This window comes from Trifolium pratense, linkage group LG2 (assembly GCF_020283565.1).
Source record: "Trifolium pratense cultivar HEN17-A07 linkage group LG2, ARS_RC_1.1, whole genome shotgun sequence".
Taxonomy (NCBI): Eukaryota; Viridiplantae; Streptophyta; class Magnoliopsida; order Fabales; family Fabaceae; genus Trifolium; species Trifolium pratense.
Window position 1 is genome coordinate 23,891,703 of NC_060060.1, and position 144,179 is coordinate 24,035,881.

General features: G+C 33.4%; 10 protein-coding genes, 1 long non-coding RNA gene and 1 other non-coding gene across 15 annotated transcripts; 5 read left to right on the top strand and 7 right to left on the bottom strand.

Annotated features, from left to right (window-relative positions):
• Window positions 1-3,855: 3,855 nt before the first annotated feature.
• LOC123905047 lies at window positions 3,856-11,524 on the bottom strand. 2 transcript variants are annotated; one of them, XM_045954664.1, is made up of 5 exons: window positions 11,153-11,503; window positions 9,961-10,595; window positions 5,111-5,157; window positions 4,944-4,998; window positions 3,856-4,841 (listed from the first exon to the last, which is right to left on the bottom strand). In XM_045954664.1, the coding sequence occupies exons 2-5, from the start codon at window positions 10,016-10,018 to the stop codon at window positions 4,168-4,170; spliced, it is 834 nt and encodes a 277-aa protein (XP_045810620.1). In that variant the 5' UTR covers window positions 10,019-10,595; window positions 11,153-11,503; the 3' UTR covers window positions 3,856-4,167. The 2 variants fall into 2 exon arrangements, with proteins under 2 accessions (XP_045810620.1, XP_045810619.1); XM_045954663.1 differs by having other exon boundaries at window positions 3,856-4,998; window positions 11,153-11,524.
• A 1,141-nt stretch (window positions 11,525-12,665) lies between these two features.
• On the bottom strand, window positions 12,666-17,037 carry LOC123905048. The gene is made up of 3 exons (XR_006808306.1): window positions 16,628-17,037; window positions 16,001-16,223; window positions 12,666-13,227 (listed from the first exon to the last, which is right to left on the bottom strand). It is a non-coding gene; the product is annotated as an uncharacterized LOC123905048 (long non-coding RNA).
• Window positions 17,038-18,569: 1,532 nt separating this feature from the next.
• Window positions 18,570-22,022, bottom strand: LOC123905049 (methyltransferase-like protein 7A). The gene is made up of 6 exons (XM_045954665.1): window positions 21,469-22,022; window positions 20,791-20,886; window positions 20,208-20,429; window positions 19,677-19,773; window positions 19,296-19,358; window positions 18,570-19,197 (listed from the first exon to the last, which is right to left on the bottom strand). Exons 1-6 carry the CDS (start codon window positions 21,790-21,792, stop codon window positions 19,004-19,006), a joined length of 996 nt encoding a protein of 331 aa, XP_045810621.1. The 5' UTR covers window positions 21,793-22,022; the 3' UTR covers window positions 18,570-19,003.
• A 489-nt stretch (window positions 22,023-22,511) lies between these two features.
• Window positions 22,512-26,070, bottom strand: LOC123905051. Of its 2 annotated transcripts, none has more exons than XM_045954666.1 (7): window positions 25,929-26,070; window positions 25,630-25,790; window positions 24,281-24,343; window positions 24,086-24,133; window positions 23,910-23,963; window positions 22,981-23,041; window positions 22,512-22,884 (listed from the first exon to the last, which is right to left on the bottom strand). In XM_045954666.1, the coding sequence occupies exons 2-7, from the start codon at window positions 25,774-25,776 to the stop codon at window positions 22,799-22,801; spliced, it is 459 nt and encodes a 152-aa protein (XP_045810622.1). In that variant the 5' UTR covers window positions 25,777-25,790; window positions 25,929-26,070; the 3' UTR covers window positions 22,512-22,798. The 2 variants fall into 2 exon arrangements, with proteins under 2 accessions (XP_045810622.1, XP_045810623.1); XM_045954667.1 differs by having other exon boundaries at window positions 25,630-25,786; window positions 25,929-26,050.
• A 17,999-nt stretch (window positions 26,071-44,069) lies between these two features.
• On the top strand, window positions 44,070-47,378 carry LOC123904428 (receptor-like protein EIX2). The gene is made up of 2 exons (XM_045954097.1): window positions 44,070-45,631; window positions 45,704-47,378. Exons 1-2 carry the CDS (start codon window positions 44,121-44,123, stop codon window positions 47,376-47,378), a joined length of 3,186 nt encoding a protein of 1,061 aa, XP_045810053.1. The 5' UTR covers window positions 44,070-44,120.
• Window positions 47,379-49,634: 2,256 nt separating this feature from the next.
• On the top strand, window positions 49,635-51,933 carry LOC123905052 (casparian strip membrane protein 1). Its single transcript, XM_045954668.1, has 3 exons — window positions 49,635-49,898; window positions 50,182-50,305; window positions 51,559-51,933. Exons 1-3 carry the CDS (start codon window positions 49,678-49,680, stop codon window positions 51,772-51,774), a joined length of 561 nt encoding a protein of 186 aa, XP_045810624.1. The 5' UTR covers window positions 49,635-49,677; the 3' UTR covers window positions 51,775-51,933.
• A 269-nt stretch (window positions 51,934-52,202) lies between these two features.
• LOC123904429 (photosynthetic NDH subunit of lumenal location 2, chloroplastic) lies at window positions 52,203-53,972 on the bottom strand. Its single transcript, XM_045954098.1, is given in 3 exon segments — window positions 52,203-52,501; window positions 53,291-53,848; window positions 53,850-53,972. Coding segments are annotated over 3 exon segments (780 nt in total). The 3' UTR covers window positions 52,203-52,402.
• TRNAM-CAU lies at window positions 52,837-52,921 on the bottom strand. The gene is given in 2 exon segments: window positions 52,837-52,872; window positions 52,884-52,921. It is a non-coding gene; the product is annotated as a tRNA-Met (tRNA).
• Window positions 53,973-59,532: 5,560 nt separating the features above from the next.
• Window positions 59,533-67,641, top strand: LOC123905053 (2-hydroxy-palmitic acid dioxygenase mpo1-like). The gene is made up of 4 exons (XM_045954670.1): window positions 59,533-60,050; window positions 66,959-67,021; window positions 67,095-67,166; window positions 67,391-67,641. Exons 1-4 carry the CDS (start codon window positions 59,694-59,696, stop codon window positions 67,505-67,507), a joined length of 609 nt encoding a protein of 202 aa, XP_045810626.1. The 5' UTR covers window positions 59,533-59,693; the 3' UTR covers window positions 67,508-67,641.
• Window positions 67,642-69,298: 1,657 nt separating this feature from the next.
• On the bottom strand, window positions 69,299-71,256 carry LOC123905054 (NAC transcription factor 29-like). The gene is made up of 3 exons (XM_045954671.1): window positions 70,847-71,256; window positions 70,327-70,607; window positions 69,299-70,017 (listed from the first exon to the last, which is right to left on the bottom strand). The coding sequence occupies exons 1-3, from the start codon at window positions 71,010-71,012 to the stop codon at window positions 69,625-69,627; spliced, it is 840 nt and encodes a 279-aa protein (XP_045810627.1). The 5' UTR covers window positions 71,013-71,256; the 3' UTR covers window positions 69,299-69,624.
• Window positions 71,257-83,468: 12,212 nt separating this feature from the next.
• Window positions 83,469-92,539, top strand: LOC123905055 (protein SHORT ROOT IN SALT MEDIUM 1). Of its 2 annotated transcripts, XM_045954673.1 has the most exons (21): window positions 83,469-83,688; window positions 83,794-83,887; window positions 84,041-84,238; window positions 84,335-84,631; window positions 84,813-84,886; window positions 85,191-85,856; window positions 85,968-86,013; window positions 86,643-86,735; window positions 86,926-86,981; window positions 87,467-87,575; window positions 88,379-88,590; window positions 88,681-88,744; window positions 88,981-89,154; window positions 89,297-89,324; window positions 89,527-90,818; window positions 90,904-90,978; window positions 91,112-91,186; window positions 91,270-91,836; window positions 91,956-91,997; window positions 92,087-92,149; window positions 92,242-92,539. In XM_045954673.1, exons 2-21 carry the CDS (start codon window positions 83,819-83,821, stop codon window positions 92,329-92,331), a joined length of 4,290 nt encoding a protein of 1,429 aa, XP_045810629.1. In that variant the 5' UTR covers window positions 83,469-83,688; window positions 83,794-83,818; the 3' UTR covers window positions 92,332-92,539. The 2 variants fall into 2 exon arrangements, with proteins under 2 accessions (XP_045810629.1, XP_045810628.1); XM_045954672.1 differs by having other exon boundaries at window positions 83,513-83,688; window positions 88,379-88,744.
• Window positions 92,540-105,524: 12,985 nt separating this feature from the next.
• LOC123904430 (transcription factor MYB16-like) lies at window positions 105,525-121,085 on the top strand. Its single transcript, XM_045954099.1, has 3 exons — window positions 105,525-105,642; window positions 105,962-106,091; window positions 120,524-121,085. The coding sequence occupies exons 1-3, from the start codon at window positions 105,525-105,527 to the stop codon at window positions 121,083-121,085; spliced, it is 810 nt and encodes a 269-aa protein (XP_045810055.1).
• Window positions 121,086-144,179: the final 23,094 nt, after the last annotated feature.

Genomic DNA, 144,179 nt, shown 5'->3' on the forward strand with positions numbered 1-144,179 from the left:
TGAATATGAGTATGACTCCATTGAATAAGTGTATGACAAAGTTGAAAAGATGACAATGACATGTGACAATTGCATTTAATATTTGACATAAAAATTGGCTTGGTTGGCTTAGTTTCAAAAGCAACCAAATTTGTTTCCATGTAACCATGGCTTGCCAAAAAAACAACTTTTCTCTCTCACAAGTTTACAAAATGGCTTGGTTGGCTCACAATATGACTCGGTTTGTAGCTATATTAGTTTAGACGTTTAGTAACACAAATTTTGGACACCAAATACCCTTACTTTAGACACATGGTAGCATTTGAAGCAAGATTATTTGTGAGTTTTCCAGAACAATCAACTTTCTTATATAAATTAGATAATTATTATAATTCAAATTTTTAAGTAAATCACAATTACCTACAAAAAATTAGCAGCGTATGTTTGAAACTTTGTCGTAGTGCTAAAACAATGCACGATTTTACCGAAGCTATGAAAGAAAGCTTCACAAAAGAACTCCTTGGAGTGTGAGAAAGGGTTTTTACATGGATTCCCAAATATAGCATTTTATTTGAAAATTTAATATTCAATTTAAAGACCGACTAATTCGAAAGACTAAATACACTATACATTCATAAGCGGAAAGGTCAATTAAAATCAATTACACCGTACACTTCTAATTCTCAAACCTACACAACCAGGGGATTTACCTAAACATAACATTATCAATTATCAATTACGTGGGTTGCTATCATGATTAACCAAAAATTGCACATGTATGAATCATTTTCTTAGAATTGAATAGCAACAAAAGAGACACAACAATTAGAACAACAACTAAAATTCATGTCATAGTGGAGAATGTCTCTTTCTTAGAATTATCTATTTTATCACCTCTTGTGTGGTTTATATATCAAGCTAGTGACAAATTGATGAAAGATGACAATATTATATGGCTAGAGCAAACTATAGCTGGTGAGAATAGGGATTGAGAACCCTTCTCACAAAGCAGTATTAATGGTAATGTGTGGTATTGAATTGACAATACATAAACACTAGGCAATTCAAAACCCTATTCATACATCATGTTTCTGTATAGAATGTGCATTTGTCTAGAACTAAGTGGGCAAAGCACATGAAAAAGTTAGAAGAATGGTCCCTTCAAGTAATTTATGAAAGCTCCTTAAGTCTATTGATATTGAATGGCCCAATAAATTAGGCCACAAGTTATTATTGTCGTCTTAAATTATCTATCGATAAACACACACAAAACAAGTTTAGAGAAGTAAGAATTGTAAGTTTTTTTCTTTTCACCACATCAGTATTTGGTCTGCTGGATCGTCTAATAAATTAGTTCGAATATCAAGTGGTGTCAGCTCCCTCCTAATCGTAGTTGCATAAGAATTAGATTTAAACTCGAGTTTCAACATATCATGTCGTTGCAATTTCTTACCATTTAAGTATGAGTAGAATAATGTTATTAAAATATTTTTTTATTAATTATTGGAGTATAAATTGTCATCATAAATATAAAATAATCATTTTTGACAATGAAATAAACTTGTATATCATGGTTTTAGAAATGTGATTTACGAGTCGGATTCCCAAACGGCTTTGAAGCTTATTCAAGAGGGTGTGCCTTCTACTTATCCTTATGCGCCTTTGGTGGATTATATCCAATGTCTTATACATAAAGAATGGCAGCTTGTCCTTATGCGAAAGGAATGCTAGTGTTGATTGGCTTGCTAAGTTGGGAGAACCACTTGTGCAGGAACTGAAAATGTTCCCAGTTTGTCCTTCTCCTTTGTCTAATATTTGTTTAGCGAACTTTATGGGAATTCGATTTCCTAGAGCATAGTTTTATGTTTATGTTGTTCCCTTTTTCTTTTTGCTTTCCCTTTTATGAAAAACAAAAAATATGGAGTTAAGTTTGTACCAAAAAAATATGGAGGTGGAAATTAGAAGTGATGCACGCACATAGTATTATTATTTTTTTTTTACAATAGAGCTGAGGATCGAATCTAAGACTCTAACATACTATTTAAATTCCTCACCACTAGATCAAATCTAGTGACTTGATGCACATAGTATTTAAGGACAATTTTCTTTTTTCAAAATGTAAAGTAATTTTTTTTTTAACTCGACGGCTCTCAAAGGTTGGATTCTTGGCAATCAAGAATTTGGTCTGAGGTAAATGAAATCTGTTTAAAAATTATTTTTTTTCCATCAATCGAACTCGTATTTTTTTTTATGAACGATTAGTACTATGTTAAAACAATAATTTGACAATTATTTTGAATTTTATTTTAAATTATAATTTTTTTCGGGTATGAAAACTGTACTATTTTATTGCTAGGAACCTAGGGATATAGGGATGACAACGGGCGTTCATGAGTGCGAGTTTGACACTTACCAAACTCACACCCGAAATCATCACCAAAACCCAAACCCAAAGGCTGTTCGGGTGGCAAAACAACACCCACGCCCACATCCATTGGGTTCAGGTTTTTTTTCACCCAAACCCAAACACGCAGCGCATTTGAAAATAATTTACAAATTTAATAAATTAAATTTCAACGTAGACTTTGAATTAAATTACAACTAAAATTAAGGTATTTCAAGGAAATTCAAACATAGACTTTCAAGAAATTACAGACTTTCAAGAAATTAATGTACAACTTAAATTAAGGTCTTTCAAGGAAATTGAGGGAGAGTATGTGGGGTAATTAGGTAATTATAAAATATTTCGGGTGGGTGTATGGGTTTCAGGTGTGGGTTTGACCGATACCAAACCCACACCCACACCCACACCCACACCCACACCCACACCCATATTATCGGGTGTAACCCGAACCCAAACTCAAACCCAGTCAACTCGAGTTTCACCCGTTGACTTTGGTTTGGGTTCGGGTGGGTCTCTCAGGTTTGAATTTTTTTATCATCCCTATAGTGATATGAATACTAAGGTACACCAGTTAGTTGGACCATGTTGTGTACTATGGATATCAATAACAAGTTAGCAACACGTTGAGATTCATTCAATCTTGCATCAGAAGCCAAAATGTTTTTGAGACATATTGGGTCAAATTTAGTGCGGGTCAAACAAGACAGGCCTTGTTTGGATAAATAAGTCAATAAGTGTTACAACATAAACGTTTATTAGATATGTTACATCCAATAATTAGGGTCTGTTTGGTAAAAATAAGCTATAAGCTAGCTGATAGCTGATAAGCTAGCTGATAGCTGAAAAGCTAGCTTATAGCTGATAGCTGAAAAGCCAGCTTATTGAAATTAAAGTATTTGGTAAAATTAGCTTTTAAAGTGGTTATTAAATATAAAATTACATAATTGATAGTGGGTAGTTTATTTTTTAGAGTGGGTAATTATTAAATTAAAGGGTAAAAATGGAATAAAGTGTAAAAAGCTATAAGCTATAAGCTCAAATGCTACTTGAAATAGCATCTGAAAAAAAGCTATAAGCTAGTACAAAAAGCTTGTTACCAAACACCTCTAATTTTTTGAAACAAGCTTATAAACTCATATAATAAGCTATAAGCTAACTTATTTGTGTTACCAAACACACCCTTAGTCGAAATTTGCAGACAGACGATATGATTTGTAGTTACCTGAGTTTCCGTCAGGCCAATAGCATGTTATGCAAATGCAAATACAATCAAGTCAAACGTGGGCTGCCAGATACCTCCCCTTTCCCAACCACACACATAACTGGAGAATTCATGCATTATCCGCGTAAATAATCGAACAAGAAATTAAGCAAGAATTGGCAATAGCCAAAGGAATCAAGCAAGAAATTAATCTTTTTCCTCCTTTTTTTAATCTTATTTTACTAAGGAAGAAAAAGGAGAGTTGAAAGTATAGTTAAACTCTGCTATGTGCCTGTTTTATCGGTCATTAAATAAAAGTATGGTTAAACTCAATAAGAAAATGTAAAAAAAAAATAAAAACTCAAGAATAAAATGCCGTTTAAAAAAGAAAACTCAAGAAAAAAAAAAGATTAAGTTACAAGTGTGACTTCCATACACAAACAAATCGATATACAAAACCATAACTTGGTTAGGAATTAATGTCGTAAATTTTTGCTCAATTACCGTGGGATAGTCAGCTTCTGAACTTCAAGTGAAGAGTGTCCATCCATAAGTTACAACATTCCAGACATTAGTGTACTTGTCAACTTTCTATGCTTGGGCCGGCTTTTGCCTTTGAGTAAATACCAACATCTTGATCAGCTGAGCTTCCGACAAACAGCTGCGAAGAATATGTCGTGGTATTCTTCACCTTGCCTGGAAATCCCTTGCTTAAATTACCCCTCAAAGAAAGGTTTTTTCTGATGCGATTTCGATTAAGTAGGAACATAGCATTGTGTGGCGGTGCATGCGGAGCTCCTTCAACACAATTGTCTGATTTAAACTTGGGAAAACTATTTCTCAATCTTAAAACCCCCCGTTGATCTAGGGAATATTGCTCCTCTAATTTGACACAAACAGGACAAGGTGGATCAATTTTCCTCGTCTTTGGAGTTGTCTGATCCAAACATTCAGCATGAAAAACATGACAACAAGAAAGAACCCCAGCTGCCGGCAGGTCTTTACTTCTCACAATACGGCGTGAACTCCAAGGTGATCTCTGTGACAAAAATCTTTCACACAAGCCACATCTAAATCCATCTGGATGAGTATGTGGATGAGAATGTGTTTCTAAATCAAATGACTCGGTAATATCTGCCGAATCCTGACTACTGCTGGAATTACTCGAGCTCTGGCTGTCTCTGAGTGGATTAGAAGTATCAAACCTTGAATAATCTGGAACTGCAGGATCATAGGCATCCCTAGAAGTTGTTAGGTCTGGAAATGACAAAGGATGAATGGCTTTAGAGATGAAAGAACGATGATTCGAGAAATTCCTCTGAGAGGACAATCGGGAATTTGAATTAGACTCAGACTCACTGCTGTCTGATTGGGTTGAAGTAGAGCTCCCATTGATGGGATTTTTGGAAGTTCCCTGCACATATTTCATACATGTTAGCCTATTTTTCGCAAGAAACATGCATGTAAAACAATTGCTAAAAGCAAATACAAATTTCTTTTTGATAGTCCTTGACAAAAAATATTACCTCCTTAGTAGGTGTAAAAGATATCCGGCCTAAAGAAGGATGAGAATCTATCAAAAGTACAGATGAGAATAAAGCGGTTTAGTATGCAGAAGTTACAATATTGAAATAATATAATACTAAATGAAGTTGAGCACAACAGCTTTAGTGTTACTAACATCACGACTATTTAACTACAACCATCACCCAATAGCTTTCGACATACAAAGCCACACAATAACAGACAAATTAAGATTTAAAGAAACAATGATATAACAAGGAAAGGAAAATCACTGAGTTAGAAGAAATGAAGACCGAATACTGTACTATGATCCCATATTGATCGGTAAATGGGTTTCCTTTTCTTGCCATCCTACACTAATCCTGATGCATTATAGAGATACAAGTTCAGCCCTCTACCTCATTGGAGTAAGACCTATCCAAACAAAGATAAAAACCAAGATTGCAAAAACACCAGAGCCCATACTTATACATACACATAAGTAACATGATAGAAAAAACCTCTGATCAAATGATATTATAACAAGGAACAACATTAGATTAGAAGAAACCATGACCAAATACTGTAATATGATCCCATGTCAACAATTAATGGGCTTCCTTTTCTTGTGATCCTACATTAAACCTGATGCTTTAGAGAGATACAAGTTCAACCCTCTACCTCATTGGAGTAAGAAAAAACCTCTAATAACAATATCAAATTAAGTTAAATGAAAATTCATAATCATAAGTTCATATCCAAAACATAACACACAACATAATTTTATAATACAGTCCAAAAACATATGTTGATAATCAGTCTACGTCTAGAAACTACAATTCTAGATATCTTGGAAAATCATCCATTCCCCGCAGTAAACATAACCAACCGGGGTTCAGTTCTCCATTCATAAAAGAGGCATTGAGAAGTATCTGAAACATGTCTTACAACGAATAGGTCTTGGATACCCAAATATTTGGCCACCACTCTGTTTTATTGAAACAAAGTGAGATAAGGAGAAATTAGGGTTTAGTATCGATGAACTAGACCTTATAAAAAAATAAATCTGGAATCAAGCTCTGCAACAATCAATCATGTGGGTATCCAAAGAGTTTGTTTAACCAGAAAAGGCAAGGATACTAGTATCTTTAATTAATGAGTGAAAGAATCTTTAATTAATTAATTAATGATATCAAGTGAGTCCTTAATAGCCGTAAGATTAAAATAAAATCAATGGATATATATATATATATATATATATATATATGTGTGTGTGTGTGTGTGTGTGTGTGTGTGTGTGTGGAAGATAAGATAATAACACTTGAATGAAAGGCAAACAGACAACAAGCTTCGCCGCTATCCCTTTTTGGATGGCAAAACCAATCGTTTTAAAAACTAAATCTAGAGACCTACAAGACACAACATTGCTATGCATGACTCTTAGAACTCTTTTCAGAATATCCCCACTTTAAATTAGTCATCCTTTCTTCCATAATCATATAATCGTCATTCTATTCAATGGCATCTTCATCTTCCTCAGCATTAGAAACTCCCTAATCATTTGCAAGCACACCAACAATACCACTATATTCTCAAACGTGAACCAAGTGATCTCTAACTTGAGCATCCAAATCCAAATCTGGATTGTGATCATCAATCTTCATCCAAAGAAAGATCTTTGATATTATAGTCAATTGTTTTCCTAACTTATTGCTCATTTTTAATAAGCCATCACAAATACCACATCATTCATGGTCATTTGGTTTAATCGATTAATTTCTTGGTATAGATCTAAATAATTATAAAATCAATTAAATCATAATATATTAGATAATAATACAATTTGTTTCGTAGATATGGAAGCTTACCATCTCAAAAACACTACAATTGCGCACAGAGCCGAATGAACCATAATATGTTAAGCTACCTGAATAGAAATATTTCTTTAGCTGGATATCCATCGCAAAACGATTCTCAACATTGTGTTTGATTTTTGGTTTGAAGTGCACGTGTACTTATTAATCTACTAAAAATCTTCACTTTTGATGTCATCAAGTCGATCATCGATCTTATTTCATCAAGGTCTCTCACCATCCTGTCTAAACAATCATATAGTCCCAACTTAACTTCATAGTAAAATAAGTGGAAGATAATTACCACATGCTAACCCTATTGAAGACACTATGTATCTTTTCATTAGCCCAACCCATATCTTTGTAAATGAATCTCATGTTGGCCTTACATTTGAGTCCAAATGTGACAGTCTAACTAGGATACAAACAACCCTCAAGAATATTACAAAATTCTTCCAAAACCCCTTATTTATATTTCAATTTTCAACAAACACCTCGTCTTTAGACTTTGCAAACTGACTAGATTTTCATTGCTAGGATGTGAACATTCTTATTAATTCTCCTTTTTTTTTTGGATTCAAATTGGAGTATCTAGTGGTAGTGGTGGGCATTGATGGTGCACTTGCAAATAAGTTGGAAGTTCCTAATGTTGGTGGTAATGAAGATAGAGAATCCATTGACAATAATGAGGATCATATAGAGTATGCCTGTCCGGCATAGAGGGCGACCAATGCCCTAGATATCTAGAATTACAGTTTCTAGATGAATAGATCATGACCTTATGTTGTGGGATTGTATTATGAACTTACATTGAATTGTGCATTATGCTTTAACTCTTAATTTGATTACCTTATGCACAAATCTTAGGAAAACAAGAAACATTTTGTTGTTCTCTATACAAATATTTGAAAATAAGAAGGGGAAAATAAAACAAAAGGCCAGCATCTTTGCAATTAGCCTCAGTTCACTGTTTATAGTATACACTTTCTCACGTTTTAATCCTAAAGGCAAAAAATCATGTCGTTTTTAGTACTAGAAATAGAAACACAAGAAAATTTGCTTTAGGTCCTTGTTATTTTGGTTGTTTGTGCTCTTTTGTAATATTGTGTAGTTATTAGCCTCTACTGTAGGTACTAAATATGGTTCAAATATTACAAGGACCAATTCCAAGATAAACCAATACTATGGGGACTAGAATCAAAACAAGGACTAAAGGAAACTATTAGAGTCCGTTTGGTGCGCAGGATAGTGAGAGAGGATATGATAACATTATCCTATCCTGTTTAAATCCACCGTTTGGTGCACTAATAAGAAAGGATAACTTTAACCTATTTGTAATCCTATCATGTTGACCCTTTGTTATTTTTAGCCTTAATTTAGGCTGGGTTAGCAACCTGATAGGATTTGGGAAACCTTTTACGTGTTGTATTCTTTTATTCACTTGATCAACTCCTATTCTCCAACTACGTGCCTCCTGCTCCGACAAACCTCTCTCTCCCATCCCTTCCCCTTTCTTTCTTACGACCTTCTTTCTCCCACAAATCAGTTATTTGCTTTCTTGTATTGATATAATCCCTTGATTTGTTCCCAATTTCATGTATCGATATGTTCTCTTGTGTTCTCAATTCCCCCCCCTTTTTTTGTTTGATTGTTAATTCCCTACTCAAATTAGTTTGTTTGTTTAATTCCCCATTTTTTTTATCAGTTTTTCATGTATAGATTTGAATTCTCTATTCCTATTTTTCATTTTCAATTCATTCTTTTGATTTAGTTATTCTCTCTACCAACTCTAATTTGAGTAGTTGCATTTGTTTTCTAATGTTAACAGAGCCATCTCTTTGCTTGTCTGCAATTTGCGTTTTTTATCTCCATTTTGTTCCAAATATTTTCTCAATTTGTGTTTTTTTAATGGGAAATGATTAAAAAAAAAAGTTTGTTATTTAAATATAATATGTGTTGCTTAAAAAATTATATATATGTCAGAAATCGTGTACCAATTGTCTATAAAAAAAATTGTGAACCAAACACATGACAGTGTAAAAAAATGCTATCCTATTTTTTATCACGTGTGTACCAAACACTTGATATGATAAATGTAATCCTGTCATTATCCTATCCTATCACTATCCAACTTCTTATCATATCCTGTCTGTATCCTATCCAGCGCACCAAACGGGCCCTTAGTGTTTAAAGGATCAAAACCCACAAAAAAAAAGGTTAAGGACTAAAACTGGAGTAGAGGTATATTACAGGGATGAAACTAAAACTGGAGTAGGGGTGGATCACAGGGATGAAAATATGTTACTTAAGCCTTGTAAATTATGAGTGAAAAAGTACATGCAGAAAATGTTTGATCATACAAACATCAGATTCAATGTGCTTGGAGATTAACGCTTCAATACCCTACATGTAATTGCATATTACCAGATGATAAGTTTGTTTCTTAAGGCTTTGTTTCATAATTTGGAGGGGAGGAGAGGAGAGGAAAAGAGAGAGAAATCTTCTATCTTATTTGAGTATTTTTGTAGAGGATGTGGAAGAAAATGCTTATGAATAATATATTTTCAATTTTGAGACTATTATAAAAACATTACAAGGATTTAAAGAATTTGTCTAAACCCTCCAAGGTCCTCCTCCAACACATTTTTTTAGTTCCCCCATATTAGGGGATTTTGCATTATGAAGAAAAACAACCCCCCCTTCAAGTTTGGGAACTATCTTTTCCGAAACTCTCTCCTAAAAAATTAGGCTTTTCCAAAGCCTAAGTTTATTTTATTTTCAATTATATGAAGCAATCAACCCTATGATACAACTTACAAGCAACTTAATCTTTTAAAAAATTCCTTCTGCTTCCGTACAAACTTGTTAACCTACACTGTAAATCATCTACCCAGAATTTGCAAACTCGAGTGCTCTTATTTTAAAATGTAAAACATGCAAAATGTATCAAGTAAAAAGGAGAATATAGAACAAGTCATGTACTATTTTAAAAATTCATATAATATTATATGAGGATTTACCTTTCCTGGTCACAGCCTTATAATCATCAAAACTTATTTCTTGTATTGCTGGAGGCATCCACTGAGGACCATGAGAAAGGTCAGATGAACATGGACTACCAAAGAAAATCCCAGTGCCATCTGAAACAGAATAGTGAAGATCATATAGGTGGTTGCCTCTGACCCAGGTCCTACTACTCTCTTTACCATTAGATGATGTAGAAGACCCATCATAGAGTTGACTGCCATCATTCAAACCATAAGGTAGCCCTTCAGACTGGAATCTGAAATCCCACCTCGACGGAGGTGGTGAATAGCTTGTGTTAGTACGCCAGTATGGCTCATGCGGACCCAATGACCATTCCCTACTGTCTGCACTTGACCCATGTGGCCTTGAAGCCACACAACAAAGAGACCCCGTTTTAGCTATTTTTTCTGAATACCACAATAAACCCAACCCCCAAATGCTTCAAAATCAACCTACTTTAGTAACCAATTAAGTATTTACACGCACGCTCAAGTATACACTTCCATAACAAGTCACAGTTTCATTCAGAAGTCCACTGGTTTACCTAAAAAACTTGGCATTTGATGAATTCCACCTTCAACCCACAAATTCTACTGACACTAATATTAAATTCTACATGCAAAAAACCCTACAATCAAAAGAAGAGAAGTTAATGGCATTCAACATCTAATAAATTATCCGGGAAAAAATAACAACTAGTATTTAAACCACCCCAAAAGAAAAACCCAAAACAAAAGTAAAATTTTGCGAATCAGTATCTCTGCGGTTGCGCACAGAGGATACCTGGTTTATGCAAAAAAATATTTTTTTTTGTGCAAATCAGCAGTAAGATTTAAGTGGAGAGAAACATCCAATTAATACATCTAAATCATCACATAAACATCCCTAATTCAAATTCAACTAATATTTTTGCGGAAATAAAAAAAATTTAAATATGATAAGAAATGCCAAGACAGTCTAAACATTCACAAAATAAGAGCAAGAGCAACACTTATAACTGCACATAAACTCCAATTACGTATAATATAATTATTATTATTTACTAAATAAGAAAAATAAAATCAGCAAAAAACAGAATAACAACAACAACGAAAATTAAATTAATTTCATTTATTAAAAAAAAAAGAAGATATTATAGAAAAGACAAAAAAAGCATTGATGGAAAGTTTGAATTTGGCGAGTTACCGAAAAGATAGTGTTGGTCTGTATTACAATTGGAGAATGGAAGAATTGCGATGATGATTTCGTTGTTTGGTTGAGTGATTATGGTTGAGAGAAAGGAAGAAAGTGGAAATTTGAAACCCTAAGAAAGAAAGATTAACGAAATGGGAGTGAAAGTGAAAGAAAAAAAGAAGAAGGAGAAGAAAGCAAAGTGGTTGCACAGCTGGCAACCGCTATTTCAGTTGTGTTGTTTTTCATTTTTCTTTCAAAAAACTTTTTTAAGTTTAAACGCGCTCACCGCCCAATAGAAACTTGTTTTGATGAGATTTTATTTACTTTATTGTTGAACTCTGAATCATCGAAGTTCATTATCATAAAAATCAAAAATTTAATAACAAAAAATAAAAAGATAATCTTCGAACTTTTCATGTCCCAATACATCTTAATCATAACATTATCATCATTGCCAATTGGCCTAAAGTTGATGGACTTCTTTATCTGTTTTTTTTTTCCTTCTTTTTTCAATTCAATATTTCAATGCTAAAATAATTTTCTGAAAACTAAATTAGTCTTCCCAAATTAACATCAGAGAAAATCGAATCTGAAATCAAGTTAATACCATCAGAACAAGTGGGTTTCAATGCTAAAATAATTAAGTTTGGTTTGATAACTAGTGGCAATAATTTGGTTGGTCTAACAACGTCACCAATCTAATAATGCTTAATTTGAATAGTAAGTCATTAAGCCATTAGCCTTATATATGTAATAATACAATAATCATTGCTTAATTTTCTTCGAGAAATAATCATTGATTAATAATACAATTTGTCGTTCATATGCACTAATCATGGCGTAATAGTAATATTCCAATTTCCATTGCATAATACTACTATAACATGTCAATTTGTTGCATAAATATATCTCTAGTAAAAAGTTGTAGAACATTAGATACGGTGGAGAAAGAAAGTTTTTTTTTCTTAAGGCAATGGTGGAGGAGAAAATCATTATCAAGTTTCAGCTTGTATTTAGACTATCAAAATTTTCATGTATACCATCCTGACTCCATATGAATATAGAATTCATATTGTAAGCCGCATATTTGGTAAAAAAAAAAATCATCTTATTGAGTCATCCAAACGCAGCATCCTGTCACAAGAATTCTTTAAGCAACTACGCAATTTCTTAGGGCCCAAATTAACCTTCTTAGCCTTGGTTAAAAAAAAAAATTAACCTTCTTAGCCATGAAAAATTAAGATTCACTGATTTAGCACACTATAATCGAAGCATACAAAAACTACCCAAAACAACATTTGTGTCAAACAATATTTCGGAGAATTTGCGTCACTTCATGAAAGGCAAAATTGAGTCAAATCAACTAGAAGAAATTTCAAAAGATAAAGAATAAAAAAGTGAAAACAAAGATGTATATAATAAGTGATAAAAACATCACAAGATAACCAAAATCACGCCCCCATCATGCCAACTTATCATTATTAAAAAAAACATCATAAAGTCACTGTATCATAGGTCGTCTAGATATGCATATCAAGTTATGAATAAAAATTCATAATGAAATTGAATTTAGGCCAACAATTTACGGTTATCAAGGGACATATATTCAATTTTTGCATCTAAGATCACTCGGCACAAAATCATCATCCCAATTTACCATTACAAAAAGCATAGTATACTCATTACATCAAGGGTCGTCTCCACTTACATTTCAAGTTATGAATAAGCATTCACATTGAAATTGCATTCATTCAAACCTTCAATCTAGGAACATCGAGAGACATATATTCAAGTTAGGGACATCGAGGGACATATGTTCAATTTAGGAACATCGAGGGAGATGTATTCCATTTAGGGACATGGATGGACATATATACTATTTCGCATCTATAGCACCAAGTGTCATCTTCACTTACATTTGAAAGTTATGAATAAGCATTGACATTCAAGTTCCATTCAGACCATCAATTTAGGGATATTGAGTGACATATACTCCATTTCGCGTCAAAATTACCAAGTCACACAACCTTCTTCGCATCAAAGTTTCAGCTTGCATTTAGACTATCAAATATTTCATGTATACCATCCTGATTCCATATGAATATAGAATATATATTGTAAGAGCATATTTGGTAAGAAAAAATCATCTTATCGGGTCATCCAAACACAGCATCCCAAGACTTGTCTTAAGAATTCTTTAAGCAACTACGCAATTTCTTAAGGCCCAAATTAACCTTCTTAGGCATGAAAATTAAGATTCACTTATTAGCACACTCTTGGATAATCAATGCATACAAAAACTACCCAAAACAACATTTGTGTCAAACAATATTTCGGAGAATTTGTGTTACTTCACGAAAGACAAAATTGAGTCAAATAAATTAGAAAACATTCTAAAAGATAAAGGATAAAAAATTAAAAACAAAGACGTCGAAGTGATAAAAATCACAAGAAATCAAATTGATAAAAGTAACGCTACTAAATCTGAACGGATTTACAGAGAGTCATAGGAAGTCCAATCAAGAATCTTAATTTTTTTTTTCCATTCTACCTACATTAATAGCCAATAATTTAGAGGTTGTAAGACTCAAATATTGAATTTTGCATTAACAGTCATCAAGTAACATACATATACTCAATTTCACATCTAAGGTAACAAAAAGCACACTACCATCCATCATGCCAACTTACCAGTATTAAAAAAGCATCAGAGTCACAGTATCATGGGTCGTCTCGATATAAATATGAAGTTATGAATAAAAATTCAAAATGAAATTGAATTTAAGCCAACAATTTACCGTTATCAAGGGACATATATACAATTTTTGCATCTAAGATCACTTAGCACAAAATCATCATCTCAATTTACCATTAGCAAAAGCATAATATAGCATTGCATCAAGGATCATCTCCACTTACATTTCAAGTTATGACTAAGCATTCACATTGAAACTGCATTCACCTAAACCTTCAATTTAGGGACATCAAAGGATCTATATTCAATTTAGGGACATCAAGTGACATATGTACTATTTCCATCTATGGTGCCACAGGTCATCTTCACTTATACTTGAAGTTATGAATAAGCATTCACATTTAAATTCCACTAAAGCCGTCAATTTAGGGACATCGAGGGACATATATACAATTTAGAGACATCGAGGGACATTTACTCAATATAGGGATATCGGGGGACATAAACCCAATTTCACATCAAATGAATTTGAAGTGATGTTGCATTCACATTTAAATTCCAATAAGCCGTCAGTTTAGGGACATTGAGGGACATATTCTCAATTTAGGGACATCGAGGGACATTTACTATATAAAGGGACATCGAGGGACATAAACTCAATTTGACATCAAAGACATTTGAAGTTATGAATAAGCATTTACATTTAAATTCCATTAAAGCTGTCAATTTAGGGACATATTCTCAATTTAGGGACATTGATGGACATTTACTCAATATAGGGACATTGAGGAACATAAACTCAATTTCACATCAAAGGCATTTGAAGTGATGAATAAGCATTCACATTTACATTCCATTAAAACCGTCAGTGTAGGGACATTGAGGGACATATTCTCAATTTAGGGACATTGAGGGACATATTCTCAATTTAGGGACATCGAGGGACATTTACTCAATATAGGGCATCGAGGGACATTTACTCAATATATGGACATCGAGGGACATAAACCCAATTTCACATCAAAGGCACATTTGAATTGATGAATAAGCATTCACATTTAAATTCCATTAAAGCCGTCAGTTTAGGGACATATACTCAATTTAGGGACATATATACAATTTAGATATATCCAGGGACATTTACTCAATATAGGGACATAAACCCATTTTCACATCAAAGGCACATTTGAAGTGATGAATAAGCTTCACATTTATATTCCATTAAATCCGTCAGTTTAGGAACATTGAGAGACATTTTTTCAATTTAGGGACATCGAGGGACATATATACAAGACATCGAGGGACATTTACTCAATATAGAGACATCGAGGGACAGAAACTCAATTTCACATCAAAGGCACATTTGAAGCGATGAATAAGCATTCACATTTAAATTCCATTAAAGCCGTCAGTTTAGGGACATTACAGTTTAAAGACATCGAGGGACATTTACTCAATATAGAGACATCTGAGGGACATAAACCCAATTTCACATCAAAGGCACATTTGAAGTGATGAATAAGCATTCACATTTAAATTCCATTAAAGCTGTCAGTTTAGGGACATTGAGGGACATATTCTCAACTTAGGGACATTGAGGGACATTTACTCAATATAGGGACATCAAGGGACAAAAACTCAATTTCACATCATCGAAGGACATTTACTCAATATAGGGACATCGAGAGACATAAACCCATTTCACATCAAAGACACATTTGAAGTGATGAATAAGCATTCACATTTAAATTCCATTAAAGCCGTCAGTTTAGGGACATTGAGGGACATATTCTCAACTTAGGGACATCGAGGGACATATATACAATTTAGAGACAACGAGGGACATTTACTCAATATAGAGACATCTGAGGGACATAAATCCAATTTCACATCAAAGGCACATTTGAAGTGATGAATAAGCATACACATTTAAATTCCATTAAAGCCGTTAGTTTAGGGACATTGAGGGACATATTCTCAATTTAGGGACATCACAGAAAATAGTGGTTTGTTCAAATTTGCTACACACAGTGTTATAGCACTAATACTGCTATTGCGTCTATCTGACAACATTTTGTACTAAAAGTTAAAAGTTAGCGATTTGTTTAGATACCACTGCAAAATCAATGATTGATGAGAATGCATTGATGGAAAAAACTAAATACCTTGCAACCAAGAGAAGAGAACAGAACCGAAAAAAAATCAAGAAGGCTCCTTTCACAAACTTCACAAGTGTTTGTGACACCTTTTCCTGGCCTAGCTAGGTTGAGGTCTTTCATTCAAGAACACAACTCTTGCACTATTGATAATGTATGTTTAAATACCAGTTATGTCCAACACTTGAATCTCATTCACCCTAATCACATCATGGTACGAAGACCTCCTAATCTGTTCAAAATAACACACAAAACACAAACTTTAGCACACATTAAACAACATTTGTTAATGGTTAAACTAAACATTGAAAAAATATCTTAAAATCAGCATTAATTTTTTCTTTTTTACAAACATTGAAAAAAAACTTTTTTTTTTTAAAAAAAATCGTCAAAAAAAACAACTTTTTTTTAACCAAAACATTGAAAAATAACTTAAAATCAGAAAAAGGTGTGATTTTTAAGAACCCATTATGGACAAGACTTAGATCTCAGCACAGAAAACAAAGCTGAAACTTAAAACTGATATTAGTCTAAAACAAGAACAAATCTAGCCCAGGAACCAGAGTGTGTCAGATTCTGAATTTGTGAAAGCCTTTAAACAAATTAACAAAATGAAGCAATAAGAATGAATCAAACCTGAATAAAACGGCGATCTTTGTGCTAAGCAAGACAAAGAGGACCATTCAAATTGAGAGTGAAGCGAATGCACACTCCTTAGCAAGGTCGTCGTTTAATGGTTAATTATAATTCTTTTCCATTTCTACATATCTCTTTCAAATTGAATCAAGATTGTTAGGGTTCAGAAACATGAAACCCTAAAATAACATAATGAATTGTTCAAGAGAAATAAAGATTAACGAAAGAACGAATCAGTTTCGCAAACAGAGAAGAAATTGGGTCGAACGAAGATTCGCGACAACGAGACATTGAATGAATCGATGATGAATTAGAATGAGTTTGAATTCAGAGTTAGAAAGATTGAAAACGGTTACAAGGAAACCTAACAGAGAAATTGAATCATACGGTGCGTTTATTCTACGCGACTCGTATTTATATTGTCAAGTGGTAATTTATGGAGTATGTTTGTAATTTATTCTGACCGTTTAAAAAAAAAAAGTAGTAATTTTTTTTTTTTTTTTTGTAGAGAAAGTAATATACTTCTGGACCAATAGTTAATTTCTTTTTTATACTTTTACATTCATTTGTATTTTTATTATAATTTATATCAACACAAAATATTATTTAAAAGTATATGTTTTATTTTTATAAAATATAAAAATCTTAATTTTTTTCGACGAAAAAATTCTTAATTTTTATGAACTACTCCTTCCGGTCCGGAAGATTTACATATGCGGTGTGTACCTCCGCTATCCATAGTTAGTGGGTATTTTTTTCCCAAGTAGCTTAATGGTTCGAAACTCACTTTTTAAGTGAATAAATAGAAGATTTCAAATTCGAACCTCGACTCTTATTTATAAAATGCAATATTCATACCGATTAAACTATGCTTACGGGGATCTGCAAATTTTTTTTGACTAATTATATTTTTAATTAGGCCATTTAAAAAAAAACATTTAAAGACGGAACATTGAAGTTAGCGATTACTATTCTTGGAAAGTACATATATTTTATTGGGTCTTGCTAAAATGTGTCATAAGAACACATATTAAGAATCCAAAAGTAAAAATATAAACATTTTCTTAAAATTTGTGCAATTAATTTATGAAAAATTTTAAAAGTGAAGTAAATGTAAGGAGATAAAATAACTTTTTATTTTAAATATGGGCACATTAGTTTTTTCCTTTTTTATTTACTATTAAAAAAATTCCATATATTATTGTAAAGTGGTAACATGATAAATGAAACATGTGACTAGATGAAGAAGTCCACAATTAGATCAAAACAATTAGTTTCTTGCTACTCACATGTAATAAATTTTAAAATAAGATTTTTTATATTATTAGTAATAAATTTTTCAAAAGAAAATATAATCTTAATTTCGAACTTCTTGATTTTTTTGTAACAAAAAAAAAGAACTTCTTGATTTTTTTTATATTTAAGTGATTATGTTAAAAACACTCTAAAAGGTGATAAGTTGACTTGTGTTCTGTTTGAAGATTTCAAAATTTAAATTTATAACATAATTTATAAACTCAAATTGAAGGAAAAAAATTACATGTTTGATAATTTTTTTCACGAACTTATAACTTATTTTGATAAGCTAATTCAATTAGTTTATGGATTAAACATATACTATATTTTATGTCATTTCATATCGATAAACTACTTCAAATAATAGAATGCTCTTGGCTCCATAAAATTGCTTAAAGATTTTACCATCACTTGTTTACATACAATGCTCTTGGCTATAAGTTGATTATTGAATTATCATCTGTACAAATAATTTACAACTCAAATTCCATTCCTTACCTGACCTTGACCTAGTATTTTGCCCCAACTAGTTTACATGATTATGAAAATTGCAAATACTATAACTCAATAAATAACTAAAATTGAACTACCGTATTTTTGTAAGGATTAAAAATTTATTTAACTCTAATATTAATAACATTCGATAAGATGATAACGAAAAAAATTCGATAAGATCATAAGATTCACACATGAACACAACTTAAAAGCTTAAATAGGATACACCAAATCAAACTTAGCCTACAACACAACATTGAGATAAATAGAAACAAGAAGGTGTACATAACAAGATCATAAGTATAAAAAAAATGGTGTGTGTTTAATATAGTTACAATCACATCAAAGTTCAAGATGGTTCTGTTTATTTGTTTTTTATTTTCTACTATACACCTGATCATTTACAAAACATACCCCCCAACATGAAGTAACACAAACATGCCCTACGAAAGTTTTATGTCAAAATAAAGTGATGAAAGAATATACTTTAACAGTGTGAGACTGAGTCTGAGAGTGATTATTCATAATCCATTCGAAGACCGAACCGGCTTGCTAGCTAAGAGGATCAAAGACATGCTTTTGATTCTACTGGTAAGCTATTCCATATACATGAGGATTTACAAATGATGCATTTGATAAGAATGCTATGTCAAGCTCAACACTTGAAAATCCAGCTCTTGTTATGCTGTCTCCTGTATCCCTAGAAAGATGACACCCATCTGCAAGTGTCTGTTGCAGAGGATCGAGAATTCTCTGTAATAATCGGAGAAATGTTCCATCTGTATCTCCATGAAAACAAGCAAAATTAAGCTATTTAGTACTGTGATTACTTTTTCTATTCAAAATAGTGGATAAAATGGTTTTGTTGTTTACACACCTTTTGCAGCTACATGTTCCACAAACAGATATACACCACCAGGTCGGAGCACCCTTCTCACTTCTGCATACGTAGTGCAATTTAGACGATGAAATGACACAGACGGACACTACACATTGCATTGACACTGGTAATTATTTAAGAAAATAAAATAATTTAATGTAGCCATATGTGCCAGTAATCCAGTATCATGACAGTGTTGGACACCACCCACGCGGCACGCCTTCAATATGAAGTGCTCGTGCTACATAGGTTTACAATAATCTTGAATTTCAACGTGTGATGCATTATAAACAAAGGAAGCACTAACACAAGATTGTAATTGTAAACTAATATGCAAAACAATGGATTTAATAATCTTGAAGTCTAAAGTTTCATCACCTTTCAATGTCATATCAACATCTTTAACAGAACACAATACAAGTGTTCCAACAACTGCATCGACTGAATTATCGCTCAACGGTATAACCTCCCCGACCTAAACAGAACACATTTTAAAGATCAATTAACACAGGCACACATACAACTTACAAGCGCAAACAAAGAAAGCATTTTGTCATGTACCGTAAAGTATAAATCAACCTATGAAGCACGGACACTGACACGGACACCGGACACGACATGGACACTGACACGTCTACACCGATACTAATTTGAGAAAATGACATAATTCGGTGTAATTATAAGTGTCGGTGTCGTGTAGGTGTCCAACACCGGACCACACCTAATCTGAGGAGTGTCCGTGCTTCATAGAACCAACTATTATAACTACAGGTATTGATCAGAATATCGAGCAATAACCACTTAGACCATTAATTCTCTATAGCATGGTTCCTCTTTTATTTCTAAAGAAAGGGTTATAACTGAATCATATAACTTAAAAACCAGTGAGAATTTTGAAATACTACATACAGCATGTATAAACTCAAAATTTGAGAGTGGAAGTCCAGCTGATGCAGCAGAAGATCGAGCATACTTCTCCATCTCCGGATTAGGATCAATGCCAACAACCTGCACATCGGGATTGCTACCATAATAACTGAGGTTAGGACCAGTTCCAATGCCAATCTCCAAGATTTTGTTAGCTTTCTTCTCCTTTAAGTTACTAAAGATTTGAGACTTGTACCTAGCAACCTTACAAGAAAACATCGAAAAATCAACTCGATGCAATGATAAGTAAAACATAAAAATACCAAAAAAAATAAAATAAAAGAGAATAAAACATAAAGGTTGAACAATTATGTTCCTATAATTAACAAAATTTTAGGGATTAAAATGATATCTGAAATTGAATATCCTCAATCACATTAGCCCTTACAAAACAATTTTAGGGATTAAATTGATCCACCCAAAAGACTAACGTGGTTGAGATTTTTAATTTCAATTTCAGTGATCATTTTGAAATTCCATTGATTTCAAAGACCAAATTGTCCGACTCGGCGATTTCAAGATCTAGCTCAATAAAAAGTATACATGAAAAGAATACAGAATAAACCTCAGCTTCATAGGATTTAGTAAATGAACTCAGAACCCAAGCATAAAACTTTTGATACCAATCAGGTTTAGGTGGGTGAAACTTGTTAACCAAAGCCTACAAAAAAAGAAAAACATATTAAAGTTCCGTGTTATGTCAGTATCAGCAAAAACATCATTTTTAGCAACAATTTGATTAGGCTTCTAGGGTGATGAACTATTTCATATAGTCTATGGTGTAAAGATGCTTAATCAACGATAGTTCTACAAAAAAACGAGGAAACTAATATTAGTGGTTCAAAACTCGACTGATATATATTTTTTCTATGGTTTTTGTTGAATCAACACCGATAATAACATGGAAGACGTAAAATTTTCTGAACATCTACTTAAAAGTGAGGACTAGTAAATTTTTTTAAACTGGACTCCCTCCGTGACAAAATATAAACAAAATTTCACTTTTCAAGTGATGTATCGGCTAAAAAGTGAAATTTTGTCGCGGAGGGAGTATATCACATGTGAGTATGTGACACTTTCCCACTCTAGGCAAAGTGCATGTTTGGGGTCATAGTGAATTTGACAAAATCAAAGCAATACCATTATTTTGTTGAAGCTCTAAAGGGTAACTTTTACTTTTGTCATGCGTAAACCCAATCATTTTCCATTTATTTACTGCAAGTAATAGAGAAGGAATAATTACTGTGTAATCAGAATCAGAATTTGTGGCTGTGGCAGGCTGAATAGGGAACTGAGTGGTTGTGAGTGTAGCAGTTGCAGCACCTTCAATGAAGTGTCTTCTTCCACATAAGCATGGTTTGGTGATGGGTTCCAGCAAGTGCTCATCTAACTCAGTGGTGGTGCTGAGTTTGTTGGGTGCTTCTGAGTTAACTCGTTTGTGCATCATAATACAAGAATTGTGGATGTAATTGTGTTTGTGGTTGTCTTTGTTAATAGCTTTGGGTTTGAAGGAATGCAATGATACTGTTGTACCAAGAATGGGATTGGGAGAGCTAAGAAGATTCATTATGTAGGCGGTGATGATATTGAAAGTTCAATGTGTTGAAATTTTCAATGTAGTTTTTTGTTGAAATAAATAAATAATTAGATATTCAGCCAACGAATTTTGTTGAAAATAATAAGAGAATTTGACCAGAGCTATTCTTACAGGATAAATTAATAGTAGCATCTTTTTCTTAACTCTTAAGGAATGATAAATTAATAAATAAAAAGAAATATATTTGGTAGCTGAAGTTTGATTGTTTGATTTCTTACCATGATACTTAATACAAAGTTTCTACCGCAATTTAGCGACTATGAATATCCGTCGGAGAACCTGTGAGCTACACGAGGTAGATTTCTCCTATTCCAACCGAATCCCCGATCACATGTTTAAGGGGACCAAAACCCTTACTACTTTGACAAATTCATTGTTAGTAGCCAAAGTTTGATTTGATACCGATATCGGCAAGATTAATTCTAAATTTAAAATTATGTGAGAATAATTAAATATGAAAAATAACTAAATAATGGATAAATATCCAACAAATCTTTAGGATATGGAGTGTTCACCCTTAAATTTATGAAAACAATATACAGTGAATTAGAAGACTAAAAAATAAATCATATAGTGAAGTATAGATGAAGCATTTTTGTTATCTATGTGAAACAGCATGATAATTTGAAATTTTCTACTGATTTTAAAATTAAAATCTGCTAAGTTGTTACTAAAACAACATATACCAATTGATTGCAAACATATTACTGTTAAGTATCCAATCTTATTTTAGATGATTATATTTTGGGAGACATCAAATGTTACAACTGGCACAATATTTCAAGATCTCTCACTGTGCAATCCTAGCACATCATGAAATTCATGGTTACAATCGCTTTAAAAACTCCCACTTCTAGTTATTAGCATAACCAACTCTATTACGCGTCATCATTTGCTTGCAAATTCAGAGAAGAAAGCAGCACTGTGTCGAGAAATGCAGTTTATAGCTCAAATCTGTAGGCTACGGATCGCAGCTTTAGTCTTGAGCAGCATCACTTTTATCACCGGGAACACCTTCAGCAGCACTCGGATCTTCTAATGAAGGATCACTATCACCGTCAACTGTCAAGGAAGAAATATACCACAAAACAGTTGAGTTTTAAGACAGACCTGAACTTTATGGAACACAAGAAATGGACCTGTTATTTTTGCACATACCTTCAGAACCATCTGCTGGAGCATAAGATGAGCGCCTTGATCGGGTCTGCTGATGTGTTGGCTGATTACCAATGTTGGTAGGACCCCAAGACAGGGAACGAAAAACGTAAACAGCAATATCAGCAACAAAATTTCAATGATACAAATAGGAAAATGTTCATTACAAGTTATCATTTATTAGTCATGTAATGGATCAGGGAACCACATTCCCTTTTCAGATCACGTGTTTCCTTAAAATCTTATACTGTAAACATAATGAAAGGGACTCCGACAATGATTAATAACTAGTAACTTCGGTTGAAATTAATTGCATAGACTGCATAGCACATCTGTATCATTGCAGAGATGTATTCCAAACAACAAAATCCCTTCTTCATACCTGTGCTGAATTCAAGCTGGGTCTATTTGGGTGTTCAAAACTATTGCAACCACATGCAAATCAAATAGATACATGGTGTGGTAACCGCACCAATGCATAAAAGAATCAACTTAATCTATGTCAATGTTGTTAAATACATCGATAGCAGCGCTATACCACTATTTCATAGTGGAATTTGGACAAACCGCTAATACACTATTGTTCTATGATACATCATTTAGTACAAAATATATTGTCAAATAACTGCTATAGTCGCGTTATCGCAGTGTTACGTAGCGGAATTTTAACAATCCACACTATTTTCCGCTATCCACCTTTGACAACATTGATTTATGTTTGGACTAAAGTTGCTAACTTAAGTATAAACCAACTATATTTTGCAAACACCATTTGGTAAAGCAACTCTACTGTTGTTTCCATTTTGAAATGCAGAAATTGTCCATATAAAGTTTTTCTGTGCAAACATAGGTTTGGGGGTCTTTGATGGCAATCCAAACACACTAAGTATTTACATGAACACAGATGTGAAAAAGTCAACTAAGAATTTTACCTGCAACTTTGGACGGAGTGCTTCAAGTGGTCCTTTAGGCTTTTGTGCTCCTTGCTATATGAATAATCATATGGAGACAAGAGATATCAGGCATCCAAATAAAACATATTGAAGGTTATATTGAAAATTTAATAGCATAATAATGATAAACAGATGCTTCTAAGACCAGAAAATACCTTTCCCAAAGCCCAATCAGCAGAATCGAAATAAGCACGTTCATGGTCCTGCCAAAAAGCGAAATTACTCATGAACAAAAGTCAGTTTCAAAAGAACATTTCACACAAACACGCATATGGTCAAATGATAGAGGCAAACAGGCAATGGAACGTTGAAGAAGCAACAACAGATAACAGATAAGGAAAAAAAGAAACCTTGGATATGAGAGGAGGCTTCTTTGGCAATCTCCCTCCATACTTTTTCCTTACAGCATCTTCCTGCAGAAATAGATTTACAGTAAATGAAATATCACAACATAATAAGTAACATATTGTGAGATTTAATGCCGAGAATAACCATAATCTATTAAGAAGAAACCCTTTTTATTGTCTCTCCGATGCTTAAACAGTTATTTCAGTAATATCCAAGCTTGCAAAAAAATTAAAACAAGAAATATTCACCGATAAATAATAGTAATATCTTGAACTGATACAAACACTTTCTTCCAATCTAAATATTTCTTGTAGATGTAACATAAATAGGCAAAACTGTATCAGGGGTACTTTAACTTAATTCAAAGTTTCATACGACAACAACAGCGGGCCTTTATCGATTTTCCGACCAATACTGTGAACCCAGAATTCTGGGTTGATGAACAGACTCGCGCTGGAACGACAATTCCACCGCTCCTGTGTGTTTTCGCAGCGATCCTGGCCGCGCCTACTAAAAAACGTTTCTGGCTATTATCTAGTGTGGGTACCGAGAATCTGACATTGGTGTCATTTAGAAAGATAAAGAATCATTTTCATCTTTACAAATAATTAAAGAGCTTGTTTGAAACTTTAAATTCACTTAATGAACCTTGATGCCGGTTTTCCTAAATAGTAGTGGTAATTTTTGGACAAGAGTTAGAAACACTACCTTATACACATACCTTTTATATCAATGAACTTATCATAATACACAGCAGAACACATACACAACTCTAAACATTGAAGCATATAGATATTCCTCAGAATAGGTGTGTCATTGTCCGACACCAACACAACACCAACACATATGATTCCATTGAATCATGTCATTTTTTAAAATTATAATCGGTGGCAACGTGTCAGTGTCCGTGTCTGCGCTTCATAGAGTATAAAAGCATACATATTTTATTCTTCACATTATAGTTTTTAAAAATAACTTGAAAGCTCATCTTTCTTGAATCCAACATAAAAATTGACAAGACACAAAATTTAACAATCTCAAACTAAATACTACCTCCGTCCCTAATTATAAAACCTGTTTGACCACTCCAAGTACGCCAATGCACAATTTTGATCACTAATATATTTAATTGTCTATTAGTAAATATTATAAAAACTTAATATTTTGAAAATACTCATCAAAACAAATTGAACAAGATCTTATATTATATGCATAATATGCTAATATTTACATTGATATATTATTAAAAAAATACGGTTAAAACAAGGTAAATGAATACTACATTTTTGTCGAACAGAGTATAATTAGGGACATAGGTAGTATAATAACAATGATAGAGCAAAATAATCACCTCTTGTTGAGATGAGGGCATTGAAATTTCAGTATTTGTATCTTGATCAGACACTTTGGGATCATCCACTGGGTGAAGTTGATTGTTAGGAGAATCATCATGAAGTTCTTGTTTTTTCACATCCTCAACATTATTACCATCTGACATTGTTTACTGTCTTTCTACATATATATATATATACCCAAATCAATTGTAAGATTAATTTTGAATGATTGATAACATGGATCAATTAATCTAATAATATGAATATGAATTGAAACCTAATTAATTAAGGAAGAAGAAATTGTAGCGTAGCGTACCGTATTGGATTGGAAGAAATGAAATTTGAAATTGGCGATCTTGGCGAGAAGATGAAATTGCTATGTGAGAATCTCCAACTGCGTTGCGACAAAGTCCGTTATTATATATAGATGTTGTAACAAGGAACATACACTACACTCATAATAATAAGCAAATTAAATTAAATATTAAATTAATTAAAAATATTAATAAAGCTAAGTATTGGATCTTGCAACAAGTTGTAAAATAAGTCTTTCAATTGATATCACTTGATGTTAGAACTGATTCCCGAACTAAATTAAACTGGTGGTGAAAAATAAAATAAAAAAAGTCGGTCAATTGATAACATGTTTTTTTATAAAAAAAAGACATTCGGTTTTAATTCAGTCTCTTACGTTTGAAAAATTATTAGATAGTTTTTTTAGTCAAATTTCTATTTAAATTATTTATGCGACTAACTTTTTTCATATGTGGACAATTTAGGAAGATGTCATGTGATAGTTTTAGATGAAATCACTACAAGAAAATGCACAAAATTCACCACAATTGCATGCATTATTGGCGGTCAAGGACCCTCTGGAAAATACTCGCCAGTAATGTTTATTGGCGGGCCAGGACCGTCAATAACGTTACTGACGGCCTGCAGGCGCCAATAATGCACATGACATAAGCATAATTCAATGAAAAGCGACGAACTTTGTGGCGGCCTGCAACCGCCAATAATGTGCATCAAAATTAAAAAAAAAAAAATAATTTAATTATTTAAAAATCAATAAAATTTGATTGTTAAATAATTAAATTCGAGTTTTAAATATTTAATTTTTTTAAAATATACTGCATAATAAATAATTAAAAAATATTAAATATAATTTTATTTTGACAAAAAAATATTAAATTTAATTAAAAACATAATATAAATACTTAACATAAACATAATTGAACATAACAATAATATTGTCATTACAACCAAGCATAATTAAAATACCATCACAAAAAAAAACATAATTAAACATAATAAATTGTCATTAGGTTACAACTAATTAAATCAAAAGATAATTAAAATTACATCATGATTATCATCGATTCAATATCCGTCACTTGGTCGGTCAGGCTGAGTTTGTGGTTGTTTTCCCTTGCCGCTGTATGTTGGCTCGCGCGGCCTCCCTTGGCCTTGGCTTCGGCCTCTACCTCCCTCAATTATTCTTACTGGGGGGAGTGGGTTCGGTCGCACCAAAGGCGCCAAAGGTCGCGCCACAGGCCTATGAACGAGGAAGTTTCTGCCTTGATTGGGGGGTTGATTGTGCTTGATTGGGGAAGAAATTGTCTTGGGGTTGATTGAGGTAGTTGTCATGCGGGATGATGGTCTTGTTGATTTTGATATGATGATCTCTGTCGATGGTATTCGGTGAAGCCAGTTTGTTGATGCGACCGAACCAATAAATGACAACGGTCAACAACATTACTGACGGCCTGTAGCCGTCGTAATGCCTAACAACTTTTCTTGCATTACTGGCAGCCGCTAGCCGCCACTAATGTGCAATTTGACTTTTTTCGTTCTTCAAGGATGGACAAATACATTACTGACGGCTTTGAGCCTTCAATAACCTAAAAATACATTACTGGGGACTTTTAACCCTCAATAAGTTTGGTCAAGAATATCATGTTTTCTTGTAGTGAATTAACTTAAAATTTAATGAAAAGATAGATGAAATTAACTCGAAATTTAACAAAAAAAAGAAAGACTTATGTCAACATCAATAATGTAAAGCACCAACTTAAATTTTTTTAAATATAGAAGATCAAATATACCATTAAACCTACTTTTTAATCAAACTCACATTTTACTTTTTAGGCAAAAGAGCTACAATACATGCAGATCAGCAAGTAGCAAGGCAATACTACGTCAACAGCCTTAAGCGGCCTAAAGACCCATATCAATATAGCCATTTTAGCATCTTATTAATAATTACTCATTTCGAAATGAAATAGAAGTAAAAATTATATATATTTTGGTTTTTTGCCCTCTCTTTTACCAAAAAAAAAATAAATTATATATATCTTGTCCAATTTAGATAAGATACATATAACTGTGATTTTGTGAAACTATAAAATGTAATTTTTGTCGATCAAACCTCTCCTCTCATCCAAACATGCACTTAGAAAATTTATCTAATTTTCATTTTTAATTTTTCGTATTCATAGACTATAATTTATTTGCATATAATATAATGAACTTACCATCCTTAGCAACTTGGATCTTTTCTTAAAAAAATGATCCTGAAATATTCCTTACACAACTTGCATTATATGCATGTGATGTGAGTTGCTTTCTAACTGACAAGAGCTGATCTATGCCTCACCTCAATCCTTTCTCCATGAAAGTGATAAGATTTGTTTCCCTAATGAGCCTAGCTAATATGCTATATAAGAGGTGGTGAAGTGAATCATGCAAGCTTGTCATTTTCTAATTATATGAATTCATTGCTAATTTTGCTCATGCATTATGTTTTTTTGAAGAAGCTAAATTAGCCTACCCAAATTGGTACTAGAGAGAATCGAACCTCAAACTTCAAGAGGAGCATACTCTCAGGTCCCAAGTCAATACCAATGCACCAACCCAAGTGGGTTGCTCATGCATTATGTTAAGATACTCACCATAAAAATATCACCTAATTTATAAGTATAATCTTTTGGGATGGACTTTTCCTCAAAATTTATCATCCACAAATAATATCATTTCGAGATCCCGATGAATTACAATAAAAAATTGTGACAGGAACGAATAGAACCCATGCCCCTTTAGTCTCGACAACAAGAAGCAACCACTACACCAATTGGCACTTTGTGATATCAAATTTCGGTACAAATACTTAACATATCATTTGAATGATTGCCCTGATAAAATTATAATTTTTTGAGACCCTCAAAATGTTGAGGCCTGAGCCATAGCCCAGCTTGCCCGGTCTCTGGACCGGTCGTGGAGTGTAGCAACAAAGTACATTAGCTCTCAAACTATTATAATAGCATCCATGATTTAAAAGAAAATAGATACAAAACACAAACAAACATCACACGAGACATTACCGTGGAGTTTGGCCAATTGTGTTTATGCCTCTGAGTACATTTTTATTATTCAAATTTAGGGTTATAAATTACAACTTGTGTGTGTGTATATATATATATATATATATATATATATACACACACACACACAATAGTTCAGTATATAAGATTACCTTTGATCTCGAGCGATCTGTCTACTTATCACTAACTATGAATCATACCCGACACAATCAGTAATCTATATTATTGAGTCTAAGATTGAGAAGTCTCACCTAACTAGTGATATTTATAAATCAATAGACTATTCTATCTAATTGACTAATCTTTTAGAATTAATTCTCCCTTGGACTTATACTTGTAAGACATTATTTGCATATTAAAGCCTTGTGAGGAAACCCAATTTGGCTGTCATATACTACTTCTCATCCATTGACAAGTACAATACAAAGCCAGGGTATCTGAGACTTTCCTATCCTCTCTTATGTCATTCTATCTCTCTTTATATGTTACTAGTGGAACACAATAAAATACCCTCATATGTCACAAGCATGCACAACCTTCAAATGCTGCATACTAGTTATAAGGCCAATGTGTGCTTTTTCTATTCATCCTCCTACAAAACCATAAGCAAAATTAAAACTAAATCACCATAGTTTTCTAATCTCCAAGATCATGATGAAGAGTTGAAAGTTATTTATAAAGAAGTAAGTCTACTTATCAATTTTGATTCTTCTATTGGAGGGTTGAGTGTGTTCTCTACTTATGGTTGTAAACATATTGGTTAATTAGTAATATTTTGCTTACTTTTCAACTAAATTCTATTATGCCTTTAGTAAACATTTCCACATGATTGCTTCAGTAAACAAAGATCAGTTTATCTTTTGTTTATTAAAATGGCCAAAATTTCTAACAATTAAGGAGAATGCCACTTGGTCTAAATTCTTTATGATCTAGGTAAATATATTCAATTTCTAAAATATCACCTAACACCAAACATAGTATATTTTGAGAACTGTAATTGTATCACAACAAATAATTTGTTTCAATTTTCTAGCTATAGGGAATATGGATCTCTAAATTAGAGGGATTGGAGCCTTGATTATGGACCTAATCCATTAAAAGGACCATGAAGTATGTATTGTTATAGAAAACACAAGTTTACCTTATTAGCTGAATTATAATGAAAATGGATTCTCTTTGTCCCTTACACATTCCACAACTTACCATGACAAGTTTAACTTTTCATTACAGGGAAACATGATCTGGTACTGATTGTATGGATTTGTTGTGTCTTGTTCATCTGAATTCTTGCATGTGAACATGAAATACAGTGCTGCAGCCAAGGATGACTTGCCGAAAAAGCTATTTCTTTATATTTGGAGAAATGTAATTCGGCAAGTCATTTTTGGCTACATTTCTATCTCATGTTTACATGTTAGATTTAGGATGATAATGGCTTTGACGACAATGGAAGTCGATCTCTTCCTACACAGTCTATTGAGCATGTGTGAATGTGTTACGCAAATCCATTTCTCGTGCATGGATCAAGAAATGTTCAATTAAATCTGATTCTGCAATCTAAAGGTAAGTTTTTAACATCTAAACAGAATTTAATATATTGGTACAGTACCTGAGATTATTTTGTGTTTGAGTAAGCAAAAGGGAAAGGGACTCATGTTCTGCCAATTGCAAAGTCGTTATAGCAGCCATGTCAGGTTCATTGATAGAGGTCCAAATGCATGCTGGCTATGCCAAATAATTTCTGTTTCCAAGAATATAAAGGAACTAGAGTTCATTTGAAGCAAGTGCCAAGATTTCATGGAAAGCCAATGCAATTAGAGTTCTTACAGTAGTGAATTTAGCCAATGGTGAAAAGGTATTAAAACAAATCTAGCCATTCAATTTGGTTGTATCCCTTGGCTACTATCCATCATCTTTATGCTTGACATGTGAATCAGGATCAACATATATCCAAGTCTTATTATGTCTTAGTGTTCATGGCATAATTCTAGCATTGATGGTTAATTGCATCTTTGTAATCCTTGGGTCACTACTACATATTTGACTTTTAGTAACACTCACATGAAATGTTACTGATATTGGTGATTTTGTAACATTTCTAACAAAGTGTGACCCACTCTACGCTCTCTTTGTTACTAACTAGTTAGGAACCCGTGCAACGCACGGGCGAGGACGATTGTATTATTTGATTAAATACAACATTTAGACAAATGGTTGTTAACATAACACAACCATATAATATAAACATATAATAACATAATTGTTGTTATAGTTAAAACCTAAACCTACAGACAAACAATAACTTAGGGTCCGTTTGATCTGCTAAAAAATAAGGGACTGGACAGGACAACTGTAGTTGTACTGTGTTTGATTGTAAAACTGTTTCAGGAACTGGACAAACTGGGAGGCAATGGACAGGACAAAAACAGAATTTTTTGTCCCTCACTAAACCATAACACAACTTTTTGTCCGCAGTACAAGTTGTCTAAAATGCCAAAATACCATTTTATTAACAAAATATCGTATAAGACAAAAAAATGTTCAATATCCCAAAAGTTTGTTCTGTGCTGTTCTGTCATGTGTTGTGTTGTTCTGTCTTGTACTGTTCTGTCCAGTACTTACCCTTTAACAAATCAAACACACCCTTAGAGTATCATCTCGATAATAAATATAGATAGAGTTTCAACTGAAAAACATAATAAACTACAACACATCAAACATAATTACTTATATGGTTTATTTATATATAATATCAATAATATATACTATAGCCTTCCGTGTTATAAGAATTGAACAATAAAAAATGATAAAAAAATTTAAATTTTAACTATACAATAAAATGACCAAGAATAGAGAGATAAATTACTTAATTATAGGATATATTTATATATAATATCAATAGTCTATATTATAGTATGTCGTGTTATAAGAATTGAACAATAAATAGTGACAAAAATTGAACAATAGTCTATACTATAGCCTCATGTGTTATATGAATTGAACAATAAAGAGCGACAAAAATTTTAACTACTAACTATACAATAAAATGACACAGAATAGAGGAACAAATTACTTAATTAAATCATTTATTTATATATAATATCAATAGTCTAATACTATAGTCTTCCGTGTTATAAGAATTGAACAATAAATAGTTACAAAAATTGAACAATAGTTTATACTATAGGCTATAGCCTCCCGTGTTGTAAAAATTGAACAATAAAGAGTGACAAAAATTTTAACTATTAATGACATTTCCTTTTGTTTTCTTCATTTCAAATCAAGGATACTGCCTATTGCCTACTACTCTTTATTCCTTTTCAAAGTGAATGTTTACACTATACCAAAGAAATTTTTCCAGAATAGAAATATGCTAACCTTTGCATATAACTGGATATATAACTAATCAATTAATTTCAGAATAAAAAATTTAAAAATGAAGACAAAACTATGTTTCACTTACCTCATTTTCTTGGTATTTTTATGTTGGTAGACTTATAAGTTATATCTATATCCATTAAAAGATATTATACTTGTAATCCTACACTACACTACAAAAAAAGAAAAACGTCAGTACTTCTATGTCTCCCTTCCTTATTAACATGTTCTTTTGGTGAGAATGTGGTATGAAAGACATTAATTCTCAAATATTTTGTGCAGAAATTAAGCATTACTTATATAATAGAAGTGGAAATGTACTTCTTCAAATATTCTTCAATGTACTTGTTAAGAAATAGAAATACAACTAAGGTTACATAATTCACTTATCACATTGCCAAGGATAGAAAACATAATAAGAAAAAAATTTACATGATAGTTTTCGCAAAGCCCTAAAATACATAACTTTTGTCTAACTCCAAATTCAAAATTTAAGCCATGGCATAATAATCTCTTCAAATATAGAGTCAACAAATTGAATGTGTTGTTTTAAATGTATGATAGCATATATATACATTACATGATCCTCCCTATACTATGCATAAGTTTTACCATTATATTCTTTTTTCTTCTCCTTATCCCTCAAGGTTCTTATCATGTGCATCAGTATCTTTATTCTATCTTCTCAAAAAGCATACCTACTATTGGTGCACCTGTAATAAAATAAGTGTGTCAAATATATGGTATGAAAGTTGAGAAAGTAAAGTAACAAAATGCAACATGTTTCATCCAATAGTAGGTCAAATATATGGTATGAGAGTTAAGTAACAAAAGGAGCATGTTCCATACAAAATACATGCACCAGTTTTTGTGTAAAAACACCCAAACTTCAAACACAATTTTCTTAATTAATTGAAAGTCTTATATAATGACAATATAAACCATAGTTCATGTGCAGAAAATGTAACCTAATCAAAGCAAATATAGTCAAAATAAGCTTAATCCATTATTGCAAGCCTTGAACTCATTGGGTCATGCTGAAGGGCATATGCAATTATGCATGATGCATGGTTTTTAATGTAACAATCCTAGATTCAGCAAGAGTTTATCTATCAAATACTTTTTAGAAAACGATATGTGTTGTTAGATGCAGGATAGTGATGATAGTTGCAGAATAGTGAAGATGGATGCCAAGCTAGCTGCTAGCATGCATTAGAAGCACCATTGATAATTGACACCACAAAAAACCATATGATTAGAAGCACCATTGAGCTATAATCCCCTTGGTATTTCTAAGTAAAATAATTACAAAAATTTAAACCTTAGATGGACTACCAAGTCTGATTGAACACACATCACATATAAACTATTCCAACATTAACCCAAATTTGATCTGAACACTGCCAAGTTTGATTGACAAATAGAAAGTAGCTATAATTTTCATATGAGATTGACAAACAAAAGATGTGCAGAAAGTAGTTATAAGAAACAGATAGAATACGTGAAAGAGATGGCTGAATGAATGCATTCTTGCTTCTTTGTTTTTTATTTGGCGTGAAGCTTTGTTGCTTTAAGTACTGGGCTTTGTGTTTGTTCACTTGTTGGACCTGTTTTTTGGCCCAACAAGCAAGGATGTGAAAGGGGGGAAAACATATTCAAATATGTGACCAAAAGAAGTAGTTTTTGGCTTTATGTCCAACAAGGATTTGCTCTGCGCGCCTTTGAGCTTGACACCTGTCAAAAAATGACCCTACAGCTGCTTTCAATTTGTGTAGTCAAAATGCCCCACATAAGCAATTTTTAGTCAAAAAGTAAACGAGGGGCTAGCAAATGTAAAAGGGGTAAGCTTGGGAGCCAAAATCGAACAATTGAAACTTAGGGGGCCAAGATCGCACAATTGTCAAACTTAGGGGTTAAAATCGCACAATTGAAACTTGGGGGGCCAAAATCGTACAATTGTCAAACTTAGGGGGTTAAAATCGCATAATTGAAACTTGAGGGGCTAAAATCACACAATTGTGAAACTTGGGGGGTCAAAACTGCAATTAAGCCTAAAAATAAACATATTTCACCGTTCATCACCATGGCAAACATCATTGTCACGACGATTAGAGATTTATTTATACAATACACTAGTAACTAGTAATTAGTATCACAATCTGATACATAAGCATCATTACAAATACAGTAAAATAGAGAGTCCCTATAAAAATATGGAAAAGAGATGCAAATTATAATTGACTTTTTATGGTCTTTTAATAAATACTATAGTTTTAAATACAATCATAGATCAATTATCACATTGTCCACCTGGCCCATCATACAAAAAAGCACGACGATACAGATCTCCTAAATGTTCATAAAACTTCAAATCATAGCAATCTTTTTTAGCATCATTATATGATTTCATATATTCAGGTATTACATCATTTCGATCAGAATCTGAATCAATATGCTGAAGTCTTCCAAAAAGAACCGAGTATTGATATCCGTCTGTAGGCAATCGCCTACTACCCATTGGGGGACTCAACAAATTAGGTGAGGCATGAGTTTCACCGCCAAATATAACTTTAGATGCTCCGGTGCTTAAATGAGTGAATAATTCTTTTGGCCAATATCCAACTTGTATTTTTTCATTAATAATTAACCACCAATTACCCGTAGATTGCTACAAATATTTAAGCAAATAAAATATAGTCATATAAGTTACTAATAAGCGATATCAACCAAAAAAACACCTTGTAAATATTTTTAGGCTTAATTGCACATTTGATCCTACAATTTGAAGCTTTTAAAACATACGAGATTAAATGTGCAATTAAGCCATATTTTTAACTATTAGTAAATTTGTTTTAACTAATTTAATTATCAATTTTTAAATTTCTCAATAGGAGTATAAAGAATAAAAATGTAAAATGACATCAAATAAACTATTAATCGATACTTAATTTCCTGTAACACTGGGAGGAACAATTTTTTGCCAGACATTCCTAACTTTGTGGCCGAACTTTGGATTACCTTCCCCTAAGAAAACAGAGAGCTAATGCCATTTTTTTTAGCTTTTGGTTCTATTTTTGTTTCCTTAACCATTTCCGCGGGACACTATTTAGCATGAGCCTTATTTTCTTTAGGCTTAACTACATATTTCGTCCCGTACATTTATTTTAAGTTTCAATTTGGTCCCTTACGTTTAAAAAGTATCAATTTGGTTAATCATTTCCGTTAGTTTTTTTTTACTAACACCGTTTGAACAGTACACGTGTCAGTGTGTCCAAGTTCCACGTGTCTGTCCACATATGCAAGTTGACTGTCACATGTGACAAAATTGACGGAAAGGACTAGATTGAAACCTAAAATAAACGTAAGGGATCAAATCGATACTTTTTAAACGCAAGGGACCAAATTGAAACTTAAAATAAACGTAAGGGACCAAATGTGTAGTTAAGTCTTTTCTTTAATAATTACGGAGAAAATGATCGATCTTGCCAATCAAGTTTCAGCTTGCTAGATTAAACCATAGCGTAACTCCCATATGCATTTATGGTCTATATTTTCATTTTATTTAACTCATTAGAGATTCCTAATTGTTTTTTTTTTGTTTTGTTTCATAGAGGAAATGACAATGAATATATTAGTGAACGAAAGTCAGAGAAATATCTGTTAGATCAAAAGATTCACTCTCTTTAATTGATCTTAAACACACACTATTCATAAAAATGAAGAATTGAGAGAAATAGATAATTTGAAAGACATTGTCGGAGAAGGTCACAAATCACATTCACAATGTGAGTTTTTAGATAATTTGTCTTCCGTAGTGGATCAGATAATTTAGAGGAGAAGCAGTTAATTTGTTCTTAATAGATCACATAATTTGTATTTTTTTGGTTTTGATTTATAGGACGAATAGAGAATAACTCTTCTTCTGTTTTTTTTAACTGGTGCAATGCTTCGTTTGCGTGTTTACAAAACATCTAATGATGTTTTTGTGAATTATAAGAGTTGAGTATATATCGTACTCCTTATAATTCAACTTTTGTTTATAAAAAAAAAAAGAAAGTGAGTTTTCACTATATTGGCTTTATGATCACCTGCACTATTTATATTGAGTTATGTTCTGGACTGGGCCAAGAGCTGGCCCAATTACTCTTCTGCCCGGAATTTGGGACACAACCCAATAAGGGGAGGTCTCCCCGACACGTCAGCCAATGACGTGTCCTCCACGACGTAACGGCTAAGAGACACGATAAACACATGCTCATCCATCCAACCACGGTTCAGCCACCTGAGCCACGGAGCTTATCCCTTGCCCGCATATAGTGGAACAACTCCAACCAAGATAAGGCGAATAACCGCCTCCCCTACGATACAGGGACTATCTTGGCAATTGAGTCTATTGGGCCGGTTATTCCGGCCCATTAGACCAACCTTTGGCCCTACGTCGGGGGCAACTATATAAGCTCTCCTATACAGGAGAGCCAGGTATTCAATTTCATTCTACTCTGTACTCTCTCTCTCTTCTCTTTCTGTATCTCTTGTAATCTTTGCTGACTTAAGCATCGGAGCACCTGCAGGTACAACCCCCCTCCGGTGGACGAATTGTTCAACGGACCAACTATCTTTATTCTGATCAACAGGTTAGATCAGTGGCGCCGACTATCTTGGCAGTTGAGTCTATTGGGCCGGTTATTCCGGCCCATTAGACCAACGTTTGGCCCAACGCCGGGGGCAACTATATAAGCTCTCCTATACAGGAGAGCCAGATATTCAATTTCATTCTACTCTGTACTCTCTCTCTTCTCTTTCTGTATCTCTTGTACTATTTGCTGACTTAAGCATCGGAGTACCTGCAGGTACAACCCTCCCTCTGGTGGACGAATTGTTCAACGGACCAGCCATCTTTATAATAACAAAATCAACGTAATTAAGGAGTCTCTGATTTGACAATTAACTCTTATATTTTTCCATTAATGAAATTGATTATTTTGTCAAAAAAAAAATTTGATTATTCAGTGTATGTTGAAGTAAAACCGTGTGTACGTCACCTTTGTTTTTTTTTTCTTCGGTACACTCTAAAACACTGTTTTAAAAACCGGACCGGACCGGCCGGTCGGACGGGTCCGGCCGGGAACCGTTAATGTAGCCGGCTCGGTCAAACAACAGAACCGGTTCTGCAACTAACCCATTGAAACCCGCTAGTAACCGGCCGGTTCAGAGGTTGAACCGCGAACCAGTGCAAACCGCCCGCGAACCAGACCGAACCGAACCGGTGTGAGTTGAAAGAAATAATTCAAAAAATTACCAAATGTTGCTGGAGAGTGTTGAACCCACGACCTTCACATACTTTCACTTCAAACTTTACCATCAAGCCAAATTAATTTGTCTGATAAAGCATTAACTAAACTAGTATATATCTTTATAAAACTCACTTTTTTTTATACTTGTATATGATATTACTACTAATTATCCTGAGCTTATTATTATTTTTTTAAATGACGCCATTTGACCATTCTTCTTCTTTTCTTTTTTTTTCCGGGAAAAAAAATCATTCTATTTATTTATTTTAATTAACTTTTGTCTCCATTTTCTTTTAACCAACCTTTGCATGTCATTCATTCATATTGTTAATTTTTTATCACAGTTATTGTATATTTTCATTTCTATCTATATAATTATTGTTTGCATCAAAACAAAATATACATTAGAAAATATGATGTAGTAGATATTAGAATCAAAATAAAAAAATTATAATGAGAAGCTTTTGTGTTTTATTTTAGTTATATGAATATTTATTAAAAAAAATTAAAAGACTTTTTTGATTAAATTTTATAGCAATCAAATTCAAGTCATAAATATTTTTTTTTTTATATACATATAGACCGGGTCAATAGTCGTGCGGTCAGACCAGTGACCCACTGGTCCGACCAGTGACCCAGTGACCCAATACTACGACCGGGTCGATCACCGGTCCGGGTTTTAAAACTATGCTCTAAAATATGCAGAAGATATGAGAAAAAATGTCTAAAATTTTAAACGCTGTAGATAAAATTCAATTGCTTGATATTGATTATATTTTTTACGACAGAGAAAGATTTGTTATCAAATAATAAGGTCGTCTTCCGAAAGAAAATAAAAAATAGTTTCCATCTAGAATATAAGAAGCTAATCTTACATAGATGTATAACAAGTGTCACCTTTGCTACAACGGAGCCAGAAATTTAGCTTAAGGGTGGCCGAGTTTAAAAACATAAGTTAATAAAAAAAAAAAAAACTAAATTTTGAAAGCACAAAATATATATATATATATATATATATATATATATATATATATATATATATATATATATATATATATATATATATATGGGGTTTTTTAACTTAGACCCTAGTTAGGTCTAAGTTAGCAAGGTGCACATTTTCAATTGGACCAAAATACCCATTCTTTTTAATTAATTAACCAAAATACCCATTAATAGACGCGGATCCAGTGTCGCGCGCGTACCGAAGGACCATGGTTACAGACCGTTGATTTCCATCAGACAGCCAATATCTGATCTCATCAAGACTGTCTGATCAATCCGACAGCCCAGATCATCCTGATCCATCAGATTCCAACGCGTGCGCCACACTAGATTACACCCTGGAGAGAGAAAAATTTGCTTTTTAAAAGTAGGACACGTGTCACACAATGGTTGGCTGGACGTGATTTTTGTTCATTTAATACTTTGAACTCAATTATTTCGTTGTAAATTAATTTTTTATTTTTTTTTTTATACCAAAATTCATAATTTTTTTTTCTACAAATAGAGACTTGGTTCGTTTGATTTGGACACCGAAAAAAAAATGCAATTTTTCACTACCTTAATCTCATTTTTTGTCTACTAAATACGTTACTTGTGTGTTGTAATTTAACACGCACCACTCAACCAACTCACTGAAACCATTATACCAGGAAAATAGTAGATAATATTCTGGAACTTTTGGTATATTTTATGAAATTTTTGGAGACCTGAAACTATTTTTAGTTAATTAAATGAGATAAAACGGTAATTAAAAACTAATGTTTGCTTCTGAAACCATTTTACTGGTAGAATGGTTGCACATAGTTGTATTCTGAAACCATTTTACTGGTAGAATGGTTTCAATGAGTAATTTATTAATTGTGTTTGCTTCTGAAACCATTTATCTGGTACAATGGTTTCAGAGAGTTGTAATCTGAAACCATTTTGCTGGTAGAATGGTTTCAGTAAGTTGATTATTAGTTATTTGCTTCTGAAACCATTTAGCTTGTAGAATGGTTGCACATAGTTGTACTCTGAAACTATTTTACTGGTAGAATGGTTTCAGTGAGTAATTTATTAATTGTGTTTGCTTCTGAAACCATTTATCTGGTACAATATATATATGGGGGCTGCTAATTTAGACCCAGTTGGGTCTAAATTAACAAAGTGCACATTTTCAGTTGGACCAAAATACCCATTCTTTTTAATTAATTAACCAAATTACCATCAATGGACGCGGATCCAGTGTCGCGCGCGTACCGAAGGACCATGGTTACAGGCCGTTGATTTCAATCAGACAGCCAAGATCTGATCTCATCAAGACTGTCTGATCAATCAGACATCCCAGATCATCCGAATCCATCAGATTACAGCGCGTGCACCACACTGGATTACACCCTGGAGAGAGAAGAATCTACTTTTTAAAAGCAGGACACGTGTCGCTGTCTGATTGGCTGGGCGTGATTTTTTTCCATTTAATACTTTGAACTCAATTATTTCATTGTAAATTAATTTTTTATTTTTTTTTTTATACCAAAATTCATAATTTTTTTTTCTCTACAAATAGAGACTTGGTTCGTTTGATTTGGACACAGAAAAAAAAAACTCAATTTTTCACTACCTTAATCTCATTTTTCACTACCTTACATCAACTCACTGAAACCATTCTACCAGGAAAATGGTTTCAGAGTACAAATCTCTGAAACCATTCTACCAGCTAAATGGTTTCAGAAGCAAACACAATTAATAAATTACTCACTGAAACCATTCTACCAGTAAAATAGTTTCAGAGTACAACTATGTGCAACCATTTTACAAGCTAAATGGTTTCAGAAGCAAATAACTAATAATCAACTTACTGAAACCATTCTACCAGCAAAATGGTTTCAGATTACAACTCTCTGAAACCATTGTACCAGATAAATGGTTTCAGAAGCAAACACAATTAATAAATTACTCATTGAAACCATTCTACCAGTAAAATGGTTTCAGAATACAACTATGTGCAACCATTCTACCAGTAAAATGGTTTCAGAAGCAAACATTAGTTTTTAATTACCGTTTTATCTCATTTAATTAACTAAAAATAGTTTCAGGTCTCCAAAAATTTCATAAAATATACCAAAAGTTCCAGAATATTATCTACTATTTTCCTGGTATAATGGTTTCAGTGAGTTGGTTGAGTGGTGCGTGTGAAATTACAACACACAAGTAACGTATTTAGTAGACAAAAAATGAGATTAAGGTAGTGAAAAATTGCATTTTTTTTTCGGTGTCCAAATCAAACGAACCAAGTCTCTATTTGTAGAAAAAAAAAATTATGAATTTTGGTATAAAAAAAAAAATAAAATAAATTAATTTACAACGAAATAATTGAGTTCAAAGTATTAAATGAACAAAAATCACGTCCAGCCAACCATTGTGTGACACGTGTCCTACTTTTAAAAAGCAAATTTTTCTCTCTCAGGGTGTAATCCAGTGTGGCGCACGCGCTGGAATCTGATGGATCAGGATGATCTAGGCTGTCGGATTGATCAGACAATCTTGATGAGATCAGAGCTTGGCTGTCTGATGGAAATCAACGGTCTGTAACCATGGTCCTTCGGTACGCGCGCGATACTGGATCCGCGTCTATTAATGGGTATTTTGGTTAATTAATTAAAAAGAATGGGTATTTTGGTCCAATTGAAAAGGTGCACCTTGCTAACTTAGACCTAACTAGGGTCTAAGTTAGAAAACCCCTATATATATATATATATATATATATATATATACTAATATTGTGAATTACATTTTATAGACCATTTTTTTAAGTTGAACTTTTTGGCATTTATTTTTATATATATATTGTTTTTTTTTTATAAGCAAAAATTGAATTATAAGGAGTACAATGGGGTACTCAACCCTTACAATTCTTATAGCAACCATTACATGCTAATAATGCATTTTAATGGATCCTTACACCAATCTGAAAATACACAAGAAGACTTACTAGCTATTTTACCTATAAACCAAAACCATGAAATATAAATAATCTTGTCTTCTAAGACTTTCCAATTAATAGCTTCTCCTCTAAAAACCACATTGTTACGCGCACGCCATATACACCAAGTGGTGGCCAACCAAATAACGTGACGAGCTTTTTCATATTTCTTATTTTTCAATAAAGCTCCAAAAGAGGAAAAATGTTTCCACCCGTCATCAAAAGAGATGAAATCCACATTCATCCATTTAAAAATCTGCTTCAACAACTTTTGAGAAAAAGAGCAATTAAAGAGCACATGAGATAATTCCTCTTGTTCTTCAAAACAAAAAATGCAACATTGTTCATGCGGATTAACAAGGATAGATTTTCTTGCCAAGGCCATTCGAGTTGGAAGTCTTGATAATAATAACCTCCATCCAAAAATGCTTACTTTGGATGGAACATCATTTAACCATAATTGTTGTAAAGCTTTCACTACATTTTCATCAATAGCCACAACAACTTCGCGAGAGTGAAGGAACTCGTAAGTCGAATTCACCGAAAAAATACCTGATTGAGTAAGCCTCCATCGTCTGCTATCTGCGCCATTGCTCACATTAGTCCTGAACCACGCATCATTCTCAATACCCCCAATCTTCAAAATATCACGCCACCACAAAGATTGACCTTTGACATTGCTAACATTAGAGTGCAAAAAATTATCAGCCAAACTCCCATATCTATGTTCTAATAGTTTGGTCCATAAAGTATTATGATCACACAAACCTCTCCACTTCCATTTACAAAGTAAAGCTTGGTTGAAATAATTTAGATTCTTTATACCCAACCCACCTTTATCTTTTGGTAGGCAAATTGTGTCCCAACTAACCCAACAAATCTTCTTAATATCAGAACATCCTCCCCAAAGAAATCTCCTTTGGATACTAATCAATTCTTGTAACACACACACCGGTACCTTGAAAAAAGAGAAAAAATATAATGGGAGACTAGAGAGTACCGAATTAATGAGTGTAACTCTTCCGCCAAATGATAAATTTCGACCACTCCAAGTATTAAGTCGTTTCTTCATAGCTTCCACTATAGGATTCCAAGTGACCTTTCTCCTTGGATTAGTTCCAACTGGAATTCCTAGAAAACGAAAAGGTATCGATTCTACTTCACAGTGTAAAAAGGAGGACGCTGCGGACAAAAAATTATCATCAAGATTAATGCCATAAAGCTTACTTTTGTAAAAATTAACCTTCAGTCCCGATACTAATTCAAAACTTCTCAACACAGTTTTAAGCGACCACAAATTCTCCCACTTCCCTTCACCTACTAGAACGGTATCATCTGCAAATTGAAGAGTGTGAAACTGTAAGTCATCACGAACTTTAAAACCATGATAATTGTCATTGTCAACAGCCTTCTGCATTAAGCGAGTGAGATCTTCTGCAACTATCAAGAAAAGAAAGGGAGATAACGGATCCCCTTGTCTCAGCCCTTTACCAACAACAAAATCCGCCGTAGGACTACCATTTACAAGCACAGACATTGAGCTAGTAAAAATACAGGCTCTCATCCACTTCAGCCACCTCTGCGCAAATCCCATTCTCCGCATCATATACTCCAAAAAATTCCAATTTACCGTATCGTAATTTTTATATGTATTGTAATTTTGGTCTTAATCTATGCACTTTACTTTTAACATTGTGACTTTTTACATAAAAAAAGGCGAATTCTAATCTCAAAATAGATTTTTTTTTTTATTGAATTCATTATTGGGACAATAAATCACCTTTTTTGGTAAAAAAAAATTATTTTTAGTTGGAAAAACATATGTTAGAATCAAATATACACCAAATATAAAAACAGAGCCAAAAATTTGAATAAAAAAGGGACCATTTTTATGAGTTTAATAAAATAGGAGGATCAAAAGTAAAATTAAGCCAATAATATAATACCATAGTAGTATAAAAAAATTCAAAAATATTTAGGGGGACCGTGACCTCTGTTGGTCCCCCTTCTAGCTCCGTCCCTGTTCAGTTGTGATTGTCGTTGGACTTGGTAGTGAGAATCAAAGTTCGATCCCCCGCAACTGCGATCGGGAGGTGACTAGAACCACTTGATGCCAGAACTGATTCCGAACCAGATTAAACTGGTGGTGAAAGAAAAAAAAACGTCACCCTTGCTTGCACTTCCAATTCAACGTGGTTTTCCCCAGCCCAAGTAACGGATTGCTTTGAATCGTAATTTTTTAAATATGTACATTGAAATTTGACACTTTCATCAGAAACTTCACAATTGCAAATGCGATTTTTTAAATATGTACATTGAAATCTGACACTTTCTTAGACTCAGTCTTTGTTTGTTAGTCTATTATGCATTAGTTTATTATTCCTTCCCCTAATTAAATCTTACTCTAAATACTTTGTTTCTGAATGTGAGAAGAAGTTCAGTTTTTTGCTAAAAAAAAAGGTTCAGTTTTAGTACTTTGGCTGAGCAAGATGACTAGTGCATTTATTATATCTATGAAATTAGTTGGAGTAATCTTTGTGGTGTTGCAGTTGCACCTTCTTTTGTTCAACTATTGTGGAGCAGCAGCTGCAAAACAATTCGGTTCCGGTGGTTGCATAGCGAAGGAGAGACATGCCCTCCTAAAGTTGAAGGCAAGCCTTGTGTTGAATGAAACTCACCTTTTGTCTACTTGGGACAATAAGAGTGACTGCTGTTCATGGAAAGGAATTGCATGTAGCAATAAAACTGGCCATGTTGAAATGTTTAATATAAATGGCGATGAGTTTGGTGCTTTTCGAGGCAAGATCAACGCGCCATTGATGGAATTGCGGCATTTAAAGTACGTGAACATCAGTTATTTGAATCAGTATTCAAGTAATTTCCTAGAATTAGTTGGTTCTCTAAGCAACTTGAGAGTCCTTGTCTTTCGAGGTTCTTTCTTAAGTGGAAGAATTCACAATAGCTTTGCTCGTCTTTCGCACTTGCAATATCTCGATCTTTCATCTAACAGACTGGAAGGTGAAATCCCTCATCAATTTGAAAACATCTCTCATTTGCAGCATCTTGATCTTAGTTCTAATAAGCTTGTTGGAACCATTCCTCATCAACTTGGAAGGCTTTCAAATTTGAAGCATCTTGATCTTGGTTCTAATTTTCACCTGGTTGGATCAATTCCTCATGAAATTGGAAATATCTCTCATTTGCAGCACCTTGATCTTAGTTATAATAAGCTTGTTGGAACCATTCCTCGTCAATTTGGAAAACTTTCAAATTTGCAGGAGCTTCATCTTGGATCCAATGATGGGCTCAGAGTTCATGACAAGAATAATCATGTTGGCGGTGAGTGGCTTTCTAATCTCACTCTCTTAACCCATCTCGACTTGAGTAATGTACAAAATCTCAATTCTTCTTATGTCTGGCTGAAAATTATTTGTAAACTTCCAAAAATTGAAGAATTGGACTTATATATGTGTCATCTTAAAGATCTTTTCCTCTCCCAATCAACATTAAATATTTCTATTTGGGATATATGTACTTTACAGTCATTGGATGTTGGTTATAACTATTTCAATGAAGACATCTCAACAATTCTTCCTAAATTGTCTGGATGTGCTAGATACTCACTACAAGATTTGATGTTATTTGGAAACCAAATTACCGGCACATTTCCGGACCTTTCAATATTCCCAAATCTAAAATCAATAAACCTTTTTAACAATATGTTAAGTGGGAAGGTGCCAGATGGTGATTTTCCAACTAAATTGGAGTCTTTGAATTTTGGAAGAAACTCTTTAGAAGGTGGAATTCCAAAATCATTTGGTAACTTATGTTCTTTAAGGTCACTAGACCTATCAACCAATATGTTGAGTGAATATCTTCCAGTGATACTTCATAATTTATCTGTTGGGTGTGCTAAGAATTCATTGAAAGAATTAGATTTGTCTAGCAACCAAATTATTGGCACCATACATGACATGTCAAGATTCTCATCTTTAGAAACATTAATCCTTTCTGACAATCTATTATATGGGAATATACCACAAAAGTCTCCATTCCCCTATCAATTAGAGACTTTGTACTTGGATTCCAATAATTTGGATGGTGTAATCACTGACTCTCATTTTAGCAACATGACCATGTTAATGTATTTAAACTTAAGTTACAATTCACTGGATTTGATGTTCAGTGAAAATTGGGTGCCGCCTTTTCAATTGGATAGCATAAGTTTAAGGTCTTGTAATTTGGGGCCTAGTTTTCCAAAATGGCTATGGAGTCAAGAATATCTTTTTGATATGGACATTTCTAATGCTGGAATCTCAGATGTAGTTCCAGTGTGGTTTTGGACTAAAGCAACATATACAAATTTCATGAATATTTCATACAATAATCTCACTGGCACAATTCCAAATTTGCCCATAACATTTTCTGAAGGTTGTCAAGTAATCATGGATTCAAATCAATTGGAAGGTTCAATCCCACCATTTTTTCGAAGTGCAACATTGCTGCAGTTGTCGAAGAACAAGTTTTCTGAAATTCGGTTGTTGTTATGTACTAACACTACAGTTGATAAATTGCGCGTATTGGATCTATCAAAGAATGAATTATCAAGGCAACTCCCTGATTGTTGGAATCATTTGAAATCATTGAAATTTCTAGACTTGAGTAGCAATACTTTGTCCGGAGAAGTCCCGTACACAATTGGATCATTGAGTAAGCTTAGAGTATTAATATTGCGTAACAATACCTTTAGAGGGAAGTTACCTGTCTCCATGAAAAATTGTAGAGAAATGATTATGCTAGATCTTGGAGATAATAGATTATCTGGACCAATACCGTATTGGTTAGGACAAAAATTACAAATGTTAAGCTTACGAAGGAACCGATTCTCTGGAAGTCTTCCATTGAGTCTATGTGAATTAACAAACATTCAATTGTTGGATCTCTCTGAGAACAATTTATCGGGACCAATTTTCAAATGCTTGAAGAATTTTTCTGCAATGTCTATAATTGTTTCCTCGGAAAGAACCATGGACACTGAATTATTTTACCCAATTGGATTAAGAACTGGCCTTGGCTATGAAGGTTATGATTTGGTTGCATTGTTGATGTGGAAAGGTGCAGAACGACTATTCAAGAATAATGAACTCATTTTGAGGAGTATAGATCTATCAAGTAATCAATTGACAGGAGACATTCCAGAAGAAATAGGAAACTTGATAGAATTAGTGTCATTGAATTTATCAAGCAACAATTTGACCGGAGAAATTACTTCAAAGATTGGAAAGTTGACATCACTTGAATTTCTTGATTTGTCAACAAACCATTTATGTTGTTCAATTCCTCCTTCTCTAGCTCAAATTAATCGCCTTTCCATGTTGAATCTGTCTAACAACAACCTGTCTGGAAGAATTCCAATTGGCACGCAATTGCAGAGTTTTGAAGCATCAAGTTATGAAGGGAATGTTGGTCTTTGCGGGAAACCACTTGACAAAACATGTCCAGGAGATGAAGAAGTTGCACACCAGAAACCAGAAACACCTGAAGAAAGTAGTCCGGGAGATAAAAAATCAATTTATTTGAGTGTCGCATTGGGATTCATCACAGGATTATGGGGACTCTGGGGATCTTTACTATTCATCCGGACTTGGAGACATAAATATGTCTTGTTTTTGAACAACATAATTGACACAATATATGTGTTTATGGTGTTGAATGCAACTAAATTTCAAAGGTGGCTTAGAGGCTAATTGGTATTCTTTTCTTTTCCCTCTTTCATTCTTGCCTTTATAAATTGTAGTCATAAGTTTAACCACTTAAGCCATGAAATATAAATAGATAGTTCTATTTTTAATTACTTGACAAATAAGTTAAGCTTGAGCTTACAAAAAAAAGGATCTAAAGGCCCACTTATTAGCTAAGATACATTCTGCTATATATTAGTTTATCAGTGATGAGCTATAGGTGGAGGACGGGGAAGGATATGGTGTCAAATGCGTTGGGATTTCTATCCCTACCTTAATATCTAGATGCTTTTAATTTATCAAAAAAAAAAAATAGTTTATCAGCTATATAAGTTAAGCTTGATATTTTGTTTATAGCTTTTTGTGAAATAAGTCAAGCTTGAGCTTACAAAAAAATTGTTATATCATAATTTTGATATATTTTGTTGCTTAATTGTGTACAATCATTTAAATTTAAGGATGATTAAAAACTTGAAGCGTTTTACTCAGATAATATTGAATTTGGAAAGAAAAATGAAAATTTGTGGTTTATGAAGACATGTGAATAACTTATATCTAGTGTTACCTTTCATATTGTTTTCAAACTCATGAATTTCCTTTGGTTACTTTGTAATTCAACAGGAAAAGTTTGTCTAAGCATCTCCTCCTATTGAACCATATGCAACTTTGTTGAAGAAAGGTAGCAGAACATGTTCAAAGTTCTCTGTTATGTATCCACACTTTAAATAGTAATCAAATTGTGAAGCATATATGTTGTGAGATTAATATTGTATGAAAGTAAGTTGAAGAATAAGTAGAATAATTGAAAGTTTTCGAATACTGAATTCGAGGAAATGGTTGATAAATGTATAATGATTGTTGGGAATCAACATTTTATCTTTGTGTTTCTTGCTATATACTAAGATGCTATGTTACTTCATAAATTTCACTTTTGCAGCACCCTAATAGTTATATAGACCTTGTTTTAATTAGAGTGAAAGCAAAGCAGCTACACAATTTTGAAATTAAATTCAAAGAGAATTGTGGTAAAAAAGGATATTGACTACATTCTCTATGTAATGAAAAGTAGTCACATTGGTTGATGTTTATAATTCATATTTCTGTTTCTCTTTCATTTCTTAGTTGTTAATAGCTTGTTGTACAAGTTATTGGTTAGTTAGTTCTTAGAATTAAGTGGTTAAGTTCGTTAACGATTTTTAGGCTCAAATTAGGCACAAGAGCTATTGGCAAGCCTTATGTGCAGACTTGTGTGTATCATTGTTAAAGATCAGACACACTTTCAATTTGAAATTTTGGTATTACATATTGCATGTGCTCTTTCTTTTAAAGTAAATTCAATTCATTGGATTAATGGTGTGCAAGAATGTGAAGGAATGGCAAAATACAATGTAATGGTTATATGGCATATGTTGGGTAAACCTGTTCAACAGAGTAAAGTATGTGACTTTTAAGCTTATATTTCAAAAAACTGTTTAAATAAAATATTACAAGTAGACACAACGTACTTTTAAATCTGACTTAGAGTGGTCGACAACACGACATTTAGGTGCCCACACATGTACAAATTCTCAATAACAAGAAATTTCTTGTATCCTAGGAAAAGACATTTTCTTGCTATAGGTTCCAATTTTACAAATTGGTACAAATTCTAGAATTCGACTAGAGTAATTTTAAAAATTCAAAAAGCGCACGAGAAACTTAGGATGGCAAAATAAAATTTCTAAACTTGGACCTAGTCATTGGACTCCTAAATTGCAAACTCTCATCTCACTAAGCAGTTGCAAATGTCTTATTCAGTTGACCCAAAAACAAAAGGAAAAAAAAAAAAACCGATGATCAATGCCATGGTTTTAGTCAACGAACACTTATATTGGAGCAGCTGGAATAAAGTCACTTGTACTTTATATAGTTGAACAAGTACGTTTAGTTAAATATTGCATATATCATCTTTTTTTAGTTTAGTTAAATATTGTATTTATCATCTTTTTTATATAAAAAATATAAAAATTTAAAGTGGATAGTATCATCACTATCATATAGGTAAGCAAATCAAGAAAATTACACGTGTCGTGCTTATAGAACACAAACAAAGCCACTTTGTGATTTGAATTACCTAATCCTTGTATTTTTATGAGATTAACCTAATTCACATTGGCTAATTTGTTTCTTTCTCTTATACATCATTCTGGGAAATACCAAATTTGACAAAAAAAATCTACACTATATAAGTGCATTTTAAGGATAGTTGAGAAGCATGTACATATACATAGTTATTTCCTAAAGTTTTTAATTAAGTTGGAACAAAATGAAAGGAGGTTCAATTGAGCTTGGTGAAGTGTCTAAAAATGCATCCAAAAGAAAAGGGGTGAAAAGAGGGTTATCTATAATGGATTTTATTTTGAGAATAATTGGAGGTGTTGCAACACTATCTAGTGCTGTGGCTATGGCAACAACTAATGAGAGGCTTCCATTTGCTACAAATTTTGTACAATTTAGGGCTGAATATGATGACCTGCCCTCATTTGTGTAAGAGCTCTTTTCTATATATAATGTTCAATTTATTTTGGTATATAGATGGGATGATAAAGTTATCATAAACTCACACGCACAAGTGAGGGAGCTGGTGAACCCTGACCACAATATTCAATTTAACGATTTCGACATTTTTTAACTAGTTGAACTAAGACTAAGGACGTAAATGTTTAATTTTACCTAAGCTCTAAATTCTTATTACAATTATGATGTGAAATTATAGTCATATATGAATAAATTTGATTTATCTAACTCAATTTTACTATGAATATTTCAGGTTTTTTGTGATGGCCAACTCTCTTGTTTGTGGCTATCTTGCTCTTTCATTAATCCTATCAATATTACATATAGTCAGGAGCACTGCTGTAAAAAGTAGAATTCTCCTCATTATTCTTGACACGGTAAACACATTCATACTAATTATTTTAACATATTTTAGCAGTTTCCTTTGCAGGTTTAATATTTTCCTAGTGTGTAATTTATTATTTTTCTCTTATATATGAATATGGACGGAGTGACGATGTATAATGTATTTTTACCAGTGTGTGGATGAAGTAATTAGAAATTATAAGAAATTTAGAATTCCAAGTAAGTTAAATGGTCCCATTGATCAGTTCTTGTTATTTATTTGTAAAAAATTGTTTGAATAGTGTAATTTAAGCTTTTCATTCTTAAACATTTTTGTTTGGATAAATTAATTAAATTACCCTCTAAAATTACATATTACCTTATAAAATCATCTCATCCAATCACACAATAAAGTTATTGTCAATGGCATAAATAAAAAAAGAAAATGAAAAAAGAAGTTAATTATTGTCAATGGCTAGAAGTTGCCTTCTTGTGTAACAAAGACAATATTATTGCTCGGTAGTAAGATTCTAGTTGCTCTATATGGTTGTATTAATTTTGATTCCTGCCAAATTTTATGAGATGACTTCAAAGAAATATTTATACGTGACGATAATCTTTATCTTATAGGTAAATTTATTATAAGATTGAGTTAGTTCCAACTTAAATTCTAAAATAGTACTATAACTTTTCTAAAATTTGTTAGATCACTTGTTATCAAGTTACCGTTATTGACTATCCACCATTTATATTCATGCACTAAATTCAATAGTATTGAGAAATGTTATGAGTCCCACATCGGTTGAGAGATGATCTGACTAAGTGTTTATATACTAGAGACAATTCTCACTTTACAAGCCGGTTTTGTAAGGATGAGTTACTCAATTTTAAGATGGTATCAGAGCCTCTCCACGATCCGTTGGGCCACCTGTTATTAGGTTTCCGCTATCGGGCCACCTACCGTTTATATCCACGCACCAAGCCCAATAGTGCTGGGCGTGAGGGGGTGTGTTATGAGTCTCACATCGGTTGAGAGATGGCCTGACTAAGTGTTTATATACTAGAGGCAATTCTCACTTTACAAGCTGGTTTTGTAAGGATGAGTTAGGCCAATACTCAATTTTAAGAGGAAAAAAAAGTGTTAGAGTCACACATTAATTATAGATGAGAATAACTTGAATATATGTTTATAGATAGGACAATTTAACTCTTATATAAGTTGATTTTATAAAGTTGAATCATACTCAACCTAGCTAATTCCAACAATATAGATTTGTTTAATAAAGTTTGAGTTAATATTGTGAAGGTAATGATGGGTCTACTAGCAGCAGCAGCCTCAGCAGCAGCATCAATTGTGTACATAGCACATTATGGAAACACACAAGCCAATTGGTTTCCTATTTGTCAACAATACAACAGTTTCTGTGAACGTATTTCTGGTTCTCTTATTGGTTCTTATATCGCTGTTGCTCTGTTTGTAATAATAATTCTCCTCTCACATGTTGCAATCTCTAGAAACTGATTATGTGTGCTATTTCTCTTCATGCATGTATGTATGAAATTGTGTGTATTTTCCCCTATAGTGTGTGTGCATTTGTATCAAAGTGTTTTTTCTCTGGCTTGTTTAGGTACAATTTGAAGTTTCTTCTGATGATTTATCACATGTTAATTAAGAGTTTCATTTTGTAATTTGGATTGACTTCAAAATCTTGTCTAAAAGTTGTAAGAAATGTTAAATGAGTTTGAATCTCATCTTAAAAATTAGTTTAAAAGATGAAATGTTCAAAAACATTTATACAGCTAACAATCAGATAAATCTGAACAACATGAAACTCCAAAACAACTTTAATACCAACCTCCACATCTAACGTAGGTCCTAATTAAGTCCAATTCCCACATTATAATCTTTAATTTGACTTTGATACCATGTTAACAATTGAGTAAGGCATGTAGTGATAAAGTTCAATCTCCGCTCAATATTAATAAGAATCCTAATATTTAGAGTTAAATAAAAAATGTAGATACATAAATAATATATGATTAAAATTTCGCATTCTAAACCTTCTATACATGTTCAATTTAAAATCCGAAGTTAAAAAAAAATGACAAGATGTGTAATTTTATACCCTGGAGCTTCAACTTAATTTGCACTATGCTAACAAAGCCACAAGTTCATCTATTGATTTCAATGTCTTCTCATAGTATAGGTATGATTCATATACCTTTGGTGACCGAACATAACGATCCATCTGAAATGGGAAGAAAAGCCATAATTAAATCACACATATTATCATTGGAAAACTCTGATTAGAACTAACTAACTTTTATTTACACAAGGTAGATTCTCCCTTCTAAGGGGATCTTCATACGCATGAGTTAAAAATTAAACTTCTAACCACATACTTAAAGGACAAAGACGACCTTTCCACTTAAGCAAATTCATTATAAATAGAACTAATTAACTTTTAGTTATAGATAACTAGAACATAAGTCCTCTTATTTAGCTTATCCAACATAATCATATGCAAGAAATTCAGATAATATTTTCAGTTTTTCATTTTTTTTATAAGTAAGAAAAAAATATTGGGGTGAGAGAGGCTCGAACTCTCGACCTCAGGATAACTCAGAAGCTATGAGACCTACGCGCTAGCCAACTGCGCCACCACCCCTTGATGACTTTTTCATTAATAACAACAAATTGAAATAAAATAAAACTAGTACTTTTTTGACTAAATAATACAAATAATTGTGTTGATTCTTAGATAATACTAACAAATTAGTTTTTACATGTATATTCCTTTGGTGATTGTAACTCACTTTTATATTGACATCTAATAAAAATCCATTATTTTGTAAGTAACATCCTTTCATTCTTTGTAATTGCAACTTAAACTTAATAGTTCACAAAGGGTAATCTAGTAATTTTTAAAAAATATGACGAACAAGAACTATTGATTAAATTAAATTCCATTCATCAAATTAACAAAAGAAACACTACTAATTAAATTGACAAACAAAAAATTAATTAGCATACATACCTCAGTCAAATTATCAACCAACTGATTAGCAGTTTTAACATACTCCTTGCGACGATTTTCAGGCAAAGTAGTAATAGCATTTTTCAAATCCTGTTCAAGATAATTCTGTTTCAGTCTTATATAAAACATAACATACCTCCAAGATAAATGTTCCAACATTTCCCTAAGATTATGTAACCCTTCAGCTGTTTGTTTTATCCTTAAAACTGCATCTTCAGGTGATAAACCTGGCTCAAAAAAATGTTCTTTAAGAAAAGAACGTGTACCCCAATTTTGTGCTAATGCTAATGGTGTTGTTGCAACATTTATTCCAATAATTGATGTTGCTACAAATGTTGACATTAAATTTCTTCTAGTGGTTTCATTTGTTTTTGATGATGATGATGATGATGATAAAAGGTTGTCGTTAATGTTGTTTTTTGAAGTGTTTTTGTGTTTGGTTTTGATGTGAGAATGGAGTAGTGTAGTTGCATGAGTGAAGCTAGACATGGTGTATGAAGATTTGGGTATGGTGTGAGTTTTTTTGAATGGTGTATTTTGACTTAGGAAATTTTTTGGGCAGGTGTTTATTTGCTGACCGTGTTGCCCGGTTTGTATAATTGGGCCTTGAGATTGTGCCACGTGGAACTTTTATTATCCATTTGAGTTGAGAAAACTCCCAAGTCACTGATGGAAGAAGCATTTATTTCTTCCTACATTATTACTATTTTTTTTTTATTTACCAAATTTTTACTCTTAAATTTTTGGCAAGGTTTAAACTTCACCTTTTGCATATAAAATGTAATATTCTTATCAATTAAATTCACATAGATAATATTTTTGTGGTCAATTAGTCCAGCCCTATTGGTTAGAATTCCACATTTTTAAGGTTAATAAGTACTGGAAGCACCAAGGTTCGAATCTCAGTTCTTGGCAAGGTTTAAACTTCATCTTTTGCATATAAAACTAGACCTTTACACGTGCGATGCACACGTGTTATTTGTTGTTTATAATATAACGTCAACTAAAAAATTTAAATAATTGAAGGAAGAATGACCTATAGTTGAAACTTGAAATAAAAAAAAATCATGAACATACATTTTTTTTAGGCAAGGACATACATAGTTTATAAGTTGTTTTTTTGGTATTAACATAGTTATTCAAGTTCTTCCAACTTTGTAACCAAAAATCAATCAAACAAATCAATTATTAAGCATAAACAGTGTCAATTGCTTGGAGAAACACAATTATAATATAAATCATGTATACATATAGATCAAGTATATCAATCTCTAAATTAAAATCAAAATATATATAATGCAAACATAAAAAAGTATAAATAAATAAAAAACAATACACTATTTAATATATATATTCCCGTAATAGAATTCCAAAATAAATAGTAGCATATATAAAGGCAATTGCATAATAGTAGTATTACATTATAAATATATAAGCAATCACACTAAGCCCTACTTCCATGATGATGGCAACATCTACCTGGACAAAAAATTAAAATAAAGTATTTGTTAGATCAACCAATGTAAATTAGTATATCTACAAAACAAAATATTTTATAGATATTCAAAACATATGAATTAAACCTACTGCTGCAAATATCTTGAATGCAAGTAATTAAGGGAGGAAACAAAAATAGTTAAAATGACGAACTATTACCTAATACCATGAGCAAACACATTAAAAAGGAACAAAATGAAAAAATAAGAAGGATGAAGAGGTGAATGTGAATGGAAGATAAAAAAAACATGGGTAAAGAAGAAAATCAATTCTTTCCATTAGAAGTAATGTGGCATGTGGCTAAATAAAAAATTAATTACAATTGTTAATTTTTTTATTATTTATTTTTTAAAGAAAATGATTTAAAAGTTATGATTGGTTAATACAATTAGGGTTAGGATTAGTGGTAGGAGAACTATTTAGAATTTATATATATAGATGTAATATTCTAAAGTGAGTATATTTGGATGGAGATTATTATTATCTAGACTACCAACTCGTATGGCGTTGGCGAAAAAAGGTGTTATTGTTAATCCACGTGAGTTGTGTTGTGCTTTTTGTTTCAGAGAAGAGGAAGATATTGACCATGTGTTTTTCAATTGTTTTTTTTCGCAACAAATTTGGAAGAGAATTTTCGTCTGGCTGAATGTGAATTTTATCACCTTTGAAGTTTGTTGGAAGCACTTTATCTTCTTTGGTGCTTTGGTGAAGAATAAGTCATATGCAAAAGATCGACATGTAATTTGGTTGGCAACCACATGGAGCTTGTGGCGAGCCCGTAATAGTATAATGTTTAGAGGAGATGTCATTAACTTGCAATCCTTAGTGGATCAAATTATTTATATCTCCTGATTTTGGTTTGTTGGTAGAATAGCTTCTAAGTCTTCTCTTATATTTTCAGATTGGTGCAAAGATCAATTATCTTGCATTTTTAGCATCTAATGGCTTCTTTTAGAATTGTAAGGATTGTGTACTCCTTGTACTCCTTATAATTCATTATTTGCTTATAAAAAAAATATAGATAATATTTTTGTGGTCAATTAGTCCAGCCCTAGTGGTTATAATTCCACTTTTTTAAGGTTAATAAGTACTGGAAGCACGAAGGTTCGAATCTCAGTCCTTGTATATAATATGTAATGTCTCTGCCAACTGAGTTATGCTCACAAGATCATATAATTTATTTTTTTTAATATTATTACTTGTATGCATAAATTATCTTCTTAAATATTTATAGTTTTTGACTAGTTTTAAGCTTTTTTTATTTTACTAAATTTTAAGTATTTAGTTATATTTATAAGTTAAGTCATTTGTTCATCAGATAAAATGATGGTTTGACAACGTCCTAGTAGTGAGTATAACTCAATTAACATGAACATTGTAAATTATTGTAGGAACTGAGGTTCAAATCCTGCTACTCCTACTTATTCGCTTTTAAAAGGGTAGAATTTTAGTCACTAGATTACTTGACAAAAAAAATAATTTCACAATTGTCTGTCAACCATATTTTTACAACGGAAATTTATAGACTTGGTGGCAAACCAAGTATTCTATAATTTGCCAAACATCGTTGTCTATAAAATCTATCTCTAATTATCATTATGGCTAAACATGTGGGATAATATGTGATTTGTGATAGTTGTTGGGTATTCAAATATTGTTCAAATTAGAGACCAACTTAGATATTTCTGATTTAGAATTTAATTTTAAATTTAATCTCCTTCAAAAATTGGGAATTTTAGTCTAAAAATTTAAGTGATACAATTTTTTTTTTGTCTATAGACGAAGTGGCATGGACCACTGCAACTCACACTTACAACTACGAGGTACCAATTTTAAATTCGACTAAAGGTATCCAACCTAGCAATATCGACAATGTCAGTTGAGTTAGGACTTATAAGTATTACAAATTTTAATCAAAAAAATGATGAAAACAAAATAATATATCTTGAAGTTTAAATTAAAAAGAAAATAAACTTCAAACATTACATAAATACACATGATTGGAGTCATGCATATTAATCATCAAAACATCACCAATTAAATACATGCACGATACCACCAATATATTATATAGTTTAAATTAAAAATAATAATATTAATATTATCATACACAATTGATTTTCTTCATTTTTATTTATTAAATAGGATTCTTGAAGACATGCATATCAGTCACTAAGAACACCACCGACCAACTACATGCATAATACCACCAACATATTTTTAAAAGAATGCATTCTCTCTAATTATTCATATATTAAACGACTCTCTTTAAGTCATGTGTGTCACATGATAATAAATATTATACATGTTAAAAATTGTACGTTTTAACCCCTATTACATTTTCTGTCAAATAAAAACATATATATATATATATATATATATATATATATATATATATATATATATATATATATATATATATATAAAATTTTTAATAAAATTGTAAGATTCCATTATTTGTTGGATAAATTATAAATCACAACCGTCATTACTTTGAACTTAGATGAGAAACATTATAAATATTGATTATTTCTTTTATCTCTTACTATAGTGGCTAGGCAAGCACATTCTGTGCCCGTCTATGTCATCCGATTTCTCTATTATGCTAAGTTGTGTAATATATTATATTCTAAATATTTTATATATCTATTTTATTATGAATAATTGACTTTTGAAAAAATGAGGGCCAAACTATATAACGGGAATATGTTGAGCGGATTATTGACGTCTCATAAAACCTTTTACTAGTAAAAGAAAGCTATTGTGGCTCCTAGGCAAGCATTGTATCTATGTGGCACATGAACTCCAATTCTCTCCAATTTTTTTCTAACATTTCTTATGCTCCACTAAATAAATAAATTTAAATAAAATAGATGAAAGCTATATCCCACATAGTTAAATAATAATTTGAGCAAAATCTTCGTTTTTTTTCTTAAATATGAATGATGTCAAGTGAAGGTAATGATGTCCTTGTAACAAATGTTTTCTTTCAACTATTTTCTTAAAAAAAATAAAATACACACATGTGGGTATACCAAAATCTCCTTACATTGCCTAAAAAAAAAAAATTGTCCGCTTTTTCTATTACGATAAAGTTTGTGTATATCGGTAAATATTTGTATGGTTTTATCTACACATTCTTGACTTCTAAAAAAACTGCTTACTATTTTTTTTTACAAAAAAAAAACTACATATTAGTTAAAAAAGTTATGTACGAAAACAATATCTTAATCTTTACTTCAAAAGTATGTCTTAATCACATTTAGTATGCAAAAAAATATTAATATGTATATGTATAGCTGATCATATCATATAATGTATAAGAAAATAATGCCATTATGTTTGGTTTAGTGGTGAGGAATTTTGATAGTACGTTAGAGGTTCTGTGGGTTCGATTCCCAACTCATTGGAAACAAAAAAAATGGATGATGTAAATATTTTGTTTTAATTTTTGAGATTGCTAAGATGACAACCAATAGTTTATATAGCATTTTTAAGAATAAACAATAACTTAAAACTTTGGGAATGAAATTAGTGTCGGTGTCTCTAGTAACATATTCTGATCTCACCTCCCCATGTGCCAAAGAAACCTCATGATTCTCAGCTTTGTGTGACTGGTTGCGGCGGTACGGAGAGAGCTCACCATTTGTTTCTTTCTTGCCCCGTTTTTGCCCCATTGTGGTATTTGGTTAGATCTTGGATTGGTATATCATCGGTTGACCCGAGCTTGTTGCAAGATCACTTTGTTTTGTTCATTCACTCTTCCGGAGGGCAAGGAAACGACAATTCACCAAATGTTGGACAAAGTTAAATTACATTCGCTTTGGTGGGTAAAAGCTTATAATGTCAATGTTAGCATAAACTCTCATACGTGTGGTCGAGTCCTCTCACTTGTATGGGCATCGATTAAAACTTTGTATTTGGCTCCATACTGTTGGTAAGCTTTTGAGATTCTCTATGGGACACCTTGTGCTAGGGTGGATTCTTTTAGGGGACGACCTTGAGTGGAATTCATCACAAATTTCTTTCTTAAAGGGAGAAGTTTGTGAGTTAATAGGACGAGTGTATACAAAAGTTGGATAACCTAAAGAGATACTTGCCTTGACGACATACTTTCCTATGTAACCACTTCCACCAAATATAAGAAAAAAATCATATTTTTCTTACTAGACCCTCGGTTGTACGCGTTCGACGGAACCTTATATATTAGCTTAATTATTTAACTATTTAATTTTTTTAATAATTTAATCTTTAATTTGAAGTTATAGATAAATTAACAAAAATTAAATATTAAATAGTTAAATTATTAAACTAATGATATTTTAACGTCCAAATAATGATATATTTGCAAAATAAATTATTTCGAACATGATTCATTTAAAAGAATAAAATAAAATTTAGAGGATAAAAGTTTGAAGAAATTTTTTTAGAGGGACCAAACATATATCCGTTTGGATTGACTTATTTTTGAGCTTTATACAAATAAATAAAATTTTATATTAATTCATAAATTATCACTAACAAAAATTATATCATTATAAGCTATTTTTCCATAAACTATCTTAACTTGTCTATGAATAATAACATAAAAATTTATTTATTTGCATAAACAATTTTCTATAAGTTCAAAGCTCAAAATTTTTCAGAAACCTTAGTAGAATTTCTAGCCAATACACAACTTAAAAAAAAAAAAATCGAAGAAAAACGACGGTACTTTTCTTACAAAATTAAAGTAATTTTACTTTACCAAATCTTGTTTACGGCTTTGATTCATTCCAATTCCAACCTTTACCTCTTCGTACTAACGCTCGTTTCTCTTCCTTCATCTTCTTCTTCCTCTGATTCCATTTCCCTTATTCTCTACACAAAAAACCCTTCAATTTTCCTAAAAAACCCTCTGTTCTATATGGGAAGAACTGGATTATTTGATCTTGAAAAGCACTTCGCTTTCTATAGTGCTTATCACAGAAACCCAATTAACATAGCAATTCATGGTTTATTCGTTTGGCCAATTGTCTTCTCAGCCCTTATTTTTCTCTACTTTACACCTCCCTTTTTTGGTCTTCCAAATTTTGAGTTTTTACTATTTGGGAACTATTTTGTGTTGGTTTGGAATTTTGGGTTCTTGATTACTTTGGTTTACTCTGTTTTTTATGCTTGTTTGGATCTCAAAGCTGGTTCTTTGGCTGCTTTTCTTTGTGTTTTTTGTTGGGTTGCTAGTAGTTTTGTTGCTGTTCAACTTGGCTGGTCTCTTGCTTGGAAGGTAAACAATCTTGTACTTTCTTTTTTTTTTTGTAGCTTTTTTGTTTTCATGTGATTTTCATGTTTGTTTCTCGTATGTTGGAGAAAGGAACATGTTTTCTTGTTATTGTCTTTTTTATGTTTGTGGAATTGTCTTATTTGACTATAGAACTAATAATCTGTTGAAATTGAAATCACTGTTTTTTTTTTCATAGGCAAATGTTAGCATATACTATTTGTTATTTTAGTATTTTCTCCTTTTCCGGGTTTGTTGTTACCTCTGTCATTTAACCATCAGCTCAAATAAGTTGAACTCAACCCCTAATTGAAATGATTGTTATCTCGTAACCCGAAATACGTTAGTCGGTGTTTGTTTATTTAACCCTTTGATCAAACCAGTTGAACAACTCAACCCCTAATTGAAATCATTGTTACCCGGTAACCCTAAATACATTAGCAGGATGGCTGGTGACCATAATTGAAAAGAATATATTTCAACTATTTGTGGATAAAATAAACTGATAAACTGTTATTTTTCAACTACCTGTTAGTTAATGGATACAGATGTGGGGTAGTGATATCCCTACCCGCAAATATCCATACCCGCGGATACCTCAAAATCTGTTAAATACCTATCTACAGGATACCCTGTATGGATATGGAGCGGGCATGAGTATAATTTTTATCCAATGGAGCGGGTAGCCGATGACTACTATCCCTGCCTGTGGATACCCATTGGCATCCCTATGATAAACTATTTAGAGTGTGAAAAGTGATAGTAGGAGTGAGAGAGGTGAATCCCAAATGATGTTTTGGTGTCTTTTAAATGCAAAATTTGTAAAATACCCCAACCAAAAAGCCGTATGGTTAAACTTTAAGGACTTTTTTGGGTTTTTCAATTTTGTTTCTGTCTCCCTGCAACAGCCGCTGTAACGGCCGCTTGGCTGCTACACTCCACTTTGTCGATATACCGTGCTATTGATAATATCGATTGAAATTACATTAACCTACAAATACAATATTTGGGATATGGATATAAATGAATTAGTCCACTGTTTAGTAACATCTTTGTACCTTCATATCTTGACGAGAAGCTTAAACTTGTTCAAAAAGGAATACGGGTAAAAGGTATATATAGATGTAATAACCTCAATAACAGATGTTATCCTATTAGGTGAAGTTAGTTATATGATTGAGTCAGTGCCATTAATTTTATGTTGAAAGCCAAATTTTTTATGAAATCATTTTGAGCGCGAAGCTTTTCATTCTCGCGGTTTCTCCTTAAGTTCTCTTTTGTCTTCCTCTATTACTTTTCTCTGCCTATGCTTCATTTTATTAACTATTTTTAACTTGAATAGTTTCTGAAATTACATTTTCTTATATCTATTCATTTCAACATTTTCATCTCCATTATCCTAGAGCATCATTAGTCTATAGCTTTCGTACTGAATTTTCCTCCAAGTTGGACGGGCACTTAAAAATCAAAAATTGAGTCTCATATCTGAACTAAATATCCATTTTATCCACTTATCATGAATCACATAGTGGATCCAAGATTCTTTATTTTGGCAACTTGTGGTATGAATGGTGACTAAATTTTCACCTACATACCTAATTAACATACGTGTATCTCATATGTTCTTATATCTCATATGTTCTTAGAGTTCTCGTAAGCATAATCCTTCGATTTCATGACTTTTTTCCTTTGGCCTTAAGAGGGTGAAAAATGACCAGCAAGAGTGAGAGAGGAGAAGCTCAAAAGTTTTTCTAGTCTTTTTTTATTGTAAAATTCCTAATATATCTCATTAAGAAAAGCCGTAACCTTTAAGTTTGAGGGGTTTTCTAAAGTTTTGAACTCATTTCAGAGGCAGGGTGCTATAGCGGTCGCAACATCTTCTATTTTGGCCACTACGACCACTGCACTAGACTGCTCTGTTACTGCATGTTCTGTAACAGCAAGTGGCCACTTTGCTCCGCTACCCTACTATAGCACGCTATTTGGCTATTGACAACACTGATGTTACAACAAAGAAATATAATATTTAGAACAATCGATCCTTACAGTTGCTATTATAATGGTAAAACATTTGGTCTTCCTATCTAATGGTGTGCCTAAACATCTATAATGTAAAAGTAGAATTTCTAATCTAAACACAGTATTGCAGTTTTATAATTTTCAAGTTTGCGTGTTTCTCAATTATGCTTTTGCTCTCTGTTCCTTAACTTGTTCATTCAATTTTTAGTGCTTATTTGTTCGTTCATTCTTCTTTTCATTTTTGGGTGCTTCTTTCTGGCATAGGTTTTTGTAGCATTTTCATTGTTAGGTTCCCTTTCTCTGTTTAAGCTGTGGATCTGAAGCTGATAATTTAAAACCATTCTTATTACTTCCACAATTATTAAAAAAATGTGCATTTTAGTTTTTAGTAATCAGATATGATATAGCTGTAATGGGTTGTGTTATGCTTAAATTTCTTTTGTAATAAACCATATCATGTATAACATCTATTTCATGTACTTTTACTCAGAGATCATTATACCATGGTTGTCAGGATCGAGATCCCACTAAAGATCGTTGGGGTATAGAAAGATCGTAGATCGTAGGATCGTAACAAGGATCGTAAGATCCCACAAATTTTCTTAAACATAAAAAATTCATTAATATTAAACATAATCTAGGGAATACGATTGAATAATTAGCAACTATTAATGAAATTAGTGATACAGTTGATGAATAGAAATAGGGATGCAAGGCTCCATGCAAAATTCCCAGTTCCATAGGATTTTTTTTGATACGCAATCATGTTTATAGGTGAAACCGTTCCTTTTCCCCACGTAATCAGGTTTCTATGCACAACGAGCAACTTTTTAGGTGAAGCGGTTCGTTTTCGAGTCGGGGCGGTGTAATTTGAACGGGGTAAAAACCTATCAATCGGGTCGGGGCGAAACGGGTTGAATCTTTATAAACCCAGTACGATCAGAACGCGTGGAAGATCTTTGATTTCACGATCTCACGATGTTTCTCTGCGCTTTCACGCGTTCGTCCATTCTTGCGATCTTCCAACCGCTCCAGCACGATGGCTCACCCCCAACACGTAAGATCGTGCGATCTCACGATTTAACTATAGATCTTAACAACCATGCATTATACAGCCATTTTCTACATATTGGCCATATGATATTGCATGTACATGAACTCAAAGATTAACCATAAAACAACCCTTTTCTGAATAGTGAATAAAGCATTACAACTTTTAGAATATATAAAAAAATATTTCATAATATATTGATTCTATCTTGGAGTAATTGTGCAGATCTCAAAATATCTCTTATGGTTGATTTCCTGTTTCTGTTTTCTTGTACTTTTCTTTTTCGTATATGTGTAATTCTCTTATTTGACCATAGAACTAGTAACTTGTTAATATTGAAATCACTGTTTGTTTCGTATGTTAGTATTTTCTTGTTAATCGGGTTTGTTTCAACCCTAGACTTTTAATCCTAAAACTCCTTTAATACTTGGATCAAACTAGTTGAGCTATCCAACTGCCTAGTTGAAATCACTATTATCAATACCAAATAATGGAGCGTTTCTGGTAACCGTAAATACACTAGCGGGGATGGTTACTATTTTGAAATTTTTATTATATAGTTTAGTTAATTTATGCTATATCATAGAAACTCAATAGCTACTTATGACAGATTATTGAGAGTGTGTAAAATGATAGTAGGGCTCATCGAGGTGAATCCCAAATGTTGTTATGGTGTCTTTTAATTGCAAAATTCCTAAAATACCCCAACTAAAAAGCCATAACCTATAAACTTTAAGGATTTTTTTTTTTCAATCTCCTTTGAGTTGCGGTTCTATCTCCTTGTAACAGCCACTACACTAAATTTCTTTTCTATTGCGTCCAAGGGCCGCTGCACTGAGGTCTGTTGCCATAGTTTGCTATTGATAGTATTGATTGAAATTACATTAGCATACAAATAGGGATATAAATGAATTATTCCCGTTTCTTAACTTTTCTGAACCTTCATAACATGATGGGAAGCCTAAACTTGTTCAAAAAGCAATATGGGCGAAAGGTATATTTAGATGTAATAATCTCAAAAAAAAAAGATCTTATCTTATTAAGCAAAGTTAGTTATATGATAAGCCACTAGGTTTGGTCTAGTGGTGAGGGATTTAGGTAGTATGTATGAGGTCCTAGGTTCGATCCTCAATGCCAACATTGTATACCAAAAAAAAAAACAGTTAGTTATATGATTTGAGTCCATGCCATTGACTTATATTGAAAGCCAAATTTCTGATGAAATCATTTTTTGGATGAAGCTTTTCTTTCCTCTATTACTTTTATCTGGCTATGCTCCATTTTAGTAACCTTTTTAAAACTTGAATTGCGAAACCTTATTGGCATTTTACTTCCATGACCAAACCACATTATGCAACTCTGACATAAGCGTTTGTCTAACTTTTGCCAAATACATTAGTTTCTGATCTTATATTTTCTTGTATATTGGTCTGTTTATTTATTCATTTCAACATTCTCCTCTTCATTATACTAGAGCATAAATTTTCTAGCTATCTTGTAGAATTTTCCTCCAAGTTTCATAGCACTTGAAAAATCACAAATTGATTTTGAATTATATATCTATCTTATCCACCTTACCTGAATGACATGGTAGATCCATGATTCTTTATTATGGAAACTTGTGGTATGAATGGTCACTAAATGTTAAGAGTCCCACATCGGTTGAGAGATGGTCTGACTAAGTGTTTATATACTAGAGGCAATACTCACCTTACAAGCCGGTTTTGTAAGGTTGAGTTAGGCCCAATACTCATTTCTAAGATGGTATCAGAGCCTCTCCACGATCCGTTGGGCCACCTGTTATCAGGTTTCCGCTATCAGGCCACCTACCGTTTATATCCACGCACCAAGCCCAATAGTGCTGGGCATGAGGGGGTGTGTTAAGAGTCTCACATCGGTTGAGAGATGGCCTGACTAAGTGTTTATATACTAGAGGCAATCCTCACCTTACAAGCCGGTTTTGTAAGGTTGAGTTAGGCTCAATACTCATTTCTAAGACTAAATTTTCCCTTCCATACCTGATTATCATACATGTGTTTCATATACTCTTAGAGTTCTCTAAGTCTTAAGCATAATCCTTTGATTTCAGAACTTCTCTCCACAAGTACAGAATTTACTGTCTTTTAACCTCATCAAAAGAATTACATGTGGATTTGTTGGCCGACGTCATGACATGCACTATAGTAGGCACATCATGTTTTTGGATTCCCAATTTATGAACAACTATACTGGAGGATAAATTCTAGTTCCAAAACATATACATGTTGCACATTGTTATCGATCTCATATAGCGGAGCATAGCAGCCAACAATATAAATGCTATATCACTTAAACTATATATATCCAAACTCAACAACTAGCTGTGACTGACCAGTGAGACGGTGAAAAATGACAGCAAGAGTGAGAGTGAGTGAGAAAGAAGAAGCTCAGAAATTGTTCTAGTGTTTTTCAATTGTAAAAATTCTAAAATACCCCAAGCAAAAGCCTCAACATTGATTCTTGAACTCATTTATTAGGTACGACACTTTTGCCCGCAACATCCACTATTTTGAACGCTAGGACCTCTACACTAAACTGCTCCGCTACCACATCTCTTGTAGCGGTTGGCCACTCTGCTCTGCTACATTACTATAGCACTGCTTTATCGCGCTATTGACAACACTGATATTGTAATTAAGAAAATGTAGTATTTATAACTCTATATCCTTACAATTGCTATTATAATGCTAAAATATTTGGTGTTCTTATATAATGGCGGTGTCTATAATGTAAACGTAGAATTTCTAATCTACACACAGTATTGCATTTATATAATTTTCATGTCTGCTTGTTACTCAAACATGATTTTGCTCTCTGTTCCTCAACTCACTTTCGTTCTTCCTCTCATTTTTTGGTGCTTGTTCATTCGTTTCCACCATACTCATTCCCGATGTTAAGAAAATTATGGCATAGGTTTTGGTAGTGTTTTCATTGTCTGTTACTCTATTCCCTTTCCCGATGTTAAAAAAAATGACATCTTATTTTTCAGCTTGTACTTTTTCATCCTGCCATAAAAATTCTGTTCTTGTCCTAATGTCAAAGAATCTTGGCCATGCTGTTTTCTTCAGTTACCATTTACAACTTCTGTCCCTTCTCATAAGCCTCTGTTATCATTTTCACTTATATTAAGAAAAGTAGGTAGTGTATTTAACGTGTCCATTTTGTGTATTAATGTTACTAAAATACTCGTGTATAGATATGTCCAACTCTGACTTTGCAGCTCTCAAGACAAATTAGTAATATTAACTATTTCCTTTTTACTTTCTTTTTTTTAATTTTTTTTTTTTGGGGTAAGGTGGAAATTTTACAACTGTCTCCGAGGGGATTTGAGCTTGGCACCTTGAGGTTACAAGGCTAAGGTCTTACCACTGAGCTAGCAGCTCAAGTGTAGTAGTATTAACTATTAATGGAGTATATTTGAAAAAATAATTAATATATCTAGTAATTTGAAATGAGACTTATATTTAGGGACAATTTGTTTTCTCAAGGAAACTTATAATTGGGGACCGAGGTAGTATATATTAGATATATCAGTCTATAATTTTGTTGTCACTTGTTTTTTCTTAAAAAATGTCATTTTTTTATTGGTAATGTTTATGATAATTCATAATAAGATTCAATTCACGGTTTAGAAAATAAGTCCTTTGGTTAGCATTTTGAATCTTGATTTGATAACCATGGATAAGAAACATAACTTTTATTTTTTTATCGAAAAAATACTTGTTTGATGCATACATAGAACATCAACGTAACATTTGTCACTTTTTGCTCTTTGATCCCAATTCTCAAACAACCTCGTGTATAGGTTGTTCTGGTGGTTCAGCTGGTATGTTGGACAGGACAGTTCATTGGTCATGGAGTATTTGAGGTACATTCCTGCTATAATAACTCAATTCCTTACTCGCCCTTTCAAATATAAACTTGAGATTTTTCGCCTGCAGAAACGAGCACCTGCTCTTTTGGATAACCTCATTCAGGCCTTTGTAATGGCTCCTTTCTTTGTATTGCTGGAGGTATACACAATTTTCATATTTGTCCTTATATTGTTTGTTTTCTTACCCAGTTATCTTTCTTTCCTTAATATAGTATTATTGCTTGAATGTGTTCATTGCTGACACTTTAGATTAAAGACGTGTTCGGCGTCTGACATATGTCGGTGTTGGATTGACACGTGTGTCTACGTATGTGTCAGTGTTTCATAATTATGCCTGAATGTATGGCTATTGATTTGCTGCAGGCTCTCCAGGTTGTATTTGGTTATGAACCATATCCGGGATTTCATTCAATTGTGCAAGCAAAAGTTGAAGCTAATATTGAGGAGTGGCAAGAAAGTAAGCAGAGATTAATTTCATAGCTTCTGCTTTGATTTTTATATCTTAAATGGTTTGATGTTAAATGATCTTTTTATCAACAAAGGAAGAATAAAAAGCTAAACATGATCTTGTATATTACACTGGTATATATATATATATATGCTTTTCAGGATTATTCCTCATCTGATTTCACATAAATTATCGTAGTATTAGCCATATATCATTTTCAAGTAACAAAGATGTAGTAGAATGGCAACTTTGCCATACTGGTGTGCTAAACTACCTAAACACAACCTCACTCGAGATCGAGAGGCAGGAATGATGCATTCCAGCCTCACCGAGGAAGTGCTCGGTGTAGAGAGGAAATCTTCAACAATGTAGAAGCTGTGAATTAACGACTACAATCATAGTTTGGACTGGTATACAAGACTTTTGTTCTTAACAATTTTAAACTACACATGGATTTTCAAATTCATGTGGTCCACTTGGTTAACTAGACTAAATTTGTTTTCAAGGCAAACAAGGACACAATTGAAAATTCAGGGGTATAAAAGAAACGCGGGGATGAGAGAGAAAACATCAAACTCTAATTCAACTAAATTATTAAATTAAATAATACTGTATCACGCTATGACTTATTCAAATGATTGATTTGCCTAACTTCTACTTAGATATATGTATATAATACATTAATTAACAATTTGCTGATGAAGCAAATACATGGATTTGAATTAATAATCATTATTAGTCTTAGATCTCAAGGTATGGTAGTTATGGTAGTAAAGACTTGAAATTTTAAAGTGTGCTTCTCTTGGGGTTTCATATTTGAATTAACTTGATTTCATTTTCTGTGTTGAGCATGTTCATATAGAGTGAAACTCTAACTTTAAATGAACTCTATACTAACGGATGATAAAATAGATGTTCGTAAAATTAATCAATTTTTGAACCAGATACTAAATCATAAAAAAGGATTTCATAAACTCAACTTAGAGTCTCACGTCGAAAGTCATGAAGTTGGTATTCTCATTCTCATATGTAAGGCTCAGCCGCAATACAGAATAACGCATGCGCATGTACCAACCAACTGCCAGAAACACGTCATCATTTTGGATAAGCAATAAACCAAACCAACATTAAATTAACTACTCTTTCTTTTGACAACTCATTCTTGCTTCAATTATTTTACTAACAATACTTGCAATTCTTTCCTTTCTTTTTGGTCAATTGTCAATTTTTTCGTTTGTCACAAGAATAAATAATTTTTATAAAAAATAAGAGAATAAATAAATTATTTGTATTAATGTTCTTGGAGAATACTAGTGGCGTAGAATGCTTCGCTAGCACGACCAGTCGTATTATTTGAATACAATTTTTTATATTGATAATATTGAACATAAACAATGAATCTAAAGAGAAAGATGAAATATACGAAAAGAGACAAAAAAAAAAAATTAAACTCGAAAATCGTATAAATATATGGTGTCTGTATTTAAAAATATGTTAAATATAAATATTATTGTAAGCAACCATTTTGTTTGAATTATATCAGAATCTCATTCCACATTTGGAACTTAATGCAAATTCCAATTTGCTTGTTTTGTCGTTCTATATAATGACGAAAATGTCAAATGATGGCAAAATCAATTGTTTAATATCATCTTTTAAGCCTATTTATTAGTTTTTTTTTTGTTTTTTTTTTAATAATTATTATTGTTGTTGTTGTTACTGTTTAATTTGTATACATTGTAAATTGATTTTATTTTCCACTTCATATAGGAGCTTCTTTGTTATGCACACCATTAATTAACTGTAGTAAAAAATAATGAGTAATCTAGAAAAATAATATTAGATTTATATTTGATGTCGGCATAACATTGATTTACAACCCTAAATATCTTACTTGTTATTATTAATACATTTTTTTATGTCCAAGCCTTTATAAAATATTAGCCAATAAAACAAAAAAAAAAAAGTATTATAAAAATGTATCACTAATATTCTGAGGGGCCTATCAGTTTGAATATAACTGAAAATTCATTCATGGGGTGATGTAATATATATATTTGTACAAAGAATCTTCAAGATTATCATATTGGTGATGCTTATCGTCACACCTAAATAATCCATTAATGTCATTTTCTATACTTTTTTGTTGCTATTCCCTTTGATAAAATACTTGGTTCCCAAGGCTGCTATTTTGTTTCACATGGTATTTCTCTAAATCACCTTCATAAGGGTTGTTTTTAGGCATTTCAACCATTTGTGATTTTACAAATGGGTCCATTAATCCACCATGTGCAGTATTAATTTGAAATTCAAAAGTTGAATTATATGATCCATCTGATAATATTTGTGATATTGGTCCCAAATAATCCATTTCCAAAAGATTAGTAAGAGAACATGTCCTTGGAAATTTCACCAATTCTTGTTCACTATCATCATTTGTTTGTGTCATATTCATTTGGTTTGTTGTGTAGTCCTCATTTGTCTCCAATGATTTTGTGATGTTTTTCTTCTTATAGATTCTACATAACACCCAATCATCTAGCTGTTCACACATAAAATCACAAGGGTAAAATCGTCATTTCAAGCAAAATTATAAAAAAAAAAAAAATAGCTATTTGTGTCTCAGAATTTGTCCCTTCAAATAAACAAAATTTTAAAATAATTCTACAAATTAAAAATCATCGATCAGCTGAGATTTACGAAACAATTTCAGATACGAAATTGACCGATAAAAATAACTAACGTATATTTTAATTTTATAAATTAATTTCGAATTTTTTTATTTCAGAATCAAAATGTCTGACGTCTATAATTTTACGACTAAAAATTATTAAAAAACAAAAAGGCTTACCCTCATGGATCCAATTTGTCTATTGGATTGTTTTCTTGATCCAATTAACCTATATTCATGCATAATCCAATCTGTTTTTATTCCCTTTGGTGGTCTACCTTTGTAAAAAACCAAAGCTTTCTTAACCCCAATATGGTTAGAACCACTAAATATTGATTTATCTGTTCCAGTTGCTTTCCAATACCCAGAAACAGTTGCTCTGTTTGGTCTAACCCCATTTGGATATTTTCTCTCTCTTGGACTAAAAAAATACCATTCATTTTCTCCAAAATCTGATTTATCTGCATTTCATTATAAAAAAATTAATTAATATTGAAAAAATATATCAAAAAATTTAGACATATTAAATTGATATTAACATGTAGACACTGTCGATATAAAATAATATTATACGTACATCTAATCACAGCTGATCACCAGATATTATAACAAAATGACATACCAGTAAGTTATGATTATAAAAATTTTAACGCTGATAATATATATAAATTAGATTTGATAAATATATATTTATATATACCTGGTAATTCCCATGGATCAAATTTATAGATATCAACTTCTGGAATGATAGATGCAGGACATGGTTGTGATGTTGCTTGGTTACAAAGGTAGTAAACAATTAATTCTTCATCAGTTGGATGAAACCTAAATCCAGGTGGGAGTTCAGAGCAAGTTCTACTTTCCATTAAACTAAAAAGTAAAGAAAAAAAAATAAGATACTATAAAATAATAATTTTCTTGGCTATTTTTCTTGGAAAAATATGAAGGGATAAAAGGGTTGCTAGAAAGGGGTTGAAGAGAAATCAAGGTGTTTGAAATGTTTGCAAAGAGATTGATGCCACTTTTATCTTTGAGGTTTTTTGTCGTTTGTGATGTGTTGCATGGATTTGATTGGTTAATATGATGACTTTTTATTTGATTGGTTAATATGCGTTACCAAAGCTCTTGCCATGCTCCAATCAGTGACTAGATACTCCTTCACCTATCTTTTATTTGACTTTTTCTTTTTTTTTCTTTTTTTTTTTGAATAACACTATGCGGTGTTTATCCATATTGAGGTTGTATTCAATGCTTTGGAGGAATATTATTGGCATATTGTAAATAATATATAATGTTTTGCATAATTGTTTAAGTTGATGTCAGCAAAACTAGTTTTCTTAATTTTTAGATCTTTATAAAAATATCATTGTTTTGTTTGGGATCAATTCTAAGAGGGTATATTGGATTATGATTTCATAGGATTTTAAAAGACTTTTTATGATAAAAAATCTTGTGGTATTTAATCAGTACTTTTAGAGAAGTTAAATAAATCTTGTACGTGGTATTCAATTAAGACAATTAAGATTTTTTTTTCGGGGCAACACAATTTGTTGATATTCAATCGAGATTTCTTTCAACTTTTAAAATGTCTATTAGTATTCAAAAGTCTCCAGATTTTGATGAATTCTTCTTTGCAATGGATTTTGATGGATTCTTTTTTGTCAAAAATACACATATTATGGTCTTTCAACAATCGTACTAAAAACCTCCGGACTTTTTCAAACTCTCAACTTTTTTTTTATCATGATTAGTAAGCTTCTTCTCTCTTTGCCATCGGACATGCTTTGCAAATTTCCTCTTATCATCTTTGCCAAAAGATAAACGGTAGTCATTTGCAGAATTCTCTAGCAATCTAACCATGAAATTTACCTATCATGCTTCAGCGATTTGTTTTTTTTTGTTTGCTATGTGTTTGTTCAAAATTCAAATATGAAATTGAATCTCATTTTCATTCACATGAAGTGAGTCTGCAACATCACTAGTGTGTGGTTCTATTTGTTCTATAATACATATTCGGTTCAAATTATATATAAGGAGCAGTCAATTAATAGCATCAACTATTGACTGTCTTTCCATCAAATACACAATCGATGATATTTTATTATTAGAAATAGTATTTCATCAATTGCTGCAAATCAATTTGCAATATACACAAATTGAAGCTACAACTATAGCAGCCAATTTCATAAAACCCAGTCTGATTCCCAATCGGTGCTACTTTCACTATTAGGAACATATACGTAAAAAAAAAAATTAACATAGAGTTTTTCTATTGTAAGAATTTTTTTTGTTTAAATATTTGGATTCCCAAAAAAATATAATTTCATCCGTAAAAAAAAAAAATAATTTATTTTATTAAAATTTATTGATTATTTTAAAATTTTCAACTTATATATAAAGTATTATAAAATTTTGATTGTAAAAAGTCTTTTGAAAAAAAAAATCTCAAAACTCATTCAAATCATGTGTTAAAAATCTTGATTGTAAAAAAGTCTTTAAAATCTCACAAAATCAATATAGTCCAACAAAATCACATAAAATCATCAAGACTTTTTTTGCTAAAATTGTCTTATAAAATCATCAAGCGAGATATGTCCTATATTATGTATAATTTTTTTTATTATGCATAATTTTTATTATTATTAGATAAAAGTTTCTTAACGGTTATAAGTTACGATTAGATTTATTGATTTAATGATGAAAAATACATTGTGTAAGAGAATTTTACTTGTGTACAATAGGTAAAATCTTTGTTTGATAGTAATAATAATCTTCAAAGAGATCGTAACAATTTGATTAAAGAATTATGTATTAATTAATTGTTTGTACCTAAACTCTAAAAATAATCTATATATTACACAATTGGGGTGTGTTTGTTTCATGGATACAAATATATTCCCAGGATTAATTTTCCTTGGAATATGACTATGGGAATCTTTTTTTAAGGAAAATGTAAAAAAAAGTGTTTGGATGATACATTAAATTCCTAGGAATGATTTTTCAAATAAATGTGCAAATTCCTAAAATATCCCTATTATTTATTTACTTTAATACTCGATGATTTATATTTTTTATTGAAAAAATTACAAACTTACAAACATCCAAAAGCAAAATAAGGAGGATGATTATATATAGTATTTTTTATTAAATGTTTTGTTTGAATTATTTATGGATTTAGACTACTTTTATTTTAATTCATTGATTTTGACCATAAAATTAAAAATAAAATTCTATGTATATAAGAAAAAATTATTATTTCATAAAAAAATTATTATGTACACAAGTATTTTTTTTTCTTGCAAATAATGCATTAACGTAGAGTTGGTGCAAGAATTCAACTATAGAAATAGATTGAAAAAATAATTGGCAGTTGAAAAAATATTATGGAAGGGGACATAGTGGGATTTTCATGTAGCAAGGTAAATAGCCATTCCCTGGAATAATAGATTCCCACCTCTCTTTCATGGGAATAAAAATGGGGAGATCGTGGGTTAAAAGGATTCCTGGGTTTAATTTGTTCCCGGGTATGTTTTTGTTTTACCGTCTACCAAACATGGGAACATATTTTCCAATTCTCACATTCATGGGAATATGTTTTATAACCGGCAAACAAACACACCCTTGAAAAAAAAAAGTGTAGGGTTTATTTGTAGAAGTAGGACATCGTGGTAAAAATATTAATGTCAGGGACAATTGAAAAAAAAAATCCTATGTTTGATGTATTTTTCATGAATTGGTGTTGATATGATACGTGTCAAAATTAAATGATCTGCGTCAGTTGGTTTTGACATTAGAGTAATTTAATTACATATTGAGCTTCAAAATTAAATGTTAAAGGTGTAGGGTTTGTATCCATATTTTGAGATAAGCTCTTGATATTTTATGTATGAATTTTCTGATTTGAAAAACTTATAAAATGTATATATAATTGAATGAATATTACATCATATATAAGGAAGTGTATGTGGTACTATGCTACTATATTGAAAAGCCTCAAGATAAATTTGAATACTTTAAAACTTTTGAAATTATACTATAAGACATTCTTGAAGTTATTAATTTTGCTCTAAATCGTGGCCTTGAAAAAGCAACTACCCTTTAACTTTGTTGAGCAAGGAGATGAGGCATGCTTTCAGTTTCCTTCAATATCTATTGTAGAGCTAATTCTTATTCAAATAAAATAAAGTCTTTACAATAATATATGTGCACAAGTTAATAATTAAGTGTGATTTGTGGTGTAAGATCATAAAGTGTGATAGTATAATACTATCACAAGAATATTATATTTATTAGGAAGTTTAAATATTTTAAAATTAAAGTATTGCGTATTATGAAAATATTTTGTGATGATGTGTATTTTGATATTATTTAGGGCAGATGAGCTATTATATTATAATAATACAACAATATTAATAGGATAGGAACCAACCGTTAGTTGATTCGGTGATGATTGACGCTGAACTTGATAGGGATGATCGCGGTTCGATTCCCCGCAACTGCGATCGGGAGGGGGCTGGAACCACATAACTGACCCCCGAACCAGATTCAACTGGTGGTGAAAGCCAAAAAATATTAATAGGATAGGAGGCAATGAAAACAAATCTATATGTAGATTTATTTTACTTATGAATATGTTGTCGCTCAATACTCATCGTAATTAGAAGACAAATTGTATAACCAAATTTACTTTTATAGACTTGAGAAAACATGAGATTAATCAACTTAAAGACTTCTTGGTCAATATATTTTTGTGAATTTAGAGGATCCATTGTCAAAATTCTTGGGGAAGAAATTGAGTGGAATGAGACTATGTAAGTAAAAATGAAAAGTGATTAGAACCCAATATTTATGATTGGAGATCCATGAAAAATGGTCTTGTTACTTGTTAAAACTTGTTAATTATTCCAGCAATGAAATTATTTTATCTTGTTTCTATGGTGTTATTATTACGAGTAATAGAAGTGCTAATTTATTTAAATACGAAGGATAAGTTTTAAAGACTTTTAAAAAAAAAAGATTTTTAATAATTACCATAAAAAAATATGATATGTAACAGTGAGTTGTTAGTCTGAATTTGATGCTTGTCGGTTTACATATTTTTTTTAAAAAAAAATTGATTTTGCGCTCATATATGAGCAGGGCGTCTCCGGGTTTTAGGAGACCCTGCGCAAAATATAAAAGTGGCCCTCTTAATATAAAAAATTTATTTTTTCTATAAAAAAAATTGTCGATTTAAATATAATATAAAAAATCATTTTTATTCTTGTAAACATATAGATTATCAATATTAAACCAATTGCATCAAATCAAATTGGATAAGAAATACAAAATAATTATCTTTGTATATAACGTCAAAAAGGAACCTCCTAATATGAGTTTAAATTTTATGGAAAGATTAAAATGGACTAAAACAATATTTCCGAGTATAGATAACTAATATATTGATACTCATATGATATTATATGAACATTAACAATATATAACTATTAGTTTAGGGCCTAAAAATTAATCTATTAATATACATCTGATATTTTATAGGTATAAATAATATATAAGTAATATTATAGGACCTCAAAATTTTGAACCGAGGCCCTCAAATTTTTGAGGCCCGATGCCGTCGCACACCTTGCACATATGTGCAAGCCGCCACTGTATATGAGTTTGCTGGATTGTGTTCGTGGTGTGTGCTTCCCAAGCTCTAAATTTGGACTTGTTTATCTCGTTTTAGAATTTTTTTTTCTACCCCAACATTTAAAATTAAAAGGACGAATATGTCCTCATATAGAAGGTAAAACTATATAAAAAAAAAATTCTACCCATTTCAGAAAAAGTGTGCCGGTGTGAGAAAAGAAAAAAAAGAAAGTAAGTGTCGAAATGCATACCAGCACACTTTCATATGAGTGTTCCGGTTTAAAATTGTTATCGGAAAACTCATACAAAAGTGTGTCGGTACGTCTTTTTAGTTTTTAAATTAATTTGTATACCGGAACACTCCAAACCAACCGTTCCGGTATGCAACTTTTCTGGGTTGTTTATATTTACCGGACAACTTTAGCTAAATGTTCCGGTTTGTTGGTTTCCTTGAGTGTTTCTTTAACAACACCTCTGTTTCACATGTGCAAGTGTGCAACCATTTTAATTTTCACCTCTCCCTCAACACCACTTATTCTCTCTTCCCCCAATCCCATCCGCCTCAATCCTTCACTCATAACAACAACAAGACCGTCTTCTCCCACCACTCCACCACCACCATCTTCCTCCAAGCACTGCTGTCCGGTGACGAAAGCATTCGCGACGAAGCTCGCCACATAACTATCTCCCAACATCTCTTGTTTGCGAAATACATTCCTTAGCCTTCGAATATGATTTCCGTCATTCAAACATTAAAGCCAATCATCATGAAGAAAACATCAAAAAAACAAAAACTTTTCAAAACAAGCCCAACAATGGTGGTTGGAAACTTGGAACTTCCTTGATGCTCTTTCAAATATCTCTCAAAACACATCAAGCTCATAAAAGCCATGACAATCTTCACCTATGTTTTTTGACAAATCAAACTACTAAAAAATTTGACCCGGAAGAAGAACAAGAAGAAGATGGTGGTGACATTGATGATGGTATCATAGATGAAAATTAAAATATTGGACATGATACTAAAGAAGAAAAAACAGAGGACAAAACAGAGGAGGAAGAAGTAGAAGTATAAGATGTTGTTTCATTTGAGAAGATGAAATGTAGTGACGTAAGAATGGAAAACTATGACAGCGACAAAAGTTGCAACTTGCAAACAAAGTTAATAAATCGGAATACTTGGTATAAGTGTTTCGGTAACTGTTTTTCTGGAAAGTGAACAACGAAAAAAAAACCGGAACACTTTTTGAATAGTGTTCAGGTAAAATTAACATACCGGAAAAAAAGTGTTCCGGTAAAATTTACTAGAGTAAGATAAGAGTAAAATGAGAATATTTTAAAATATGTTGGGGTAAAGAGATAAATATAGGGCTAAAAAAAAAATTTCCCTGGTTTTATTTTGTACCCATTTGGGTTGTTCGCTTTTTTTTCTCCTTGGATTAAACTTCATATCCCCCTTGTCTTATGTAATATTTCATTTTATTTAATCTACTTTTGGCATATTATAGGCTTTAAAATGAAATTAAGAAGTAAGAATCTTTTACTAGTAAAAGGAAGGTTGAATTGCTCATAGGCCTTCATTGTGATGATGTGGCACCTCTAAATTTTTTTCATACAATTTCTCATTTTAGGTAAATAAAATAAATAAATAGATAAATGTAAATAATAATGTTATGTAATTCTTACAAACAAAAATCGTGTATAAATTTATGGATATAACTTTTACAATTCTGTGACCTTATTAAAATTCACCGGTTATATTTTTCATGATTGTCATTCTATTCATTTCTCCTATAAATAAATTAGAAAGATTCTATTCCACATCATTTCTTATGAACCAATATTTATTTTTTTGACAGAATATGAACCAATATATATATTATTTTTTTTGGTAATAAATTTTATTAAAATACATCATTTACATTTATCGGTTACAATAATGGTTTAATTCATATTTATAACAATTATATGCTGATTCATATTCGTAAAAAAAAAAAACTGCTATGGTATTAAAGAGAGAACTTATATATGCTCCTTCACATTTTATCTCCATTTTTCAGTTGTGACAATTCCTATTGAAACAAAAGTATTCACCCCGTTGGGAAAATACTTAAGTTGTTGAACTTGAATTGGCTGCATCACATTAGTTTTGTTGTTCACCCGTGTTAGTGTATATAACATATACAGTTGATTTTATGCTACATATATATAACTTTAATAAGTTGTTACTTTGAATTTGCTAATTACATTCATTATTTCTACAATGACATATTTATATGGATTCTGATTATTATTTTTGCTAATCAATGGATTCTGATGTTTAATTTGTACTTCATTTCACACAGGGGAACAATATAGGATTAAGCTAACATCGTATAGGAAGAGTTTTCACCTTCAAAATGATACAAACTCTTGAGGTGATCATCGGCTTAGCTATATATAACATGCATTTTTATTTTATTTTTGTGAAAAATTCATCTATGTTTTAAAGGTAATCTTCAGTTTCCATCTTCAATTCTAATATTGTGTTTTTTTTACGTGTATTTCCACTTATATAATTAGCTTCTCACTTGACACTTTTGATTGAAATATTAGGTAAATTAATTGTTAGTTGCAATACAAATATTTCTACCGCACCATATGTGTTATGGATATTAATATGAGAATTAATATGAGAATGTTATATGTGCTCTTAAACGTTGAGAAACTCAATATAAAAATGTAAATCGAAAGTAGAGAACCATTTTTTTTTTATAAGCATAGAAACAATTTCACCTCGAATAATTATTTTGGTTAACATAATATTTTTCATATATTATCATTTTGGACTATATATGTTGATGTAGTTTATACGTTTGGTGGATTAAATCTCTAAACCGCCAAGAATACCTCAATTATTGGATAACTTGAATAAAATAATATATTAGTAATACAACTTTGTTAAACTTATGATTAACTCCGTGCCATTGTGACCGAGTAAAAGGAAGAACTTTTTTACAAGCGATTCTAAACATACTAAAGAAGATTATTAGTGGCAAATGAATTGATGTTGACAAGAATTGCATTTTAATTAAATATAAGAGATATGAGATTTTAAATTGAATAGAAGAGAGTAACCATTTTCGCCATTTCATATGAAGTTTCCAACTATGAAAAAGACAATCTCATAGTATATGAATCACATTATATAACAAAGAAAGGTGACTTGCAAAAAAAAAAAATCATATATGAATGTATTTCCACTCATCATCCAAACTTATATATTGGCAAAAAAAATATGGATTTAATTTAAATACACCGACGGTGTAAAATAATTTTACACCGTCAATCAATATCAACCATGTTTTCCGTCACATCACCCCACTTTCTTGATATGACATGGAAAAATGGTGGTTGATTATTGGACAATCGTGTAAAACTATTTTACACCGTCGGTGCATATCAATTAAACTCAAAAAATATTGAAGTTTATATTATACTAATAACAAAAATAAACTAAATATTCAGGCAACTATTATTAAATAAGAGAGACAAGAACTAACAATAAATTTCAAGGGAAACAAAATTCACCAAGAAAAACAAACCAAAAAATAAAGGACTAAGCAAAAATAAATTTAAACCAAACAATAGGCTAATAAAGTCTAGGTAAAATTCCACCAACTTTTTTTTTTGATAACATAAAATTCCACCAACTTAATATGTGAGAAGAAACTTAAAAAAAACGAGAGAGAAGTAAGAACAGATATTTGGTACCTTAAATTGCATAGAAGAGAATTAATAGTTACAATATTTGATATGTAATTTACAAAAAATGAAATCATGTGATAAAAAAAAGTATTTATATGTATGCATGCCTCCAACATGTGACTATACAGTTGCAACTCATATAAAGAAAACTAAAATCTTAAACGATTACACTATTAAAATAAAATATGATGCATTCCTTCAACCTTATAAAATATTATAAGAGATCTATTACATTAATATATAAACAAAACTACGATATAAATCAACGAAAAATCTCATATTTCTTAACAACTTTTTATTTTATTTTTATACACATACTAATATTAAATATAATCATATTTCAAATAAATTATTATTTTTCATTTAAAAAATATTTAATCGAACCCGTGCAACGCACGGGTTTATCCCTAGTAATATAAATTGAAGTGCTTAAAAATGACAAGTGTAACAATATCAACTATGGCATAAAAATAAAATTATAGGCTATGAAATAAGATAAAAATTATGTTTCAATCAAATTGTTAAAGTTATTCTTAGAGGTGGTTGACTTGGGTACTATGGTGATGATATCTCTAAAATTAAGAGAGAAGAAGACAATCTAAATAATATGCTTCGCTTCTTTATCATCAACTTATGTTCAAATTCATGCATAAATACAAGGTTCATAAAATTAGGCAAATAAAATAAAATTATTGCGTGCAAGTACAATAAATAAATGCAACTCATAGAATATTATAAATAAAATAATGTTACTACAATATGATAAAAATTGTGTACGAACTATATATGTAGCAGAGAAGAAAATTTGAAAAGGATTACATTGCTACTAACCAGCAACTTCCGTTGCAATAAAAAATAAGGAAACAAATAGAATGAATCCACAAACAAACTTGAGAATTTCAATCATATTTTATCCTTTTTGTGTGTGAAAAATAGAATATGATTTGATCTCTTTATATAGTATAAAGTTTCTGAAAATAATTAAATAGTTTTTAGCACAATTATGAATTTGGAAAAACCCTTCACAAAATTATATAATCATTATTAAAGATATATGTGTGTTGTGTTTGTCCCTTTAGCACAACTAATCATAAGAATTAATTATTATTTTTATAACTAACTTTTCATTACCTTTTAAACCTCTCATGATAGTAAACGGACAATTTTTTTCTTGGACCATGATAAAGTCATTTGTTGAAATAATCATCATTCCGGTGAAAACATGTTTATGCACAAGTAGAATATATTGTATCATTTGGCAAGTTCTAACATGCACAAGTGCACTATATGGTGCACGGTGTACAAGTTAGCGTTTTTATTATATCGAATACGAATTTTACAAAATTCACCGTTAGACTGAAAGTTTATATCATATAGATCATCCATAAAAAAATTTTAAAAAGAGATCTAAATAGGACCAAACTGATTAACGGAGATGTCTTTAAGGGACCTATTCGGACTTTTTTTTCTTTAAGGGACCAATTTGGTCCTTTTTTTCTTTAAGGGACCAATCTGAAACCAAAAATATCTTTAAGGGACCATTTTACTAATTAAACCTTTATTTTTTCATTACACCATATTTCTTTTTATGGTAATATATTGTATATATGAGTTGCTGTCAATTTTTTTGTCAAGTAATTTAATGGCTAAAAATTTCACCCTGAAAGTAAATAAGTAGGATGTCCAGAGTTCGAATCTCAACCCCTGCATATATAATATGATGTTCCTATAACCGAGTAACTTCACAGGAATAGGTTGATGTCACTTTAATTATTATGTGTATACATTAACAGTATATGTCTATAAATTAGTTCAAGTTATAAACTATTCGAGCCTCTTAAACAAATTATTAGTCACTCCCTAAATAACGGTGAAACTTCACACCCATATATTATATTTAGAGTATAATTTAATGTAATGCATATTATCAATATAAAAAAATGCAAATATATGCATCCAATGTCTAACCATATGTTTATAAAACTATTTTAAAAGATATTGATATGTGTAAAACTATTTTAGAAGTAATACAGTAACAAAAATAGTTCAATGCTATATATATAAAAAAATCAATGTAGGAATAATTGTTTTTGACATAAAAAATATCTAATATCATTCACACATATGTTATCCCGATATCCTTAATTTTTTGGATCTGTCCCTGACTTCATGGCTACTTGGCTACTGAAATTATTATTTTTCCGTAAAAAAAGCCCATAACATATTTAGGTTACACTGTTCGAGGAGTTTACCAGCTCTTGACTACTCGTGATTCGGTTACTATAGATGATGCAAAACATCTTATTTGGCATCCTCAGATTCCTTTGAAGGTATCCATCTTTGCGTGGCGTCTACTTCGTGACAAGTTACCTACGAAGTCAAACCTGGTCACTCGAGGCATCTTATCTTCTTCACCACAGTTGTGTGTAGTTGGTTGTGGGGAGGCAGAGTCGGCTCATCATTTATTCATCTCTTGCAGCTTCTTTGGTTCTCTTTGGGCTTTAGTGTGCACATGGATTGACATTTCTTTGACGGACTCCAGTACTGTCTGGGATCATTTCGTTCATTTCACATCATCAGTTGGTGGATCTCGGGCATGCCGGTCTTTTTTGCAGCTTATTTGGCTTGTCAGCGTATGAGTTATATGGACGGAAAGAAATCACAGATTGTTCAGAGGCTCAACTAACACTTCTCTCCAGTTATTGGACAAGATCAAGTTATTTTCTTATAGTTGGTTGAAGTCGAAGAATGTTACTTTGGCTTTAAACTACCATAGCTGATGGTCTAGTCCTTTGTTATGTTTGGGCCTTGTATGATTTTGATCTTTATATTTTTCTTTTCTGTCTCTTTGTAAACTCTGGTAGCCCATCTCGGCACACCTTGTGCTGAGGTGACTATTTTTTAGTTAATATATATCTCATTTTAGCTTCTTCAAAAAAAACATATTTAGGTTGAGACCCATATCAATCCTATATCCAATGCCCGACTTGTCCTCGCGTAAATTATTATAATGAAACAATTTAGATTAAGCTCAGTCAATGCTACATACAGTCTGTTGCAATTAATATATTAAAATTGTTCAATCTTGATTGAACAGTTGTTATATAAAGACAATTTTTAATTTTGATCAACACTAAATTTTAAGGGTCATGCTAACGGGGCACTAGTTAAGGAACTAAAATGGGAAAGAAAAGAAAAAAATTGCATTGAAAAAACAAAAATTTAAACTTTTAATATGTTGACTTCATAAATTTCAAGATAATATTAATATCTTTAGTAACCTTAACCTGTGCTCTGGGGGCACCAATTAGCATTTTCCAAATTTTAATTATGAAATTTTACTCATTTAATATTGATAAGTATTTAGTCGTTTAATTTTGATAAGTATTTACTTTTTTTAAGTATAGTTTTAACCATAAAACTAAAATTAATAGTTTTAAAACTAAAATTAAAGTTGTTTGATAAATCTTACTTTTTTTATTTATAAAAGATGTTCAATTTTTCTTAATTATAATAGTGTTAAAAGATATATTTGATAATATATTATAATTATTTTTAAAACTAGCGTGTCAGACAAGCGTGTTATGCGCTTGACTGTGTCTAACTTATGTTCAAAAAAAGACATGCCTAATGTTCCGGTGAGCTTGTTAATAAAAAAATTTTGATGCTAAAAAAAATGTGCCTTATGTTATGGTGAGTTTGTTAATAATTTTTTTTTTTGCTACTAAAAAAAATCAAAGGATATTGTTAGTATTATGAAAACTTCATATCCTCTCTATATATAGTGGATATAATATATAATAGATATAAATATAAATATAGAAGCTGTTTTTTTTTTTTTTCTTACCATAACTTTTAAAAATTACTATTATTTAGCCCAACTTAAAAAAGAAAAGTAAAAAAAAGCTAGACCAATAGTACCAAATGTTCATGAAAACCCTCGTATCTTTTGCGTCATTCTTAAACTTAGTTTTTTTTTCTTTCGCGACTTGGTAATAATAATAATGAGATAACGCACGCACACAGTTTCAGTTTCAGTTTCACTCACTCTCTTCTTTATATGAACTCTTTCTAGGGTTTCTTCGCCCTCTTTTTTCCCCAATTCAATTTCTCCTCTGCCGAATCTCCGCACAAATCCGCTTGCATCAATTGTTTCTTCATTCGGTGAGTGAAAAATCAAAATCAAGAAAATAGAAGAAAAATCAAAATCCCTAATTTCTTTTGTGTTGTAATTCTGACGAATTTTTGATCAATTCTTATTGGTTTCAGGATTGGTAGTTCTTGAAGGATCAACATGTATTCTTCCAGAGGGAGTGGCGCTTACGGCCAATCCTACACTGGTCAATCTGCATATGGTCAAAACGTAAGGGTTTCGAAGAAATTCTCATCAATTATTATTTTTTTGCAGAAAAAGACTTCTTTTTTTGTTTCATAAATAAATTGTGATATTTAAAGAATGGGTTTTTATGTATAGCTTGGTAGATTATGAGGTTGATTTTGGATTTTTTGACTGTAGTTGAGTGCTAATTATTCTGGGGCATCTGTTGGAGGACATGATGCTACCCCGCATTCTGCGGCTTCAAGGCATTCGGGTGTATTAGGTAGTTCTCAGGATGCTGATGTTGGTAGTTATAGGGCTCATACTGCTGTTGCTCAGTATGGAGGACAGTATAGTTCTGTTTACGGTTCGGCGGCTGTGAGTACCGCACAGCAGGTCAGTGTTTTTTCAAATCTTTCTCATTATATGCTTTACTATGTCTTTTGATGTTGTTCATGTGGAAAATTGATTATGATTTTTTTTGATGTACAGACTCCGTCTTTGAGTACCAAGGGAGCTGGGTCATCAGCTTTAGATGCTCGTGGGGGCTACTCATTGGGTGTTTCAGATTCACCTAAGTTTGCTTCTAGTGACTATTTATCATCGTCCTCAACCCACGGGTATGGTCACAAATCTGATCAATTGTACGGTGACAAGAGTTTGGATTATTCTGGATTAGATAGAAGGCAATATGGTGAACGTCAGAGTGGTTACATTGGTAGGGATTTATCAAGTGATCCAACTGGACGATATGCTACTGATTCTGTTGGATATAGTCATCAACATCAGGTGTGTGTTTAATCCTAGAATAGATTGTGGTTTCTTTATTTGTTTTCCTGAGTATCTATGTCACGAGGAACCTGTAGGTCTTAACAATGTACTATAGGGTTACCTGCATGCTTTTTTACTGTAGTCATATTACACTCGTTATATTATTCAGCAATCAGAAATTTATGACCGCATTGATCAGGCCACTTTGCTTCGACAAGAGCAATTGCTGAAATCTCAGTCCCTGCAAGCTGCCTCACTGGATGGGGGTACAAGGTATTTTATTTCTTGAAAAATTTGCATCATGTTTGTATAATGATCTACTTACAAGGTATTTTATTTCTTGAAAAATTTGCATCATGTTTGTATAATGATCTACTTAATGATCATGAAAATAATATTATTTTTTGCTTAATGAATATGGTGCATTTTTTCCCTTCTGGGAATTATATGTAAAGCAGTTATTTAATCTTTTTTTGAGTTTCTGATGAAACTGAGCAGAAGCTGTTCAACAGTTCCTAGATGTGTTAAATGGTTAAAATATTTCTACATACACTAAGTAGCAACACGTTTCTGGCAGACAAACTGATTATCTTGCAGCTAGGGCTGCTGCAAGTCGTCACCCAACCCAAGATCTCATGTCTTATGGAGGAAGGATTGATTCTGAGCCCCATGCTTCATCAATGTTAAGTGCTACTTCATATAGTGGACAACATGCACCATCGATATTAGGAGCAGCACCAAGGAGAAATGTGGATGATCTTTTGTATTCCCAGAATGCATCAAATCCTGGTTATGGAGTGAGCTTGCCACCCGGTAGGGACTATGCCAGTGGAAAAGGTATACATGGAAATGCAATGGATTTGGATTACCCAGCAAATCCGCTGTCTTCTGATAGGAAGGATGACCGGGCTAGCTATCTTCGAGATTTTGAACTAAGGGAAGAAGAACGACGCCGGGACCGCTTGCGTGATAGAGATAGGGACAGAGAAAGGGACAAAGAACGAGAACGATTGCGAGAACGGGAACGAGATCGAGAAAAGGAACGCGAAAAGGAGCGCATGGAGCGGCGTGAAAAGGAGAGGGAGCGTGATCGCAAACGTGCACTTGAAGTTAAGCTTGAACGAACTCCAGTGAGATCCTCCAAGGATCCCCGTAGTACTTCAAAGGATCCTCGCGGGTCGTCTTTGACAAAGGAGACGAAATCTTCACGACGGGACTCCCCACATCGTGGCTCTTTACATAGGTGGATCTTAATGATTTTTCTATTTCTGCGTCCTGCTCTGGTTCTGAATAACTAGCTGCTTGTGTATCTTGAAGCGTTTTGTATCTAACTTAATGTTCTTATATGCTGAAGGCACCGTTCACCGGTTAAAGAAAAACGGAGAGAATATATCTGCAAGGTAAAAGGAAATGGAACTTATATTCCTATTCAAGGAGCCTGTTCTTCTGCTTTTTTTCCACTGGAGATCCTTGGATAATTGCCTAATAGGATTTACTATTTCCCATTATAGCTAATAGTTTTTCACTTGAACCTTTTACTGTTTATAACCTTGGGCTCAGTTTATTGAGAAGTTCACCCTTGACCTCTACTGGTCCACATGATTTGATTCAATGATGCTGGGGCATTTCAGTTCTTTGTTTTCTTTTCTCTCTGATGTCCTTGTTGAGTGTGCATCCTCAGAAATCTAGTTTGTTATTGGGTTTTAAATGTCCTTTTCTCCACACCCATATGTTCATTTTGCAGTTCTACTGTCTGGTGGTTCATTGCTTTTTTTCCCCATATTCTTTGTTCCAAAGACCTTGCTTTTAATTTTGGGTTGTCTTTCAATTATTACTTAGCAGATCTTTGCAGCCACCACTAAAATCTATTTAAAAAGTGTATATATTTTTAGGAGTATTTCTATCCTTATTGATTGCACATAGACCTGTTTTATGTTTTGATTTTTTTGTCTATTATAACCGTTGCATGATTTCTCAAGTTATATTAACTGTATTAATCGAGTTTACATTGATTAAACTACACAAACAGGTTTACCCTTCTTGTTTGGTAAATATTGAGAGGGATTATCTCTCAATCGACAAGCGATACCCGCGACTCTTCATCTCGCCCGAATTTTCCAAGGTACACACTGGTGCTGTTTGCTTGTCTGGTAACAATTATTATTGCGGATATTACCAATTTTCCAGAATATATCTCAATAAGCTTATGTTGGACTTTTTTTTTAAGAACAAAATAAGCTAATCCAAACGCAATTTACTTTCTTTATTATAAAGGTTCAATTTTAATTTAACATTTTATATAAATGCTTTAGGTTGTTGTGAACTGGCCGAAGGAAAACCTTAAACTCTCTATGCATACTCCTGTCAGGTATATCTCTTCATGTTTTGATTGTGGTTTTTTTGCTCTTCTATCTTGTTCCAATTTGTTCAAAAATTTAAGAATTGTTTTGTCTGTTTTTGTAGTCCGAATATCTTGAATTTCTCTAGTAAGAGGCCCACAAATATTCCTGTAATATTTGGTAAATAAATATTTGGGTGGGATGTCTTCAAAATTTAGTTGATTAATGGTGGTAACATTTTCAGTAATATTTTGGCACTGAAATGGTGGTACACAATTATTTCTGTAATAGTTTTGGTAAACAAATATTTGGGTGGGATGTCTTTTAAAATTTAGTTTTTGGTAAACTTCTGCGTTGTTTTTTTAAATTTAGTTGATTGTTGGTTGTAACAAGCTGGTGTACATTGTTTTTTATATGTCGGAAAACTGTATTCGTCATTTGTTGAATATGTTTTTAATTGATATTGATATTGCATTTGAGAAATTATAAGTAGAAAGAATATGGTTTTGAGCAGTTTTGAGCATGATTTTGTTGAAGAAGAAGGTGCTAGAGACTCATCCAGTAAGCTTTTGACAGTTCAACCTACAAGTTCAGAACAGAGAAATACAGTTTGGAATGCAAAAGTAGGTTTAACATCTAATATTGTAAACTACACTTTACTCTTTATTTTATGTGATATTGCTTTTATTTTGTAAATGTAATTATGTTGACTTTGATATTTTGTGCCATATAGTTTTTTTTTTTTAATCTGTGTAGTTTATTTCTTAGTAGTAATGTAATACCAAAAATAGGTTTTTGAGATCTTGAACTGACTTATATAGTAGTAGTATACAAAATAGTTGTTCTTGAGAAGTGATCATTGTAAATAGTCCTCTGGTGTGAATGATTTAAATTGACTTGCTTTCCGATTTTGGCTAGCTATTCAAGTGTATTAGATTTAAACCCATTGTTTTTCCTGCTACCCCAGTCTTTTTTCAGAGGTCTTTGCTACAAATGCTGTTTTTTCTAATATTTTAATGTTTTACTGCAAAAAGAATGACCTAGCATACTATTGATTTTGTTCCCTCTTAATTTGGTCATGTGGTGGGTCCCAATTTCTGAGACACTTATTATCTGATACTGCTAGTTCCCATCCAGTGTTATATTTCCAATAATACCAACATTCCTTTTCCAATTTTGCTATTGGCTTGTTGATTTGGGCAATTGTTTGTTTTTTTAGCATTTATACTTGTGTAAGATTTATAGTCTTCTGTTTATTGGCCATGCTGGTATCAAGTTGATAATTTTTGAGATTATTTTCAATCTATCTGCTTATGCTATCATATTGTTGGTCTGCTGTTTGATATTGATGTGTTAACTGTTTAATTCTTGAGAGATTTGGTGTTTCTACTGTTTGATAAGTAGTTTGTTTTTGTACTTGTTTCAGGTAGTTTTGATGAATGGGCTTAGTAGGGGTGCATTGGAGGAGCTGTCATCAGATAAACTTCTTGATGACCGCATTCCTCATATTTGCAATTTCCTTAGGTTTGCGATCCTTAAGAAGGATCATTCTTTCATGGCAGTTGGTGGTCCATGGGAACCTGCTGATGGTGGTGATCCATCTAATGATGATAGCTCTTTGATCAGAGCAGCCCTTAGGTTTATACCTCAATATCATGATATGATAATTTGCTGCAAAAACTTATGCTTTCCCTTACTGAATAATGGATATTTTTCCTACTTTTACAGATACACAAAGGATATCATTCAGCTTGATTTGCAGAAGTGTCAACACTGGAATCGATTCCTTGAGGTACCACCTTATTTTTTGACTATTTAGCTCACGTTATTTTTAATGTTTAAACTTCTACTGTTGTAGGAGCAAGTCAATTACTATCATTTAATGTTTTCACTTCTACTGTTGTAGTTTGTATACCTTCATGTCTTAGGAGTGAACTTTTTACATCTGTTTCCTCTTTGTTTCTTTTGTAACATTTTCTTCATTCGAGACTATGGTTATATCTTTGTTTCTTTTGTTATGTTTTCCAGATACATTATGATAGAATCGGTAAAGATGGTTTCTTCAGCCACAAGGAAATTACTGTACTTTATGTTCCTGATTTGTCTGAGTGCCTCCCTTCATTGGATGAATGGCGTGATCAGTGGCTTGCCCACAAGAAAGCAGTGGCTGAAAGAGAACGTCAAATTTCTCTAAAGAAAGAGGTTTGGTTGGTTTTATTTATTCATTAGTTTAGCTTGTTACATTTACATGATTATTTTGGAATGAATGAATTGCAATACACAGTTTGTTTCCATGTTCATTCTACTATTATTATCTTTTAATATTGTTTTGGTAATATTTCAGAAATCAAGGGCTATCAAGGAATCAAATGGTCAGTCGACTATTACCTTCACCTTCTTCCTGTACATGACATTTTATCATTTTCTTATTGCTATCATGCATAGTTGTATCGTTCTTTCTAATGCATGGCTTCATAGCCCTTTACTCTCCTGTGCATGGCTTGGTACCATTTTCTTCTTACCCGAGTTATCTTTATCTCTAGTTGTGATTATTTTTCTTTTTCAATAATTTAGACAAATCAGATAAGAGGAAGGATTCTGCTGCATCTGAAAAACCAGATGTTAAGAAAAAGGAGAAAGATAATAGTACTGTTAAGGAAGAGAGTGAAAAAAAAGCTGGAGCGAGTAAAAAGACAGTTGCTAAAAAGGATTCCGTAGATGTAGGTGAAGCCAAGAGTGCCGAGAAAAAGCCAGGCGAAACTACCCCCGGTCAACCCACAGGAAGTGTGAAGTCTGTGAAGAAGAAAATTATAAAGAAGATTGTGAAAAAAGTTGTCAGTAAGACAAATGATAGTGCAAAGAAACAAAGTGAGAAATCTGGTGAGAAGGTTGTTGCAGACAAAGTGGCCACATCAGATGTTCCTGTTGATGAAGTCAAGCCTTCTGTGGATCCTACTGGGATTCAAACTACTGGGAAAGACATAGTTGCGGCAGATATTCCAGTTGCGAAAACTGACGATGAAGGGAAAAATGACAAGGAAATAAGCAGTTTGGAAGGTAAGCCTCTGGAGAAACTGGATCCAGCAGTTAATATAGGTACCAAGGATGCTACTGTGAAAACTATAAAAAAGAAAATTATCAAGCGGGTACCTAAAAAGAAGGTGGTTGATGAGGCGTCTAAATCTGTAGTAAATGAAGAGAATGTTGCAGCAGTTCCAGCAAAGGATGGTACTGACAGCACTGGCAAGCAGGCTGCTGATGCAGACACCATAGTGCCTGAGGGCAAGAAACCTGCAAAGGTAGTAGTAACCAAGAGAAAGTTAAAAACACCATCCTCTGGGGTGCAAGATGATGCAACTGATTCCAATAAAAGAGACACCAAGTCTGATAAAAAGGATGAAGAGAATGCCGTGGCAGCTCCTGCAAATGATGTTACACAGAGCACTGGCAAGCAGGCTACTGATGCAGACACAAAAATTGCACCAGTGGTAAAAAAGAAAATTGTGAAGGTAGTTCCTAAGAAAAAGTTAAAGGTAGACACCTCCGAGAAGCCAGAAGGTGCAGGTGATTCCAATAAAAATGAAAAGAAGTCTGACAATGAAGACAAGAAGGATGGAAAAGCAACTGAAGAAAAAAGTGGATCCAAGATAGCTAAACAGAAAACCTCTGAGAAAGATACTCAAATTGTCAAGGGGAAACTGAAAGTTGGGGATAAATCAAAAGATGAGAAAGTAACAAAAGAGAAAGATGGAAAAGATGAGCCTAAAAGCAAATCTAGTAAAGAAGTGAAAGAGAAGAGGAAGTCTGATGAACCTCCTCGGCACCCTGGACTTATTCTAAAAACAAAATCGACAAAAGATTCTAAAGTACGGTATTTTTTAGCTTAATTTTAGAAACATTTACATGCACTATCTTTTGTACACTTTAATTCTAACGTCAATACTTGTACAGCTACGGTCATTGTCACTGTCTCTTGATTCATTGTTGGATTATACTGACAAAGATGTTGAAGAATCAACACTTGAGGTTTGTTTATATGTTTTTTCTTCATTTTTCTTTGCAAAATTTCCCACCATCATTGGGAATTGGACTGTTGTTGAATCTCTACGGGGCTGTTGCTGATTCAGAATTTGTGTTTTTTGGTTTGGTATTTTTGCAGCTTTCATTGTTCGCCGAATCATTTTATGAAATGCTTCAGTTTCAAATGGGTAGTAGGATTTTGAATTTTCTTCAGGTTGGTTAAGATTACTTTTTGTCATGTCATGCTTGACTTGATTCGCTAAAGATGGTTAACTAGGTTTACCATTTTTTCTTCAGAAACTGCGTGAAAAATTTGTGATCAAAAGAGCTCAGCGAAAGAGGCAGAGGGAAGAGGAGCCTGACAAGGATAGTGCAAACAAGACACCCACAAAACGTCAAAAGGGTGATGATCCTTCCGTTAAGAGTGAGACAAAAGTGGACACATCAAATCCAACTCAAGCAGATAACGACAAAACTGTTGCCGAGAATGATAATTCTAGTAATAAGGAGGAGGATGTGAAGATGGAAAATGCATCAGACGAGGAAGTAGAACCGGAAGAAGAGGACCCTGAAGAGGATCCAGAAGAGGAAATGGAAAATGATAGTCCCCAACACGACTCATCCAATGATAATAACGCTGAGCAAGAGGCTGATGCAAAAAATGAATCTGAAAATGTTGCTAGCAATGAAAAACCAGCAGATGAAACTTCTAAAGGGGAAATAAAGGTTAAAGATGAGGTGAAAGAGTCCAAAGACGATGTTCAACTCAATGATGAAAAGGAAAGCAAGGTTAAGAAAGACAATACAGTTAAGAAAGAAACCCCTGCTGTTAAGGAAGCTGTTGTGGACAAAGAATTGTTGAAGGTACTTGTTTTTTCTTGTACACTATGTTTCAGTTGGTTATTATTGCTTCTATTTGGTCATCTACGTATGTCTTAATTTAGTTTCCATGAAATAATACTTCGATTTATTTTTAATTGCAGGCTTTTCGATTTTTTGATCGGAATCGTGTTGGCTACATTAGGGTAACCCCACCTTGGTCTTTATTTTATCATTATTGTTTATATATTTTATTTTTATCCTTCAAGAATGATAAAAATGTTTTTTTTTCCAGGTTGAAGATATGAGAATAATAATCCACAATCTAGGGATGTTCCTTTCTCACAGGGATGTGAAGGTGTGAAAATTGCTGAAGTCTGTTTAATTTTTATTATTTTCCTTCCTCTCGTGTTCACTATGATTCCATTCTAATGCTCTTTATAAATACAGGAGCTTGTACAAAGTGCATTGTTGGAGAGCAACACTGGGAGGGACGATCGGATACTTTATATCAAGTTGGCGCGGATGAGTGACGTTTGATGCCCCCTTGTTTTTTTGTTGTAACTTTAAGGGTTTGACATTCATTGAATTTGCTTGCTTTGGTGAAAGGATAGGTGGTCCTTTATTTATGTTAGTGAGGATATAATGTTCATTGATGAGACCAAATTTGGCTGTTCATTTTCGTGCATGATACAATCCTGCCTTTGAAACAATTTTTTTCTTCAATTTTTACATGTTGCTTTTCAAATATTTATGTTTCTTTTCAAACATTTATGTTGTCCTAGTTGAGTACTTTTGTATTGAATTTTTTGGTTTAATGAATTTTAAACATTTGGATGTTAATTTCACTTATATATTTATAAATTATTATGAATGCGACTCAATTCTTTCTTGCACAAAAAAGAAAAGGAGCAATTTGAAATGAAAGGCCGATAGAGCTTTGAATTTGGTGAAAAATATTAATGTTAATAATTAATTATTAATTTTGACTATTTTGATAAAAAGAAGATAGTTTTTTTTTTTTTTTTTTTTTTTTTTGGTTGGGTAACAGAGAAGATAGTTTTATATGAATTTGACTTAACCAGTGGTATGATTTCTTTTTAATTTTAAAAATGTCATTATGAGTAACCAATAAAAATCATGCTTTATTTTGCTTATAAATATCTAGTTATAGGATTTTTAAACTGTTGAGTATATTCAATGTTTGATTCAAAGAACTGCGCTTTTGTTGTTGTTATCAGGACCAAATTATTATTGCTATGAAATACTGCTTGCAAGACTGAAACACTAATTAATTAATTAATTCATCTAATAGAAACATGTCGTAGCAAATTCTACGGTCAGAGATGTATCCACCACTTAAGGACCTCTGTTATCAAACTTCTTATGTGTTCATTGTTTGCTTTATTCCATACTCCCCCTGTCTCTTAATATAAGTTCTCATTGGAGTTTTTCACGCATATTAAGAAAAGTTGGTAGCATAATAAATGTGTATTTTTTGGGTATTACAATTGCTAAATTGTCCTTGGTGAAAAAATGTATTTGTAGTTGATTTTTCGAATTCCAATATAAAATAGAGTTATGTTTAGAGACAAATTTTATCTTTGAAAAGATGTTTATAATTATTAATTAGGGACGGATGGATTATTTCCTTTTGTCACTGGTTGTTCCAACTTAAACATACATCAATCAATTGAAACTTCAATGTTTTATAACTTTCTTAATTTCTTTCCATGTATGGATGTGTGAATGACATTATAAGGTCACCGTAGGCCAAAACTCCTACAGTACTCGCACACATGTTTATGCTTTTAGGACAGGATATGTACGGCCAGGATTACTGTATAGTCTCTGGAAAAGAAATGTCTCTATAAAAGAAGCAAAGTTATAGGAAGCAATATATGAAAAATAGTAACGAAAGCACCAGTGCATTCAATTTCAACCAGTGACCACTGACCATGCACAACTACCTACTTCAGTTCCGATTCCATCTTCTTAATGGTGATAATAATTATACTATGAAGGTTCTCTGGACGTACGGAAATATCAAATACAATTTTTGTTATAGCATATAAGTAAGAAATCGCAGTTAATGATGATTAATCTTTTATAAAAAGAAAAAAAATATGACTAATCTCTTTTAAAAAATTTGTGAGGACACATATAGTGAGTTCTAGCTCCTTTATATACAGAAAACAGTAATCGAACCTCTGACAACAATTTAACGGACTCAATTAAGATTATTTTCACCAATTCATTGGTATATCAAACACAATTCGCTGTTGTTAAAAGTACCCCAAAGTAGGTTTTGTCTAACATGCACAAGCTTCCTATGTTGTGCATGGTGGACAAGTAGTCATTTATATTATAACGAATACGAATTTTACAAAATTTACCGTTGGATTGAAAGTTTATAGTGCAGAAATAAGGTTAATGCTGTTGAAATTTTGATAGTGATGATGGAAATTTTTTTGAATCTTTTCTATCAGCCGTAATTTAAAATCATGAACTAAAAAATTAAGGGATATTGTCTGTTACTTTCTTAAACAAAATAAAAATTAAGCACTACTACTAATAATATATTAAAATCGATTACCACCAAAGTTACTAATTTATCCTTATTACTTTTAACCACATTTCAAGTTTTATATCCTCATTGTAATTTCACAAAAAAAAGGTAAATACAAAAAAATATGATATGCTTAAAAATAGAAACAATCCATATTATAGATCGGAACAAAACAAAACAATCTATACTCATAAAAATAGCACAAAAATAGATTAATATGATCAACTCAATAATCTATTAAAAGAAAAAAGAGAATAAAATAGTCAATAAAAATTATAGAAAAAATAAGATTAATATGCATAAAATTAGAAATATAGAAATAGAAACATCAACAATATTTTTCATAAAAAAAATACTATTGACTGTTAATAATAATAATAATAATAATAATAATAATATAATACAATAAAGTTGATTACCATTAAATTTACTAAATTATCTTAAATATTTCTAATCAAATTTCTAATTTTTTATTAAAAAATGTACACGGAACTATTATTTGTGACGGATACATAAAAAATTGAATAATTTATCATTGATTATTATAATCAAATTTATTCATTTAATAAGTTTTACAAAAAATAGCACAATATAGTTTCACCTATATTTTAACAATATTATATAACAAATTTTTAAATATTTTATTCTAAATAAATTTTCTACCAAAATATAACGACAAACTTAAATATCGATTAAAAGTCAATGACCCGTACGAATGCACGAGTCTTTAAACTAGTTAATTATAAAACAATATAAATACATTAGAACTTCATCACAGTTTTGAGAAATCAAAATATATGTAGTCATATTTTAGAATGTGAATGTAAGATAAAATAGTCCTACAGTAAAATAATGTCTTTGCCATCCTCAATAATTCATTCAGTCTTCTTTGAATTCAACTTTAATATGACTTCCAACGTTAACATGAAATAGTCCTACAGTAAAATAATGTTAGAACATTCACTTCCAACGTTAACATGAAATATATGAGAGTGATTTTATAATATCTATTTTTGGAGATTTTTTTTTGTTAGATCTTGTATCGGGGATCTGTCGTAAAAACTTGAACAAAAAGAAGAATATAATGATGATCGCACCACTTAAGGACCTTTGTTATCAAACTTCTTATGTGTTCATTGTTTGTTTTATTCCATACTTCCCCTGTCTCTTAATATAAGTCCTCATTGGAGTTTTTCACGCATATTAAGAAAAGTTGGTAGCATAATAAATGTGTACTTTTTGGGTATTACAATTACTAAATTGTTTTTGGTGAAAAGATGTATTTGTAGTTGACTTTTCGGATTCCAATGTAAAATAGAGTTATGTTTAGAGACAAATTTTATCTTTAAAAGGATGTTTATAATTATTAATTGTTGGATATTTTCATATAATAATTTACTTAATTTATATAGAATTATTATTAATTATTAATATTGATTGGTGATTGCACGTTTCTAATTGGTTGCTTATAGCCGTTCCTACTTCATTGGCAGGATTAATAATCAATCAATCCTAATTAATAAGATTTGTCGGTTTAACTTGTATTATTATTATATTAGTAATAGTAATGTTAATTTGGTTTATTGTTGGAGATAATCATGTGTGCATATATATAGCTTGGTTGGGCTTAGTGAAGAATATAGAGAGAAAATCGTGAATTAGAGAAAGAAAACAATATGTGAATAAATATATATAATACTAAGTTCCTATGAACATCCAAAAAGTAGTTCTATGAGACCTTGCTAATTCACGTGCAGTGCTAGCAAGAAGAGACTATTGTATCCTGGAGGGTATTAGCTATGAGACCAACTGCACCGGGTAACTTACCTGTGGTGGCGAAATACTCTTAAGCCCAGTGCATTGCACGCCTCAGTCATCAAATCGATAAGTTCTTCTTGTTCTATATTTTTATTTTATTATGTATCATATATATTTATACCAATATTTCTTTGATTTATATTAATGAAATAATTCTATGTCATATTTTTCCAACAATCTTAAGAGTAATTCTTTGACATAAAATTATTATTAATTTTAATTTTGATTTGGTAATAGAATTATTTGTAGATGAAAAGGAAGAATTTTAATTTGAGAAATGAAGTTAGATATGATATCGATGGAAAGCAAATTTTGAGGCTACTCACTCTAGGAGCGTGCTGATTTTGATTGTATAGAGAAATGAAATGATGAATGAGATTCATCCAGGTTCTATCTTATTATTCCACTTTATCTATGTTTCCTTGCTCAAATATGATTTGTTACTGTTAATTGCAAACTATGTCCATGAATGTGTGTTTTTAGACTTTTAAATACTGTGTATGTTCGATTCTATGCTAGTGTACATTCCATACTACTCATGCTGGTTTAATGTTGAATTGCTTATTGTTATGGAATAATTACTTTGTACCTATTTTAATACTATATAGTATGTATGTAAGTTTGGAGTTTGTTTAACATGGTAATTTATCTTATGGATTGTTTTTAGTTTTTGACACTTTGCCATAGTATTGGTTAACTGAGTTAAATGTGTACGAATTTATTTTTAAAGCTAAAATTTTGTTGAGCATAAATTAAAATGTCCACTTGAATTTGTGCGAAATATATTTTATTGTGGGAGCATAATTATATAATTAAAGTTAATGTATATATATCAAAAGCATCGTTTGATAAAAAAAAATTTATTTTATCATGAAAGATTATTTTGCTTATTTATTATGTGATTGGAAAGAAATTGAGAAATTTTGGAAATAAATATATTATATGTTTTTATGAAACAAGTGTGGTTGCTGGGTATGATTGAATAAAGAGATATAATTATTCTAATGTTTTTGTGAAAATAAAATTACCTATATATTGACGTGACCAAATTTTTTGTATCAATAGTACTCTTTATAAATTATGAATTTGTTGTCTATAGTGAGCTTGTGTCTTGGTTTATTACAATGTTTATTCTATATATGTGAATTGCAAGATTTAAGAAAAATTGGAGATACTATATTTTGGATTGCACTCGGTTGTGATACATTGGGGTGATATAAAATGAATTGGTTTTAAAGCTTTAGTACTTTCAAACTTTGATTTCACCGATCGTTGAATAATATTTTGTTGTGCTTATATTGTTCACTATTTATATATATGGATATATACTGTCCTCTAATTGTTATTCAAGTGATGCAATAAGGTTTTGTCTCACGGAAAAATGTTGTGCTTTCTCGTTGGAAAATTGAAGAGATATTTTATTGAGAAATTTCATAACCTGAATATGTGATAGAAAAGACGTCGCTTAGAAATATTCTAAGTAGACTTATGATTGTGACTCATGAAATATTTGAGAGATACCATAAACTATAATATGGTATATTGTGGATTATCCATTATATTAGAATAATACAATGATGATTAATAAAACTTTCGATAAGAAAATAAATATTTGTGTGGATTAGTTTCTCCAATGTGGGGGTTTGTCGCTTGGAATTCTTTCAAGTAGACTTGGATAAATAATTTATTTGGAAAATTAATTCTACCAAATGTGGGGGGTTGTCACTTGGAAATTTTCAAGTAGACCTGTGCCAATAAATCTAAGGGGGGTGTATTGGATTGAGATTTCATGAGACAATTTTGGCAAAAAAAATCTTGATGATTTTATGAGATTTTGTTGGACTATATTGATTTTGTGAGATTTTAAAGACTTTTTTACAGAGACTTTTTTACAATCAAGATTTTTAACACATGATTTGAATGGATTTTGAGAGATTTTTTTTCAAAAAACTTTTTACAATCAAGATTTCATAATACTTTATATATTAAGAAACTTTTGTATATTAGGCAAATTTTAAAAGAATCAATAAATTTTAATAAAAGAAATTATATTTTTTTGGGAATCCAAATTTTTAAACAAAAAAAAAGCCTTACATTTTTTTCACGTATATGTTTCTAATCACAAATAAAAACCATTATCACCATTGATGGGAAAAGAAGCAGATGAAGGTAACGAAAAAAAATTTGCCGTAAAAAGTTGTATTGAATCAAAAGTTTGTAAAAAAGATGTAGAATTTGTTAAAATATTTTTTTGCAAAAAAACATATTTGATAGAAGAAGAAGAAGAAGAAGAAGAAGAAGAAGAAGAAGAAGAAGAAGAAGAAGAAGAAGAAGAAGAAGAAGAACTGATATAATGATGATGAAAGTAAAAAATCTTGGAGAGTTTGAAAAAGTCTCAAGTCTTTTGGTGAGATTCTTGAACAAGTGAACAAAGAAAAGAAGAAGGAGTGCAGTGATGATGAACTATGAAAAAATAAAGAAAAAAAAATTTGATACAGTGATGATGAAAATAAAAAGTCTTGGAGATTTCAAAAAAGTCTCAAGGCTTTTGGTGAGATTGTTGAAAAAGTCTATCAAGTGTATTTTCAACTAAAAAGTCTTTCAAAATCCATTCCATAGAAGAATCCATCAAAATCGGTAGACTTTTGAATACCAGTAGACATTTTAAAAGTAGTACCAAATCTCAATTGAATACCAACGGATTTTATTGCCCTGAAAAAAAAATCATGTTTGTCTTAATTGAATACCACAAGATTTATTTAACTTTTGTAAAAGTCTTGATTGAATACCTCAAGATTTTTTTGTCATAAAAAAGTCTTTTAAAATCCCATGAAATCTCAATCCAATACACCCTCCTAAATATAGATTTAATTTCTCCCTTAGTGGAGGTGTTGTTGCTTAGAATTTATCTAAGTAAGCCTATGATAATATATCATAGATGTACAATTGAAAATAAATGATGAAATATTGATTAAGAGACGTCTTAGTCAATGTATTGTGATTTTGTAAAACATCGCGTTGTTGAGTGATATATATAAAGGATCCTGTGATAATCCCACTGAGCAAGAAACTAGTGGATGATATATACATCGAGGGGGATGGATTTATGTCCAATACAAAAATTGAGAGTGATGGTAACCCAACATAGATTGTGAAAATTCGTAAGGCTATGTTCATATGGGTAAGAACAAGTCACTTGTCAATTTGAGGAGACACTATCCAATTTCTATTTGAGTTCATCCCTATGGTGTAGGATAGTGTATACTGCAGCGATAGAGGTTGAGTTTTTCTCTTAATGAATCTATAGCTCATGAATGAATGGTGTGCTTGACTGTGGTGTACACTTGATAGATTCACCTATATGAGTGTTGAGGTGAGGCTGCTTCTATGAAAGCTTGGGCAGACTTTCTAGAGCCACTCATGAAGTCACTGTTTCACATACGGAATGAGGTTCATAGATGTTATAATCTCACCGACATTCTAGTGGATCAAATTTCATTTGCTCTATGTGCTAGTTCATAGTCCAAAAGACACTAGTGCTTATGCGTTGATTTTTCACGCTCTTGGGAACACCTAAAACTTAAAATCTAAAACTTTAAAATAAATTGTGGGGGATTGTTGGATATTTTCATATAATAATTTACTTTAAAGTTAATTTATATAGAATTATTATTAATTATTAATATTGATTGGTGATTGCACGTTTCTAATTGGTTGCTTATAGCCGTTCCTACTTCATTGGCAGGATTAATAATCGATCAATCCTAATTAATAAGATTTGTCGGTTTAACTTGTATATTATATTAGTAATAGTAATGTTAATTTGGTTTATTGTTGGAGATAATCATGTGTGCATATATATAGCTTGGTTGGGCTCAGTGAAGAATATAGAGAGAAAATCGTGAATTAGAGAAAGAAAACAATATGTGAATAAATATATATAATACTAAGTTCTCATGAGCATCCAAAAAGTAGTTCTATGAGACCTTGCTAATTCACGTGCAGTGCTAGCAAGAAGAGACTATTGTATCCTGGAGGGTATTAGCTATGAGACCAACTGCACCGGGTAACTTACCTGTGGTGGCGAAATACTCTTAAGCCCAGTGCATTGCACGCCTCAGTCATCAAATCGATAAGTTCTTCTTGTTCTATATTTTTATTTTATTATGTATCATATATATTTGTACCAATATTTCTTTGATTTATATTAATGAAATAATTCTATGTCATATTTTTCCAACATTAATTAGTGACGGACGGAGTATTTCCTTTTGTCACTAGTTGTTCCAACTTAAACATACATCAATCAATTGAAACTTCAATGTTTTATAACTTTCTTAATTTCTTTCCATGTATGGATGTCTGAATGACATTATAAGGTCACCGTAGGCCAAAACTCCTACAGTACTCGCACACATGTTTATGCTTTTAGGACAGGATATGTACGGCCAGGATTACTGTATAGTCTCTGGAAAAGAAATGTCTATAAAAGAAGCAAAGTTATAGGAAGCAATATATGGAAAATAGTAATGAAAGCACCAGTGCATTCAATTTCAACCAGTGACCACTGACCATGCACAACTACCTACTTCAGTTCCGATTCCATCTTCTTAATGGTTACTATGAAGGTTCTCTGGACGTACGGAAATATCAAAATCAATTTTTGTTAGCATATAAGTAAGGCATCGCAGTTAATGATGATTAATCTTTCATAAAAAGAAAAAAAATATGACTAATCTCTTTTAAAAAATTTGTGAGGACACATATAGTGAGTTCTAGCTCCTTTATATACAGAAAACAGTAATCGAACCTCTGACAACAATTTAACGAACTCAATTAAGATTATTTTCACCAATTCATTGGTATATCAAACACAATTCGCTGTTGTTAAAAGTACCCCAAACTTATTGTAAAAAAAAGTACCCTAAAGTAGGTTTTGTCTAACATGCACAAGCTTCCTATGTTGTGCATGGTGGACAAGTAGTCATTTATATGATAACGAATACGAATTTTACAAAATTTACCGTTGGATTGAAAGTTTATATCATATAGATCATCCATAAAAAAATTGAAAATTTTTGAAAATCATTTGATATGTTATTGAGACTCATCAAAATTAACGGTATTCAATAAAAACTCATAAACCGTTAATCTTGATGACTCTCAGTAACATATCAAATGATTTTCAAAAATTTTTAAATTTTTTTTGGATAATCTATATGATATAAACTTTCAATCCAACGGTGAATTTTAAAATATTCGTATTCGTTATAATATAAATTACAAAGTATGTTTATAATCCAACGGTAGACTTGGCCCCCCAAAGTATGGTTATAGTGAAGAAATATGGTTAATGCTGTTGAAATTTTGATAGTGATGATGATGGAAATTTTTTTGAATCTTTTCTATCAGCCGTAATTTAAAATCATGAACTAAAAAATTAAGGGATATTGTCTGTTACTTTCTTAAACAAAATAAAAGTTAAGCAGATTTATCTACCGCTAATAATAATATATTAAAATCGATTACCACAAAAGTTACTAATTTATCCTTATTACTTTTAACCACGTTTTAAATTTTATATCCTTATTGTAATTTCACAAAAAAAGGTAAATAAGAAAAAAATATGATATGCTTAAAAATAGAAACAATCCATATTATAGATTGGAACAAAACAAAACAATCTATACTCATAAAAATAGCACAAAAATAGATTAATACGATCAACTCAATAATCTATTAAAAGAAAAAAGAGAATAAAATAGTCAATAAAAATTATAGAAAAAATAAGATTAATATGCATAAAATTAGAAATATAGAAATAGAAACATAAACAATATTTTTCATAAAAAAAATACTATTAACTGCTAATAACAATAATAATAATAATATAATAAAGTTGATTACTATCAAATTTACTAAATTATCTTAAATATTTTTAATCAAATTTCTAATTTTTTATTAAAAAATGTACACGAGACTATTATTTGTGACGGATACATAAAAAATTGAATAATTTATCATTGATTATTATAATGAAATTTATTCATTTAATAAGTTTTACAAAAAATAGCACAATATAGTTTCACTTATATTTTAACAATATTATATAATAAATTTTTAAATATTTTATTCTAAATAAATTTTCTACCAAAATATAACGACAAACTTAAATATCGATTAAAAGTCAATGACCCGTACGAATGCACGGGTCTTTAAACTAGTTAATAAATACATGTTAGAACTTCATCACAGTTTTGAGAAATCACAATATATGTAGTCATATTTTAGAATGTGAATGTAAGATAAAATAGTCCTACAGTAAAATAATGTCTTTGCCATCCTCAATAATTCATTCAGTTCAGCGTACTTTTTTGAATTCAACTTTAATATCACTTCCAACGTTAACATGAAATATATGAGAGTGATTTTATAATATCTATTTCTGGAGATTTTTTTTGTTAGATCTTGTATCGGGGATCTGTTTTAAAAACTTGAACAAGAAGAAGAATATAATGATGATCGCACAAATAAATTTCAAAGCGCGTGTATAACACTAAACTTTAAGTTCGATTCGTCCAACGAATTTATGGAAACCATATACAAATGGGTTAACCGATAAATCTCATTCAGGATACTTTGAAAACCATGATATGAATTACATGCTCATATCAAACATATCGATCAATAATATTTTACGGAATAAATTTTACTCAAGTGCACCAGAAAAGTAAAGAAATGAATTAAAAATACTTAAATAGAAACTTGACTCATAGAAACATAAAAATCCGATGTGTTCTTTCTATCTTTAGAGTGCTCTATTTATAGTGAAATTCATACCAATTAATAAAGGGAGAGACACATAACTAAGGCTACTAGAGATGTCCCTCACATCTGCTAGTTAGTATGATATATTATAATACTCTTAATTTACTTAAAAATAAAATTAAAAAAGAAAGTGAAAAAAAATATAAGGAAAAAATATATATAAGGAAACAGTTAATCAAGCTACAAATAAAAAATATATTCAAGTGAGCTATTGCAAAAATAAAGAAAAAAATGTAAGGAACTTGTATCTTTAGAAACACTAGAAATAGGTTTATGATAGTTATTGAAAATATAAAAAAAAAATTCTGTAGTTACTATTTACTCACTCCATCCCAATTCATAAGAGAGTAAATAATAATCATTTATTAAGTAGAATAAAAATATCATAATTTGTAGTACTTTCTCCGGTAAGAATCAGTGGCAGATTTATGATCTGATTAATAAAAAATAAAAATAATTTGAATTAATAAAAAATAGTCGACTTAATTTTTGTAATTTTTTTATACGAAATTTCAACCAAACTAGCGATAAAAGAAATTGAATTAAAAAAAGAAATATCAGTTTAGTTGGATTCAATCGAAATTGAAATTTGTTAAAATAGCGAACGAGTATTATTGAAATTTTAAAGCAAGCACAAGAAATAAATTATACAATTTATAACTAAAGTTACATGTCTTCAAAAAAAAAAAAAAAAACTAAAGTTACATCACTTACATGCATATTCAATATATTTTCCGCATCAATGGTTTGCTTTGCTAGCACTCAAACCTTTTAAGACTTTTGATCGATTCTTTATCCTTCATTTTATTTTTATTTTTTTAAGAACCTAATTTGCCCACTCAAATTAACATCAAAGATAATTGGACCTGAGATCTTAAAGAAGAGCACAACCTAGTTCTCAAGCCAATACCAGTAGACCAACCCAAGTGAGTTTTTATACTTCGGTTAATATATACTCCCCCCGATCCTTATTATAAGGAACACTTTGACAAAATCACACAGACTAATGAAGCACATTTAACATAGTTATTTTCATTTAATACTCTTATAAATTTTAATTTATTCCATGTATACCCTTATTTAATTACTCTTTATTCAACTAACTTATTTATTTTTAAATTCTCTATCATAATAAATAAGGGCATAAATGAAATTGAACATTTAAAACATTTGAAAATTGGTCAAAGTTTCTTATAAAAGAACCAAATTTTTTGCCCTAAGTATTCCTTATAAAAAGAACTGGAGGGAGTACTATTATTATCATTACGACAAAAAATTCACATGGTTTTTAACATCAGTTCAATGACACTATCACTGTGAGCTTTTTCCAATCTCATGTAATGTGTTCTATCCTCAAGCGTGCATGACAATGTGGGCTGAATATAATAATGCAAACTGTTGCAAAGTTTAAATATCAGGGGATTCAACACAACACAAAAAAACAAGAAGTATTACTGGTGTATTTGGGTATATATATATATATATAAATAAAATAAATCAATTACTCAATAAATTTGAAAAGTAAACATTTGCTTTTACAATATTATAGTTATATGAGGAAAAAGTATGTTATGTTTAGTCTTTTAGCTTTCGCTTGAAACAGGTGATCAGTTGTGTCTTGCCAATTCTCATAGAAAATACAACCATAACGAAGAAGTTTAAGCTAAGTAAGCACTCTATCTAACAACAATTGGCGATTTAACACAATAATCTTACAAGATAATTAAACAATAATCCTAGAATGCTAATCTCCTCTACCGAGAGTCTCGAGGACGGGGATGGCAATTGGTAGGATACTATAGTAGTGGCGGAGTCAGAAGATTTATAAAGTCTGGGCAAAATCTCAGTTTTGTACTGAAAAATCTCAGTTTTGCCTTAAACACCCCTAAAAATCTCAATTTTCTCCTAAACTAACACCTAAAATATCAATTTTGTTTACTAGAGCCTGGACAGGTGCTCGGGCTAGCCGAGCTATAGATCCACCCATGTACTATAGTAATCATTTGCATACATGCATTTTGAAAATAATATCTGTAATTAGATCCATATTTCTGTTAACATATTCACATTGTATTTGTATTATGTTATAAATAATTTTTTTTGTTATAAATGTATAATAGTTTAATAATGTTGTGTTTTTTTAAATCAATATAAATATATTATTATATAATAATATAAATAAAATAAATAATATTATATATGTGGATTTGGGGCGGAGTGGGTGTACATGTACCCGTATCTAAAATGTGAATTTTATCCATACTAACGGCGAGTATTTGGAGATAACCACCGAATATGAGTCAAATTGTCATCTTTATCGATGAAGGGTGATATCGCAAAAAGGGGCCCATATATAATAATATAAGATATGATTTGAACTTGAGCAGTTAGGCGGCCCCTCCGCCAGCCACAAGTATTCACCTACTAATTACAGACACTTTATTATAGCATATGTCACTTAACATCTTATAAGAACCAAGTAAACAGTCTACATCTAATTCAATGTTGTTATTTGAAAATGAGTAGGATGCCAGGTATGAAGGCAGGAGCATGGACACAAGAAGAAGACAAAAAGCTTATAGCGTATGTTACTCAACATGGCCATGGAAACTGGCATTCTTTGCCCCCCAAAGCAGGTAACAAACATATGTTCTCGTATTAGTTGATGGGATGTCAACATAGTCAGAATGTTGGTTTTCACTAATTAATTTTGCATAAAAAACATAGCATCGATGTCTTTGTCAACTAGCCGTTTAACGATGATCCCTGATCGCAGTCAAATACGGTTGATGCAATTTCAATCACGAAAACATAAAAAATCTTGATGTTACGAGTCCATATCGTAGTTATAAACCTATTATTTTAAAAAAATGTTGAATGCATGGTCTATAAATTAATAGTATATATTTATTAACCATGAATCTTGAGTTTATTGTTTATATATGTTTTATATAGGTCTGCTAAGATGTGGAAAGAGTTGCAGACGGAGGTGGATTAACTATCTGAGACCTGATTTAAAACGAGGAAACTTTAGCTTGGAGGAAGATCAAACTATTACTCAACTGCATGCTCTTCTTGGGAACAAGTTAGAATTTCTTGTCATTTAACCATGAATTTACTTTTTTATATTGAATGGCATTTTTGTCATGTACTTGTTGAGATTAGTTATGATGTGTCATTTAAGCATGTGTAAATCAACCAGTCATCTCAACATGTAGATTTAGAGTAATCAGTCAATTTAGTCCCTAAACTATCACTCTCTCACCAACTTAGTCCCTAAACTATTAAAAATAACTAAAAGGTCCCTAATCTATTTTCCATCCGTCAATTTAGTCCCTAAACTATCAATCTCTCACCAACTTAGTACCTAAACTATTAAAAACAACTAAAAGGTCCCTAATCTATTTTACATCCGTCAATTTAGTCCCTAAACTATCACTCTCTCACCAACTTAGTCCCTAAACTATTAAAAACAACTAAAAGGTCCCTAATCTATTTTTCATCCGTCAATTTAGTCCTCGGTTAACTTGTCTATAAAACCCTAAAATATTATCACCCTTTCTTTTTCCACGTGCTTCGACGAAAAACAACCACCCTGCTCGCCGCCAACCACTCCACTCTCCGGCAACAACCGTTTTGCTCGCAACGCAAATATAACATCTAGTCGCCGAACTCAATTCATTCTTTCAGAATAATCATTTAGAACGAAAGAGATCTTTAGTATGAAAAAAGTGGCAATTGTCGGTTTCTTTTTTTTTTTTTAACACAGAATATTTTTTTTATTCAACTTTTTGACTGAAAGATTAAAAAAAATGATATGATTCAACCGTTTTTGGTTTTATAGCTTGTTGTTTTGTCTGGTTTAATATGAAGGTGTGAAAACACAAGAAGGGGGGGTTGAATTGTGTTTTAGCTAAGTTAAAACTTTTTCAAGTTCTTAACTCAACTACGTTAGCAGCGGAAAAATAACACAATAAATAACAAGATAGAGAGAGATCACACAAGCAATTTATACTGGTTCCTCTCACAAAACGAGAGTAGTCCAGTCCCCTTGCACTTCCAAGGGATTTCACTATAATCACACAAGATTACACCTGCTCAAGCACACAAGCAAGAGACTTCTCAACAATGCTCAAGCACACAAGCTTAAGACTTCACACTTAAGCACACAAGCTTAAGTCTCACACTTAAGCACACAAGCTTAAGTTACACACGTAACAATAAAGTATATAAAAATATACAAGTGCTCTTAGATGAACCTAAAGAGAGCAAAATACAAATAGTACAGAGTATTTGGCTGAAGTGCAAAAACACTTGACAGAGGTTCAGAGCTTGTATATCAGAGTTCAGAGTTTGTTCAGCACACGTTCAATTCTTGATTATTGTATATAGTTGTAGCTGAATCTTCTAGTATATATACCACTAGAAAAGAGTCGTTGCAAAAAGAACCGTTGGAGTTGATAACCTTTTGTCTTCAAGCAGTCTGTCTTGATGCAGTTGGTTGTATCCAAAACTAAGAAAGAGTTTCAGGTACTTTGACTACTGCAGAGTGGACTTTCCTTATTCAGCTAACAAAACTGAAGACCCACGTTCTCAAGACAGGACAGACAAAACAGAGGTAGCTGAACTGATCAGGCTTGAAAGGTCCTTTTCTTCATTGGTAGAAGAGTTGACTGGAAAAGAGAATCTTCACAGCTTACAAAGAGATCTTCAGAGTTTGATGAAGCTTGTAGACAGATAAGAAGATCTGAAGTCTTCATCCTCTGAACGTTGTAACCTCTGAAGTCCAACATCTTCTGAGCGCTTGTGAACTTCTGAATTCACATCCTCTGAACTCCACTCAGGACTTAAATGATGCTTATATCTGCGCACTTAAAATAAATTTTTAGTCCTTCCAATTTGTTAATTAATACTTTGTTATCATCAAAACCTTTATAGATTTAGGGGCAAACATTTTTAAATCAATTTTGTTCCAACAATCTCCCCCTTTTTGATGATGACAAACATAAGTATTAATTGACAATTGTTGTTAAATTAACTTATCATGTTTCTCTTAGGTTTATGAGGTTTGCAAGCTCCCCCTAAGATTGATACTTCATAAAGTCTGAACTTTATGTTTTATCCATGATATTTTAATTTAGTATAAGATTAAGATAATTTTGAAATAAAATAAGTTTCATATCTTTCTTCAGAGTGAGAGGTTTGCAAGCTCTCCCCCTAAGTCTCATAAGGCTAAGTTAAAATTGCACTCTTAACTTATCCTTACTTATGAAATTTATTTTAGTTTCAACTAACTTAGTCTCCACCTTGAAATACGTAAAACAATTTAAACGTAACAACTTTTAACATAACAGATAAAAGCGAGATAAAAGGCGTGGTTTCAGTTTTGGAACATATCAATTAATGCGTAACTACTTCCCCTTTTGTCATTATCAAAAAGTAAAACAAAGTTATATAACCAAGACAGTCAAAGAAAAAAGAGTGGTTGTTACAATGGTGAATTAATTTCAAAAACGAAAACCAACGCGCTCAAAGGTGTATAAAAAGTGAACGAGTTAACATGCCTTCTTCACGTAAAAACACGAGTAAACAAGTGAAGCAAGAGAAAGTAGGAATAATGAAAAGATTTAGTTTACGCATCGCAGAGTTTAAGAGAAAGAAGAACGAAGAGAAACGCGAAGACGAAGAGAAGGATAAAAAAGACAACAAGAAACCACAAGATGCTGAGATAATAATCATCTCATCAGACTCAGAAGCTGAAGAGAATGAAGATGATGCTGACTATGTTGAGTTCTTGGCTGGCTATGTTCCAGAAGAGGAACAAGAAGAAGAAGAACAAGAGCAAAACCCAGATCCCATTGAAATATCATCAGAGGATGCTGAGGAGAAATCAGAGATTTCTTCTGAGTTTTATCCATCTGATTAGGATTAGGTTGTCTTTTTCTTTTTCTTTTTACCAATGTACTCAACATTATCAGATCATTAATAAAAAATTTTGATTTTAGAAAGCATCTTGTGTTCTTATGTTCTAATTTAACAAAGAAAAGAATCACAAGCAAAACAAACAAAACATATAATAAACCACATAATAAGAAAAATTGTTCAGAGGATAAAACAGAGAATAAAAAGAAAGCATAAAACATGTGCAGAGAATCCTAGGGTTTCTTAAGAAAAGCTAAGAGTTGGTCGAATTTATCATTCAAAGATCCCACATTGGAAACTAAACCATCCACCTTGGTTTCCAATGTCTCTTGAGCAGCTCTTTGACGCTCTAAACCTTCTTGCTGTTCCCTCAGGGCTTCTTGAAATATTTGCAACTGATCCGCCATAACAGGAGCTTGATCTTCAATCACAGGTGCCTTGCCTTTATCAGAGGGTTCACCTTCCTCTGGATAGTCTATCATCAGCACATCCTCTTGATCCTGAGAAGCAAGCACATCATCTGTAGCATCCTCTTGGTTTAACTCAGAAGTTTCTTCAGCAAGCCTGGCAGCAGCTTCAGCAAGTCGTTCATACTCAATCCGTTGATCCTCAAGACTTTGCAAAAGAGTAGAATCAACCCAGCAATCTTTGAATGCAGACATACGCCTCACAGCAGCAGCTATAGCAACAAGCTTAGCACGCTCATGCTCTTCATGATTGAATGGCGTTAACCTTTTCAACTCAGCCCTAGCCAAACTGTTCCTCATGAAGCTTATACCATCCAGATCCCGCTTACCAATAACAGCCTTAACCTTTGCAGCAGCAACATCCAAAGCATTGCAAATCCTTGCCTTAATGCGTGATACTTCGAGGTCCACATCAGAAGGACAAACTAAGAACCTGTCCTTTATTGTAGATAATCTAAGCAAGTCTTCATGAAATTGAGTGGATAGATTACTAAAGGTGTTGGATGATGAGGGTGAAGGATTGGGAATGGTAGAGAGAGTAGGTGTTTCAGGATCTGAGGGCTTGGGAGCACAAGTGTGAATACGCTCAGGAGAAGCATGTTCAGCACTTGGGTTAGGATGTGGTTCAGGGGTTGGTTCAGATGATGAAATGTCAGAAGTTGATTCAGGGTGAATATGTTCAGGAGATGGTTCAGGGGATTTAGATTCAGGGTTTGGTTCAGGAGCAATTTGTTCAGGGGTTGGTTCAGGAGGTGGAGAGGATTGTTTTGTGGGAGAGGTTGGTTTAGTGACAGGAATATCTGGTTGAGGTTCAGATGGTGGAATGTCAGGTTGAGGTTGAGGTGATGTAGATTTGTGTTGAGTTTCATGCGAAGGAGGATGATTGTTTAGAGGGTCAGGGCTCAGATGTTTTTCAAGTTCAGATAGGGGGTTATCAGAGGTTGGAATATCAGAGGTTGGTAAAATAGTTCTGAGAGGTTTGGTGTAACCTATTCCAATCTCATTTTCATTAAAAACATACTTAGAAGACTTACCTTTATCTTTAGAAATAGGAGCAGGTCTTCTACGAAGGCTTTCAGCAATAGTCTCTTCATCAGACTCAGTCTCATCTTCAGACTCAGATTCTTCAGATGAACTGTCTTCCTCAATAACAATAGGCTTTTTAGAAGCTCCTTCAGCAGCCTTGTTTGAAGTTTCTTCATGCTTCCTCTTAGTTCTTTGCTCAGCCATAGATTGCTCAACCTTAACCTTCTTCTGAGCAAGAAGATCTGGCTTAACTTGCTCATCCTGAGAATCAGCTTTCCTCTTTGGTTTCCTCTTAGGCTTATACATGTTTACAGGAGCTGGAGGAACCATACTTCTATCAACAACCAAACCTTCTTTTCTGAGCACTTCTAAGTAGTCCTGAATCACATGCTCAGCATCAGCTTCAGATATAACTGGGTAGCCTTCTACATACATACGATCTTCAGGTCTAACAGATAGCTCTTGTGGAGGTGCAACAGGCTTAGATGCAATAAGGCGCATCTTAGTAAGGAAACTAGCATGAAGAATTTCAGGAGTGAACTTCTTCTCCACAAGCTCTGGGTGAAATTTCTTTAGGTTCTGAACAACATGACCTTGATGCAGAAGGTCTGACAACAACCTAGGATAAACTATAGTAGTTTTCCTCTGAGATTTACTTGCAAAAATGGCTTCACAAATCCTTTCAAAGAAGTAATCTCCCAGATTTACCTTCTTTCCTGTCAGAAGGAAATACAGCAGATGACGATGCGTCCAGGAGATTGTATCAGTCCCACCAACCCTTGGACTGATAGCTGCTATGATGATCTTGAAAAGAACTCGACATTCATCAGTCAAACCCTTTACTTTCCCTTTTAAGGAGAAGTCTGTGCATATGAGATGCAGAAGATCATCTCTGAATCTTGTATCCTTTTCAAACACATCTAACTCTATCCCAGAGTTAGGTAGACCAAGAAGAGCATTGAAATGGATAGGCGAGAGTGCCATGTTCATCCCACAGATATTTGACCTAATCTGTACACCTGTATAATCCAGCAAACCCATTTCCTTCCTAGTTTTACCTTTCAGACTAGGATCTCTTTCTATTGCAGCAAGCTCTTCCTTCTTAGCTTCATGCTTATCAAACACCTTTGCTTTCATCCAGAATTTCTTCAACAAATCTGGGTAGATAGGACCGTTAAGCATGTCGAAGTACTTATCCCAACCTTGAGTGATAAAGTACGGCTTAACGTCGAAACCATTAGCTTTCAAACCGTCGAAATCAACTATCTTTTCTGACAGAAATGTGAGTTCAGACTCTGGGAATTCCATCTCGTTCCCAACAATCTGAAGGTTCTTGAAAATAAACGGAGGAATCCTTTTTGATGAAGAAGATGAAGTACCAGCCATTGTTGGAGATTAGGGTAAGGTTTGGAAAGACTAACGAGAGAGAAAGAAAATTTGTTGGTGGTTTAGAGAGAATATGAAAGTGTAGGTTGTGAAAGTGAATAGTGTGCAAGTGTATTGTGTAAGTTTTATTTAAATGCACACAGTTAACACGAAAATAGCAAATTTGGGAAGTTACGCTAATTGACAGAAAGTTGAATACCAAAAATCATCATTAACCACCCACTACCTGACACACGTAGACCACGTGCAGAAATTTACTCGGTAACTGTTATTTTAATGGACAACTGTTCAGCAGTGAATACTAAACGTTTCCCACTTAAATAGTTCAGAGCCTCTGAGTTATTTAAAATTCTCTATCAGAGTTAAGTACTTCAGAGCTTGTGTTTCAGATGTTCTGAATCATAAGTTCTGATATACATAACCTCTTACACTTTAATTGCCAACCAAATATTTTTCATTCAGAGATTGAAAACATGTTCAGATGTTTCTTTATAAAATCAAATCTTTCAACAGATAAAGCTTTAGTAAATATATCAGCCCATTGATTTTCAGTATCAACAAACTTAATATCTATAATGCCTCTCTGAACATAATCTCTGATAAAATGGTGTTTAATTTCAATATGTTTGGCTCTAGAGTGTAGGATAGGATTTTTAGATAAATGAATGGCTGCAGTATTATCACAATATAAAGGAATATTGTTACTGCTTACCTGATAATCTTCTAACTGATATTTTAGCCAGAGTAGTTGTGTGCAACACTTAGCTGCTGAAATGTATTCTGCTTCTGCTGTAGACAAAGCTATAGTAGTTTGTCTCTTACTAGCCCAGGAGATAAGGTTTTCACCAACAAAATGACAATTGCCACTTGTGGATTTTCTTTCAATTTTATCTCCAGCATAGTCAGCATCACAGAATCCATTTAGCACATAATCATTGGATTTCTTATAGAGAAGTCCAAGATTAGTTGTTCCTTTCAGATACCTAAAGATTCTCTTTACAGCAGTAAGATGAGATTCTCTGGGATCTGACTGGAATCTTGCACATAAGCAAACACTGAATAAAATATCTGGTCTAGAGGCTGTCAGATAGAGTAAGGAACCAATCATACCTCTGTAGACCTTTTGATCTACCTTTCCTTCATCATCTGACTTGCCCATGTTGGTAGTTGGATGCATAGGAGTATTCATTATCTTGCAGTCATCTAGATTGAATTTCTTCAGAAGTTCTTTAGTGTATTTTGATTGATGAACATAAGTTCCTTCCTTCTTCTGATTGATTTGAATTCCAAGAAAGAACTTCAACTCTCCCATCATGCTCATTTCAAATTCATCCTGCATTATCTTAGAAAAATTCTTGCACAAAGCAGCATTAGTTGAACCAAAAATAATATCATCAACAAAAATTTGAATAATTAAAATGTCTTCTTTGGTTGTTTTTCTAAAGAGTGTGCAATCAACCTTTCCTTTCTCAAAACCCTTTTCAAGAAGGAAATTACTGAGTCTATCATACCAAGCTCTGGGAGCTTGTTTCAGACCATACAGTGATTTCTTCAGTTTGAAAACATGTTCTGGGTTTGAGATATCTTCAAAACCAGGAGGTTGCTTAACATACACTTCTTCAGAAATAAAACCATTTAAGAAGGCACTTTTAACATCCATCTGATACAAGGTTATTCCATGATTAACAGCATAAGATAGAAGTAACCTGATTGCTTCAAGTCTAGCAACCGGTGCAAAGGTTTCAGTATAGTCAATCCCCTCTTGTTGACTATAACCTTGTGCAACCAATCTAGCCTTGTTTCTTACCACTTCACCTTGTTCATTCAGCTTGTTTCTGAATACCCATTTTGTTCCAATAATGTTTTTGTGTGAAGGTTTGGGCACTAAAGTCCATACATCATTCCTTTGGAATTGATTCAGCTCTTCTTGCATTGCTACAATCCAAGCATCATCCTTCAGAGCTTCATCAATCTTTGAAGGTTCCATCATTGAGATAAGACCCACTAATGATTCCTCATTTCTTAGCTGAGATCTTGTCTTTCTTGGACTATCCTTGTTGCCTAAGATCAGTTCCTCTGGATGTGATGACTTGTATTTGAATGTATTTCTTGGGGGCTCATCATCTTCAGACTCATCAACATCAGGTTCAGCAGATGCTTCAGTTCTTGGTTGTTCAGAGTCTGTAGGAACTATTTTGTTCAGAGGTACTTCAGAGAATGGATGTTCTGAGTAGTTTGGAATATCTGAATATTGATCCTCTGATACCTGAAATCTAGACAAACCTTCCACAAGCTCTGACACTTGGTCAGGCTCTTTGTCATCAAATTTGACATGCATAGTTTCTTCCACAGTATGTGTTTCAGAAATATACAGTCTGTATGCTTTTGAGCGTTCAGAGTATCCTATAAAGATACCCTTATAACCTCTAGCATCAAATTTCTTTAGATGGACTTTGTTGTTTAAGATATAACATGTACATCCAAACTGATGAAAATAAGAGATATCAGGTTTTCTTCCTTTGAACAATTCATAAGCAGTCTTGTTCAACTTAGATCTGATATAGATTCTATTTTGAACATAACATGCTGTGTTTACAGCTTCTGCCCATAAAAACTTTGCTACATTTGTTTCATGCATCATGGTTCTGGCCATTTCTTGCAGAGTTCTATTCTTCCTTTCTACAACCCCATTTTGTTGAGGAGTTCTAGGAGAAGAGAATTCATGCAGAATGCCATATTTTTCACAAAAGTTTTCAAAAGGTTCATTTTCAAATTCTCCACCATGATCACTTCTAACTTTTAAAATAGTGTAGCCTTTTTCATTTTGAATTTGTTTGCAGAAGATGCTAAACTCATCATAAGCTTCATCTTTTGTTCTTAGGAATTTTACCCAAGTCCATCTACTGTAATCATCAACAATTACTAATCCATACTTCTTTCCATTGATAGAGGCAGTTTGAACTGGCCCAAAGAGATCAATGTGAAGAAGTTCCAATGGTCTTGAGGTAGAGACAATGTTCTTAGGTTTAAAAGATGATTTTGTAATCTTTCCTTTTTGACATGAACCACAAAGTGTGTTTGAGTGATATTTGATTTTAGGTAAACCTCTGACAAGGTCAAGCTTGCTAAGCTTGGAGATTAACCTCCAGTTAGCATGGCCCAACCTCTTATGCCAGATCCATTTTTCTTCACTCAAGGTCAAAAGACACATCACTTTTTGTTCATTCAAGTCAGAAAGATTAATTTTATAAACATTGTTCTTTCTCAGACCTTTGAAGATAACGGAATTATCAGATTGTTTAGTTACAGTACATGATTCCTTATTAAAAATGACTACATAACCATTGTCGCAAAATTGACTTATGCTCAATAGATTATGTTTAAGTCCATCAACTAACCAAACATCATTAATAGATAGGGAGGAATTACCTACTGTACCTGTACCTATTATCTTTCCTTTCTGATTACCTCCAAAGCCAACAGAACCTCCTTCTTTCATGGTTAGCTTGGAAAACAGTTGCTTGTCACCAGTCATGTGCCTTGAACACCCACTATCCAGATACCATGAATGATTCATGATACTTCTTTGAGTGATAGGCTGTATGAGAAACAACTTTAATCACTACGGTGGAACTCTTTATCACAGTTAATGATAAAGTCATCCCAATATTCTTCCTCTTCATTTATCAAGTTCTGATTGTTAACTTGAGAACTTGTCAGCCATTGGTCAAGGACATAAGCCCTTCTTCCTTTGCATAGGACTTGTTTCCATACTCTAGGTAGGACATATCCTTTCCTAGTTGGTAAATCTGAATGATACATAATTTCAGCTTTTGGTACCCATCTTCTGGGTCCACGCTTGTTAGTCCACAAATGTTTACTGTGTTGTTGAGTGTGAGAGAAAGATTTTGGTTTGGAATAATAACTCTTTTGAAAATGGTTCTTAGTTTGAGTTCTGTTATTATTCCAGGACTTGGATTGTTTGTGCTTCCAGAGTTTGTATTTATCACCAGTCCATTGATTTGACTGGTTATATTTACTGACTCTAGAATCATAAATAACCTTAGTCCTATGTTGCCTCTGAGGTTTGAGGTTTGACTTTCTTTTAAAAACTACTGAGCTTTTAGGTTGACTTTTCTCATGAACTAGAATTCCTCTGGTTCCAGAAGTTGAAGCCTCAGATTTTGAAACTTTCAGAACATCTGAACTAATACTGTCAAGTTCTGAATAGCTTTTATCTTCTGAGCTTTTCTTCCCAGATCCTGAGGAACTTGGTTCTTCTGAGTTGTTATTTCCCAAATCTCTCAGATTATTGTCCTCATCTTCCAGAGTACCAAATTTCTTTCCTTCTTCACTCTGAGGTACAACATAGTAAACCCAAGATTTTCCAACCTTTTTGGGATAGGTCTTTAGCTTTGAATATGTTCTACCATATTCATAGCCAACTCCCTCTCCTCTATGTCTCATGACATTATAAACAAGATTAGCAGCTTTGCTCTTACCAAGGTTGAGATGCACAAACTGTTGAAGAGCCATTTCTTGCTCATCAGTAGGTTTGTGACACACAGCACAGCCCTTTTCAAGATCATTTACTCTATTCAGAGTTTCTTGATATAGACCTTGAAAATGTTCTGCTTGTTCAGTCAGAGTGTTAAGGTTTTCTTGTAAAACTTTTTGTTTACTTAACACTCTGAGATGTTTCTCAATGACCTTGTTAAGTGCAGTTATAAGTTGAGATTTAGAACAGTCAGAAAATACCTCATCAGTTACTTCTGAATCTGATTCTGATTCATCGTCTGAGTCTACATCTGAGTCAGTTGAAGCCATCAGGGCTAGATTTGCTTCTTCTTCTTCCTCAACTTCTTCCTCAGATGATAGCTCTTCAAAAGTAGCCATCAGACTCTTTCTCAATTTGCTTTTGAATTGTTGCTTCTTTGAGCTGTATCGTTTGCTTTTGTCTTTAGCAGACATTTCTGGACAATCAGCAATAAAGTGTCCTGGCTTCTTACAGTTGAAGCAGTTCTTCTGATCATCCTTTTTGCTGACAAAATTTCTGGAGATGTTTCCTCTGAAGTTTCTTTTGTTAAATCTGTTCCATTGCTGAAACTTGGTGAATAAAGCAAACTCATCCTCATTCATCTCATCCTCTTGACCATCAGCAGAAGATTCTTCTTCAATATCAAGAAGCTGAGTCTTAAGAGCCTTAGAAGTAGTCTTAGTTGACTGTAAAGCCACTGACTTAGACTTCTTCTTAGTTTCTGAGTCAGCATCCAGAACCATCTCATGGCTTCTGAGATTGCTTATCAGAGCTTCAAGACTCAGAGTCTTGAGATTTTGAGCTTCCTCTATTGCAGTGACCTTAGGTCTCCAAGCAATAGGAAGACTTCTCAGAATCTTCTGAACATGGTCATAGGTTGAATAACTTCTCTTAAGAGCTTTAAGACCAGATACAAGGATTTGAAACCTTGTAAACATAGTCTCAATGTTTTCATCTTGTTGCATAGTGAAAAGTTCATATTGTCTTATCAAAAGACTAGCTTTAGCCTCTTGAACCTTTTCATTACCATCATAGGTAGCACACATGGAATCAAAGATAGATTTAGCAGTAGACTTGTTTTCTATTCTGACATAATCCTCATGTCTAATAGCGCCAACAACAATGTCCTTTACTCTATGATGCTTAGTGTAGATTTTTAGGTTAGCTGGTGTGAGTAACTTTCTATGCTCAATGGACAACCTTCCATGTTCATTTAAGTTTTCAAAAGTTACTCCCAACTCAACCAAATCCCACAACTCATGATCAATAGCAGTAATATTGCTATACAGTCTCTCTTTCCACCATTCAAATAATGAAGCATCACCATTGAATATAGGGGCTTTTCTGTTGCCACTATGTTCATGTGATTCATTACTTAAGTAGTCAAAACCAAAAGCATTTCTAGGACCACCACCAGCACCACTGGCCTCACCTTCACCAGTAGTTCTAGTACTACTATCATCTCCTCCAGACATAGTGTTCTCACAAGATCTTTACTGTCTCACTGTTAAGTGAAAGTAACAGACCAGGTGCTCTGATGCCAATTGAAGGTGTGAAAACACAAGAAGGGGGGGGTTGAATTGTGTTTTAGCTAAGTTAAAACTTTTTCAAGTTCTTAACTCAACTACGTTAGCAGCGGAAAAATAACACAATAAATAACAAGATAGAGAGAGATCACACAAGCAATTTATACTGGTTCCTCTCACAAAACGAGAGTAGTCCAGTCCCCTTGCACTTCCAAGGGATTTCACTATAATCACACAAGATTACACCTGCTCAAGCACACAAGCAAGAGACTTCTCAACAATGCTCAAGCACACAAGCTTAAGACTTCACACTTAAGCACACAAGCTTAAGTCTCACACTTAAGCACACAAGCTTAAGTTACACACGTAACAATAAAGTATATAAAAATATACAAGTGCTCTTAGATGAACCTAAAGAGAGCAAAATACAAATAGTACAGAGTATTTGGCTGAAGTGCAAAAACACTTGACAGAGGTTCAGAGCTTGTATATCAGAGTTCAGAGTTTGTTCAGCACACGTTCAATTCTTGATTATTGTATATAGTTGTAGCTGAATCTTCTAGTATATATACCACTAGAAAAGAGTCGTTGCAAAAAGAACCGTTGGAGTTGATAACCTTTTGTCTTCAAGCAGTCTGTCTTGATGCAGTTGGTTGTATCCAAAACTAAGAAAGAGTTTCAGGTACTTTGACTACTGCAGAGTGGACTTTCCTTATTCAGCTAACAAAACTGAAGACCCACGTTCTCAAGACAGGACAGACAAAACAGAGGTAGCTGAACTGATCAGGCTTGAAAGGTCCTTTTCTTCATTGGTAGAAGAGTTGACTGGAAAAGAGAATCTTCACAGCTTACAAAGAGATCTTCAGAGTTTGATGAAGCTTGTAGACAGATAAGAAGATCTGAAGTCTTCATCCTCTAAACGTTGTAACCTCTGAAGTCCAACATCTTCTGAGCGCTTGTGAACTTCTGAATTCACATCCTCTGAACTCCACTCAGGACTTAAATGATGCTTATATCTGCGCACTTAAAATAAATTTTTAGTCCTTCCAATTTGTTAATTAATACTTTGTTATCATCAAAACCTTTATAGATTTAGGGGCAAACATTTTTAAATCAATTTTGTTCCAACATAATAATACTGCTTATCCTAGTGAGTTTTATAGTCCCACTGGACCGGAAGCTTCTCAAGCTCAAGCATTTACTTTTCTTGTTAGTGACTACGCTAAAATCAGGTCTGTTTTTTGTTCTCACTTTTGTAAATTTGTAAGGGTTTGTGATTTTGTTTTATCCCTTTGAAGTTTATACTGTGATCTCTTGTTTCTTGCGGGTCTGGGAGTTTTTTTATCCTTCTATTCCTTTTCTTCTGTTTTAGTATGCTAACAAAGTCTTATTAACTTCCAAACATTTGTATGGTGAATTATCTTTGCAGGCTGATTGTGTTATTGGTAATACTAGTAGGAGCTAGCTTTTTCATCCATGCTAGTGTGTTAAAAAGTGCCTTGAGATATTATAACAGGTTTGTTAGGAATCATAAAATGATGTTTGTGAGTGACTAAATTGAAGGATGTGAATATAGTTTAGGGACCTTTTAGTTGTTTTTAATAGTTTAGGGACTAAGTTGGTGAGAGAGTAATAGTTTAAGGACTAAATTGACGGATGAAAAATAGATTAGGGACCTTTTAGTTGTTTTTAATAGTTTAGGGACTAAGTTGGTGAGAGAGTGATAGTTTATGGACTAAATTGACTGATTACTCAAACATATATCTCTGTTGAAACTTATTTTACAAGTAGGCTGCAGGCTATCCAAATCCTACTTCCCTCTAATACTTTTTATGAGACATTTACTTTTCAACGAATAATTATTTTGTCTATGATATAAATCAAATATAATATTTATTCAATACATATCTAAAAAAATAAGTGTTTTTAATAAAAGGACCAAAAAGATCGTATAAGACTACAATTAATAGTTTTTATGTAAACTAGTGAGTTAGACAGGCGCGTTTCGCGCCCTACCTGTGTCTAACTTATGTAAAAAAAAAAAAGATATGTGTCATGTTATGGTAACTTTGTTAATAAAAGATTTTTGTTGTTACTAAAAAATCAGGGGTATTATGAAAAGTCCACACCAAAATTTATGTATTTTCTTTATATATAGTATAGAAGATTATAGTCTTATATATCCAATTAGAGAAATTAATATGGCAATAAGTTGCACAGAGAGGAGACAGTTTAGAGTTGAAATTTTTTCTATTTTCTATTTTTTCCATTTCATCTATTACTCTATAATTTTGGAAATATAAATACAAAAATATAACATTAAATGAGTTCAAATATCTTTTATACACTACAATATTAAAAAGCTTTTATTTTATTTTTTTATATATCAACAATATTAAAAAAATTTAGTGATGAAAGGAATGAAAGTACATAATAGAAAAATAAAGAAGATCATAACTCAAATATTCGTAGAAAAAATATAATGCATGCATAAATTGAATTGGGATAATGCATCTATAAATTGAATTGGGATACTCTCTATTTTCCCACTTCATTAATATAATATATGTCACATTATTACGTTTATATACTTAAAACATTAATAATCTTAAAAATGGAAAAGATATTTACTAGTGTAAATTGCACTTTACAGATGGTCAACGATAGCAGCTCTACTACCAAGGAGAACAGACAATGATATAAAGAATCATTGGAACGCTAACATCAAGAAAAGACTTATCAAAATGGGGATAGATCCCACCACTCACAAACCAAAATCCAACATCAAAGACAATATCAATATTGCTCTCAAACACAAGGCTCAATGGGAGAGTGTTAGATTGGAAACTGAAGCAAGATCATCAATGTTAGGCAAAATTCAAACTCAACCTTTAATATGTTCATCAAGTTCACCAAATTTTTCAATAACCAATCACAACAATGCAATGGATAACATGTGTGCCATCATGTTTGCAAATGATGATGTTGACCCTTTATTTCCAATGCATTGCAATGTTACATACAACAATACCAATAATATCATGGAAACAAGTGGTCAAGAGATCATGCATAGTTATGCGTCTAACTTGCAAGGTGATGATGACATAATGGTGGCATTGGAAGCTTTTAGAGATTCCTTCAATGTTGACACTTTCATGGACTTCAATGGAAATGGAATGTGTAAGTTTGATGCTGGCTATGCATTTTCAAAATAATGGTCTACCTAAGAGGGAAGCACATTTTAGTTATGTTAATTGTTATGTTAGTTTTCTTTATATCTTGTGAAGACTATTCTGGACGTCCAATTTCTTTAACCCTTAATTTAACTAGTTCAATCAGTTAAGCTACTCATCTCACCCTATAAACATTATGCACTTGTGTGTTAAAATATTGTATGCTCAAATGACAATGCATCATCTCCTTGTATCATCAACATATGTGTGTGATATGTTAACGTGAGTTTAAGTTTTATATTGGAAGGAAGTGTTGAAGTTGAACAAAATATACTTGGGATGACTCATAAATTTAATGTCTTAAAATTTTGTATAAAGATTTAAGTGAGGAATCTAAAAAAATTCTTTAATGGGGAGTAGAAATCAGTGTGTATATTTTGAGTAAAAAAATATCGGAAAATGCTAACTAATTCCAATATATTAAAATTAAATTGAAATTTGTGTAATTAATGTTTGTAAAATATAAAGTGTCTTGTTTTCAATGTAAAATTTACCTTTTTTTTATCCTTAACTAAAGTCTCGGAGACACTTGTTAGCATGACCCAAAAATATATCAATTTTTTATAAAATACATAATACAGAGACAAAAATAACTCAAAATACATAAAAATTTATATAAATTACAATTGTTCTTTATGAGTTTTCATATTTTGAAATAAAAATGTTCAATGGTTTTTAGTATTTTCATGTTGTAAATGAACCAAAAATGGGAAGAGAGGACTAATATTCAGGATATTTTTATTTTAAAATAGCTAGATTACAATGCTAAACTGTTGATTAATGTGATTATATTATTTTTTATTTAAATTTTTGGATTAGTGTGTGCGCCCAAATAAAATATTATTTGGGTTTGTGTCTATACAAGTGTTCCTCATCGCTATCTAACAATCCAAGTGTAATGTTAAATATGTTTAACTTTTAGTGATAATGATAACTACAATAATACTCTATGTTAAAAGTTTGATAAAATCTAAACACAGATTGATAAGTGAGTGTAATTTTTATCTTACAAGTAGATTTTATAAAATTAAATTATGTACAACCTAAATTTTAAGACAAGATCATAATCTATATATTCAAGATCATTAGACTAGATGAAATCTCACAACAGATGTATTGGGCTGATGCGTGGATATAAACGGTCAGTGGCCTAATAGAGAAAACCTGATAGCAGGCGGCCCAACGGATCGTGGAGAGGCTCTGATACGATCTTAGATTTGGGAGTTTGGCCTAACTCAACCTTAAAAAACCAACATGTAAGGTGAGAATTGCCCTCACACACATCCAAACGTACTATCTCGCAATCGATGTAAGACTTCTTAACCTAAAAAACGTTTATGATAGGATCAAGGTAAAAAAAAAAAAAAAACCAAAGTAGACAGCCACTGAATGGCTTGGAATCATATCAGTACATTAACTAGATATCAGTAACTCAGAGTAAGAAATTCAACACGTGGTGATGCAAAGTTAAAATTATAACTGTGGTTTCACTGGCTTTTGCAATCTGACATTGGTTAAATATGGTTAATGAAACTTAATTTCCTGATCATGGAGCTACCTACAAAGTTCTATTCGTACACTTACTAGTTACTATACTCTTTTATCACATAATGGTTGCACAATTTGAATGTGATTTTTTAGCGGCTGTCAATCTTCTTTCTAACTGTTCGGTTCCATAAAAATGACAAATGGAGAATGGTTTTTGTATACAGGATGTTCCAACCATATGACAGGGCATCAAAACTGGCTAATCAAATTTGATGACACAAGAAAAATCAAAGTTAAATTGGCAGATGATAGATCCATTCAAGCAGAAGGCACTGGTAACATGGTGATCAAGAGAAAGAATGACAGTTCAACCACAGTTGAAGACATCTTGTTTGTACCAGGTATGGATTATAACTTGCTTAGTGTTGGTCAATTGATAGAAAAAGACTTCTCAGTCAGTATAAAGAATGAAAATTTTGAGCTTTATGATCCTGCCAACATGTTAGTGTTGAGATCACCTTTAGCAAAGAATAGAACATTCAAAACTGTGATCAACAACACTAAAGTTGAATGTATATATGAAGGCTGCAGTTGCAGAAAATAAGAAAAATTGGTTATGACATTTAAGGTTTGGTCATTTAAACTTTAAATACTTGAATCGATTAGCAAGTAAGGAGATGGTAGCAAAATTGCCTAGAATTCAGATGCTAGATAAGATTTGTGATGGTTGCTTAGTAGGCAAGCAAGCCAGGAATGTTTTCACAAAATCTTTGCCATTAAGATCAACAAATGTTTTGGAAGTTGTACACTAAGATGTGTGTGGACCTTTTGATGTGAAATCACTTGGTGGAAACAGGTACTTCATAACATTTGTGGATGAGTATAGCAAAAAGACGTAGATTTTCTTGATACAGTCAAAAGAAGAGGATTTACTACATATAACAAAAAAAAAATTATTTTATAAAATGTTTCAAAAAACAATTTGTCATTTATTATTATTATTTTTAATTTTAAAACATCTTTTATAATTTTATTTTATTTTTATAAAAAAATTTAAAATGCCACATAAGCAAAATGTTGTGATGTCATTTTGAGATATTTATAAGGATAAAAAACTTATTTAAGCCATAAAAAAATTATCCTTTGGTTTGGGAGAATTTTATAATGTGCTAAACATGATTGCATAACTTTTTTAAAAAATTTCGAATAATTCGTATGAGTTGATTTAAAAGCGGGGATCAAAAGTTGTGACAGAGAATATTTGGAGGACACTTGTTGAAATTGTTTATATGGACAAAAAAAAAAAATTGAGATAGACAAAGAAATTGTGAATATATAATTAAAAATAATTATTTGATTAAGAATTTATGGTTAATGAACATAGTTGAGTATATATACACACACTCCCTCCGTCACAAAATATAAGAAAAAATGAGTAAAAGAAATTTAATGTATTTGGTTAAAGATTTGAACCAAATACATTCTTTTGACCAACTTTTGAATCCTTGTTTTACAAATTTGATATATCCAAGTTTTAATTTTTTTTATCTGAATCGTGTTGGCTACGTTAGGGTAACTCCACCAAATCTGGATCCTCTCCATCCTTTTCTCTCATGTTCTTCATCCTATCCTCCGGCCATCCATTCATCTTTTTCTTTCTCTTCCGCATTATTATTTTTTCTTGGTAAATCAACGATCGTTGGATTAAAAAAAGAAGAGAAAGATGGACACAAATAATATTAGAGATCCAAATTCAACCCCACCTTGATATTTATTTTTATTTTATTGGTATTGTTATTGTTTATATATGTTATGTTATGTTTATCCTTCAAGAATGATTATATCCTTTGCTTTTCCACGTGCTGCTTTGCTTGTTAACACCAAAGAAAATTCAATATTTCTTATTGGGCCACACCAGCATAAGTCTTTCTCTTCATTTTATTGGGCCAGCTTTGGTAAAGTCTTTCTCTTCTTTTACTATTCACACGACACTCAACCATGAATCTATTAAGTTAAACTAAGGAAATTAAAACTACACAAAATATCATGTTAATAGAGAGAAACACATAATTAACTCAATAAATTAAAATCTATAATTTATTTAAAATTGTTCTAAATTAAACACTAAACTAATAAAATTATATTAAAATTTAATTAAAAAGACTCTAAAAACAGTAACTGGTGAGGACTCATCACAGTCCTAGTTGAGTACTTTTGCATTGATATTTTTGGTTTAATGAATTTTAAACATTTGGATGTTAATTTCACTTATGTTTATAAATTATCATGAATGCGACTCAATTCTTTCTTGCACAAAAGAGTAAAGGAGCAATTTGAAATGAACGGCTGACGTCTAACGTTGGAAGGATTTTTGCTTCATTTTAACAATGTCATCGCGGCTAACGTTAAATTAAAAAGTAAAAGATAATTCCAAGGGTTAAAGGAGTTGAGGAGTTAAAAGTCCAGAATTAAAACATTGGTGTAGATGAAAAATATTAATATTAATAATTATTAACTTTGACTAGTTTCAAAAATAAAAAAAGATATTTCTATATGAATTCGACTTAATTTTTAATTAGTATGTAAAATATATATTTTCCTTCTAATTTGCTATCACAAAGGGTGACTTAACAAATTAACGTCGTAACATTACGACCCGTGCGAAAGCACGGGTCTATTACTAGTTTCTATATGAATTCGACTTAAATAGTGATATAATTTCCAGTTAATTTTAAAAATGTCATTGTGTTCAAGATGTATTCCAATGGTTCGTGACTTGAACAAAAAGTGAGTGACATGATATGATATCACAACCACACAAGTACATAGAGTACATTAACACTTAGATGCGATGACGCGGGTCTCTTCTTGCTTAACCAATGTCTTGGGTTCCATCATTGACTTGAGCATGCAGCAGCGTCAAAACTCTTAGGGAGAGTTTGCTATCTATTTGGTCCCACAAGGCTCGATGGATTATTCTTTGCAGTTACACGCAGTCTGGTTTACGAAAAAAAAATACTAAAAATAATACAACAAAGTGAAAAATTTGAGAGAGAAAAAAAAAATAAAAAGGGAAAACACATGCAATTTCAAGCAACAAAATATTAGGGAGAAAAAATGGATAGAAACAACCGGACACCTGTCTAGCAAGAAACACACTGAACCAATCTGAGCAAGAGATAAGCTGAAGTAGCCTATATACTAAGAAGGACAATGAGAACCAAATAAACATCCACCTGAGTACAAATATCTCCGCCCAGATCAACCCCACAAACCTCTATCGGTCCAAACAATAAATAGGTTCAACCATCCGCTCATAGTAGGAACAAAGTAGGACCCTATCCTTGAGTAATTGTTAGGAGAAGACAATGAACTTTGATGGGCCTCAAATTTTGTAAACCTTGGGCAAAATTCGGACATCCTCTTAAGAACTTTCTCCTCCAATTTGGGTGGCTTGTCAAGTAACAAAGATTTTTACAAAAAATTGGAGATTTGACTTGTGAACCTTTTAAAATTTTAACTAAAAATTAAACTGAGTTATTACTAAACAATATTCAAAGAAAAACTGTCAGCATGAGCTGAAATCGTTCTCTGGCTTATGCAAATATAAATAAATTGTTGTTGTTTAGACAAATAAAAGTATAATGAAAGAGAGAAACCATCACACAAAAATTTATCATGGTATGTTCACCCTAAAACTTGGGTTACGTCTAGTCCATGTCCGTGAGTTTATCCACTATAATCTAATCCAAGATTATAATTATTCTACGATCTAAACCAAGATCAAAATTCTTCTATCATCTAATCCAAAATCAAAGTTTTCTTCCATCCCTAGGGGTCGTTTCACCTTAGTCAATCCTGACTTTTAAAAGCATTCTTAATTAATCGTTAAAGATTAATTAACTTGAGCAAGTTCTTACAAATGATTGTAAAGTAGTTTGGATCTAAGATTATAAAAAACTTAAACTAGTTGAGAAGCTTATGCAAAAACTAATCGGTATACTCTATGAAATTTAAATCCTAGAATTTAGTAAAGAGTTGGAGTGTGAGTGGAAAAAGAAGAGTGTGATTGCTTATAAGATAAAATAAGTATCAAATGCTTTTGTACTTAAAACTCTTACTATTAAAATGCAACCAACCGTGCTATTTATAGTTGTAGATGTCCCTTTGAAGCTTGACCTTCAAGTATGTCCGTTGTGAGTGTTGGTGTAAGCCCTAGAGGCCAATAGTTTATGTTAAACTTATGCTATGTATCATGACTTTTATTATTAAATAAAATAAGATATTCTTTATCATGCTTGTTGTATTATTAATAAAGTCCCTAGAATAGACGGTTCATGTAATAAAACATTAAGACTTAATCGTGAGATTACATTAACCTAAAGAACACTATTCTAAAAGTATTTGTAGTCAAGCTTCAATTTGAATTGGGATAATAATAAAGCGTAGAGGCTATTATGTATGCAAACTAATGACCACACACACCTGATGGGTCATGAATATGACATATTAAGTCTATACATTGATATGAAAATTAGGAGTAATATTTATACTGTATTGACCCACCATGAGAATACTACATAGTATGATATGAAAGTGTCATAAGATATTCTCATAGTGATAATAGTGTATACCACTCTTCGACCTGAAACCATATGATCCCTAGATGTGGACTTACAATGTTTTATTGCCATTCAGACATGACTGTAAAATTGCATGCCGAAGCCGATGAAGTCAATATGAGATATTAGACTTATTTGTTAATCAATATGTTTCGAGATAAAGGAATATAAATATTGAACTATACAAGGGTGACACCATCTATGTCTTGTGTTCAATACAAATATGAGGACAAAATAGTAATTGTACACGTAGACATTATCATGGAAATGTTTCGTTTGATCACCTAACATTCAATTTGGATAGCAGTGATGTATTGCTAGACACTCCTCACTGTTTATTATATTAATAAGATATAATATTATTGCAAACGTTACAAGAACTGTTCTGGACTAGACTAATGCTAGTCCACCTAGACCCTCACAAAGTCCACATGGCTTGCCCAACCACCTCCATGTCAGCATGGCACAACCTCTCCACCAAGATAGGGTAAAATTACTACTCTACCCACCATCTAAGGGTGATATCTTGGCAGTCCCTCTTAATGGGCCTTGGCTAGTCCAGCCCACTAAGAGGACCTTTGGCCCAGAGCTGGGGGCTATAAATACTCTCCCTCATGGGAGAGCAAGGTAGACACTATTCATTATTGCAATTACTCTCTCTCTCTAACCTCTCTCTAAGTACCTCTTTGCTCTCTATATTCCTTGTCTGACTTTGGCATCGGAGCACCTGCAGGTACAACCCCCCCTTCGTGGATCATCTGCTCGGATTGCTTCCTACCACCTGCTCAACGGACTTCCAGCTGGCCTCCTACCTGTTCTGATCAACAGATAAGATCAGTGGCGCCGACTGTGGGGAACTGAGTTCTCCCCTTCTTTGTTTCGAGCAAGAAAACCAAAGAACAAAACCAATAAATCACTTTTTCTTCATGGCCAGTGCATCTCATTTCAACAATGACGTTGAGGACGCTGCTCCTCCTTCTTCTCCCCGTCTGCCTCCTGTTCTCATCACTGACCTCCAGGCCCTCCCCGAGTCTGACCCTAGAGACGGGCAGGAAACTTCCTGGACTTCTGAGGACGGCGACCTGGTCGTCTTGACTGAGAAGCAGGCAGGGAAGCGCCCTCAGTCCGAGCAGGGCAGATCAGCAGAAACCGACTTGTCCGCTGCTTCAGTTACCAATGTTGAACTAGCAGCACTCATAGCTGCCCTGAAACAAACCACCGAAGCTCTCCAAGGCCAGAATCGCCGAATGGACGAGCAGAATTTGAGACTTGATCGCTTGGAAAGGAATCAGCGACTCTCAAGGAACAACTCTCCCCCGAGGAGAACTCCTACTTCTCAATCCCCTCCTCGTCAGGAAACTGTCAGACAACGACGACCTGCCCTTGAGAGGATTGAGCAGCCTAGCAAGAAAAGAGACCATGTCTCCCCTCCCCGCGAGGGTATATCTTCTCCTATTGTGAAGAAAGGAAAAACGGTGGACCGAACACCTCCTCGCAGCCAATTCTCCAGGAGCCCAACTCCTGATCGTGAGGACTCACCTCCCCTAAACTCACATGAGAGTGACGAGGAAGATCCTCGCTGCCCCTTGTCTCATGACATTCTCCAAGCACCTGTGCCAAAGGGATTCGAGCGACCACCTGCTCTCCCAGCCTACGATGGACTCACAGACCCAGATGAACACATTGCTTCAATCAACGCTACCCTGAACTTCTTAAGGGTCAGCGGAGCTATAAGATGCAGAATTTTCCCAACTACCCTCAGGAAGGGAGCTATGGCCTGGTATCACAGCCTACCTCCTCGTTCCATTGTCTCATGGATGGACCTCTCCGACCAGTTCCGCAGACACTTCACTGCTTCCCGCAAGCAGCCAAAGACCGAGGCAGTCCTGGACGCCATCTTCCAAGGTGATAATGAATCTCTCCGTAGTTTTATAGAGAGGTTCAACAAAGAGGCCGTCCAGGTAGAAACAACTGATGATATGAAGAAATACCTGCTCCAAAGGGGCCTCAGACCGAATACTGACTTTGCAAAAGCCGTGGGAATCGAAAAACCACGCACCTTTAGCGACCTCCTCCTCAAATCTCAACCATACATCCAATATGAAGAGCAACAAGCTGCAGATGCTGCCCGCTATGGGCGAGCAGGAAACAGTCAACCTGCTCCTCGCTCAAATGCTGAACAGCCCAGCCGGGGAGGAGGAAGACGAAGAGGCGAAAGACCTAGGGAACCCCGTGGACCTCCTAGCACGTTCAGCAACTATACTCCCCTTAACAGAACCCAGGAAGAAATTTGGAAAGAGTGCAACTCAGCTGAATTCACCAAAGCAGGAATTAAATTTCCAAGACAACAACCCACAAAGCCTGGCCAAGACAAGAGCAGGTACTGCAAGTACCACAAAGGTTACGGCCATCTGACTGACGACTGCATCCAACTGAAAGACGCCATAGAAATTTTGATCAGAAATGGGCAAATCAAACAGTACGTGAAGAGGGGCAATGCTCCCCGGGCAGAAGCTGCTGAGACCAGCAACAATGAAGAAGCTGCACCAGAAAAATCCGGGCACAAGCCAGTTGCCCTTGCCATCTCCAGAACTGAAGACTTCTTTGTCCCTGACTACTTGGACGACACCTATGTTGCTCCCACGCTGAGCAAATGGGACGCACTTGCCCACGCTATGGTGATCTCCGCTGGGGGTTTTGACAAACAGACTGTGGGATCAATCAAAAGGAAATTTGAAGAATTACTGGATGGCTCCTCTAACATGAGTGCAACCTTAGACAAACCAAAAGGGCAGTCAAGGCCCATATCTTTCTATATGGAAGAGCTGCCCGGAGGAGCTGCAAACTCCCAGATACCCCTGCTCATCAGAGCGGACATGGCAAACATGGACGTCCGCAGGGTACTGGTCGACCAGGGAAGCTCCTGCGACATCATGTACTCCCAACTCTTTAAAACTCTGCAATTGGATGAAACCTACCTCACTCCCTATTTTGGATCCGATCTTTCTGGATTCAATGGGGCAACAACCAAGCCATGGGGCTACGTAGACTTGCTAGTCACCGTTGGCTCCGAAGAAACTGCAAAAACAATCAAGGTGAAATTCCTGGTAGTGGACTGCCCGTCTCTCTACCAATGCATCTTGGGCCGGACAGCCATTGCTGACTTAATGGCTGTCCCATCAACCGCCCATCTCAAAATGAAGTACTACACGCATAAAGGCCAAGTTGCAACCTTACATGGAGACATTGAAGCAGCAAGGAGAGTCTTCAATGCCTCCTCCAAGGGAAACGAGTACATCGGGCAACTCCCCGAACCAAAGAAGTCCAAGGCAACAGCTTCACTGCCCTTGCCAGAAATCAGCTCTATTGACCTCGACAGCCGCTTTTCCAAGCAGGAAAGCAAGGATGAAAAGAAGCTCCGCAAGGAGATGAAGGAGGACGACGAGGCGAGCCAAGAGCACCGTCGTCCAGTACCGGATGGAGAGTTTGAGCTGATGCCCTTCGGAGAGGACCCGAACAGGGCAGTGAAAATTGGGACTGGGCTCCCCGAGCTTGCAAGGAAGCAACTTGAGGCCTGCTTGAAAGAAAACGCAGATCTGTTTGCATGGCACGCTTCCGAGATGCCTGGCTTGGACCCCAACGTAGCATGTCACCAGCTGACCATCGACCCCACTGCACTTCCCGTAGTTCAACGTAGGCGTAGGCAGTCTCCCGAGAAATCGGAGGCTGCAGAAAAATGTGTAAAAGACCTCCTAGAGGCAAATTTTATTTCGGAGGCCAGGTATACAACCTGGCTGTCCAACGTTGTACTCGTCAAAAAATCTAATGGAAAGTGGAGGATGTGTTGCGACTATACCGATCTTAACAGGGCTTGCCCTAAAGACTCTTATCCCTTACCTTGCATTGATAGACTTGTTGATAATTCTTCTGGCTTTAAATTATTGTCTTTTATGGATGCTTATTCAGGTTATAACCAAATTCCAATGGCAGTAGCAGATAGAGAAAAAACAGCTTTCATGACCGAGTCGGGCAACTATTACTACAAGGTAATGCCCTTCGGTCTCAAAAATGCAGGAGCTACATACCAGCGAATGATGAACAAAGTCTTCCGAGGACAAATAGGAGACATGCTCGAGGTATACATGGACGACATGATCGTAAAATCCCCAGAGGAACTCGACCATGTCGTGCACCTTCGAAAGGTGTTCGAGCAGGCCAGGAAACACAACATGAGATTCAACCCAGAGAAGTGCACCTTCGGGGTCCGAGCAGGTAAATTCCTGGGATTTTACTTAACTGAGCGAGGAATTGAAGCCAACCCTGACAAGTGTAGAGCTTTTACCGAGCTCCCCACTCCGAGCGATAAGAAGTCCATACAAACTCTTAATGGAATGCTAACATCGCTTTCCAGATTTGTATCCAAATCAGCACAACATGCACTCCCCTTTTTCAAACTGCTAAAGAAAGAAGCAGTCTTCGAATGGACAGATGAATGCGAGCAAGCTCTCCAACATCTGAAAAAGGCCTTATCAGAGCCACCTGTCCTCTCACGACCAAGTGACGAGGAGATATTATACCTGTACCTTTCCGTCGCCTCGGAGGCTGTAAGTGCAGCTCTTATTCGTGAGACAAACGAAGGGCAGAAACCAGTATACTTTACAAGCAAAGCCTTGCAGGGTCCTGAACTAAGATACCAACAAATTGAAAAAATAGCCCTGGCACTAGTTTATGCTGCGAGGAGACTAAGACATTATTTCTTGGCCCATACAATTGTGGTCCGAACAGACCAACCAGTCAAATCTTTGCTTGGCCGACCAGATATGGCGGGCAGGATGCTCAAATGGTCCCTCGAACTCTCAGAATTCGACATTCGTTACGAGAGCAGAAAAGCTCTAAAAGCCCAAGTCCTAGCTGACTTCGTTGCAGAGATGACGAACTCCTCCCCTACAGTGGACGGAGCAGATAAATGGACAATCTTTGTAGATGGAGCATCAAGCGCTACAGGAGCAGGTGCAGGCATCATTCTTGAAAATGAGAATGGCTTACTAATCGAGGTCTCCCTAGCATTATCCTTCCCGACTTCAAACAACCAAGCAGAGTATGAAGCATTCCTCGCTGGACTACGTTTGGCCGAGGACTTGCAAGCCAAGGAGATAAAAATATACACAGATTCGCAACTGGTCGCCTCACAGGTGCTAGGAGAGTATCAAACCAAGAATGATAACCTCTCTGAATACCTGGTGCTAGTAAAAGAAAAGATCACAAAGTTCAACTCTGTTGAAATATTACATGTTCCCCGCGAACACAACAAAAGGGCAGATATCCTGTCCAAGCTGGCAAGCACAAAAAGGAAGGGCGGAAACAAATCTGTCATCCAAGAGATACTCCCTCGTCCAAGCATAGAAAAACCAAGCAAGGTTGTGGACATAAACGTCATTGGCGACAAAGACTGCTGGATGACTCCAGTATACAACTTCCTCGAGCACGGAACTCTCCCTGACGACCAGAAACAAGCAGCTATAGTCAGACGAAGAGCCTGCTCCTATGTCATCCTTGATGGAAAATTATACAGGAGAGGATTCTCCATTCCTCTCCTAAAATGTGTGGACGAGGACACAGCAGATTACATCCTGCGCGAAGTCCATGAGGGCATTAACGCCCAACACCTGGGAGGAAGGTCACTTGCCAGGAAAGCTCTACGAGCAGGGTACTATTGGCCTACCATGCAACAGGACGCCAAAGACCACGTAAAAAAATGTGACAAATGCCAAAGGCATGGGGATATGCACTTAGCTCCCCCTCGAGAACTAAAATCTTTGTCTTCCCCCTGGCCCTTCGCCTGGTGGGGCATGGACTTACTTGGTCCTTTTACCAAAGGACTTTATCAAAATCGCTACCTAATAGTAGCAGTGGACTACTTCACAAAGTGGGTGGAAGCCGAACCCCTCTCCGACATCACATCACTCAGAGTCCTGCGCTTCTTCAAAAGAAACGTACTAGCTAGATTCGGAATACCACAGGTGGTAGTCACAGACAACGGAACACAATTTACAGACAAAGACTTTCAAGCATTCCTTGTTGCCCTGGGCACCAAGCAGCACTTCACATCGGTCGAGCACCCCCAAACCAACGGGCAAGCTGAAGCAGCCAACAGAGTAATCCTGAGAGGGTTACGAAGAAGACTTGACCAAAACAAAAAGAAATGGGTCGAAGAGCTTGACAGTGTACTCTGGGCCTATCGAACAACCCCACACTCCACAACTGGAGAGACCCCCTTCCGATTGGTATATGGAACGGAGGCAGTTATCCCCGTAGAGATTGGGGAACCATCTCGTCGGACTGAGCAGCCTCTTGACGAGGAGCAAAATGACGAAGCACTTCGAGAGGAGCTTGACCTCGTCGAAGAAATTCGAACAGGAGCTTCTTTAAAGGAGGCCACCCTGAAGCAGAAAATAGCTGCCCGTCATGACACCAAAGTCATCAAAAGAGAATTCGAGGTGGGCAGCCTCGTCCTAAGACGCAGTGCAGACTCCCAGGATGGCAAACTTGCACCCAATTGGGAAGGACCATACCGCGTCATTGACAAAACAGAAAATGGTGCATACTATCTCGAGGACCTTCGAGGGAAGAAACTTCCTCGACCTTGGAATGCCCAGAAATTGAAACAATATTACAGCTAAGTTATTGCCACACTAAAAGGCTGCTCGCACTTCAGAACACAACGAACCGAGCACCTTAGACAACGGAGGGCACCATGGCACACGTGCTCATCTAAAACCATAGCAGGGGAACTAATTCACCATAAGGGAAATGGAACTCCTGCTAGACGAGGATAACTCTCGAAACGAGCCCATCGTCCCCGTGCCACGACCTAGCACCCAGCTCGCGATGGGAGGTTCAGGTTGCGAAGAAGGGTACACTAGCGTGCTTGTATTCGCGTAACTTAGAAACAACTCTAAGTGCTTATACAGTTCCCCAAACTGTTTAAGTCAAAACAGAGGAGACTACCCTCAATAAAACATGCTCAGTATCAAGCAGGGGAGACCTCCCCGGCGAAATAACAACGAGCGCAGCATTCATACATGCAAAAATATGATAAGTATACAAAATAGGCATAAAAATAAACAGGCAAAACTTAGCACACCAACTTGCTCGAATGAGCATACCAGCATGCCAGACGAGCACCTCAACACATTTCGTTAAGTTAAAAATGGGGACAAGCTCCCCGGTTCAGGTTTTGAGCAATAAACTAGCATAAAATTTGGCTAAGTTAAAAAGGAGGAAACAAACCTCCCCGGTTGAAAATTTTAAACAACAAATTTCATGAAAAATTTTCTAAGTTATGAGACGGGGAAGCTCCCCGGTTGAAATTTTTAACAACAAAATTTCCCCAAAATTTTCTAAGTTAAATAGACGGGGAGGCTCCCCGGTTGAAATTTTAAACAACAAATTTCTCCAAAAATTTTCTAAGTTAAAAAGGAGGAAACATACACGCGAGCAGAAAATGTAAACGTACATACGAGCAGATATAGACGAGCAATTATAAACAAGCTTAGATAAATAAAAAGGGCATCTGCCCGGAATTGTCATAAAAATCATACGGGGACAAAAGCCCACTTGTTCAAGAATTACAAACCATGGCTCAAAGGCCCCAAAAATCAAAGAGACAAAAATAAATTACAAAGGCCGGGGACATCTACTCCTCGCACCTATCTTCCTGCTCATTCACGTCATCCTGCCCGTCTTCATGACCCTCCTCGAACACCGCTTCAGCATCATCCTCCTCTTCGTCAGAGTCGGCCAGGCCAGCAGGGATAACAATCTGGCCATCCTGGACCTGCCCGTTCACATGCATTCCTCGGGTCACCAGCTCCACATCAGGATTGAGACACTTGATTTGAGCAATCACCTTGACCAAGTCTGCTCGGGTGGTCAACCCCTCGGCAGCCTTATGCTCGTTCTCGCCCGGAGCCATGACAGCATTAAGCCTTTCAATTTCAGCCCGAGCAGCATCCAAATCCTCTCCCCTTTTACGGTGCTCGTCCAGCTGGTCACCCCAATGTTTTTGCTTCTCCCTGAGGTCATCCACAACAAGTTCGAGCTGGTTGATCCGACCTTTGGCCCGCTCGTGCTTGGTCCGGGCAGTGTCCAGCTGCTTGACTAACGTTTCCCGCTCGTCACCAAGGACAAGGCTGCTCGAGACCATTCGCACCATAGCAGCCATGTCACGAGCATGCTGCTGACGACGAACCTCTGGTTCCTGGTCAAGAATAGCAGCCCGTTCAGTTTCAAAGACCTCCGGAGGATACTTCTCAAAAAATCTATCCACGGTAAAGCACCGAGGAACTGGAAAATTTCTGCATCCTCCCATGCCCGCATCTTCAACCGGGGAATCTTCTTCTCTTGTCCTCTTCGCTGGAGGAGGCCGGGGAGCTGAGGTAGGGGTGCCCGAACCAACACCCGAGGTCCCAATCACCTGCACGGAAGGGGTCCCCGGCCTCACTTCTTGGGAAGCTCTGGCAACAATCTTCTTTTTTCCTCGGCCAGACCTGCTCGCCTTCTCATCCTGCTTGGCCTTCAGCATACGCTCGGCAATGGTTTCCATTTCGTCTGCAAATAAATGACGAACACGTTAGTAAAGCACGAGGAATACACACAACAATAGCAGAAATTTTTCTAAGTTAAAAATAGAAAAGAAGCAATACCCAAGCACAGCCTAACCTCCCCGGCATTCTTACACTTGAGGAGGTTCCTAGTATTTATAAAGCGGGGAGAGACCTTCGCCTTCCCATGCTCGTCCCTTAGTGTGACTCCCTTACGAGTCGTCCAGATGCCCGGAGTAAAACCGGCCACAAAGGCCTTCAAATTTTCAAAGGCAGCCATCTCCTCGGGAGACAAGTCTGCGTCCCCGGTAGTATACTCCTTAGGTTCCTTCCGGAAGTGATCATACGACCAACTAAGGGGGAACTTAGGAACTGCTCGGAAGATAACTTGCCCGTTGTCATCTTTACGAACAACACCCTGCTCGTCCCTATCTTCTTCCAGTTCCAACAAACTCTCCCGAGCAGCTGGAGACTCTGGCCGGATGATGAAATACCTCTCCTTGAAGTCCTTGATAGAATCCACAAACATTTTAAACAATTTGACATCCTCGTGATGCTTTAAGGAAACCCAATTCTGACGAGGGGCACGCCCAACCTCCCTCGTCGGCTTACGTTGAATCTTGAAAATTCTAAAGAAAAGAGGAAGAGTGGGACGAACACTCCTATACGTGCAGAGGTGCTCGAACCCCATGATAAAAGACCATGAATTCGGATGCAGCTGCGACGGAGCCACCTGCAAGGCTTTAAGCACGCTGGCCGCAAAGGGGCTGAACGGCAGCCTGAGCCTCATCTCCTTAAAAACAAACTCGTACATAGCAAAGTCGTGCCCGGCAAAGGACGAGCACACCCGTTCACCCTCCCCGGGTATACGGGTCGACCAATTCTGAAGCCCGTCTGCTCTCTGCTGCTCGACGATCATATGTAATCTTGGGTCCTGGGAAGTAAGCGCCGAGGCTATCCCCCGGGGTTCTGGAGCAACCCAATCCAGCGCAGGATCGGTTATGCAGTCGACCAATGTATACTTCTCCGCACCTTGGCTTTCCACAACCTCCTCGGATTCTGACATTTTACAACCTGAAATGCAGCAAAAACAAAGTGAATTCGATGATCAAATCCACCCTTTCACCGCAAATCAAGTGAAAGGGCGCAGGATAGGACGAGGACGCTGTCCCCGACCAAAGCCCTTTTCAAATGGCAATTAAAATCAAACCGAGGAAGGTAGCCCAGGTGAAAGACGGGGAGATAAGCTTCCCGTCTTTGAATTACACACAACGAATTTCATGAAAAAATTCCTAAGTTAAAAAGGGAGAGCATGCTCCCCAGCAATACAAACTATCTAAAGTTTCAAACGGGGAGATAGGCTCCCCGTCACCTAAACAAACTATCTAAAGTTTCAAACGGGGAGATAGGCTCCCCGTCACCTAAACAAACTATCTAAAGTTTCAAACGGGGAGATAGGCTCCCCGGATCTTAAAATAAACTATCTAAAGTTTCAAACGGGGAGATAGGCTCCCCGTCACTAGTTATCTAACCTAGAGTTTCAAAGGGGAGGAAATCTCCCCGGTACCAAGTTCATATGGTGCCCGGCACATTCATCCTGATGTTCATAAATTCATACAATCTTCATGAAAAAACGCCCAAAACTGGGCAGAAATGACAAAAAACGGATCTAAAGAGGAAAATTTGAAAGAATTACCTTGAATATCAATGAGATCTGGAGAACGATTTGACTAGTAAGTTGAAACTTCAGAGAATTCACAATTGAAGAGAGAGAGAGTGAAAAGTAAGAATGAAGTTCACTCTCCTCTATTATATAGATCAAGCCAGGGGAGTGAAGAGACGCTTTGATCCAATGGTCCTTACACTCCCTCGTAAAAATCAAAGCAGTAAATGCGCCCTTTCGCATTCCCAATAACAAAACCTCCTCGTCATAGTGACGAGCAATAAAACCCCCTCGTTGCTAACTTCCTCGTCATAGCAACGAGCAACAATTCTTTCTAGAAAAATCGTCTCCTCGTCATCATTGCGAGCAAAACTTCTCGTTGTTATCTCTTCGCTATAGCAACGAGCAACTGTTCCATCTTGCGCAATATCTCCTCGCTCGAGATACGAGCAACACATACTTCCTCGTAACCATAATTACGAGCAGGATATTAAACACCCTCGAAAAATCGATTCGAGCAAAACACTGCAGATACTTGCTACGAGCAAGTCTTTGACGAGCAACTTCCTCGTCCACTTTTGTTCAAGAGAGGTTACAAGGAGATTTCTTTCTGCACTTGGGCACACATCTAAAGTCATCACTCCTATGCCTAGGAGCAACGACTTGGGGGGCTCCTGTTCTGGACTAGACTAATGCTAGTCCACCTAGACCCTCACAAAGTCCACATGGCTTGCCCAACCACCTCCATGTCAGCATGGCACAACCTCTCCACCAAGATAGGGTAAAATTACTACTCTACCCACCATCTAAGGGTGATATCTTGGCAGTCCCTCTTAATGGGCCTTGGCTAGTCCAGCCCACTAAGAGGACCTTTGGCCCAGAGCTGGGGGCTATAAATACTCTCCCTCATGGGAGAGCAAGGTAGACACTATTCATTATTGCAATTACTCTCTCTCTCTAACCTCTCTCTAAGTACCTCTTTGCTCTCTATATTCCTTGTCTGACTTTGGCATCGGAGCACCTGCAGGTACAACCCCCCCCTTCGTGGATCATCTGCTCGGATTGCTTCCTACCACCTGCTCAACGGACTTCCAGCTGGCCTCCTACCTGTTCTGATCAACAGATAAGATCAAGAACCTATAAGATCAAACACAATAAAATGGTCAAAAGGAGAAATATAAGTAAGACTTATATATAGGGGTGCAGTTAGCGTATAAAGCTAATAAATTACTTAGAAAAAATGCTAATGGGCTTAGAGAATCCCAATGGCAAAAAGGCTAATGTTGACATGCAGAATACACAAGTGGTTCTATACATAGAACCCTTGTGCTGAAATAAGAGGTTACACTTTCGTTTTGAGAAACCAAAAAGTCACTCCACTCTCTAAAATCTGATTGCTTAGCTAACATCGGAAATCAGAGGAAAATAGTTCGTGTGGACGAGTAGAGGCTTTGCTACGTTGCTCGGTTGTGATCGAAACTCTTTTCTGCACTTTAAGAGGTAACAATTACATTCGCTAATTCTTGTCTCATTCGTAATGATCCAGTAAAGGAAAATCAAAATTTTAAATTCCGCTGCTTTTATGTCACGATTTCCCTTTAGTGAGCATGAAAATAGCCGTTGTGCATCAAATTAAAACAGCTCATAGTGAGTTGTCACTCTAGAGTTTGCTAGAATGTTCTTCCATTTTGTTCTCTGGACTGAAAACTTCACAAAGGCAGAGCTGTGAGCTGTGGCAAGCCTGAATCTTCAAATACAGCAGTTTTATGTTTATTGTGCCTTGATATAAAGTTGTTTTCACAGCCTAAAATGAGTTTGCAACTCGTGTGAAAATCTGCCATAACGTTCTTCCATCCCAGGAGAACGTTGTCCAAACTGGAGATATTTTCTCAAACGAATTTGATGAGTTGTTGTTTGTTGTCTTGCAGCTGTAAACATGCATAAATGTAGAGAATAGCTCTTGTTCATCTTGTACTTGCAAAATACATATGAGCTTATCTTTTGGAGCATTTGCATGGGAGAATGTTGCCTAGTGTCTTTCATACTTTGTACCTTACAACTGAGTGATAGCAAGCCTTAAGTGTTGTTGTTGCATTTTCATCAGTCTAAATAACATCACCAAATTGTCCATAAGAGAATAATAAACCTTGGTAAAAGATGCGAACATGTGATTCCTTAAACATGACCAAAAGAAAAGGTTCTTTTGTCATAATTCATTCATTATCTTAAATGATTTATTCTACTGTTATGATTCTTGAAATAATTTTCTCATATTATAAAAGTCCATTCTTTGTACCAAGTTGACTTATGAAAATATGATAGGATGATTTTCAAACATACATCAATCAATTGAAACTTCTATATATGTTGAAACGTATAACTTCTCTTTCCATGTATGGATGTGTGAATGACATTATAAGTCACCGTATAGGCCAAAACTCCTATACTATTCAAAGGGATGCAAGGTAGTATTTGCATGCATGTTTATGGATCACGATGCTCTGCTGTTAACAAATCACAAAGTTACACGCAGTTTTAGATCTTATCCGTCCATTTTAGATCGGTCGGTTCATATTGCTTCTTAATTAAATCAGTACAAATCAATCTCAACCATTAATATTAGATCGGACGGTCCTGATTAAAAACAGCGTGAAACCGCGTGAAAAATTGACAGCAGGAAATCTTGTTCCCATGTTTATGCTTATGGGACATGTACGGTCATGATAACTGTGTAGTTGAAAGAGAAATGTTTCTATATAAGAAGCTATATAATAGTAACAGTAATGAAAGCACCAGTGCATTCAATTTCAATGAGTGACCATGTCCATGAGCAACTACCTACTTCAGTTTCGATCACATCTTCTTAATGGTGATAATAATTATATTAATGAAGGTTCTCTATACGTACGGAAATATCAAACACAAATTTTTCTAGCATGTTATAACTATGGAGTTTTTACCACCATTAGCGATCATTATTTTTGTCGAAGAATCAATGAGGGTAGACATATGGTGAATTCTCTCATTCCATCCGATTTTTTTTTCATATACAGGTAGCAATAATCGAACTTATACCAATTCATTGTTGGTATATCAAACACAATTTATTGTTGTCAAAAGTACCCCAAACTTATAGTAAAATAAAAAAATAAAATAAGTACTTCAAACTATATAGTCTTAAATCGTGATTGCAATTACGATACTAAAGTTTATATTGGAGAAATATGTTTAAGCTGTTGAAATTTTGATAGTGATGATGTGTGAAAATTTTAAAATCTTTTATATCCGTGTAATTTAAAATCATGAACTAAAAAATTAAGGGATATTGTTAATTTATTATTTCTTAAATCTAACAAAACCATATAAATACATATTAGAACTTCATCACAGTTTGAATAGCAAAATCTTTCATTTCCATAGAAGAAAGCATAAATAAAGACTTTTTTTTAAGATCTTGTATTGATGCTATAAAAACTAGAACAATTGATGCTATAAAAACTAGAATAAGAAGAAGATGATATATGATGATGAATTGCACAAATAAATTTTAAAATGCGCGTATCACATTAAGTTTTATGATCGATTTACCTCCATCCATATATGTAAACCGAATGCAAATGAGTTAACCAGCAAATCCCTTTAGGATACTTTGAAAATTATGATCCTAAGGCCGGATACTATATTTTTTAAAAATAAATAAATAAATACATATTCATATGAAACATATCGATCTGTAATATTTTTTATGAATTAGAGATATTTAGATTGAAACTTGACTCATGAAAACTGATGTGTTCTTTTCACATGATCGAGTCAAACTGATGAATACATATTAGCTCGACCTGGACAACACATATCGACAGTACCATGCATGACCCGCAAATATTAAAAGATTGTACACGTGGAGCGTGGAGATCCTTCCACAACTTGGGCCACATCTGTACTTTGCTTCTTGATAACTTAATTTAATGAATTACTCAAAAAAAATTATTTTAATGAAGAAAAATATTTAATTGATCATATGTATTTTGACTCATTATTTAATCACACTCACATAAAAATTTATATAATTTAATCATTTCACCAATATATATTATGGGAAATTTAAGCCGTGCAATATTTAAGTAACGTTTAATAACACTTTAACAAATATGTTTTTTTAATAAAAGGACCAAAAAAAAAAAAAAAAATATATATTTTAAGCCACTAAGTTTGGTCTAGTGGTGAGGGATTTGGGTAGTACGCTCTAGGTCCTGGGTTCGATCCCCAGCTCATTGTAAACAAAAAAAAATAAAAAAATATTTTTTTTTATAAAATTCACAGTTAGATTCAAAGTTTATATAATATAAATTTATGTTAAATATTTTAAAAACTCAAAATTGTTTGATATATAATTAACGATATTCAATAAAAACACATAAACCGTTAATCTTGATCAAATATAATCATATATAAAATGAATAATTGAGAGTTGTCTGGTTAGGGTAAATGGATCGGTTTTCAACTTTTCGAAAGAAAAATAATTTGAACTAATAAAAAATAATCAGTTTATAATTTTTATAATTTTTTCATACAAAGTATGAACCAAACCAATAAAAAAAACATGTTAGTTTCGTTCAATTGAAATTTGTCAAAGCTGCTACCGAGTATTATTAAAATTTTAAAGCAAGCATAACAAATAAATTATACAATTTATAACTAACATTATATATAACATATTTTCCATATTAAACATCAATGGTTTACATAAATTAATTAATTAATTTTAGCATGCAACTTTCAAGACTTGTTATCGATTCTTTATACTTCAGTTAATATATACCATTATCATCATGTACCACAAATTCACATGGTTTAACATCAAGTTTAATTTTTTTTTTCAGCTAACATCAAGTTTAATGGCACTAGGAGCTTTAATTTCTCCAATCTCATGTAATGTGTTCTATCCGCAAGTCAAGTGTGCATGACAATGGGGAAAACAATGATTATGAACAATGTCAGCTGAATGCAAAATTGGTGCAAAACATTAATGTCAGGGGTTCTACACAGAAAAAAAAATAACAGAGTAAAAAAAAACACAAAAACAGTAGAAGTAATACCGTTTTAATTTTTTTTTTTTGAATGGCAAAATGATATTTATATATAAAAAATGAATTGGAAAAATGTACAAGTGGTACTCAATTCACTTCTAAAGAAAAAGTACAAATAGTACTCCACCCAATCCGAAAAAACCATAACCAAAACTATCTAGCTATACAATCAAAAGGATTCGTACACCACTCATAAAACAAGCAAGGTGTACCAATTTGCCAAAAGCCATTTCTAAGAAACAAGCTTAATTCTATCCACCATCTCTTGTAACTCTACAATTCTCCCCAAAAAAATCCTATCATTCCGAGAGCGCCATAAAGTCCAAATGACCGCATGCCAAACCATAAGAACACCTATTCTACCATGCTTCTTTTTCCAACATAAGCCACTAAAAGTCTCAAATATTAAAAGCATGGAGTGGGCTAAAGCTGTAGAAACCCCAAACCATCTAAAGACCTTCGACCACACCACCCACAACCAAAGAGCAAGAAGCCAAAAGATGATTCTCCGATTCCTCGGCGGAGTCACACCAAATACAAGACAAAGGCTCGTCCAAAGGAATTACTCCTCGACGAGCAAGATTCACCCGCGTAGGAATCCTTCCCAAAAGAGCTTGCCAAGAAACAATAACCTTTGTCGGTGCCTATCCCTTTCAAATACCGTTTTAATTGAGGTGGGAATATAGGCTCGGTCGAGTTAGGTTTTGTCAAGCTTTCGTCTGGCCTGTCAAAAAATTGAAGGTCTGAGCCTGACATGTGACCTATCATAGACTCATTTTTTAGGCTTGAGTCAGACCTTTTGAAAGTCTGATGTGGCATATTAGCATGTTTAAAAGCCTATTTCACATAACATATTTAAATAAATAATTATATTTATTTTTAAATATATTTATGAAATAATAAACTAATATTACTTTTGATATTTAACATGGTATTTTAGAAAATTTGACTATATATGTCATCATATTTCAATTCTAGTTTATAATAATTCATTTATATATGTTAAAAATTAATGTAGGTTAATAAACTTAAACTACCGGAAACGTTAATAGATTTATAATTTAATTAAAGTAAATTTTTTAATATATAAATAATAATAGTAGTAAAAATATTATTCATATTAACTTAAATAGGCTGGTTTATTATTAGACCGAAAAAACTTTTTAATGGCATGCAGCCTGACCTTTTTAGCTAAATAGACTTATAAAAAAGTTTTGGCCTGCTCTAAAGAAATACTCCCTCCGTCCCAAATCTTTAGTTTTTTTAGCTTTTTAATTTTTTTTTTGAAGAAGCCAAAATGATATATATTAACATAAACAGTCTCCCCAGCACAAGACGTACCAAAGAAGACTAAAAAATTACAAACGAGTCAGAGAAATACAATCGAAATAAAATCATACAAGCTATGGTAGTTTAAAGCTAACGTGATGTTCGTCGTCTTCAACCACCTAAAAGAGAAAAGCTTGATCTTGTCCAATAAAATATGAGGTGTGCCCGTTGAGCCCTTGAACAACCGATAATTTCTCTCTGTCCATAACACCCAAACACAAGCGAGCCAAACAAGCTGCAAAAAGGACCGTCTCGCCCGAGATCCACCTGATAAAGCCGTA

Bases quoted from the DNA above. Each gene is read 5' to 3' on its own strand.
- LOC123905047 (XM_045954663.1), bottom strand. From the start codon at position 10,018: ATGCCTCCAGCAATACAAGAAATAAGTTTTGATGATTATAAGGCTGTG. The intron at 5,158-9,960 runs GTAAATCCTCAT...TACTTTTGATAG, and splicing joins TAAGGCTGTGACCAGGAAAG to ATTCTCATCCTTCTTTAGGC. The intron at 4,999-5,110 runs GTAATATTTTTT...AAATATGTGCAG, and splicing joins CTTTTACACCTACTAAGGAG to GGAACTTCCAAAAATCCCAT.
- LOC123905049 (XM_045954665.1), bottom strand. From the start codon at position 21,792: ATGAATCTTCTTAGCTCTCCCAATCCCATTCTTGGTACAACAGTATCA. The intron at 20,887-21,468 runs GTAATTATTCCT...CTTTTTTTGTAG, and splicing joins ATTCTGATTCTGATTACACA to GCTTTGGTTAACAAGTTTCA. The intron at 19,774-20,207 runs GTATGTAGTATT...TGTTCTGTTTAG, and splicing joins ATTTTGAGTTTATACATGCT to GTCGGGGAGGTTATACCGTT.
- LOC123905051 (XM_045954666.1), bottom strand. From the start codon at position 25,776: ATGTCAGATGGTAATAATGTTGAGGATGTGAAAAAACAAGAACTTCAT. The intron at 23,042-23,909 runs GTAAAATTCTTA...ATTGGTAATCAG, and splicing joins CACTCCGTCCAAAGTTGCAG to CCAACACATCAGCAGACCCG. The intron at 22,885-22,980 runs GTATGTGCAAAA...CTTCCTTGACAG, and splicing joins TCCAGCAGATGGTTCTGAAG to TTGACGGTGATAGTGATCCT.
- LOC123904428 (XM_045954097.1), top strand. From the start codon at position 44,121: ATGACTAGTGCATTTATTATATCTATGAAATTAGTTGGAGTAATCTTT. The intron at 45,632-45,703 runs ATTAATCCTTTC...TCAATTAGAGAC, and splicing joins AGATTCTCATCTTTAGAAAC to TTTGTACTTGGATTCCAATA.
- LOC123905052 (XM_045954668.1), top strand. From the start codon at position 49,678: ATGAAAGGAGGTTCAATTGAGCTTGGTGAAGTGTCTAAAAATGCATCC. The intron at 49,899-50,181 runs GTAAGAGCTCTT...TGAATATTTCAG, and splicing joins GATGACCTGCCCTCATTTGT to GTTTTTTGTGATGGCCAACT. The intron at 50,306-51,558 runs GTAAACACATTC...AATATTGTGAAG, and splicing joins TCCTCATTATTCTTGACACG to GTAATGATGGGTCTACTAGC.
- LOC123905053 (XM_045954670.1), top strand. From the start codon at position 59,694: ATGGGAAGAACTGGATTATTTGATCTTGAAAAGCACTTCGCTTTCTAT. The intron at 67,022-67,094 runs GTACATTCCTGC...TTTCGCCTGCAG, and splicing joins TTGGTCATGGAGTATTTGAG to AAACGAGCACCTGCTCTTTT. The intron at 67,167-67,390 runs GTATACACAATT...GATTTGCTGCAG, and splicing joins CTTTCTTTGTATTGCTGGAG to GCTCTCCAGGTTGTATTTGG.
- LOC123905054 (XM_045954671.1), bottom strand. From the start codon at position 71,012: ATGGAAAGTAGAACTTGCTCTGAACTCCCACCTGGATTTAGGTTTCAT. The intron at 70,608-70,846 runs GTATATATAAAT...AATGAAATGCAG, and splicing joins TGATCCATGGGAATTACCAG to ATAAATCAGATTTTGGAGAA. The intron at 70,018-70,326 runs GTAAGCCTTTTT...ATGTGTGAACAG, and splicing joins GACAAATTGGATCCATGAGG to CTAGATGATTGGGTGTTATG.
- LOC123905055 (XM_045954672.1), top strand. From the start codon at position 83,819: ATGTATTCTTCCAGAGGGAGTGGCGCTTACGGCCAATCCTACACTGGT. The intron at 83,888-84,040 runs GTAAGGGTTTCG...TTTTGACTGTAG, and splicing joins AATCTGCATATGGTCAAAAC to TTGAGTGCTAATTATTCTGG. The intron at 89,325-89,526 runs GTCAGTCGACTA...TCAATAATTTAG, and splicing joins GGCTATCAAGGAATCAAATG to ACAAATCAGATAAGAGGAAG.
- LOC123904430 (XM_045954099.1), top strand. From the start codon at position 105,525: ATGAGTAGGATGCCAGGTATGAAGGCAGGAGCATGGACACAAGAAGAA. The intron at 105,643-105,961 runs GTAACAAACATA...TGTTTTATATAG, and splicing joins TTCTTTGCCCCCCAAAGCAG to GTCTGCTAAGATGTGGAAAG. The intron at 106,092-120,523 runs GTTAGAATTTCT...TGCACTTTACAG, and splicing joins CATGCTCTTCTTGGGAACAA to ATGGTCAACGATAGCAGCTC.